Source organism: Tachyglossus aculeatus, chromosome 15, assembly GCF_015852505.1.
Source record: "Tachyglossus aculeatus isolate mTacAcu1 chromosome 15, mTacAcu1.pri, whole genome shotgun sequence".
Taxonomy (NCBI): Eukaryota; Metazoa; Chordata; class Mammalia; order Monotremata; family Tachyglossidae; genus Tachyglossus; species Tachyglossus aculeatus.
The window spans coordinates 20,955,749-21,099,927 of record NC_052080.1 but is presented as its reverse complement, the minus strand read 5'-3'; the positions used below and the strand labels follow the sequence as shown (position 1 = coordinate 21,099,927).

Below are 144,179 nucleotides of genomic sequence, written 5' to 3'. Positions count from 1 at the left end.
TGATGAAAGATGCTTAGTGGAACTGCACAAGGCACATTACTCCGGCCCCCAACTTCACACAAGCTCTCGAACCCAAGTCTCAGGTCTGTGCCTCGTCCAGCGTTCTTGACTGGAAACTTATTTATTTATTTTATTTGTGCACATCTATTCTATTTATTTTATTTTGTTAGTATGTGTGGTTTTGTTCTCTGTCTCCCCCTTTTAGACTCTGAGCCCACTGTTGGGTAGGGACTGTCTCTATATGTTGCCAACTTGGACTTCCCAAGCGCTTAGTACAGTGCTCTGCACACAGTAAGTGCTCAATAAATACGATTGATTGATTGATTGATTGATTGATTGATTGAAACTACATGGACTTCGGGTAACTGGTGTCTAAATGACATACGTGAGTCTGTCACGATGGGTGCATCTGATATGAATCAATGATATTTGAGTACTTACTGTGGGCAGGGCACTGGACTAACTAGACGCTTGGGAAATTTCCAATAAGCAGCATGGCCTAGTGAGTAGAGCCAGAGCTTGGGAGTCAGAAGACCATGGGTTCTAATCCCGGCTCCGCCCCTAGTCTGCTGTGTGACCTTGGGGAAGTCGCTTCACTTCTCTGGGCCTCAGTTACACCATCTGAAAATGGGGATTGAAACTGTGAGCCCCGTATGGGACAGGGACTGTGTCCCACCTGATTTGCTTGGACCCACCCCAGTACAGTGCCTGGCACATAGCACTTAACAAGTGCCACAATTATTACGATTACTACTACCTGATTCTTCCTGTCCACAAGGAGCTTACCGTCTATAATATGAACATCCTAAAAGTTCATAGTGAGAAGCAGTGTGGCTCGGTGGAAAGAGCTGCGGAGAGAGCAGTGCGGCTCAGTGGAAAAAACATGGGCTTTGGAGTTGGAGGTCATGGGTTCAAATCCCGCTCCGCCAATTGTCAGCTGTGTGACTTTGGGCAAGTCACTTAACTTCACTGTGCCTCAGTTACCTCATCTGTAAAATGGGGGTTAAGACTGTGAGCCCTCCGTGGGACAACCTGATCACCTTGTAACCTCCCCAGTGCTTAGAACAGTGCTTTGCACATAGTAAGCACTTAATAAATGCCATTATTATTAGTATTATTATAAAAAGATCCTAAGGAGAGATTTTAAGACCGGAGCTGCCTGTTTAAATATGGAAGACCACTCCTCTCCATATCTTCAAAGCCCTATTTGAAAATCACATCTCCTCCAGGACACCTTCTCTGCCTCATCTCTTAGTTCAGTCCTCTGCACATAGTAAGAGCTTAATAATTACAAGTGAATGGATGAATCAACCAATTAATGATATTTGAGGGCTTGCTGTGTGGCAAGTCCCGTTCTCATCTCATCTTCCCAACCTTTCCCTTCCACGCTGCATCACCTAATCATTTTTTTTAATTGATTTCTGTCAGGTGTTTAGATTGTAAACTCCTTGAGGGCAGGAATCGTAACAATTGAACACTCCCAAGCGCTAAGCACAGTACTCTACTCCTGGTAAGGGTTCAATTAATATCACTGGAAGGGGAATCCAATAGGCAGCTAGAAGTTCAAAGTTCTCCATCGGCCCATTATTCAGAACTGATGGCGCAAGGATGGTCCTCCTCTCCTGTCACACCTGCCACTGGGCTATTTGGCCTTTGAGAACACATGCAATCCCGTAAGGAACATGTCAAACAACTAACTCCGTTGCATTATACTCTCCCAAGTACTTAGTACAGTGCTCTACACCCAGTAAGCACTCAGTAAATGCCACTGATGATGCAAAAAGGAGAAATAGGCTTGGCAACAGAAAGTTTAAATATTGCCCATCAACCGGTGCTAATTCACTCCTTAAAGGCAGGACGATGGGGATCGTGTCTTCTAATTTCATTGCAGTCTCCCTATCGCCTTGTACAGTGCTCTGTGCATAGTATTCATTCATTCATTCATTCATTCAATCGTATTTATTGAGCGTTTACTGTGTGCAGAGCACTGTACTAGGCGCTTGGGAAGTACAAGTTGGCAACATATAGAGATGGTCCCTACCCAACAGTGGGCTTACAGTCTAGAAGGGGGAGACAGAGAACAAAACCTATTAACAAAATAATTAGAATAAATATGTACAAATAAAATAAATAGAGTAATAAATACGTACAAACATATATACATATATACAGGTACTGTGGGGAGGGGAAGGAGGTAAGGCAGGGGGGGTGGGGGGGAAGGGGTGTCAGTCTGGGAAGGCCTCCTGGAGGAGGTGAGCTCTCAGTAGGGCCTATGTTTATTGAACATAGTAGGTGTTCAATAAATAGCACTGATTTGTTCACGGGCACAATCTGCAGCAGACTGTGTTCCTCATGCCGTGTCACATGCACAACTCACAAAACACCAAACCTCATCCGTCGAAACAAGCCGACGACGAGATTGTATCTCACCATAATCAATAACCTGTGGCAATTATGACATTTGTTAGGTGCTTGCTACGTGCCAGGCACTGTACTAAGCACTGGGCTGGATACAAGCAAATCAGGTTGGACCCGGTCCTTGTCCCATGCGGAGCTCTGTGCATAGTATTCATTCATTCATTCATTCATTCATTCATTCAATAGTATTTATTGAGTGTTTACTGTGTGCAGAGCACTGTACTAGGCACTTGGGAAGTACAGTGCTCTGCACATAGTAAGCGCTCAATAAATACGATTGATTGGCAACATGTAGAGACAGTCCCTATGCAACAGTGGGCTCACAGTCTAGAAGGGGGAGACAGACAACAAAACAAAACATATTAACAAAATAAAATAATTAGAATAAATATGTACAAATAAAATAAATAGAGTAATAAATACGTACAAACATATATACATATATACAGATGCCGTGGGGAGGGGAAGTTGTGTGAGATGGGTTGCCAGGAACAGGCTAGTGTATAAACTTGGCCTTCTCCAGGTTAATTGTTCATCCGTGGGGCCTCACTGGTTCTCAAATAAGTTTCAAAATCCATTTGGGTGTATTATAATAATAATGATGGCATTTATTAAGCGTTTACTATGTGCAAAGCACTGTTCTAAGCGCTGGGGAGGTTACAAGGTGATCAGGTTGTCCCGGGGGGGGGGGCTCACAGTCTTAATCCCCATTTTACAGATGAGCTACGAGAAGTTAAGTGACTCGTCCAAGGTCATACAGCAGACAAGTGGTGGAGCCGGGATTAGAACCCATGTTCTTCTGATTTCCAGCCCCGTGCTCTATCCACTATGCCATGCTACTGAACGCTTACTGTGTGCAGGGCACTGTAATAAACACTCGGGAGAGTTCAAAACAACAGAACTGGTGGACAGGTTCCCTGCTCTTTTCAGAGTCTCAAAGAGAACCACCCAATATCCGCTCATGCCATGCCAAGTTCCGCCTACCACTGGCTCATATTTATGGCACATTGTCTGAAGTTTTATGTGATTCAATCTTCAAAATATGTCTTCTGTCTTCTATCTTTACAGTCACCCCCGCCCCCCCCCCCCTTGGATTCTTGAATCAACAACTACAAAGCTCGTGCCTCCGAAGCATACGGCTCAGTGGAAAGAGCACGGGCTTTGGAGTCAGAGGTCAGGGGTTCAAATCCTGGCTCCACCAGTTGTCAGCTGTGTGGCTTTGGGTAAGTCACTTAACGTCTCTGGGCCTCAGTTCCCTCATCTGTAGAATGAGGATTAAGACTGTGAGCCCCCCCCCCCGGGACAACCTGATCACCTTGTAACCTCCCCAGCGCTTAGAACGGTGCTTTGCACATAGTAAGCGCTTAATAAATGTCATCATTATTATTATAATACACCCAAATGGATTTTGAAACTTATTTTAGAGCCAGGGAGGCCCCACGGATGAACAATTAACCTGGAGAAGGCCAAGGTTATACACTAGCCTGTTCCTGGCAACCCATCTCACACAACGCGAAGTGGTGTTTTCTAGTGTTGTCTAGAGCACAGGCCTGGGCATCAGAACGACCTGGGTTCTAATCCCGGCTCCACCACTTTTCTGCTGCTAATAAATGCCATCATTATTATTATAATACACCCAAATGGATTTTGCAACTTATTTTAGAACCAGGGAGGCCCCATGGATGAACAATTAACCTGGAGAAGGCCAAGTTAATACACTAGCCTGTTCCTGGCAACCCATCTCACACAACGAGAAGTGGTGTTTTCTAGTGTTGTCTAGAGCACAGGCCTGGGGATCAGAATGACCTGGTTTCTAATCCCAGCTCCACCACTTTTCTGCTGCATGACCTTGGGCAAGTCACCTCACTTCTCTGTACCTTAGTTACCTCATCTGGAAAATGGAGATTAAGACTGTGAGCCCATTATGGGACAGGGACTGCGTCCAATCCAATTAACTTGTATCCACCCCAGTTCTTCGTACAGTGCCTGGCACACAGTAAGCATTTAACCGGTACCATTATTATTATAAATAAGAATGATTAAATCACTTTTAATCATTTGTCAGGGGCAGGAAAGCATTTGGGGGTTAACAGTTTCAGATCTGTCAATAAAATATGGTTTCCTCAACCATGACAATGACTTTCCTTAATTAATTCTATCTGTAAAATGGGGATTAAATCCTATTCCCGCCTAATTTAGACTGTGAGTCGCATATGGCGTAGGGACTCTATACAACCTGATTAACTTGTATAATAATGTCGGTATTTGTTAAGCGCCTACTATGTGCCAAGCACTGTTCTAAGCCCTGGGGTAGAAACAAGTTAATCAGGTTGTCCCATTTGGGGCTCACAGTCTTAATCCCCATTTTACAGATGAGGTAACTGAGCACAGAGAAGTTAAGTGACTTGCCCCAAATCACCCAGCTGACAAGTGGCGAAGCTGGGATTAGAATCCATGACCTCTGACTCCCAAGCCTGTGCTCTTTCCACTGAGCCATGCTGCTTCTTGCATCTCCCTCAGCAATTAGAAGAGTGCTTTGCCCATAGTAAGTGCTTAATATTTTTTAAAATTATTATTATTAATGTTGTCGTTAACAATACCTGTAAATTATTTCTAGATCTCTAATTTATTTCTTCATATTAATATCTTTCTCCCCCTCTAGACTGTAACCTTATTGTGGACAAGGTATGTGTCTGTTTATTGTTATATAGTACTCTCCCAAGCACTTAGTACAGTGGTTTGAACACAGTAATCGCTCAATTGAATGAGTAATACCTGCTCCTCCACTTGTCTGCTGTGTGATCTTGGGCAAGTCTCAACTTCTCTGAGCCTCAGTTATCTCACCTGTAAAATGGGAATTAAGCCTGTGAGCCTCATGTCGGACAGGGACTGCATCAAATCTGATTACCCCAATGCTCAGTAGAGTGCCTGGCACACAGTATGTGCTTAAATACCATAAAAAAGCCAGAAAGTATGGGGTGCTATAGAAATCCTACAGGGTGCTGAGCGATTTTGTCTTTTGGATTTAATTCCTACCTCCTGATGTAACCTCTAACTGAATTTCCCAAATGAATGCATATTGACTAAATTTGCCTGTAATCCATAATTAACCAAAAGACGGTCAGAAAGACAAGCTATCTCATCTTTCTTTTCCTCAGTTCTGGACTTTCTACCTGGGAGACTATGCTTCCGTTAGAAGGGTGGGTTGGGAGGTTTGATGACTGTGAAGCAGTCGCACCTCCATTTGAGCGGTTGTATGCGGAAGACTGTACTAAGCGCTTGGGAGAGAGTACAATACTGCAGATTTGGTTCATCTGTCCCCTTCCCACAAAGGGGAGCTCTTATTTGAAGCCCAAGTGATGGATTTCAAATCAATCAAACATATTTATTGGGCACTTAACTATGCAGAATACCGTCCTGAACACCTACAACAGAATTAGACCCGTTCCCTGCCCATAATGAGCTTCATATCAGATCTCCTCAAAGTCCTTTTTTTTTAATGCTCTTTCTTAAACACTTACTACGTGCCGGGCACTGTACTAAGCACGGGGGGTAGATACAAGTTATTCAGGTTGGATACTCTCGCTGTTCTGCGTAAGGGTCACAGTCTTAATCCCCATTTTACGGATGAGGTAATGGAGGACCAAGAAGTTAAGTGACCTGCCCGAGGTCACACAGCAGACAAGTAGCGGAGCTGGAATCAGAACCGAGGTCCTTCTGACACCCAGGCCTGTGCTCTATCCACTAGGCCAGACTTCTTCTCTTTTGACAGATCATAGCTTTGGCTCAATTGCTACTCAAATAAGAGACCCATTTTTTTTTTTTAACAAGGGATGGGGGAACAATGGGGACACTCATTCTCAGAGGACTTGGCAGTTCCAAAGGAAAGGGCTTGAGGTTAAAAGAAAAATCAGTTTGAGTCAGGGCTTTTACATTTAGAAATCCCTCAATCGGGGTCAAGATTTTCATGTTCAATTAAAAAAAAATTACCACTGCACCCCCATATCTCTTCTTACTCCAGAGAGCACATTTCTTCATCTCTCCGCTCCTTATCCACCCACACAGTATCAGATCCCGTACCATATCAAAAAATCAAATCCTAAAGGAACATTATGGAGTAACTTGTCAAAAGATTATTCTACAATACAGCTCTCCAAGATACTATTCCAGATGATACACATTAGGACTGTTTTCCCCCTTCTGAGCAATACGCCTTGATCCTTTCCCAAAATGGATAACTGTTCAAATGTCATATCATGACAATTGAATCTCAGGCAAAAGTAAAGAGAAAGAGACAACCAATCCTCAACCTGCCAGCTGATAAGGCAATTCCCTCACCTCAAGGAAATTTAATCAGTGGCATTTATTGGAGCATCTACTGCATGCAAAGCACTGTATTAAGCACTTAGAAGAGTACAGTAGAGGTGACCATCACAGTCCTTGACTTCTTTGATTTTTTGTGGAGTGCTTACTATGTACCAGGCACTGTACCAAGCATTGCGTTAAATAGAAGATAATCAGATTGGACACAGTCTTAACCCACATTTTGCAGATGAGTTAACTGGAGCTCAGAGAAGTGAAGTGATTTGCCCCAAATCAGTCAGCAGACAAGAGGCATAGTCAGAATTAGAACCCTGGTCCTTCTGACTTCCAGAAGGCAATGTTGCCTCTTACAAAATATGGGGGTGGAGGGGAGGAAAGACAAGCACAAGCCAATTTACAGATGGAGGAAAAAGAGAACAAAGATAGATGAGTGAATAAAATACGCTTCGAGTATTAAAATATTTACATAAATGCTAGAGGTGGCTAGCAGTATCAAACTGCTTGATGTGATAAGGGGGAGGATATGACCGAGGGAGAAAAAAAAATAATTCTGGAAAGCCTTGTGAAAGAGGTGGAATTGAAGAGTCGGGATTGAAGAGGTGGGATTTCAGAAGGTTTTTGAAGATGGGAAGGGTGGTGGCCTGATGGATTTGAAAGGAGAAGACTCCCAGGTAAACAGGGATTCTGGAGTCAAAGCTCTCAAGACCCTATCCCATTTATTTTATTTTGTTAGTATGTTTGGTTTTGTTCTCTGTCTCCCCCTTTTAGACTGTGAGCCCACTGTTGGGTAGGGACTGTCTCTATATGTTGCCAATTTGTACTTCCCAAGCGCTTAGTACAGTGCTCTGCACATAGTAAGCGCTCAATAAATACGATTGATGATGATGATAATGATTTAGGTTCTGCTTAAAGCAACTAAATCTAACTTAACTAAGTTTTGGGGTTGTTGACCCCCAAACTTCCATCCCCTCCCATATGTGAAAATCCTGGATCAAACACATCAATAGTACTTACTGAGCACCTGCTATGTGCAGAGCACTATAGGAAATGTTTGGGAGAATGCAATTACAGTAAAACTCCTGTCTAGTCTCAAGGAATTGCAATCTCATTCACTCATTCATTCAATCTTATTTATTGAGCGCTTACTGTGTGCAAAGCACCCTACTAAGTGCCTGGGAGAGTACAATTGTCTAATGGGGAAGACAATGGGGTTGGGGGAGATTAGTGAGAGCAGGAAAGAAAAGATTCCTGGGAATAGCAAGAGCAAGGATAGACTGATGAATAAGTCAATTTTAAGAGTAGATCGATATATACAAAAATGCTACAGAGGGCTCTATAAAAACAATACTAGTTGTCAAGCACTTACTATGTGCCAAACACTGTTTTATGCACTGGGGTAGGTACAAGGTAATCAGGTTGGACCCAATCCCTGTCCCACATGGAGCTCACAGTTACATTTTTGTATGGTTTTTTTATGGTATTTATTAAATACTCACTATATAATAATAACAATGATGGCATTTATTAAGCACTCACTATGTGCAAAGCACTGTTCTAAGCGTTGGGGAGGTTACAGGGTGATCAGGTTGTCCCACAGGGAGCTCACAGTCTTAATTCCCATTTTACAGATGATGGAACTGAGGCCCAGAGAAGTTAAGTGACTTGCCCAAAGTCACATGGCTAACAATTGGCAGAGCTGGGATTTGAACCCATGACCACTGACTCCAAAGCCCGGGCTCTTTCCACTGAGCCACGCACTGCACTAAGCACTGGGGTAGATCTAAGATAATCACGTTGGACACAGTATCTGTCCCAGAAAGCACTCGAGGTATTAATCTCCACTTTACAGATGAGGTAACTGAGGCAGAGAGAAGTGACTTGCTCAAGGTCACACAGCAGACATGTGGCAGAGCAGGACTAGAACCCAGGTCCTTCTGTCTCCCGGGCCTGTGCTCTATCCATTAAGTCACGCTGCTTCACTATATTCATAAGAGCTAAACTGGTTGATCTTCATCTCCCTTCTGCATCACCCTTGCACTTGGATTTGCTCCCTTTATTCACCCCCACTCAACCCCACAGCACTTATATAAATATCTGTAATTTATATATTTATATTAATGTCTGTCTCCTCCCCTAGACTGTAAGCTCATTGTGGTAGGGATCATGTCTACCAACTCTGTTATATTGTTACACTCTTCCAAGCGCTTAGTACAGCACACTGCACACAGTAACCTCCTTCCCTTCCCCACAGCACCTGTATATATGTATATATGTTTGTACATATTTATTACTCTATTTATTTATTTTACTTGTACATATTTATTACTCTATTTATTTATTTTACTTGTACATATCTATTCTATTTATTTTATTTTGTTAGTATGCTTGGTTTTGTTCTCTGTCTCCCCCTTTTAGACTGTGAGCCCACTGTTGGGTAGGGACTGGCTCTATATGTTGCCAACTTGGACTTCCCAAGCACTTAGTACAGTGCTCTGCACACAGTAAGCGCTCAATAAATACGATTGATTGATAGATTGAAAAAGCACAGACCACGGAGTCAGAGGACCTGGGTTCTAATCCCAGCTCTGCCAACTGCTTGCTGTGTGACCTTGGGCAAGTCACCTCATTTCTCTGTACCTCAGTTCTCCCTCCTACTTAGACTGTGAAGCCCCACATCGGAAAGAGACCATGTCCAACCTAATAAACCTGTATCTATTCCACCCCTTAGTGTTTGACCCATAGTAAGCACTTAATACCATAAAAAAGCTTAAGTACCTGCCCTCAGGAAGTTTACCATTTAATGAGGAAAGACATCTAGGGGTTCTCACCCAATCCATATCCCGCCCCCAGTTCCCAAAACGAAAGCTCATATCCCTAGTCATTCTGTTTTACACAGATTTTTATAAACATTGTAAAACAAGCTATGCGTGGCTTAGTGGATAGAGCATGGGCCTGAGGGTCAGGAGGATTTGGGTTCTAATCCCAGCTCCTCCGCACGTCTGTTGTGTGACCTAGGGCAAGTCACTTCACTTCTCTGGGCCTCAGATACCTCATCTTTAAAATGGGGATTAACCTGATTAACTTGTATGTACTCCAGTGTGTACAACTGTGCTTGGCACTGTAAGCACTTAATAAGTACCATAATTATTAGTATTATTGACCAGCCCATTTTCGTTATACCCATTTCAAAAAACCCCAACATGAACAGGAGACAATCAACCTTCCCTCTGCCTCGTATTTACTGAGTGCTTACTGTGTGCAGAGCACTGTACTAAGCGCTTGGAAAGTACAATTCAGCAACAAATAGAGACAATCCCTACCCAACAACGGGCGTGAAATCACAACAGGCCAGCTTTGGTGACCTAAAGAAAAATCAACCCTGGCTTCAATCAAGCCTGTCAACTTTCAGTCCAGATCCAATTTTTATAGCAAAATGCCACATCCCAGAGACAAACACAAAAAGAAGTCCTATAATGGAAGCAGAGACAACGGTTGTTACCATTTTTATGTTTATGTAGACACTGTAATTAAACCTATATTAACACACCCTCATTGTACATTCATTTCATGAAACATATAGCATATTCCCTAGAAAGTTACATTACAGTTCATTCTGTCTATTTCCTTAACTCCAGAAATAACAGACACAGAATGGTACTCTTCACTTTAGCTATGTATCCAAGGCACGCAAGCCGCCCAATTCTGTATAATTAGATGCATTATTTTGCGTGTGTTTATATGAATCTAGACAGAAAACCTCCCATCTAAACTCACTTGGCCCACACCCACAAAACAGTGTGAATTTGGAGCTGGTAGGTGATGACTGCTCATCAAAAAACAACACTGTACCATCTGAGAAAAAGGAAGTGAAGAAAAGTTTGAATCAATCGCTCGGGAAGCATCCGGAGGCTGAATTGAGCAATGCGAACCCTAACTTGGCCAGACCCCGATATTTACTAAGTCAGTGTTGGGGAGGGGAAGAAAAAAGATCATCAGAATTGTCTGCAAGCCTGAGTCGATGAGCTATCAACAATAGTATTAAATAATAACAATAATAGAGCTATTTGTTATGGGCTTCTTATGTGCCAAGCACTGGGGTAGCTAGAGGATAATGCGGCCCCACATTGGCTCACAGTCTAAGGAGTAGGGACGACAGGCATTGAATGCCCATTCTGCAGATAGGAAACTGAGTCACAAGGAAATTAAGGGACTTGTCCAAGATCACACAGTAGGCAAGCAGCGGAGCACTAGACCACACTTGAGTGCGTCTGTGTGCAGAGCACTGTCTTACGTTTAGGAAAGAGTTCAATAGAACAGTAGAGTTGGCGGGCATGTTCCCTGCCCTAACGGAGCTTATAATCTCACACCTTCCTCTTTAAAAATGAAGAGCAGATCCATTTAGAAGCAGCGTGGCTCAACGGAAAGAGCCCGGGCTTTGGAGCCAGAGGTCATGGGTTCAAATCTCGGCTCTGCCAACTGTCGGCTGTGTGACTTTGGGCAAGTCACTTAACTTCTCTGGGCCTCAGCTCCCTCATCTGTAAAATGGGGATTGAGACTGTGAGCCCCCCGTGGGACAACCTGATCACCTTGTAACCTCCCCAGCGCTTAGAACAGTGCTTTGCACATAGTAAGCGCTTAATAAATGCCATTATTATTATTAGCTCTCTTCCTTCCTTCAAGGCCCTGCTGAGAGCTCACCTCCTCCAGGAGGCCTTCCCAGACTGAGCCCCTTTCTTCCTCTCCCCCTCGTCCCCCTCTCCATCCCCCCATCTTACCTCCTTTTTTCCCCACAGCACCTGCATATATGTAGATATGTTTGTACATATTTATTACTCTATTTATTTATTTATTTTACTTGTGCATATCTATTCTATTTATTTTATTTTGTTAGTATGTTTGGTTTTGTTCTCTGTCTCCCCCTTTTAGACTGTGAGCCCACTGTTGGGTAGGGACTGTCTCTATATGTTGCCAATTTGTACTTCCCAAGCGCTTAGTACAGTGCTCTGCACATAGTAAGCGCTCAATAAATACGATTGATTGATTGATTGATTATTATTATTTATGCCCTAATGCCAACATTTATGTACGCACACCCAATACAAATCTATTACATATTTTATTTGCATATAAATCCACTGAGGACCAGGGATTACATCCAACCTGATTATCTTGCATCTACCCCAGTGTTTTAACTGAGTGCTTGTGTAATGATACACAATTATTACCATTATTATTTTGCTCAATAAAAAATACTACTGCTACTACATCAAGTGCTATGGTTGGGAGGTTGAGCAGAACAGTAATAGTAAGAGAAGCAGCATGGCCTTGTGGATAGATCATGAGCCTGGGGGTCAGAAGGACTTGGGTTCTAATCCCGGCTCAGCCACTTGTCTGCTTGTGTGACCTTGGGCAAGTCACTTCACTTCTCTGTGCCTCGCTTACCTCATCTGTAAAATGGGGATTAAGACTGTGAGCCCCACGTAGGACATGACCTGTCCAACATGGACACGACGTGGACGTGTGACTCCAACCTGCTTAGCTTGTATCCACCCCAGTGCTTAGTACGGTGCCTGGCATATAGTAAGCGCTTCATAAATACCACTGGAAAAAAAAAAAGCACATTTTCTTCAAACCTCTTGATTTTGACAACTTCAGAGTTTATGAACTGAATATCAATCCTCATCAGGTCATAGGTGATGTTTCAACCACTACTCAGCAGGGGCTGCCAGAGAAAGGAATCTAGATGCCTTCCTACAAAGGGAGATGTCAGAGGCCATGGGTTCAAATCCCAGCTCTGCCAATTGTCAGCTGTGTGACTTTGGGCAAGTCACTTAACTTCTCTGTGCCTCAGTTACCTCATCTGTAAAATGGGGATTAAGACTGTGAGCCCCCGGTGGGACAACCTGATCATCTTGTAACCTCCCCAGGGTTTAGAACAGTGCATTGCACATAGTAAGTGCTTAATAAATGCCATCATTATTATTATAAACAAAAAACACACATTTTGCAAATGAATGAATTCCTCCAGATATGGACTCTGGTTCTTAGCTCCTAAAATGCTTTATCAGAGTACATTCTGCAGCACACAAATGGGATTTCTTTGCAAAAGCAGGTGGTCACAGGTTAATATCAACCCTGCTTTGATACCCTCAGGGAAATAGTACAAGTTACAATAGTAAATTATATATAATTATTTATGATTATAATTTAGACTGTAAGATCATTATCAGCAGGGAACGTGTCTGCTAATTCTTTTGTACTGTACTCTCCCAAGCATTTAGTACAATGTTTTGCACATAGCAAACAATCAATAAATACCATTGATAGACTGATTTACAAACTCTTGCCATAAACAGATCACAGCAGTTCTTGTTTTCTTCCTCTGAGGGGTCCAAGATTTATTAAGGTGCCTTCATTACACAGCTGTAAACTCTGGAGTGAGTGCAAATGTTCTGAGTATGGAGAGGAGGGGATTAGAAATGGTAAAAGACTTTTCCAGTGAATCACTCTTCTCCAAAGTGTTCCTGTTTCTAGACTGTGAGCCCGTTGTTGGGAAGGGACCATCTCTATATGTTGCTGATTTCTACTTCCCAAGCGCTTAGTACAGTGCTCTGAACACAGTAAGTGCTCAATAAATATGATTGAATGAATGTGATCAGCCCCAAGAATATCATCCTTCACTGTTTCCAGCGCTGCTTCTTAGATGTCTTCCGATTGCGCACGATTATCTGCCTTGCCTTCATTATGTCTTAGTTTCCACATGAAGGGCATCAAGGAAAGCCATGATTACCTCCTTCCCATAGGGAATGAACTACGGTCTTTAGAATAAATTATAATTGTGGCATTTGTTAAGAACTCACTTTATGCCAAGCACTTTACTAAGCACTGGGGGTAGATACCAGTTAATCAGGTCGGACAGAATCTCTGTCCCGCAGGAGACTCAAATTCTAAGAGCGAGGGAGAGCAGTGATTGAAGCCCCATTTTGCAAAGGAGGAAGAAGGCACAGAAATTAAGTGATTTGCCCAAGATCACACAGCAGGCAAGTCACAGACCAGAAATTAGAACTCGGATCCTCTGACTCCCAGCCACATACTCTTTCCACTAGGCCATGCTGCTTCTCTATTAAGCACTTACTACCCTCCAACCAACCACACATCTGAGTATGGTGGTAGATACTAGGTAATCAGATTGGACAGAGTCCCTGCCCCAGCCAGGGCTCACAGTCTAAGAGGGAGGGAGACCAGAGATTGAATCCCTATTTTACAGATGAGAAAACTGAGGCACAGAGAAGTTGGGACTTGCCCACAAGACACAAAGCAGGCAAGTGGCAGGCCTCGAACTTAGGTTTCCCAAAAGGCCAAATTGCTTTCCATTTGAAAGACAAAAGAAGCGTCAAGTAAATGACATTAGCAAGTATGAAGTGACCCACATATCAGACAACACCCAATTTAAATGATTTTTTATTCTAACTACTTAGATAGTCCATACAACCTATGTGTGGTTGTCATTTTGGCGAAGAGTTGTCCAGTTTTCAAAAGGTGAGGCAACAAGTGAAGAGGACACACAAGACAGAATGAATGCAAATAAGAGATAGGACAAGGTAGATTATTTGGAGTGCCCTTATGCTGTGCCTTTAAAATCCAAATCAGTCATATTATGAATTTTTCTTTCTATGGCAGGAGTGGCTTTCTCCTTCAAAGGTCATACATTGCTGTATATGTATATATGTATATATATATATGTATATATATGCATATATGCATACATATGCATATATGTATATATGTTTATAAGTATTTATTACACTATTTATTTATTTTACTTGTACATATCTATTCTATTTTTTTAATTTTGTTAATATGTTTTGTTTTGTTCTCTGTCTCCCCCTTGTAGACTGTGAGCCCACTGTTGGGTAGGGACCGTCTCTCTATGTTGCCAACTTGTACTTCCCAAGCGCTTAGTACAGTGCTCTGCACACAGTAAGCGCTCAATAAATATGATTAAGTGAATGAATGAATTGCTGTAGAGTGCTTTGATTTGGCACATACATTAAATGAAACCAAAGCAGTGCACTAAGGGAGTTTCTACAGTAACGGCCTGCTGTCTGCCAACCAAAAAAGTCTCGTCTTTCACCAGTGGCTACTGCTGTTCCATTTGATAAATCAGATTGGTTTTGAGTTTGCTGCAAAATTGACAAATTAAATATGTCACCCTTATCTTAAACCAGCTCAATTAACTTCTCAAGTCCATTAAAGTTTTTCCAGTTAGAAGGATGGGGCTCTTACTGATGAAATTAAGACCTATATAACTAGAGAGAGATATGATTTCAAAACTCATTAAAGTATAACACTGGAAAAAAAAAATCTATGTTCTTTTACTCAAGGGCTTCATTTGAGGACAACTGGAATTTTTTCATTCATTCATTCAATCCTATTTATTGAGTGCATACAGTGTGCAGTGCACTGTACTAAGTGCTTGGGAAAACGCAATGCATGTAAAAACAAAAACTATTTCACATTTTGACAATCCTAGGAAGTATTTTAAAAAGCCTAATCTCTCTTGATTCAATCCTATAAAGTACAGTACAATTAGGAGTTTGGCTAACTACTTGCCAAATTATATAAATTCATAAACTGTGAGCCTCATGGGAGATAGGATTGGAATCGGACAAACCTGATTATCTTGGATCTACCCCAGCACTTAAAACACAGTAAATGTTTCACAAAGACTATTATCATTATTATAATATAGTGGGGAAGTGTATGGAGATGAAGGACTGAAACCAGGGATACCTTTTGTTCAACACATGCTGTTTGACCTTATTCACTGAATCTCAGTTTCTTCATCAGAAAAATGGGGATGAAAATTGCTGTTCTCCCTCTTCAGATGGTGAGCTCTGTGTGAGACAGGGGCTGTGTCTGATTTAATTGTAGTGTATCTACCACAGTGTTTGGCACACACTAAGCTTTTCGCAAATACCACATTTATTATTAGATCACAAAGCTCCTGACTCCTTTCTGCCTGGTAAACATCCCTGCTTTTCCGCAGATCCATCTAGCATTAGGAGAATTATTTTGAAAAGAGATCCCAACCAACTCTCTCTAATTAAGCCGAAGTCCTCTTTTTCAAGTACCCTAAGAGACTTATTTTCCAAGACTGACCTTAATCATAGCTGGGCACCCTGTGTTGAAACCAATAAAACCGCTATCTCCAGGGCAACACTTTTTAAAGGTGCAGCACCTTTTTTCCTACAAAAATGTTCAGGGCATGTCACCCCACTCCTCAAAACACTCCAGGGGTTGCCCATCAACCTCTGCATCAAACAAAAATTCCTCACCATTGGCTTTAAAGCACTATACCACCTTGCCCTCTCCTACTTTACCCACGGACGATGACTCTCCCCACCTTCAAAGCCTTACTGAAGGCACATCTCCTCCAAGAGGCCTTCCCAGACTAAGCCTCACCTTTCCTCATCTCCCACTCCCTTCTGCATCACTTTGACTTGTTTTCTTTTCTCTTGCCCCCTCCCAGCCCCGCAGCACTTATGTACATAGCTGTAATTTTATTTATTTGTACTGATGTCTGTCTTCCCCCATCTCGACTATAAGCGCCTTGCGTATTTGTTTATTGTTGCAATGACTCGATATAGATTAGCATATTTTGGACACAGGAGGACTAATTCTCTGGAGAAGACACTAATGCTATGAAAAGTCCTGGGAAAACGTGAAAGAGGCAGACCAACAGCTAGATGGATAGGGACCAAAACGATAACAGAAGAACCATTAGAAAGGTTGCGGATTATGGCAGAGGACAGAATGTTCTGCAGAAAGTATATCCGTGGAGTCACTATGAATCTGAAGCAACTCGACAGCACTTAATAATAATAATAACTCTCCCAAGGGCTCAGTACAGTGCTCTGTACATAATAAATGCTCAATAAATACGACTGAATGAGTGAATAAAGGTGAACTCATTTGCCAATTCGATCCGATCCATTCAAAAACGTATGGATTGATGTGAATATTATCTTTCGTCACAGCCCATCTGTTCCCTGAAATCAAAATTCACCCAACAGCTGTATTTTCACATGTTCTAGTGAGCGAGAAAGGGCTGAGAAATCCAATGATCTTGTTGCTCTAATTACTACTACAAGTCAAACGGCTACCCAAGTAGCCTCCACATACCTCCATGCTGTGGGGAATACCCCAAGGTCCTGAAGCAGATTGAGTCAGGATCCTCTCTACCCTTCCCCCTTAGCGGCTCCCACATATGCAAAGCATTTCTTCTTTTATCAGGGCAGCAGGCCTCCCTGACTGATGATAAAACTAGTCAGGCCTTTTTACTCTGCAGGATTTAAGTGGCAGGGTTTGACAATTTTCAGTCCCGACCCATCTGGTTGGACCTTGTCACCCCAAATCTTCTGATCTCTTAAGCACTTGAGGATTTAGGAAAGCAGGGAGAACAGGCCTGGGAGTTAGAGAACCTGAGTTCTAACCCCACTCTGCCACTTGTCTGCTGTGTGACCTCTGAAAAGTCACTTAACTTCTCTGTGCCTCAGTTCCCTCATGTGTCATATGGGAACTCCATACCTGTTCTCCCTCCTTACACTGTGAGCCTCACGTGGGACCTGACTAAATTTTATCTACCCCAGTACTTGCCATACAGCGCTTGTTCTAAATACCACAATTATTATTATTATTCATCCAGTATGGCAAGGTAAGAGAATACTCCAATTCAACAAGGTTATTCAGGCTCACCAGAGGTTCTGGGTAAGGGTCTGGGACACTGTTGCTCTCACCTTGCCCCCAGATGGACTAAATTTCAGCCAAAAAATAACATAAAATAAAGCCAACAACGCATTCCTCTGTACTGAATTGAGAATTACTACCACCTGCAACCGTATGTCATTAATCTCTCAATTAATGGTATCTATTGAGCCCTATGTGGAGCGTACAAGTGCTTGGAGGAGGAAAGTACAGCAGAATTAGCAGACACAGTTCCCTGGCCATAAGGAGTGTACAGTCTAGAGACACTGTAGGGATCAATAAATTCAACTGATTAATTACATTAGTTCTAATGCATTCTTAGGGGGCTCAGTTGAGCACATTTTAAGATTAAGTATATTCCCATCCAGGAACAAATAATCTCACCTCCAAACTCCACCCCAAGATTACTTAGGAAAATGACAGCCACCACCCCACAATTCCAAATTATATCCCCCAAAGATAAGGAAACAATATCCTATTATCTGGGTGTGCTCCTAGTTGTGGGCCAGCTGTGGTTGGAAAAGGGTTTAATCCCAACATCATAGCAGCTAGAAAGGCCTAAATAAGTGGGGGTGACCTCCCAACATACAAACAAGTCTTCCTCTCTTTCTATTACAGAGAGATAAGAGAAATTTACTTAGCTAAAGATAGGTAGTTAGAACATCCAGGTAAGATCTAAATAGCAATTAGGATCATAAACGCTTAGAGTAGATAACAAGGTTACTTCAGTACAAGGTCTAAAAAGCCTACCAATTACAGTTGGCAGTCAGAACTCTCTCTATGCAGCTTTTCATTTTCCCTTAAACTTTTCAGTTGTCCCAGAAGATCCATAAATCCCATGACTGTGGGCCTTGGGTCACTGCCTTTTTACTTTCCATTGTCAGTGTCTCTGCAGCACAAGTTATCCCGAGTCTTTATTCCTTCGTGATAAAAAGCACAAATAATTTCCCCCCGTCCCCAGATATTTAATACCTCACCTGCATCAGTCTCCTCCATCCTGATCTCCTGACCCAATTACTGTGCAAGCGCTGTACATAATTTTATTTATTAGTATTGATATCTATCTCCCCCCATCATGACTGTAAACTCGTTGTGGGCAGGGAAGGTTTTTGTTTATTGTTGTACTATACTCTCCCAAGTGCTTAGTCAGCGCTCTGCACACAATAAGCGCTCACTTATTACAATTGAATGAATGAATGAAGATGATCTCATTTGCAAATTTAATCCGAGCAATTACCGAGCGAGTTTCTATGATTGTCAGCCGGTTGTCAGCTGGGTGACTTTGGGCAAGTCACTGCACTTCTCTGGGCCTCAGTTACCTCATCTGGAAAATGGGGATGAAGACTGGGAGACCCCTGTGGGCCAACCTGATCACCTTGTAACCTCCCCAGTGCTTAGAACGGTGCTTTGCACATAATGAGTGCTTAACAAATGCCATTATTATTATTATTCTCTGTGCCTCAGTTACCTCATCTGTAAAATGGGGATTAAGACTGTGAGCCCCCTGTGGGACAACCTGATCGCCTTGTAACCTCCCCAGTGCTTAGAACGGTGCTTTGCACATAGTAAGCGCTTAACAAATGCCATTATTATTATTGTTATTATTATTATTATTCTCTGTGCCTCAGTTACCTCATCTGGAAAATGGGGATTAAGACTGTGAGCCCCCTGTGGGACAACCTGATCACCTTGTAACCTCCCCAGCACTTAGAACAGTGCTTTGCACATAGTAAGCGCTTAACAAATGCCATTATTATTATTATTATGATGATGTCAGTTTTCTCCTCTATATGCGCAATCTGCCATTATCTTTTGAACAGGTGGTTCCCAAGACTTGAAGTACAGTTTATACATTCTTCTCATCCCTAGAAGTCTGTTTATGGATAGACAGAATATTAGTCTTTGGTGCTCTAATTTGACGACGATGTTCTATTTTGTATTAAGCATCAAAGAGTTGGAAGGACTGAATATAGTCTTTCCACTCTATTGCAATCAATCATATTTATCGAGTGCTTACTGTGTACAGAGCAGTCTACTAAGCCCTTGGGAGAGTACAATACAACAGAGTTGTGTAGACAGGTTCCCTGACCACAACAAGTTTGACTATAACCCTTCTGGTGGACCTAAAATGTGCGTAATAAATAGCGTAACTCCGATAAAAGTTGGAGAGATTCCAGTGGGCTATTACAAAGTTAGAGTTAGAAAACAGAATCCATGGAGACCCTTAAAAGAAATTAAAGAATGTGTAATTAATTGGAGAAGCAGCATGGCTCAGTGGAAAGAGCACGGGCTTTGGAGTCAGAGGTCATGGGTTCAAATCCCGGCTCCGCCATTTGTCAGCTGTGCGACTTTGGACAAGTCACTTAACTTCTCTGTGCCTCAGCTCCCTCATCTGTAGAATGGGGATTAAGACTGTGAGCCCCCCGTGGGACAACCTGATCACCTTGTAACCTCCCCAGCGCTTAGAACAGTGCTTTGCACATAGTAAGTGCTTAATAAATGCCACCATTATTATTATTAATTAGGCCCTGTAAACATCCCATCATTATTGTGGTGTTTTTTAAACACAAAGTGCCAGGCACTGTACTAAGCACTGGGGTAGATACAAGATAATCGGGTTGTACATTTGAAGGATTGTTTCACAACCCAGGGAAGGTCAGCCCTAGTTGAAAGCACACAGGCCTAGGAGTCAGAGGACATGGGTTCTAATCCTGACTCTGCTACGTCTCTGCTGTGGGACATTGGGCAAGTCACTTTACTTCTCTGTGCCTCAGTTCCCTCATCTGTAAAATGGGGATTAAGACTGTGAGCCCCATGTGGGACAGGGACTGTGTCCAACCGGATTACCCTATATCTAGCCCAGTACTTAGAACACTGCTTGGCACATAATAAGCGTTCAACAAATACCACAGTTGTTATTCTTAAGTGATTGTGCATGTGTTGCACAGAGCTCAAGGGGTCTCTTGTCCAATCATTTACCAGTGACCTTCTCAGTGGAAACACTCCTTTAACACCATCTCTTGCAGAAACTTTGGTTCGCTGATCCCGGACAAAATCGCCCGTATTAAACTACTGATTGACGAGCAAGTAAACCCAAGAAAGCCCACCTTGATATTCTTTCCTGTATAAGGGGGCTGGAAGAATGAATAAAATCCAGCTTTCCTGAGGTTGGGTGGGAAGGGGATGGTGGGGAGCGAGGGGTGCAGGGGAAGGGAGAAGAAAGAGAAGGGAGAGAAAGAAGGGGGAGTAAAAAGCGGAGGGAAGGAGAAAAGAGAGAAGGGAAGAGGGAGGGAGAAGAGAAAGGAGGGAGAGGGAGGAGGGACAGGGAGGGAAGATGGAGGGAGGAAAGAGTGAGTATGGAGAAAGCAGGGCATGAGAGGGAGGAGGGAGAAGAGAGTGATGAAGGAGAAGAGAAGGTGGGAGAGAGGGAGGAGAGAGAGAAATGTGGGAAGAGAAAGGAAGGGAGAGGTTAGAGAAAAAGGGAATTCAAATATGAGGTTTTAGCTCTGTTTCTGGCTCCTCTGAGATCTGTCCCCTCCCCGGCAGCACGATTAGGATCCTGTGTCCAACCCCTCCCATGACTCCTGAGGTGTCAGATGTCTTCCCTGCTTGGACCAAGATCCGGCTCTCCTCCAAGTCCAAGCTCCAAGTTCCACCGTTGGACCCCCAGGATCATGTCTACCAACTCTCTTAGGTTGCACTCTCCCAAGTGCTTGGTCCAGTGTGCTGCATGCAGCAAGCGCTCAATAAATGCCACTGATTGATTGCTAGAGAGGGAGAGGTTTTGGACTCCTGTCAGGTTGGAATCAGAGGCTGTCTGAGGAACAAATTCAGAAGCTCCCTGACCCCTCAACAATGGTATTTCATCATTCAATCAATCAATCAATCAATCGTATTTATTGAGCACTTACTGTGTGCAGAGCACTGTACTAAGCGCTTGGGAAGTACAAGTTGGCAACATATAGAGACAGTCCCTTCCCAACAGTGGGCTCACAGTCTAAAGGGGGTATTCATGGTATTTACTGAGCACTATTATGAAAAGAGCACTGCACTCAAGAGGTACAGGGCTGGGTGTTCACAGGAGCTCTATCAGAGTCTTCCTTAATTAATAATAATAATAATTTGGGTATTTGTTAAGCGCTATGTGCCAAGCATTGTTCTAAGCACCGGGGGAGATACAAGGTAATCCGTGTGTCCCATATGAGGCTCACAGTCTTCATCCCCATTTTCCAGATAAGGTAACTGAGGCACAGAGAAGTTAAGTGACTTGCCCAAAGTCACACAGCTGATAAGTGGCGGAGCTGGGATTAAATCCCATGACCTCTGACTCCCAAGTCCACACTCTTTCCACTGGGCCACGCTGCTCTTTACTTCCCAAGTGACCCAGACAGAAGACACTGATGGCGGGAAGCTCTTGGAAGATGCGGTCCTGAAGCAGTGTAGCCTAGTGGAAAGGGCTTGGGCCTCTGAGTCAGAAGATCTGGGCTCGAATCCCAACTCCGCCATTTGCCTGCCAGGTGATCTCAGGTGGCTCACTTAAATTCTCAGTGCCTCAGTTACCTCATCTGTGAAGTCCACATTACCTGCTGTCCCTCCTCCTTAGACCGTGAGCCCCATGTGGGACCGGATCTGTGTCTGACCTGAGGATCTTGTACTTATCCCAGCGCTTAGCGCAAGACTTGGTGAGCAACATATCCATCACAACCACCACCACTACCACTGACAAACCAAAGGAAATACTTCTTCAAATTGTGGGTGGTTAGCATTTGGAATTCACGACCACAGGAAGTTGTAAAGGCAGGAAGCATCAGTAGATTTAGAAAGGCTTTGAGTGGATGAGTAGCCCAGAATAGGGGAAGAGAAGAAAAATGAGCGAGGTAGAAGAGGAAAAAAGTTAGGGAAATCAGATGGTACCTCCCTAAACTTTAGGGTACAAACCAGGAGCTAAATTACCAGACAGATGGACCACTGGTTTGACCAGGAAGCAGCATTTCTTATCAATCAATCAATCAATCCTATTTATTGAGCGCTTACAGTGTGCAGAGCACTGTACTTAGCACTTGGGAGAGTACAGTATAACAGAGTTATTAGACACATTCCATACCCAGAGTAATTTATTTATTTCTCTTTATTCGTTTATTTATATTAATGTTTCTCTAGAATGTGAGCTCCTTGTGGGCAGCAATGTGTCGTGGCTCAGTGGAAAGAGCCCGGGCTTTGGAGTCAGAGGTCGTGGGTTCAAATCCCGGCTCTGCCACTTAGCTGTGTGACTTTGGGCAAGTCACTTAACTTCTCTGGGCCTCAGTTCCCTCATCTGTAAAACGGGGATGAAGACTGTGAGTCCCACGTGGGACAACCTGATTACCTTGTATCTACCCCAGCGCTTAGAACAGTGCTTTGCACATAGTAAGCGCTTAACAAATACCAACATTATTATTATTATTATATTGTAGTCTTCTAAGCACTTAGTACAATGCTTTGCACAAAATAAGTGCTCAATAAATACAACTGAATACGCTTTATACTGTGATTGGTTCCTACCACTGTTTGGTGGAGACCTAGGTCAATTTTAAAGTTCATTTTTCTCTATTTCAAGCAGCAGTACCAGGCCAGGGTTTTCAATGGCCTTTTGCTGTTATGTGAACTGTTCTCTAAGAACCAGCATCAGTTGGACTTTCAGTTGTATTTTCTGGGTGCTTACAATGTGCAGAGCACTTACTAAGTATTTAAGCTCTGAACTAAGCGATCTGTGGCAACAACAAAAAATGGAGGTGTTTTAAATACATGGCTGTTGAAAGTTCCTGCGATATGCTGGGGACCATCTCTCCCGCCATCTTCAAAATCCTACTAAAAAAATCTCCTCCAAGAAGACTTCCCAGACCAAGCCCTCACTTTTATTTATCTTCCTTTCCGAATCACCTGGGCACTTGGGCCTGAAACCCTTAAGCACTTTGATTTTCACTGGACCCCCACGGCACTTATGTACATGGACATTAAAATGATGGCATTTATTAAGCGCTTACCATGTGCAAAGCACTGTTCTAAGCGCTGGTGAGGTTACAAGGTGATCAGGCTGTCCCACGGGGAGCTCACAGCTTTAATCCCCATTTTACAGGTGAGGTAACAGGCACAGAGAAGTTAAGGACTTTAGGCAAGTCACACAGCAGACAAGTGGTGGAGCCGTGATTTGAACCCATGACTTCTGACTGCAAAGCCCGTGCTCTTTCCACCGAGCCACGCTGCTTCTCAATAAATAAATGATAGACATCCATTTCCCTCTCTGGTCTGTAACCTCCTATCTATCCATACTATTATGGGGGTACTTCCCCAAAGGCTTAGTACAGCGCTCTGCACACAGTAAGCATTCAATACATACAAGTGATTTATTAATTGATTCATTATATATTTCCAAAGCTATCTTTAGGTAGCTAAGAAACTGAATGCAAGCATTATTTAAGTATCCAAGATCAGTGGTGCTTATTAAGCAATTAACATTGTTCTAAATGCTTGAAAAAGTATGATAGTAGATATGATCCATGCCCTCAAGCAGCTTAAAAATCTAGCAAAAGAGAAAGACATTAAAATAAATACAACGAAGAGGGAATATACACGAGAGTTGGTGCTAAAGTATTAGGATATGTAAGGAAAGTCCAGAATTACAACAGAAGGTTGTGAATGCACAATTGCTTAGGGGGTACATAAGTGGTGAAGTGGAAGTAGTTGGGAGTATTTTTATATGATGGTGTTAGTGGATGTTGATAATAAAACTTATTAATAATAATATGATAAAAAATGAGAAGTGGGATATCGTTAAGTGCTTACTATGTGACAAGCACTGTACTGAGCACTGGGGTAAATATAAGCTTACCAGGTCCTCTATGGTGCTCACAATCTATGTACGAGGGAGAACAGATACTGGATCCCCATTTTGCAGATGAGAGAACTGAGGCACAGAGAAACTAAGTGGCTTGCCCAAGGTCACATAGCCGACAAGTGGCAGAGTCAGGATTAGAACCCAGGTCTTCTGACTCCTAGGCCCCACGTTCAATCCACTAGGCCATGCTGCTGGATCCATTAGGATGCAAACACACTGGGCAATGTTCAGAGAAAACTCAAAGGAAACAATTATACTAGGCTTAATTTGAATTTTAGCATCTCCCACTGTATCATCACCGGCCGTCATTACAGTCAACATCACGTGAGCAGATGATAAAAGACATGACCTTGGTCAAGTCACTTAACTTCTCTGATCCTTAGTTTTCTCATCTATAAAATAGGGATTAAAAGCCTGTCTCCTTCCCTCTTAAAATGTGAGACCCATGTGGAACAGGGTTTGTGTCTAACCTGACTGTAACTAGTCCCAGCTCTAAGTAATTCACTTTTGCATATAGTATGTGCTTAACAAATACCATTATTATTATGTGACTTCAAAAAATAGTTCCACATTCAACTCTCTCTATCTCAAGCCTTATGACTTAGTGTTATGTCATAGTCTTTTCCGGGCAAATTTAAACCAAAACGAGCCAGAGGGGGTTCAGCGGGACAAAAACTGATTTAGTTATTACTTTTTAATGGAATTTGTTCAGTGCTTATCATGTGCCAATCAACCTATTGTATTGATTGAGCACTTGCTGTGTTCAGAGCACTGTACTAAGTGCTTGGGAGAGTACACTATAATGATTTAACAGAGCTGACAGACACATTCCCACAGTGAGCTTACAGGCCCTGTACTATGCAATCGTGTGGATAGAAAATAATCAAGTTGGACACGGTCCTTGTCCCACCTGGGGCTTGATTCCCATTTTACAGATGAGGTAACTGAGGCACAGAGAAGTGAAGTGGCTTGCTGAAGGTCACACAGCAGCCAAGTGATGAAGCCGGGATTAAAACCCAGGCCCTGATTCAGTGGCTCTATCCACCAAGTCATAGTGCTTCTCTTTCTCTCCTGCCAACATAGTGAAGACAACTGGTAACAATGTCACTGGGGAAGAATTATGAATGAGGTTCTAAAATATAGCCTAAAATCTATACAGCACTGAAAGTGAAGGGTACTTGAGTTCAAAAGCCTATGCCCAAATTCTTAGTGGATTTCTGAATTTCCTTTTAACTGCTACTTGACAGTACTTCAGAACAGTTCCAATATAAATGCTCATTCACAGAAATCAACTGCATGGTAGGCTGTCCCCCTGTAGTCTAAAACTTTATACACCTGGGGCAAATCTCTCCTCATTCAGAAAAGAGTGACGATGAGTCCTTGGCTGGCATTAGCAAATTAAATATTGTTCATGACCTCCAAGCAAAAGAGTCTGTTCTTGGGGCAAAATCCCATTTCAAGGAATGCCGAAACAACCCTAAGGGAGTTTCAATAAAGCAACTTCAACAGTGATTTATAAGGGATTTTATTTCAGTCCAGTTCCAAAGAACGGATGGTATGGACTGTAGAACCACATCTTCTAGAGAGACCCCTTTTATGTCCATTATGGCTTCCTTTTAAAAATGTTGTGGTTAAACATGGCACTCCATTCATCTTGTGAATAAAACACCAGGTGTCCATAATCATCCAGCTTCCTCATCAGAAACCATTCTCCTATTTTGAAGGAACTTGGACCCTAATAGTCCATGAAATATTGAAAAGGATTTAGAGTTTTCTTGGCTTGCTGCTGACTATTCAAAACCACTGTTGCCAGGAATTTCTGGACTATTTCATTCATCTACCTGGATAAAAGGGTGAATTAAGCCAAAGAACTCTAGCCACAGTAAAAATGTGTCTCCAGTATTTCCAAAATCCAAAGGGAAAAAAAAATCAACCAATCAATAGATGGCATTTATTGGTAGCTTTAGAGGCCCAGGAAAAAGAAATCATGTTAATGATCGGGGTACTGTTAAAACCAATCAAGAGAGGAACTACTGTACATTCTAAATAATATAATACTACAGGTATATTAACATCATAATTTAACCTCATCATTTTTCCTTATACCTGTGAAAAGCTGCACTCCGTTTCATAGGTAGAGTTCTTGGAGTGAGTTTTTCTTTGGAAATCAAAGTACCGGTGATAAAGATATTGGTTTAATATATATTACATTCAACTAGCTGAGTAGGAAGGATTTACAAAGTACATTAATTACTAACCACTTAGTTGATTATTTTTGCTTCCCAGATCCTTCCATCACTTCTTAAAAGGCAAAAATCAATTGATGGTGTTGACTGATCACTTGAAGTCAATCAGTCATATTCATTGAGCGCTTACTGTATGCAGAACACTGTACTAAGCGCTTGGAAGAGTGAGAGTACAATATAATAGAGTTGAGACACATGTTCCCTCCCCACAAGGAACCTAGAGTCTAGAGGGGAGACAGACACTAAAATAAATTAAGGCTATAGTCATCATCATCATAATGGTATTTGCTAAGCACCTACTATGTGCCAGGAACTGTACTAAGCACTGGGGTGGATACAACAAATCAAGTTGGACACAGTCCCTGCCCCATGTGGGGCTCACAATGTCAATCCCTATTTTACAGATGAGGTAACTGAGGCACAGAGAAGTGAAGTGACTTGCCTAGGGTCACACAGCAGACAAGTGACAGATCAGAGATTAGAACCCACGACCTTCTGATTCCCAGGTCTGTGTTCATTCATTCATTCAATCATATTTATTGAGCGCTTACTGTGTGCAGAGCACTGTACTAAGCGCCTGTTCTATCCACTACGCCAGTAACTGTTTGCGGGGATGAGGGTGGGGTAAATGAAGCATACAAATGCTTCCCTTTTGTTGCTGAATTATACTTTCCAAGCGCTTAGTACAGTGCTCTGCACACAGTAAGCACTCAATAAATATGATTGAATGAATGAAAAGCCTGTGAGCCCGTTGTTGGGTAGGGGCCGTCTCTATATGTTGCCGACTTGTACTTCCCAAGCGCTTAGTACAGTGCTCTGCACACAGTAAGCGCTCAATAAATACGATTGAAGTGCAACGGTGACACATAAAGGTGTTCTTTGCAGGACTAAAATTAGTGACAGGGAGTAGAGTGTGCTTTGCAAGGCAGGGACATGTTTGAGAAGGGGAAGGTTAAAGCAGGTTAGGTTTGGATGCGTGGACGGGAGGGGAAAAATTCGAGACTTCTCTTCTTCCATTCCACCAGAGTTTTGATTTGTTCCACTAGATTGTAAGCTCCCGCAGGGCAGGGATGACATATACCAACTCTATCATTTTGTTCCCACCCCTTGGTACAGTGCTCTGTACCCAGTAAACACCCAATAAATACCACTTGTTGATTGATTTATTGGTCCTTCCACGGCCACCAAAAGCAGTAGATATAATTTACTGCAAGTAAAGTCACACATAATTCTGCCAGTCTGTGTTTTGGATAGAACACAATGGAAAAAGCAGGGAATAGTTCATGTCTATTTCCCTTCCTAGATTGTAAACTCCAGAGGGAAGGGATCATGCCTATTTATCCTACTGCATCCTCCCAAGACCTCATTTACCCTACTCCCTCTCCCTTCTCCTTCACCTATACACTTAGATCTGAACCCTTTAATAATAATAATAATAATGGCATTTATTAAGTGCTTACTATGCGCAAAGCACTGTTCTAAGCACTGGGGAGGTTACAAGGTGATCAGGTTGTCCCACGGGGGGCTCACAGTCTTAATCCAGTCTTAGTACAGTGCTCTGCACACAGTAAGCGCTCAATAAATACGATTGATGATAATCCCCATTTTACAGATGAGGTAACTGAGGCACAGAGAAGTTAAGTGGCTTGCCCAAAGTCACACAGTGGACAATTGACAGAGCCGGGGTTTGAACCCGTGACCTCTGACTCCAAAGCCCGGGCTCTTTCCACTGGGCCATGCTGAGTCACCCCACTTTCAGTCCCATAACACCTATTTCCATATCCTTAACGTATTTGCTTTAATTAATTAATTCATTCATTCAATCATATTTATTGAGCGCTTAGTGTGTGCAGAGCACTGTACTAAGTGCTTGGGAAGTACAAGTCAGCAACATATAGAGACGGTCCCTACCCAACAGCGGGCTCACAGTCTAGAAGGGGGAAACAGACAACAAAAACAAAACATGAAAACGGGTGTCAAAATCAACAGATCAAATAGAATTAAAGCTATACGCACATCATCAACAAATAGAATAGTAAATATGTACAAGTAAAATAAAGAGAGTGATAAATCTGTACAAATATATATACAGGTGCTGTGGGGAGGGGAAGGAGGTAGGGCGGGGGGGATGGAGAGGAGGAGAGGAAAAAGGGGGCTTAGTCTGGGAAGGCCTCCTGGAGGAGGTGAGCTCTCGGTAGGATCTCGAGTTCCGTCATGACTTTACTGAAGTCCTCAGTTTTGGAAAGGGTTGGAGAGTTCCAGAGGTTTGGGATTATTTTGAGGACAAAGGAATAATAATTCTGCCTGGGGAGGAGAAGAAAGGTAAAGGGACCAAATGGAGACTGGAATGGACAGTTCCTGCCATCCCTTCTGTCAGTGCAGGGACGAAGTGCAATGTAAGCTTCTTGTGGGCAGCATCTAACAGCTCTATTTCGTTGGTCTCTCCCAAGCATTTAGAACGGTGCTCTGCACACGGGAAACTCTCAATAAATACCAGTGACTGATTGACCCAATTTGCAGAATGCAGTGTTTGGCACACAGAAAGTGCTAAATAAATGCCATTGCTTAATTGTCTCTGCTAACAATGCATGCCCATTTTGACAGAACTCTGTGTAGTGGCAGTCAAGGCGTATGGGTTACCATACAAGTTTTTCTTACTGTGGGATTCCTCAATCAACCTGTAAAATGGGCAAATCCTACTCCTCCCTACTTAGACTGTGAACTCTACGTGGGACAGGGTCTGTGTTCAGTCTGATTATCCTGTACCTCCTCTAGATCTTAAAATGGGGATTAAATCCTACTCCCTCCTATTTAGTCTATGAGTTCCAGGAGGGACAGTCCAGCCTGATTATCTGGTATAATAATAATAATATTTGTTAAGCACTTACTATATGCCAAGCACTGTACTCAGCGCTGGGGTGGATACAAGCAAATCGGGTGGGACACCGACCCTGTCCCATGTGGGGCATACAGTCTCAATCCCCACTTTACAGATGAGGTAACTGAGGCGCAGAGAAGTGAGGTGGTTTGCCCAAGGTCACACAGCAGACATGGGGCGGAGTTTGGATTAGAGCCCATGACCTTCTAACTCCTCATCCTGTGCTCTATCCACTATGCCATGCTGCTTCTCTATCTACCGGGGGGGATTACATCCTCTTCTCTCACCTACTTAGACTGTGAGGCCAAGGACTGAAACCATCCTGATAATTTTGCCTCTACCGCTCTCAATGCAGTGCTTGGCACATGTTAAACATTTTTACAATAATAATAATAATAACTGTGGTATTTGTTAAGCACTTACTTAAAGAGTATCACCATTATAACAGAATCTACTGGGCCCAGCCTGCTCCTCAGTCTTAAAAGGAGGGAGAACAGTAGTTAAATCCCCATTGCACAGATGACAAAACTGAGGCACAGAGACAAAAGTGACTCGCCCAAGGTAACACAGGGGACAAATGGCAGAGCTGGGATCAGAACTCTGGTCCTGGGACTCTCAGAATCATGCTCTTTCCACTAGGCCAAATATCAGAACTCATGAGCCTGTTATCAAATTCACTCACAGAGTATTTCTAGTCCCATCAGCCTCATTTATAAAATCGAGCAAGTAAATTTTCTCGCTTTGGTTTCCACAGAGGTGATACAGGATGATGAGATTATGTGCGTTAAATCTTTAAGAGCATCTTGTCCAGTCACTGGGCAAATATTATTGGTAGCACCTAATGGCTGTCATCCGCCAAAACAACTTACAGTCACTCAGCAGATGAGAATTAGACTCTGGGAAACATTTCAAGGAGACCTGATCGTACGTACAAAATCCCACAGAGGTTTGGATGGACCAAGGGATGAATTGGCAAAAAAAATTAAAAGTCCTGACTACAAAGGGAAAATCTAACAGAAGCTGATAATGTTTCCTTCAAACTTCAGGTTTTTTTTACCTCTGTTTACATCTATAGAGTATATACAAATACACACACATATAAACATGATATATATTGGCCAAGTGGTTCAGGGACTTAGTCCACCCTGATTACCTGGTCTATACCCCAGCTCTTAGTACAGTGTTTAGCACACGGTAATGCTTTAACAAGTATCAATGTTATTATACACTCTGTGCTCAGTGGCTCCTCAGTCTTAAAGGGAGAGAGAACAGGAATTAAATCCCCACTGTACAAATGAGAAAACTAAAGCTCAGAGAAATCAAGTGACTTGCCCAAGGTCACCCAGCAAATAGGTGGCAGAGTAATATTGCATCTAAAAATGGTGTTCTGGAAAACAATTTGCTTTTCCAGCTATCAAATAAAAGCAGATCATTATGGCTTTCTTTCAAAATTCTTCCCAAGTCTGTGCCAGGACATACTCACCTTTTGCTTTCTGAAAAGTGTCCTCACGTAAGGGTGGAGGTGGGATTGGAACCCAGGTCCACTTACTCCCATGCCTGTGCTCTTCTCCCGGGGGCTCTAAAGTGAGGCTGCCAATAATGGCAATCATAATCGTGGTATTTGTTAAGGGTTTACTATGTGCAAGGCACTGAACTAAACGCTGAGGTGGACAAGCAAATTGTATTGGTCATAGTCCCTGTCCCACGTGGGGCTCACAGTCTCAACTTCCATTTTTCGGGTGAGGTAACTGAGGTACAGAGAAATACAGTGATTTACCCAAGGTCATACAGCAGACAAGTGGCAGAGCTGGGATTAGAACCCATGACCTTCTGACTCCGAGGCCCGTGCTCTAGCCATGCTGCTTCTCATCGCATCATCAGTGGGCTACATGTGGCTTAATCCAGGGTCGAGTCAGGTCTGCGTTGGCAATATCCCGCCAAATCGATCCAATGGTATTTATTGAGCACTTACTGTGTGCAGAGCACTGGACTAAGCACTTGGGAGAACACAACAGAACAGAGAGGCTAGACACATTCACTGCCCACAGCGAGCTTACAGTCTAGAGGGACGAGCTAAAGTGTCACCGCTTGACCCCGCTGTCACAATGCAGTCAATACCTCAGCAGGGACAGGGAATGTGTCTGTTTTATTGTTCTATCGTACTCTCCCAAGAGCTTAGTACAGTGCTGTACATCCATTAAACATTCAGTGAATACCTTTGATTGAGACAAGCTCATTGAGGGCAGAGAATGTGTTGGGTATATTCTATTGTCCTCTCCCAAGTGCTTAGTACAGTGCTCTGCACATCGTAAGTGCTCTATAAATAGGATTGACTGTCTGACCCGGGCACCCTACTGGTGTCAGGGACACGGCACAGCATGACGGGGCTTCCATCCACATCCGTGGCTTGCTCTACTACATCCCAGTCTGCACACTTCACTACTCCAATGCCGACTTCTCACCCACATTTTGCCTCTGGTCTGGAACACCCTCCCTGTTCAGATCTGACAGACTATCACTCTCCTCGCCTTTCAAAGCCTTATTGAAGGCACATCTCCTCCTCCCTGACTAAGCCCTCCTTTCCTCTTCTCCTTCTCACTTCTGCATCACCTTGACTTGTTCCCTTTAGTCAACCTTTTTTTATCTCTCATTCAAACCACATATTCAATCCATTACTAAATTCTGTTGGTTCCATCTTCACGACATTACTCAAATCTGCCCTATCCTCTCCCTCCAAACTGCTACCATGTTAATACAATCACGCCTCCTCTCCCACCTGGACTGTTGCATAATCCTCCTTACTAACCTCCCAACCTCCTGTCTCTCCCCACTCCAGTCCATACTTCACTCTGCTGCTTGGATCATTTTTCTACAAAAATATTCAGGGCATGTTTCCCCACTCTTCAAAACACTTCAGTGGTTGCCCATCTACCTCCTCATCAAAGAAAAACTTCTCACCATTGGCTTTAAAGCCCTCCATCACCTTGCCCTCTCCTACCTCACCTCACTGCTCTCCTTCAACAACCCAGCCCACGGACTTTCCTCCTCTAATGCTACCCTTCTCATTGTATCTCAGTCTCATCTATCTTCCATCAACCCCTTGCCCACGTCCTGATTCTGGCCTGGAATGCCCTCCCTTGTCAAATCTGACAGACAATTACTCTCCCCACCTTCAAAGCCTTATTTGAAGGCACATCTCCAAGAGACCTTCCCTGACTAAGTCCCCTTTCCAATCCTCCCACTCCCTTCTGCGTCACCTTGGCTTGTTCCCTTTATTCATGCCCCCCCCCACCATTCCCAGAGCACTTATGTACATATCTGTAATTTTATTTATTTATATTAGTGTCTCGCTCCCTCTCTAGACCTTAAGCTCACTATAGGCAGGGAGCGTATCTGTTATATTATTATATTGTACTCTCCCAAGTGCTTAGGAGTACAGGGCTGTGGACACAGTAAGTACTCAATAAATACGATTGGCTGACTGACTATTTATTCTATTTGTTTTATTTTGTTAATATGTTTTGTTTTGTTGTCTGTCTCCCCCATCTAGACTGTGAGCCCACTGTTGGGTAGGGACCGTCTCTATATGTTGCCAACTTGTACTTCCCAAGCGCTTATTACAGTGCTCTGCACACAGTACGCGCTCAATAAATATGATTGAATGAATGAATAAATGCATTTCAAACCACCTCTCTACTCTTCTCTGTCAGTCATCAGCACGCCGACAACCTGGGGAGAGTGGCTCCCAGGACTGACTCCCAAGTTAGAGTTTAAGTTGGCTGTGGGCAGGGAACGTGTCTACCAACTCTGTTCTATTGCAACTCTCCCAAGTGCTTAGTACAGCGCTCCACACACAATAAGTGCTCTATAAATAAAATCGATGGAGCATAAGCTTCCTGTGGGCACGAAGTGTGCCTTGGGTTTCTGCGGTAACTCTCAAGTGCTCAATACAGTGGACTGCACTAGTAGATGCTCAATAAATACCACTACTGCAGGTCCAAAACACTGACCGTGTCTATATGTTGCCAACTTGTACTTCCCAAGCACTTAGTACAGTGCTCTGCATACAGTAAGCGCTCAATAAATATGATTGAATGAATGAATGCCCAACTCTGTATTACAGAGTATCCTACTGGTTTGCAGGAACTATTCATCACCCAAAACATAATCCAAGGAGAAATTCCAGCATCAGAATTGTTGGATTCAATTAGGTGACTACAAGTGGTTCTGCTAAACACAGAGTCAGGTGTCCGCAACATGAAAGGACACCAGCATTAGGCTGGTGATAAGCACTAAGTGTGTCCTGTGGAAATTTCCCCCGGAAAATTTAGCCAGAAACAATACCACTTTATGATAAAAGTATAAAAGTGAAGCCTTACTCTAAATACGTGAACTATTTTGTTGTATATATATATCAACATTCAAACAAGTACAACTCCCTCCAAAAAAATAAGATAAAAATACAATCCGCATTTTCCGTAATAGGTATATGGGGGGAAAAAATCACCTCAGTATTCTTTTCTTGTCCATAAAATCAGCACTGCTAACACAGGCCTGGGAATCAGAAGTAACTGGATTCTAATTGCTGCTCTGCTCCTTGTCTGCTGTATGACCTTTGGCAAATCACTTCACTCCTCTGTGCCTAAATTCCCTCATCTGTAAAATGGGGATTAAGACTGTGAGCCCCATATTGGACAGGGACTGTGTCACCCCTAATTAGCTTGTATCTATCCAAAAGCTTGGTGCAGTGCCTGTCATATAGTAAACACTTAACAAATATCATTAAAAAAAAAACCCAAAACAACACCCCTACAAAAAATAAATAAATACATAAAAAAGCTTAGCTTTGGCAATGCTGGGAGGAGTCCAAAATCCAGACAGGCTGTTTTCCTCTTGTTGCTTGGCATTGTGTGTGAGAATGGATGCTTCGGTATATGTGTATGTATGTTCATGGGATCAATCTCCCATTCTCCTTTTTCTCCATCCCACAGATGTTCAGACCACTGGACTTCTACCCCCTGAAGCCCCCAAGTCCTAAATCCCCTGCTCTGCCATAATGAATCCCTGAATCTATGGCCATTTTCAGGCCGAGGCTGCGTGGATGGGAATGAGGATGTTGTGACTGGATTTACGGATAGAGAATCCTAAAGTAGTGAGGAATGACTAGTTTCAGAAAAATCTACACTCAGAAGTAAAACATAAACCTTCCCACCGCTTTATGGAAAATTTATCAGCCATAAAAATCTACCCATTCCGTCCCCACCTGTAAGTACTGAAGTGATGTATCTTATGGCAGGGAGGAAGAACCATTATGAGTCCAAGGTGTTTTGCTGGAGAAAGATTGGGCATTTAAACATTTCAATTAAAATTCTTACACACCTTCAGCTAAATGTTCTTCATCCCGTAAACCCACCGCAATCAGCTTGTCTACCTAACTTTACAGAGACAGGTTTAAAGATGGGTTAATGGCTTTGGGCACAACTACAAGGAATAGCTCCATTGATACTAAAGGCTGTGAACGCAACTGTTAATTTGATTCATTTTGCAGCCTCAGCATTTTCAACCTACTAGTCCCGAGAGTCAGTCAGCATTTTCATAATGCGCTCCTAATTTCAGGAAAGTTATTGCTCGGTGGTGCATATTTGCTGCAACTACAAACCTTAGTGAATAATGTTTCCAGCGGGATTTTTAAAATTATCATTTTAAAGGCTGAATCAGTCTGATCATTTGGAATTTGAATGGAGACCTAATTTTAGGTTATTTGGATACATTAAAATGTTTCTTTCCAGTACAACCCACTGGAGGCCTAGTGGAAAGAGCCCAGGACTGGGAGTCAGTACCTGGGTTCTAATTCTGGCTCTATCACTTATCTGCTGTGCCTCAGTTACCTCATCTGTAAAAAGGGAATTAAGGCCATGGTGAGCCCCATGGATCCAACCTGATTAACTTGTAATGACCCAGGTCTTAGTATTGTGCCTGTCACATAGTAAGTGCTTAACAAAGACCATTTTTTAAAAAAAAGATTGGGGGGGTCCTACAGAGCAGGGATCATATCTACCAACTCTATCATACTCCAAAGCACTTAGCACAATGTGGGAGTATGATAGAGTTGGTAGATATGATTGTGCACTTAGTACAATGGTCTGTACAGAGTAAGTGCTCAATAAATGCCAGAAACTGATTGTAAGGTCCTTGGGGGCAGGGACTGTGTCTGTTGTATTGTACCCTCCCGAGGGCTAGTACAGTGCTTTGCACACAGTGAGCGCTCAACCAATTTCAAGCTGGGAAAGATGGGCAAGGCAAAGAAAGGACAGCAGAGGAACAGAGGAAATATTAGTGAGATCACGTCTGATGGTTTCAATTTTCTCAATAAGATATGCAGCCAGACCATTAGGGGACAGAAATGGGAGAGGCAGGGTCGGGGGACAGTGGGTTAGAGGAGGGAGTTAAACATCTGAAACAACTGGGAGAGCAATGGACCTGGTAATCGATACGGATGGAGAAATAATGTTGCCGTGCGGAAGAGAGGGCAGAGTTAAAGCAGGAAAAGTTGAATTTGAAATGGACGAGATAGGTCCGATATCTGGATTTCATCACTGCTCGTGACAGGGAGCCAAGGAAGAGGACTGTGCAGATGATCCAGGACTGAGAGGCAGTTTTATGGGATCGATGTAGGGATAGGGGAGTGAGTGAATTGAGTTTAGTGGACAGGACGGCATTGAGGGGGTCAATTGATGTGTCAAGAGAAGGTAGTTGGGGTATGGGGACCAAACGGAGTGTGATGAACTTAAAAAGTTGCCATGGGTCAAAAGATCTCTCTGGGGAACAGGAAAGATTTGCGGGGCATGGATGTGAGAGAGAGAGGACAGGTGAGGAGAATGCAGTCAGATAAAACACAGCTCTGTAAGTCAGAAGGATCCAGGATCCAGGAGAGGGATGCCGGCACTGCCACTTGTCTGCTGTTAGAGCTCGGATAGGTCACTCCACTTCTCTTTGCCTCAGTTACCTCAATGGAAAAATGGGGATTAAGACTGTGATCCCCACAGGGGACAGGGACTGTGTCCAACCCCAACTGCTAGTATTCACCCCAGCGCTTAGTCCAATGCCTGGCTCATTAGTAAGTGCTTATCAACCACCACAATTATTATTACCTTAGAAAGATTTCAGAGTTGGTGAGGGTAGAGATTGTACAGTGACTAGAGGTGATGAGACCGAGCTGGTGAGATGGGGTGGAGAAGGTGATCAGCGGAGTTGAGGAGCGATGGAGAAGTGAGCAGTGAAAAGTTTGGCCGGGCCATCCACATGGCTCCCCAAGGACCAATGCAGGGATGGAGAAAGAGGGAATGTGAGGAAGGGATCAAAATGGTTCAAAACGTTGGGAGAGGGGCCTGGGGAGAGGTCACCTTATGAGGATCCAATGCATTCCTAAGAAATACAGCAGGATCAAATGATATGGCAGCCTTCCCCCGTCAGGAGTACGCATTTGCACATTTTCCTCTGCCCACCTAGATTGCTCTTGCTGTTGCTAAGGGCCCAATGCCCTCTGGGGCAAATACAGTTTCAGAACCGGTCTGGAAGGCCCTTTTCAAAATCCTCAACGGACTGGTTTTAGAGGGGCATTTGCTCGCTTGGGTGTGTGATTTCTGGCGCTCCCACCCATCTCGCACCAGGGACCCAGGAGCCCGGGTCTCCTTAATAAGTCTTTCTCCCTGTGTGTGTGCAAGAACTACATTACCCAGAAGCTCCCCACACCCCTAGCAGGAAGGACGTCTGCGCACTGTGCTACTCAGTTCCAAGTTTGGAGCTTTTAGCTGCCAGCCCTGGCCCATCATGTAGCTGCTGCACAGCTTTCCCTACCGTTGCAATTGGAAAAAATCACTTTGCAGTCTGTTTTGCAAGGTGTGCATTTCCACTTCCATTCTCTGCAAGATCACCTGCTGCATCGGTGAAGAAAAAGTCCACTTGCATGAAGATTGGTCGCCTGAAGCTTGCATCTTTGTTGCAAAACTAGCCCCAGAAGAGAGGCAAGGCAAAGTCTTTTGTGCTCCCCTCCCCCATCAAAGGAAAGGGGAAAATGTCTCAGTCGAAAGGTAAGAGCCTAGTTGCAATGCTTGCAAAAATGCAAAAAGTCGTGCATGCATTTGTAAATGCACGGATGCATTCTTCTCCAGGCAATTGCATTTTGAAGTTTGAGGCTTTCCAAAGCTCAGTTGCATTTCCTGTTTAGTATGTGCTTTTTTTTTTTTTTGCAGACACAGAGTTCCTGTAAGGGAGGGCTTGCAGTTCAGCTGTGCATTGACGTTATTTGCATTCTTCTGCTAGGATTACTGGGCTTTTTTTTCCCTTTTGCACCGTCAGGTCGGATAAAGGGGGTTGGGAGCATGTATATATGCAATACTCTAGAGATTCGGGAAATTCACCAGAATGCACCCTGACTCTGGGTAATTTAACTGCAACAGGAATGCAAACTTTTTTAGACGTCTGGGATGAAAGGTGTAACTTGAGTTGAGCCACTCGGAATTAAATATATACCTATGCTTCCATGGAAAAGTATTGTTCTGTGCCAGTGCTTAGCTAATTTTCCACTGGTTTCCCGCTGCATGTTGCTAACTTTTGATTTTTAAAGGCAGAGCGAAAGTAAAGGTAGCGTGTGTGGTCACAGCAGAAAGTACAGAAGAAGTCATGTTTTTTTTTGAGGTTCTGCATTCTGCCTATTACTTTAGGATTTATTGGAGCAACGCTGCTGACCTGGAGCTCTCTATTTGGGTTAGAGGGGGGATTCCTTACATCTCAGAGAGGAAAGTGGAGGATAAAGCCCCTTGAATAGCACAGCGATGGTGTTGCACCTCCCGGTTGCATTCACTGTAACCACTTAATACAGTGCTCTGCACCTAGTAAGCGCCCAATAAATACCATAGATGGATTCCAGGGGTGCCTGGAAGTGTGGAGTATGTATTCGATGCACAGAAGAGATCAGGTTATTAGATGTTGGCAAGGATTTGATTTCTTAAATGGGCCAATTCAAGAGCCTTATCATTTAAGTAGCATTGGTGGAGGGGGTGTAATGACAAAGGTGGTGGAGGGAAGTTTAGAAGAGTGCACGAAAACTGTTCCAGGATTAGTGTAGCATGAACACACACACATACACCCTCTACCCCCACTGTGATTCCCTTCACACCCTCGCAGCCACTGGAAAGCCCCTTGCAAAGAACCTCTCACATTATTAGGCACACGAACCGCTTAGAAAACAATTTAAAACCCAGAAAACACTTCAGGCACATCCCTACGATGGCTTAAAAATAACCATTTGATGAAGATGGCATTCTGCAGGAGATTTTTTTTCCCCCCACCTGCCCCTTTTCAATTTTGCAGTTGCAGAATTTTATGTTGTTGCCTGAGGATCCAACAGGTTGGGAGATGGAAGTTTCCCGGAGTTTTGGGAGAGGGAAAAAGGATCAGGCTGAGGTTCTGTGCTTGCTTGAGTTACTCAAAAGAAAGGTGAGACTCTGGGAAGGGGGTGGCAAAAAGTCAGATCAGCCACCTGGGGGATGATGGGAAAGGGATGCAAGTGAAAGGGATTGCTTCTGAAAAAGGGGGTGGGGAGGAATCCACTGTAATAATAATAGTTATTATAGTAACAACTAAGAATAAAACCCTGCACTAGGTGTTTGGGTAGATATAAGATGCAACTATGTACCAAACACTGTACTAGGCGCTGGGGTACGTATAAGAAACTCGGGTTGGACCCAATCTCTGCCTTACATGGGGCTCATAAGGTGATGGGGCGGGGGGAGGAGCGGTAATGCATCCCCATTTTACAGATGAGGACAGTGAGGCCCAGAGAAGCTAAGAGACCGGCCCGAGGTCACAGAGCAGGCCAGTAGTAGAGCAGGGATTAGAACCCAGATCCTAGGCCTAGCCACAAAGCACGCTATCTGGACACAAGGTACGAGCTCTGCACACAGTAAGCGCTCAATAAATACGATTGAATGAATGAATGATTTCCTTCATCAATTCGTGAGGTAAAGAATTTCTGGTCCATTGTAACTTTAGGCACTCCCTGCAGCAGAGATGGAGTTGCCTTGGTTTCTGATGAACAACAACAACAACAGCACACACATACACACACACCACCAAAGCCAGCTTCCTTCCAGGTAGTTCCTGGACGTTTGTGTGTTCACTTCCTCCCCGAAGACAGTGTCCCTCCCCAGCAATACAGGTTGTCACATGAGGAATCAAAGGATTCCTTCGCCCCTCGTTTTCCCTCGGCTGCTACAGCTTTTGGCTTCTCTCAGCAGGATTTAGCGACAGAATCATTAGCCCGCCAATGGTCTTGTGCCTTTTGGAGGGTGGGAGGCAGGTGTGAGCTTAGAGCCTTTTCACAGCAGAGAAAGGAGCGACGCAATTTGGTGGCTACCCATCCCCGCTAAAGTGGAAAAGCAATCCTGACGAGAGCCCTAGCCTGCGTTTTAACATGTGAGATGGGCTCATTCGGGGGGAATGGGGTTGTTCTGGGAGGACCGATAAGACCAACAGCTGAAGATGGGTACCCGCCTTCGTGCGCTGGTAGAACCAAGAGAGGGTGAAGTGGCGGAGGCAGGGGGATCGAAAGGCGGACCCTGAAAATCGTCGTGTTGAAGAAGCTTCTGGTGGGTTCCATTCTAGGCCCGCTTGATACGGTTTCCAGGTCTCTAAAATCCCAATTGTGTGGCCTGCTAATTTAAGGCACGGTGAGGTCAAGGGAAGAAAGGCACAGTGGGAGCTGGGAGACAGGATTGGGGCATTCTGAATACCAGTTTCCTGTTCTATACTAGACAATACGCTTCTAGGAAAGCAGTCTTTTCATTTCAGAAATGGCCATGGGGGGTGGCTTTTTTTTTTCCCCCACGTGTGGAACTGAGTGCAGAAATGACCGTTTGGGTTTTTTTTTCCGTCTCCTCGCAAAGTTCTCAAGTATCGATGAGGGGAAAACCTTTGAGGAAATCTGAAATGTGAGCTGAAGAACGTTCAGGAATCCCCTGCCCATTAGAGTAAGGCCTACCTCACGGAAATTGTGTCATCCTTACCATTTGTTCCCTGGGAGTGAAACTACTGTTATCAGCTAGCATAATCTATCAATCAACTTCAGTAAGAGGGTTCCCAACTCACCTGGAAGGATACAATAAAGTTTGACCTCGTTTAAAGGGTGTTTTTTCTTCCCTTTTCTCTGCCACTTCCCCTTTTGAAAGCATTAGCTCATCGTAGTGGAGTGGAGAAACAGGTAAAACAATTGTGAGAAATGACTCGAATTTGAATGAATAATTAAACTTCAGGGTCAGGAGAGGGACCAATTTAAATACCGAAAGGGGACCTGGTCCAACTCATTTTGTGCTTGAAAATGAAATGTGGAAATCCTTGATATGGAGAATCTTGGCCTCAGTGCCTGACGTGTTGACTTGTCATGCTCTACCCCGTAATCTGAGCCAACATGTTTTATAACTTGCACATCTCAGGGTACAAGGGCATAGTCTCATAGTAATTACATGACTGACTCTCCTTTTTAAAAAACTCCTGTTGGTAAAATTGGAAGTCACATCTGTACTACTACATTATTCACGTCATCCAGGCCAAAAATTCCATGTCACCTGGAATTGGCTGGATTTTTCAGGTGAATTTTTATGGCCCAAACATATCTATAATTGAAGCCAAAGAAACAATGTCTGTGGGTGCTTCTTTGGAACAGTGGTCTAGATTACCTGTCGGTATAGCCTTATAGTGGTTGCAAAGAGCACCGTTAAAAAAACAACAAAAAGCAAAAAACAAATCGGGATTGTGATCAAATTATTTATGAAATGGGTGAAGATTACATCAGTGATAATCAAAACCAATGATGAGGTTTGGCGGGGTGAAGTGGCAGGCTGGTGATTAGTCAATACATGGTATTTACTGAATGTTTACTGTGTGCAGAGCACTAGTCTGTAAGCTCGTCGTGGGCAGGTTATGTGTCTGTTTATTGTTATATTGTACTCTCCCAAGCGCCCAGTACAGTGCTTTGTATATAGTAAGCACTCATTAAATAAGATTGAATGAATGAATGTGCTAAGCGCTTGGAAGGGGACGATACTGTTGTTAGACATGATCTGATCCCTGCCTTCAAGGAGCTTACAGCTCAGGAGGCTGGGTGTTCTCGTCCCAGAGACATCAGTGATTTCATTCCAGATACCCCGCAGGTCACTCACTGCTCATGCCTAAAAACCCACATGCCCAAACTCTTTTCATCCCCAAAGTTGAATGGGTCGTTTGTCAGAGGTTTAGGCCAAGTTAGGTCAGTGACCCAATCTGGAGTCCTGTAGTTGTTTATCTCTGATGTCCAAACAGCTCGAGAGGCTGAATGCTGTCCAAACAGCAGGTCCCAAACACATTTAGTGATGCGGTAGTGGCAAAAAGCAACTATTCCCCGGAAGCTCCGTGGCCTAGTATGGGCCGGGCCAGGCCCTCCCTCCTCAAATCCAACGGACAATGACTCTCTTCCCTTCAAAGCCTTATTGAAGGCACATCTCCTCCAAGAGGCCTTCCCAGACTACACTCTACTTTTCCTCATCTCCCACTCCCTTCTGCGTCGCCCTGATTTGCTCCCTTCCCTCCCAGCCCCACAGCACTTATGTACAGATCTGTAATTTTATTTATTTGTATTGATGTTTATCTCCCCCTCCCTAGACTGTAAACTCATTGTGGGCAGGGAATGTCACTGTTTATTTTTGTGCTGTAATAATCATAGTAATTATGTTATTTAAGCACTATGTGCCAAGCACTGTTCTAAGCACTGGGGTCGATACAAGGTAACCAGGTTGGACACAGTCCCTGTCCCTCATGGGGCTCACAGTCTCAATTCCCATTTTACACATGAGGTAACTGAGGCACAGAGAAGTTAAGCATTTTACCATTTGCCAGGCACTGTACTAAGCACTGGGATAGATACAAGGTAACCAGGTTGGACACAGTCCCTGTCCCTCATGGGGCTCACAGTCTCAATTCCCATTTTACACATGAGGTAACTGAGGCACAGAGAAATTAAGCATTTTACCATTTGCCAGGCACTGTACTAAGCACTGGGGTAGATACAAGGTAACCAGGTTGGACACAGTCCCTGTCCCTTATGGGGCAAACAGTCTCAATTCCCATTTTACATATGAGGTAACTGAGGCACAGAGAAGTTAAGTGACTTGCCCAAGGTCACATAGCAGACAAGTGGCAGAGCTGGGATTAGAACCCACGATCTTTCACTCCCAAGCCAATGCTCTTGCCATTAGGCCATGCTGCTTCTGCACTTTCCCAAGAACTTAGTACAGTGCTCTGCAAACATTAAGGGCTCAATAAACACAACTGAATGGATGTCAGGCCTACCCCAGTATCTACCCCAATCCTTAGAACAGTGCTTCACACACGGAAAGAACATTACAACAACAATTTCAGTTCTCCATCAGACTATGAGCCCTCTGTGCGACAGGTACTGTGTCTGACCTGATTATCTTTTATCTACTCCAACGCTTATAACGGTTCTCGAAATAGAGTAAAAACGCTTAATACCATTAAAAAAAAGGTCTGGTTTTCCCTTCTACTTAGACTGTGAGCCCTGTGTGGGACAGGGACTGTGTCCTACCTGGTTTTTTTGTAACTATCCCAATGCTTATAATGGTGCTTGACCCACAGTAAATGCTTCACAAATGTCATTAGTATGATGATGATGATGGAGAATTGAAGAGGGAAATCTATCCAACCCTCAAGGAAGTTCAAGTTAAACTGATGTGGACCATTTGCAGGATGCGAAAAGAGAAGAGAGAGGGGAGAAGCGGTGTGGTCTAGTGGGAAAGAGCACATGACTGGGAGTCACACGGATCTGGGTGCTAATCCCAGCTCTGCCCTTGTCCGCTGTGTGACCTTGGGCATGTCGTTTCTTTCTCTGGGCCTCAGTTACCTCATCTGTAAAATAGTGATTAAGACTGTGAGCTCCACGTGGGACTTGGACTGTGTCCAACCTCATTAGCTTGTATCCACCCCAGTGCTTAGTACAGCGCCTGGCAAATGGTAAAATGCTTAACAAATATCATTAAAAAAAAAAAAATCCCCGCTCCGCCATTCGTCTGCTGTGTGACCTTGAGCAAGTCACTTTACTTCTCTGTACTTCAGTTACTTCATCTGTAAAATGGGGTTTAAGACTATGAGCCCCATGTGAGCCATGGACTGGGTCCAACCCCATTAGCTCTTAGCTACCCCAGAGCTTCAGAGTCCAGCATATAATACGTGCTTAACAAATACCATTTTAAAAAAAGGAACGCGAGCAGTACGTTCATTTGTTTCCAAATGATTTTGAGTTAAAACCGACATATCTACCTGGAGGTAAGGCGGACCAGAATCGAACCTGCAGCCAGGCATGTTTTTTCAAGTATTAGTTAGTGGTCTTGCAGATTTCAGGGCTCCTGAGGATGTTTCCATAAGACTTTTTTCTTTTTGGCTCAACCCGCGTGAAACTACTCGAACGAAACTGTTCATGTATGAATCATAGTATTCAGGGGGATCGAGCCCAGGCTTTGCCGAAGGACAAATACTCTCGTTCTGATGCCCCAGTGCTCTAATCTTTCCTTGGAAAATTGAAACCGGCTTTAGAACACGTGTGAGGCTATACCCTCTGTGGAGCAGAGGGAGACTGGGCTAGTAAAGTTTTTGTGCATATTCCCATTACACCTTCACTTGGCTATGCTGAAGTTGCAAAAGCAGCATAAAAAAAAGACAATTGGAATGACTGAGGAGGGGTGAGTCACTCGGCTTAGCTGGGCACATGTAACACATTTTAAACCTTTTTTAGAATGATTGATTTTTTTTTTTTTTGCTCATTTTCTATTGTTTCCTTTTCCCTCTGGGTATGAGGAAAGGCGTCATCTTTGACTCTTTCTTTTGGGATAGATGAGAACTGATCCCAGTGGTCTTGAGGTGAGTTTGAAACAGGGGACATTGCTCAAAATGGGAAGGAGTCTAGCTGAGGGCGTGAAGTGAGATTTTGGAAATCCGTCCATCAGTAGTATTTCTCGAGTGCCTACCGTGCCAGGCACAGGCTGGCATCGTGGAGAGAGGACAAGACTGGCGGTCCGGAGGACCGGGAGCATGGGCCTGGGAATCAGAAGGTCATGAGTTCTAATTCCAGCTCCGCCACTTGACTGCTGTAAATGGGGATTGAGGCTACGAGCCCCACGTGGGACGGGGACTGTGTCCAACCCGATTTGCTTGTAATAATAATAATAATGGTGGTATTTGTTAAGCACTTACACTGTGCAAAGCACTGTTCTAAGCGCTGGGGGGGATACAAGGTGATCAGGTTGTCCCACGTGGGGCTCACAGTCTTAATCCCCATTTTGTAGAGGAGGTAGCTGAGGCACAGAGAAGTTAAGTGGCTTGCCCAAGGTCACACAGCTGACAAGTGGAGGAGCCAGGATTTGAACACATGACCTCTGACTCCCAAGCCCACTCTCTTACCACTGAGCCACGCTGCTTCCCCATGCTTGTATCCACCCCCGTGTTTAGTACAGCACCTGGCACATAGCAAGCACTTAACAAATCCCATAATACTATTTTTCCTAATCCGGCTCTGCCCATTACCTGCTGTGTGACCTTGGGCAAGTCCCTTTACTCTCTGTGCCTCAGTTTCCTCAATTGTAAAATGGACTGTGAGCCCACTGTGGGCAGAGATTGTCTCCCTCTGTTACTGAATTGTACTTTCCAAGTGCTTCGTACAGTGCTCTGCACACAGTGAGCGCTCAGTAAATGCAATTGAATGAATTGAATGAATAAATTGGTCTCCCCCTGCTTTGACTGTGAGCCCCTTGCGGGACAAGAACTACATATGACATAATTAACGTGTGCCTACACCAGTGCTTAGAAGAGTGTTTGACACGTAGTAAGTGCTTAATGAATACCATAAAAAAGCTCTTGGGAAAATAAGAATAACAACTGTTGCATTTGTGAAGCGTTGTGTGTACCAAACACTGTACAAAAATAATCAGCCTGTCTCACGTGGGGCTCCCTGTTTAAGGGGGAGGGAGAACCAGGTATAGAGTCACCATTTTACAGATGAGGAAACTGAGGTACAGAGAAGTGAACTGATCCCCATCCTCAAGGAATTTACAAAATCTAGCTGGGTTGACAGACCCCAAAATAAACCACAGGTGGGAGGGACCAGATGGCCCGATGGCTGAGACGGGAGAGAAATCTACAAGGTCTTCAGAGAGCAGTTGTGCTCCCGGTTATCAGTTGGATTTCCTTTTTCCTTATTGCTCCTCTTTTCCTGTGATGCCAAGTCAGGAACTGTTGTCTCGGCTCTACCTGTGGATGTGATGTTGTCGGTCTCCGGGAAATGGGCTCAGAAGTTAAGACTTCTGCCATCTCTGCCTGCCTGGGATTGGCTGAGAGTTCTGTGTACAGTGAGTCGTTCCTGAGCCTCTGGGGGTCTCAGGCCCACTGGGTCTTCCAATATATAGCCCGGGGCAGGGGTAACATGCTGAAGACCCTTCTGGCCTCCTCCTTTTGGCCGGCCAGAGGCTGAGTACTAAGGCCAGGGCTCTGGATGACCAACCTCACTTCTCTTCTTCTGTCAGGGTCCGCTTACCGTGTGCTGGGAAAGGCACATGAAACCACCGCAGCTAAGAGCGCTCACCATGGGACTGGGGTATCTTGGCTTGACTGAACTGGTGGAAAGACACCTCATTTTCCCTGTCTCTCTCACTGCCACATGCGGTGCCTGGTGCTCTTGAAACTGCTCTTTGTCCGAGGGAGAAAGTTTTTTTGGGGGGTATTTGTTAAGCATTTAATATGGGTCTAGCACTGTTCTAAGCACCGGGGTAGATCCAAGTTAAATCAACTATCGACCTACCTTCGTGCCCAAGGAGCTAATGGGATGGGGGCATGACCAGAGCTGACTTGTAGCTCTGTACAAGCCTGCAGGCATGACCTGTATATATGTATATATAGTTGTACATATTTATTACTCTATTTATTTATTTATTTATTTTACTTGTACATTTCTATCCTATTTATTTTATTTTGTTGGTATGTTTGGTTCTGTTCTCTGTCTCCCCCTTTTAGACTGTGAGCCCACTGTTGGGTAGGGACTGTCTCTATCTGTTGCCAATTTGTCCTTCCCAAGCGCTTAGTACAGTGCTCTGCACATAGTAAGCGCTCAATAAATACGATTGATTGATTGATTGATTGATTGAGGGTTGAGGGGTGTCTAGAGCAGTCGTTTGCATGCATCGTCACTTTTTTTGGTTAGGTATTTGTTGAGCACTTCCAATGTACCAGTCGCTGTTCCAAGTGCTCAGGTATATACATGTTAAACAGGCTGGGCAAAGTCCAGGTCCCGCACAGGGGCTCACAGTCTTTACCCCCATTTTGCAGATGAGGTAACTGAGGCCCATAGAAATGAAGCGTTTTGCCCAAGGTCACACAACCAACAAGTGGCGGAGCTGGATTAGAACCCAGATCCTTCTGACTCCCAGGCTCGTGGTTTGTCCACTAAGCCACGCTGCTTCTCACTTCGCTTTACTTCTACTTCTCTCCTCTCCCCACTCCTTCACCTGCTTATCTCCAGAAGCAAGCCCTCCCTATGGTGGCATGCCACCGCCACTCAGTCTCGTCTATCTCACCGCGGACCTCTCCTCCACGTCCTGCCTCAGTCCTGGAACGCCCTCCCTCCTCATGTCTGACAGACAATTACTCTCCCCCGACTCCAAAGCCTTAATGAAGGCACATGTCCTCCATGAGGCCTTTTCTAAGCCCTCCTTTCCTCTTCTCCCACTCCCTTCTGTGTCACTCTGATTTACACCCTGTATTCATCCCCTGTCCTGGCCCCGCAACACTTCTGTACATATCATCATCATCAATCGTATTTATTGAGCGCTTACTGTGTGCAGAGCACTGTACTAAGCGCTTGGGAAGTACAATTTGGCAACATATAGAGACAGTCCCTACCCAACAGTGGGCTCACAGTCTAAAAATCTGCCATATCTGCCATTTATTTATATTAATGTCTGTCTTCCCTTCTGGACTGTAAGCTCACTGTGGGCAGGGAATGTGTCTGTTATACTGTACTCTCCCAAGCTCCTAGTACAGTGTTCTGCACACAGTAAGCGCTCAATATAAATGACTGAATGAATGCATGAAGGTATTCAGGAAGACGACGAAGCCATCAAATCTGGTGATCCAGTGGCAACCAATCAATCAATCAATCAATCAATCGTATTTATTGAGCGCTTACTGTGTGCAGAGCACTGTACTAAGCGCTTGGGAAGTCCAAGTTGGCAACATATAGAGCCAGTCCCTACCCAACAGTGGGCTCACAGTCTAAAAGGGGGAGACAGAGAACAAAACCAAACATACTAACAAAATAAAATAAATAGAATAGATATGTACAAGTAAAATAAATAAATAGAGTAATAAATATGTACAAACATATATACATATATATAAACCAGACAATTTCCTCTCCCAGAATGTTCCCCCTTCCTACCAACCTGCCTGACCACCCACACCTAAGGTTCTGAGTAATAATAAAAATTAATAATAATTTTAGTATTTGTTTACGCTTACCATGTGCCAGGCATTGCTCTAAACAATAGGGTAGATACAAGTTTACCCATTTGGACACAGTCATCTGCCCCGCTACGGTCCCACGGTCTAGGTAGGAGGGGGTGGGACTTAATCCTGACTTTACAAATGAGGAAACTGAGGCCCAGAGAAGTGAAGTGACTTGCTTACGGTCACGCAGCAGACAAGTAGTGGAGCTGGGATGAGAACCCTGGTCCTTCTGACGCCCAGGTCCTTGCCCGATCTGCTAGGTGTGCAGTGCCATAATAATAATGGCATTTATTAAGCTCTTACTATGTGCAAAGCACTGCCATCCCCTGGCTGATAGCATCCAGGCCTTGTGCTAAGCGTTAGGCCTCTCTTACCCAAACATCCTGAGAAAATGTCCCCAGAAAGCAGTAAAGAATGTGGATGGATTGGACTGGGTACAGGAGTAAAAGAGGATCTTACATCGAAAGGAATTGAGCTGCCAGTCCGCTTTTAAAATTCAAGGGCAAGGAACATGTCTACCACCTCTTTTATATTGTACTCTCCCAGGTGCTTAGTACAGTGCTCTGCACGCAATAAGCGGTAAATACCGCTTGATATTACGAGTGCTTAGAAAAATTTGGCGAGATCCATCAGAGGATAAGCTCCTCTTTGTGATTCTGTTGTAATTAGCAAGCGCTCAGCACAGGGCATTACATCCAGTAGGTGCTGAATAAATACCATTAACAATAATAATAATGATAATAACAGTAATGATGGTATATGCGAAGTGCTTACTATGTGCCAAGCACTGTTCTAGAGCTGGAATAGATAGAAGATTATCAGGTTGCCCCACTTGGGGCTCTCGTTCTTAATCCCCATTTTACAGATGCGGTAACTGCGGCACAGAGAAGTTAAATGACTTGCCCAAAGTTACACAGCTGACATAGTAGTGGAGCTGGGATTAGAGCCCATGACCTCTGACTCCCAAGCCCAAGCTCTTTCCAATAAGCCACGCTGCATTACTACTACATTTAAGTCAGTCAATCAGTCAGTGGTATTTACGCAGCGTCTTAGGCCCTAAGTCTTTCTTTCCCACTATTTCTTGGAAGACAGGCAATTTCAGTCTCCTTACTTTCCTTTGCCAAAGGTCCATGGCATGGCCTAGTGGCAACAGTGCTCGGCATATTGTAAGCGCTTAACAAATACCAACATTATTAAGACTGAGGGCCTGGAGTCAGAAGGTCATGGGTTCTAATCCCTGCTCCGCCACTTGTCTGCTGTGTAACCTTGAAATGGGGATTAAGACTGTGCGCCCTGTGTGGGACAACCTATCTACTCCAGCAATTAGAACAGTGCTTGGCACATAGTTAACACTTAACAAACACCATAATTATTATTATTGTTAATTGGGATACTCAACAACAAAAGTTTCACTTTTCCCAACTGAAATATGTTTCGCTCATGGCCTACTGGAAAGAGCATATGCCCCAGAGCCAGGAGTCCCACATTTTTGCCCTGGCTTCTCCCGCTAGCCTGATGCGTAACCTTGGGCTGGTCACTCATCTTCTCTGTTCTCCCTCCCTCTAGAATCTAAGCTTGTTGTGGGCAGGGAATGTGTCTGTTTATTGTGCTTTATTCTCCCAAGCACTTAGTATAGTGCTCTGCACACAGTAAGTGCTCAATAAATACGATTGACTAACTCCCTCTTGGACTATGCGTCCCTTGTGGGACAGGGACTATGTCCAATCTGATTATCTAGTGTCTCTCTGGTGTTTAGCGGAGCAATGCTTAATAAATACAGTTATTACCAAGTATTAGGAACATCAGGCTTCATACTCTTATGTAAAACCAGTTTCTGCGAACTCCCAGAAATCTAAGGGTTAAAATTTAGTAGGTAAGCCATTTCCACTAGATTTCTCAGACTACCCTTATTCAGTAGGCCGACAAGCTTTCCAGGATCTGGCAAATTTAGTTTTCAAAGCCAGGCCGAGCTGCGATTTTAAAAATGTTTCGTTATGTAAAAAAAACCTCTCTGGCTCTTACTCAGCTGTGTTTGTTTATGAGAAACAATATTATTCAGAAGGGCGAATCATCATGTAGTGCTGAGCTCATAGTTCCTCTAATATGCAGACCCTCAAGGTAGCGAAGCTCAAACAGTCCTTGTTCTGTATCTCAGTACTCTTCTTCTGGGTCCTAAAGACTGGAGTTTACCCTTCATTAATGCTGAAAGATTCCGTCAAATGCCTCTCAATCAATCAATCAATGATATGAATTGAGAGTTTACTGTGTGCTTAGCACTCTACTAAGCATTTGGGAGGGTACAATACATTAAAGTTGGCAGACAGGATGATCCATACCCTCAAGGAACATACAATCTATTGGGGTGGACATAAAATGAATAGTTTTGCATGGTTCAAAGTGAATGGGAAGACTGTTTCCCTGGGAAAGTTATTCTAGGTCCAGGGCAAAGAGGCAAAGTGATGAAATAATAATAATAATGATGGCATTTATTAAGCGCTTCCTATGTGCAAAGCACTGTTCTTTGGAACAGTGGATGGAAATGAAACCCATCAAGTATTTTAAAACCTTCACTATTAAAACCATTAAAGATCAAACCTCACTTGGGACAGGGATTGGGTCTAATTCCTCCCCGGGTATTCTTTTCCAGTGCAGTGCCCTTCGCACAGTGAGCACTTAAATACTATTCCTAGTACAGAAGGAGAACTACAGTTCTCCACTTTCACTGCTTTTTTCTATTTTTATGGTATTTGTTAAGTGCCTTCTATGTGCCAGGCACTGTCCTAAATTCTGGGGTACTTACAAGGTAACCAGGTTGGAAACAGTCCCTGTCTCACATTCACAGTCTTAATCCCCATTTTACAGATGAGGTAACTGAGGCACAGAGAAGTGAAGTGACTGGCCCAAGGTCATGCAGCAGACAAGTAGTGGAGATGGGATTAGAACCTGGGTTCATTTTTTCATTCATTCGTATTTATTGAGCGCTTACTGTGTGCAGAGCACTGGACTAAGCGCTTGGGAGAGTACAAGTTGGCAACATATAGAGACGGTCCCTACCCAACAGCGGGCTCACAGTCTAGAAGGGGGAGACAGACAACAAAACAAAACATACTAACAAAATAAAATAAATAGAATAAATATGTACAAGTAAAATGAATAAATAAATAGGTTCTAAGGCCCGTGCTCTCTCCACTAGGCCACATGGCTTTTCCAACCGTTTTACTTCTCCAGCGCTTTCCAAACATTTGTGGCCGCTTCCTGTTTCTAGCACTTAGTCATCTCCTCTCGTTCCCCGGCTACTCCAGACAGTTCAGTTCATCCAAGTGGGTGAATTGAGTCACGTCGAGCCAGTTCCAAGCCAGCTGCAGGGGTGCTCACACATCACATCCTTGTTCCACTAACAGAAATTCTGCTCCTGCCAGGAAAGATGCCCCCTGCCACTCAAAAAACCTTTTTATAAAGACTTCCCCTTCTCTTATTGCTCCATATTTTAACCTTTGCAAGGACTTTCTCCTTTACCATGCCTAGTAGCGGTTTTCAAACTGCTTTTTTTCCTGTTTCCTTTATCTTCACATCCCTAATGTGCCCCACTGCATTCATCACTGCATCTCTTGGGTCTGAGAAGCAGCATGGCACAGGCCATAGGAGTCAGAGGAACCTGGGTTCTAAATCCTGGATCGGTCACTTCTCTGTTCTGTGACCTTGGGCAAGTCACTTCACTTCTCTCATCTGTAAAATGGGGATTAAGACTGTGAGCCCCACGGGTGACAAGGACTGTGTCCAACCCTCATTACCTTGTATCTGCCCCAGTGCTTAGTACAGTGCCTGGCACATAGTAAATGTTTAACAAATACCATAAAAAAAACCAAAACCTTGGGGAAACATTCGTCTATTGAGAGAGGAGAGAGAAGTGATTCTTCAGACTCTCTGGGGCTCAAAGGAACTGAGCTGTTAGTTCAGTGCCAGGCAACAAGGACAGGGAATTATGGCGAAAATGGTAAAACACTGCTTTCCTGAGTTTAAAAAAAAAATGAAACTGTTGCAGTAAAAGTCGTAGAAACAGAAAGTCTGCCTCTTGAGCAGATGCTGTTGGGGTCTCTCCCCCTTTCCTTCATACCGACCTTGAAACTGGCAGTCTGAATTGGAAATAGCAACTCTGGACTTGGGTGGCTTTGAAAATTAAGACTTCTCCGATGAAATTTGGGAAGGGGAAGCAGCGTGGCCTAGTGGAAAAAGCACGGTCCTGAGAGTAGGAGGACCGGGGTTCTAATCCCGACTCTGCCAAAGTGTCTGCTGTGTTACTTTTTTTTAATGGTATTTGTTAAACGCTTACTTTGTGCCAAGCAATGTTCTAAATGCTACGGTGGATTACAAGCTAATCAAGTTGGATACGGTTCATGTTCCAAATGGGCTCACAATCTTAATCCCCTTTTTACAGATTAGGTCATTGAGGCACATATAATTTAAGTGACTTGCCCAAAATCACCCAGCAGACGAGTGACGGAGCCGAGATTAGAACCCAGGTCCTCTGGCTCCCAGGCCTGTGCTCTTTCCACAAGGCCACGCTGCTTCCCAGCGTGCTCGAAGTGACTTGACCTTGGGCAAGTCATTTAACTTCTCTGGCCCTCATTTCCTTAACCGTAAAAGGGGGATTAAAACCTATTCCCTCCTAATTTAGACTGTGAGCCCCATATGGGGCTGGGACTGTGTTCAACTTCATTAACTTCTATCTACCTCAACAGTTAGAACAGTACCATAACAAGTGCTTAATAGTGTTATTATTGTAACATCTGTAATTTATTTATTCATATTTCTGTCTGTCTCCCCCGCTAGACTGTAAGCTTGTTGTGGGCAGGGAATGTGTCTGTTTATTGCTATATTGTACTCTCCCAAGTGCTTAGTACAGTGATTTGCACACAGTAAGCATTCAATAAATATGACTGAATGAATGAATGTACCCTCCCAAGAGCTTAATATGGTGCTCTGCACACAGTCAGTGTTCGATCAATCTGATTGACTGACTAGTAATAATAATGAAGGCAATCAAGGGGCATGGTGAATCTCTAGGGCTGTGACGTCTCAGAGCTAGCCTGCATGTGTTCATTTGATGGAAGACTCCCCATGAGAACAGGACACTGAGAATAGGCTTTAACTGACTACCACAAAAGATTCCCCTCCCAATGGAACAAAGCAGAGGAAAGTGGAATGAACAAGAACAAAGGATCTGAAGCCTGATACGTCACAAGCTTATTTATAGAAAGGGACTGTGTGTCTTAAAAAAAAAAAGATTTTCCAATGTGTTACCAAGCTCAATATTGATTGTAAACAAATGGCCTTTTCAGCTTTATTTTTCCAATCTAAAAGTTAATTAGGAGTTTGGGCTGGTTATTTTTTAACGTAGCCTAGGTATATTTAGAACTGAACTGTACCTAATACCTAAACTGACTCAGCAGCAGAAGATCTCAGAGGCAGAATCATGGACGGGCCATTTTGAATAAATTGGCAGGAACATTGAGTTATGCCTGATCTGATTATCTTGTACCTACCCCAGCGTTTAAATATGGAGCTTGGCACATAGTAAGCACCTAACAAATACCACAATTACAAATATTATTTGGTTGTGGTCAACCACATGAGAGGCAGCCTGGCCAAGTGGAAAGAGCACTGGCCTGGAAATGAGAGGACGTGGGTTTTAATTCCTGCTCTACCACTCATCTGCTGTGTGCCCTTGGGCAAGACAAGTCACTTCTCTGTGCCTCAGTTACCTCATCAAAATGAGGACTGAGACTGTGAGCCCTTTGTGGGACAGGGACTGTGTCCAACCCGATTATCTTCTATCTACCCCAACACTTAGTAACACACAGTAAGCACTTAAATGCCATAAAACATGCAGGGGATTGGGATCCTCGAATAACGAGAAAAGGTTCCTTTTTCCTAATGCCAGAGAAAGGAAGGTCAAGAGCCCTGAGCATCCTGCCAGTTTTTTATTCCAACACACTTTTTATGGTACTTAAGTGCTTATTATGTGCCAGGCACTGGGGTAGATTCAAGGTAATCATGTTGGACTCAGTCCCTGTCTCACATGGGGATCACAGTCCTAATCCCCATTTTATGGATGAGGTAACTGAGGCATGGAGAAGCAATCAATCGTATTTATTGAGCGCTTACTGTGTGCAGAGCACTGTACTAAGCACTTAAGTGAAGAGAAGGGAAGTGACTTGCCCAAGGTCACACAGCAGACAAGTGGCGGAGTCGAGATAAGAACTCAGGTCCTTCTGACTCCAGACCCATACTCTTAACATGGCTTTTCATTTCTCTCTCTCTTTCTTGGTGTTCAGCTCAGCTCACCCACTTCTTAAATAATAAATAAGATTTGGAGTCTGGGAAGATACTAGAGTGGACCAGTGTTGGGAGAGTACTTTCTTATTATTAATAGCAATAATTATTATATTATTATTATTACTCTGGCGCATCAGAAAATGAACGTTGGAGTGTACTGCCCCACACACTTAGTACAGCACTCTGCACGCATTTGAGTGCTCCATGAATACCTCTAATTGACTGGTTAATGGCAATTTGTTTAGGTGCTCTGCAGAGTGAAAAGAGGAGACACCAAATCTGGATGCCTCCCTCCAGTTATTGCCCCATCTCCTCCTACCATTCCTCTTCAAACCCCTTGCTTAAGTTCATTTATTCAATCGAATTTCTCGAGCTCTTACAGTGTACACAGCACTGTATTAAGCACTTGGAAAAGTACAATACAACAATAAACAGATACATTTCCTGCCCACAGTGAGCTTTTGTCTATATCTGCTGTCTCAAGTTCCTCTCCTCGACCCTCTCCAGTCAGGCTTCCATCCCCTTCACTCCATAGAAACAGCCCTCTCAAAGATTCATTCATTCATTCAATCATATTTATTGAGCACTTACTGTGTGCAGAGCACTGTACTAAGCGCTTGGAAAGTACAAATCGGCAACATATAGAGATCACAGATGATCTCCTTGCTAGATCTACTGGCTTTTACCCCATCCTAATCCTCCTCTCCCTCTCAGCTGCCTTCAATGCTATCAATCATTCCCTTCTTCTGGAAACATTATCCAACCTTGGCTTCAGTGATACTGTCCTCTCCTGGTTCTCCTCCTATCTGTCTGGCCGCTCATTCTCAATCTCTTTCACAGGCCCCTCCTCTGCCTTCCACCCCTTAACTGTGGGAGCCCCTCAAGTTTCAGTTCTGGGTCCCCTTCTATTTTCCACCTACACCCACTGCCTTGGAGATGTCAAGAAGATTCCCAAATCTACATCTCCAGCCCTGATCTCTCTCCCTCTCTGCAGCATCACATTTCTACCTGCCTTCAAGACACCTCTACTTGGATTTCCTCTTGTCACCTCAAACTTAACATGTCTCAAACAGAACTCCATTGTCCCACCCAAACCCTGTCCTTTCCCTGACTTTTCCATTACTGTAGATGACACCACCATCCTTCCTGTCTCACAAGCCCATAACCAGGGCGTTATCCTCGACTCATCCCTCTCATTCAACCCACCTCTTTAATCGGTCACTAAATCCTGTCGGGTCAACCTTCACGACGTCACTAAACTCCACCTTTTCCTCTCCATCCAAACTGCTACCACATTAATACAATCACTTATCCTATCTAGATTGATTACTGTATCCACCTCCTTGCTGACCACCCTGTCTCCTATCCCTCCCCACTCCAGTCCATATTTCATTCTGCTGCCTGGATCATTTTTCTATAAAAATGTTCACTCCATGTTTCCCCACTCCTCAAGAACTTCCAGTGGTTGCCCTTAAACCTCCGCATCAAACAGAAATTCCGTACCATTGGCTTGAAAATGTTTAATCACCTTTCCTCCTCCTACCTCACCTCACTATTCTCCTGCCACAACCCAGCCCGCACTCTTCTCTCCTCTGCTATCCTTCTCACTGTACCTCAATCTTGTCTATCTCACTGCCAAACTCTTGCCCAGGCCCTTCTTCCTCAAATCCGACAATTACTCTCCCTTACTTCAGAGCCTTATTAAGGGGACATTTCCTCCAAGAAGCCTTCCCTAAGCCCTCTTTTTCCTTGTCTTCCACTTCCTTTTTCATCACCGTGACTTGTTTCCTTTATTCATTCCCCCCTCCCAGCCCCACAACACTTATATACATACCTGTAATTTTAGTTATATTAATGTCTATCTCCCACTCTGGACTGTAAGCTCATTGTGGGCAGGAAATGTGTCTGTTATATTGTACCCTCCCAAGCACTTAGGACAATGCTTGGTACACCATACAAGCAGCATGGCCTAGTAGAGCATAGACCTGTGAGTCAAAAGGACCTGGGTTCTAATCCCGGCTCTGCCACATATCTGCTGTGTGACCTTGGGCAAGTCACTTCACTTCTCTGTGCCTCAGTTACCTCATTTATAAAATGTGGGACAGGGATCGTGTCCGATCTGATTAACTTGCATCTACCCTAGTGTTTAGAATGGTGCTTGACACATAGTAAATGCTTAACAAGTATCATTATTATTATTATTATTATTATTACGGTAAGCACTCAACAAATACAACTGACTGACAACCCTGCCTTTTGAGAGTCTTGAGTCTACTGCTGCTTTAAATTCTCAGAACAGTTTTTTCTTCCAAGAGTAAATTCCCCAATATGGAGCATGAAAGTGTTTATTCAGACCACCTAAGGATCTTGGGGCTGAGAATTTTCCCACTAAGCCATAAGCTCCTAGGGAGCATGTCTTGTGTCTTCTAACAGTCTAGTTTCTCAAGAGCTTAGTGCAGTGCTTTGAAGACAGTAGGCACCTAATACTATTGATTGGCTGATCTACTAGATCTTAGGAATCTCAACTCACACATAATTCCTTCCATCAGAACAACATTGAGAATTAAGAGTACTATTGAGTGTGCAGGACAGTCTAAGAGTTTTGCAGAAAAGAAATCACAGGTTGGAAGAAAGCAACTCTAGGGATTTAGAAGGTCATGAGAGAACAAAGATTACTATTTACCCCAGTACTTAGCACCTAGTAAACTCATTATGGGTACTCTACCCTCTAAGTACAGTGCCCTGCATGAAGTAAACACTCAATTAAGACCATTGATGTTGACTCATTTTTACTTGAGGAACTTTATCCACTGGGGATACATTTCCTGATCCTTATCCTTTTCTATTATCCTACTGTCTAAGCTAACCTCCAAAGTGCCCTCTCCATCTTTAGAAATTATTTAATTGCTAGTTTCATCCATGAGGGAGGAATTCAACAATTCAACTAGGCTTCTAGACTGTGAGCCCATTGTTGGGTGGGGACTGTCTCTGTTGCTGAATTGCACTTTCCAAGCACTTAGTACAGTGCACAGTAAGCACTCAGTAAATACGACTGAATGAATGGATGAACCCGTAGTCACAACAGAGTAAGAGAGGTAGTAGCAAAGCTCAATCCTGCCTTTACGCAGCAGTATATTTTCATTTCGCAACAAGGGAAACTGGTTCCTGGCTATGTTTTTCGCTTAGCAGCGCTGATGGAAAATGAAGAAGAAATTCTCTCTGAGATACATTCCAATCAAACAGGACAGATCCAAAATCGAAATGCTGCCAACAAAATTAGGTTATTAAATTGCAAGTGTCCACCGGATAAGAAGTGAATAATAGCTATCTCACTTTTTTTATACATTGCAGAGATTTAGATTTGGTTAATGAATTGCATACATTAGATCTCATCTGTCCTGCCAAAGTCAAAAAACATGACTCCCTTATGGTGCCTTTCTGTCTGCTAAGAGAACCTGACAAGTCTCCTTTCCCTTTTTCAGGATCAAACAGTCCTTGAGCATCTTTATCTAAAGCCATCTAAACAAGACCATGTACTAAGTGGAGGGAAAAGGAGTGTCAAAGCATTGTTTTCTATTGATATCTTATCAAGATAAACCTACCCAGCCATAGCCTACTCTAAAATATAATAGGACCTAATTGATACCTGTTGTTTCTTTCCTAAAAGATTGATTAACTCAGACTTTACCACTATTACTTGAAAATCTGAGAACTTTGCAATGAGATGGAAACTGAAATTGTTCATAGACATCAACACATCTCGTCCAAGAGATACACAACTCCATTTATGCCTTTAGTAGAAGTCACCAACACTGTTATATTGTATTCTTCCAAGGACTTAGTTCAATGTTCTGCACGCAGTAAGTGCTCGATAAATACCACTGATTGAAGGTTGCCTGATGAAGCGATACATCCTCATTATGGAAATGTTAGCTCAGGCCAGTTACTTCACTTTCAGGAATCCCCTCTGACTTTTTTTAATTAAATATATGAATATAACCCTCTAGATACGAGCATCAGCATGGCCTTTTGGGTAGAGCATGGGTTTGGAAGTTAGAAAGACCTGAGTTCTAAACCTGGCCTTACTGCATGTCTGCTGTGCGACCTCGGCAAGTCACGTCACTTCTCTGTGCCTCCGTTACTTCATCTAGAAAATGGGGATTAAGATTGTGAGCCTTATGTGGGACAGGGACTATGTCCAACCTGATAATCAAAAAATACAATTGATTGAATGAATTATTAGCTTTCCAGCACATAGTTCAGTGCATGCAACATAGTAAACACTTAACAAATACCATAAAAACAAAACCAAAAAACCCTATTCAGAATTTCAGTAATCCCCCCTCATTCCTCCATTCTTTGTGCATCTATTCCATAAACCATCAGTAAATATTATTTATTGAGCACATACTGTGTGCAGAGCATTGTACTAAGTGCTTGGGAGAGTACAATATAATGCACATTCCCTTTTCACAATGGGCTTAGAGTCTAGCGGACTACATCCCTGAAATACTAGATGGGCCTGAGAGTCAGAAGGAACTGGGTTCTAATCCCAGCTCCGCCACATGTCTGCTGCGTGACCTTGGGCAAGTCACTTCATTGCTCTGTGCCTCAGTTCCCTTATCTGTGAAATGGGGATTAAGAGTGTGAGCCCCATGTGGCTTATATGTAGCCCAGTGCTTAGACTGTGCTTGGTACATAGTAAGTGCTTAGCAAGTACCATAATTAGTATTACTAGATTTCTTTTAAGACCTTGTATTATGACCCCTATTTTTAGAATTGAAACCAGCAATAGAAAGGCACGTCAGGCAGTGGCTCAAGCCTTTAGACTCAATCTATACGAACCCGCTATATAGTAACTTCATTAGGAGTGGTTTATTCAGATAGCATTGTCATGGTGACTTTAATTCATGTCCCCAAGATAAAAATCAGCTTGACACCTCCATCATTGGATTTTAAAAGTTATTATGTTTGTGGTGTTGGTTAAGTGCTGAACTCTTCTAAGAGCTGGGGCAAATACAAGTTTCTCAGTCCCTGTCCCACATGGGGCTTTACAGTCATAGAAAGAGGGAGGATTTATGAAAGTTTGTCTGATATCTCGAGAGCACCCAAATATTTAAGCTAGGAGAGGTTTGCCTGTTTTTAGTCCCTTGAACTTGTTTAAATTCTCTCGTGGAGAACGGATGGGGCGTTAGTGGACAGGCACACCCCCTCCCACTTTCCCCCTCCCCTTCAACCCTTCAAAGCCCTACTGAGCGCTCACCTCCTCCAGGAGGCCTTCCCCAGACTGAGCCCCCTTTTTCCTCTCCTCCTCCCCATCCCCCCACCCTACTTCCTTCCCCTCCCCACTGCACCTGTATATATGTTTGTACAGATTTATTACTCAATGTATTTTACTTGTACATATTTACTATTCCATTTATTTTGCTAATGATGTGCATCTAGCTTCACTTCTATTTATTCTGATGACTTGACACCTGTCCACATGTTGTGTTTTTTTGTCTCTCTCCCCCTTCTAGACTGTGATCCCGTTGTTGGGTAGGGACCGTCTCTATATGTAGCCAACTTGTACTCCCCAAGCGCTTAGTACAGTGCTCTGCACACAGTAAGCACTCAATACATATGACTGAATGAATGAATGAATGAATAAATACTGCCCTCAAGGAGCTAAACCGGTAGCGGATGGCCCACCTATTTGGCCTCAGTGATGGCAGGACCTGTCCTGAAAAAACTCGGACATTTTTGGGTGGAAAATTCAAAGCACCAGTTGAGATGCTCGAGATCTTTCTTTTAGAATGCATTTTCAGAGATCTTTTTTTTTTCCCTTATAACAAACAGAAAATCTCTGCATGGAGCTCAGATTGCGGTGAAAGCATCATGAGCTGTTTTTCTTATCCAGTAGCAAAGGGTATTTTGGTTTTGCTGTGTGTTGTCTCACCACCTGCTGCCTCACCAAGTGTTGTATGGCTTGCATTGTTTAAATCTGTTCTGATGATTAATGCGAAGAAAATAGGATTTGCCATGTTGCATAAACCTATCAGGCTTTCTGATCCAGCCACTTTGGCCTATCAGGGGCCATTTCAATGGCTGCTCATTTAACTAAAGGGGAAGATGTGGTGCCCTGATGTGAGATCCAACTGGACAAAATCCCGGGGAGAGCAAATTTCCTAAAGTTCCTTTGAAAGGGACAGTGAGTGAAGAGGGTATTAGAATGTTGTTAGACAGGTGGTCGGACAAGTTGTGTCAAGAGGGGATTGGAAATTCTCTCTCTAGGCTGTGTGGTTGTTGAGGGTAAGGAATATGTCGGATATACTTTTACTATCGTACTGTCCCCAGCGCTTAGAACAGTGCTCTGCATACAGTAAGCGCTCAATACAATTGATGGGTGGATGGAAGGTGGGTGGGGGCAAAATCATTTCCAAACTTTATCTGTTTGCTCCCTAGACTGTATGTTTCTCTGGAAGGTAAAATTTGTTTAGAAATGACTACAACCTGTTTAATGGATGCAGCTTCATGCGGGCCAAGAGTAATAATAATAATAATAATGATGATATTTGTTAAGCACTTACTATGGCCCAAGCTTTGTATAAGCACTGGGATAGATAGAAGGTAATCAGGCTGGATACAGTCCTTGTCCCGCTTGGGACTCTCGGCCTAAGAAAGAGGGACAACAGGTATTGAATCCCCATTTTACAGATGAGGAAACTGAGGCCCAGGGAGATGAAGTTGACTTCCCTAAGGTCATGCAGCAGGTAAACAGCGGAGCTCACACTAGAACGCAGGTCCCCTGACTCTCAGCTCCACATTCTTGCTTCTTTAGACTGTAGACTGTCAGCTCTAGACTGTAAGCCCCCCATCTAGACTGTAAGCTCATTGTGGGCAGGGAACTTGTCAGTTTATTCTTATACTGTACTCTCCAAAGCGCTTAGTACAGTGCTCTGCACACAGTAAGTGCTCAATAAATACAATTGAATGAATCAATGCTTCTCAATGCAAAGAGTACTGCTCTAAGAACTGGGTGACTTGAATTCTAGTCTTGGTCCCTTTCTGCCTTTTTATCAGTGGCAGCATTTTTGGCCCCAGTGGAATCATAACAAGCAGGGACAAGATAGTGTGATAGTTACTGTGCAGGGATTTTTTTTTTTAATGGTCTTTGTTAAGCACTTCCACTGTTCAACACACTATACTAGGCGCGGGGGTAGATACAAGCTAATCAGGTTGGATCCGGTCCCCGTCCCACATTGGGTTCACAGTCTTAATTCCATTTTATGGATGAGGGAACTGAGGCACAGAGAAGTGAAGTGATTTGCCCAAGGTCGCACAGCAGAAAAGTGGAAGAGCCGGGATTAGAACCCAGGTCCCTCTGAGTTTCTGGCCCAGGGTCTATCCAGTAGGCCATATTACTTCAGGACGGACACTTCAGGATCAATGCTCATACTACAGTCCTGACCGAAAGCTCCTTTGGTCGTAAACCTTAATGCGACATGAGCTTCACAAACCCAATCTCAGAAGCTGATCTACAGCCGGTGAATTTTTGTACCTGGGATTTGTAATAGGAATAGACTTACTCTACAGGCTTGAACCGACATCATGTTTTTCGCCCACTTCTGCATCTTGGTAGTGGAAAGTGAAATTAGTGTTGTGTGTCTGCAGGGGTCTAATTGGGATCTATTTATTTCCTGATGGCCAAGAAAGCACAATAGGGTGGTTTGTGTGATTGACAGAAGCAATTAAAGCAATATCAGGAAGCTCTTGTCACTTGGCCTAAAGTGCCTGCCCAAAAATGGCTCTCTTCCATCAGTGGGCTTGGTGACAGTCTTTGAGTGGTGGAAAAGCTTCCAGTTTCTCAGTGATTAAGTCATTATCCTCAGAAACAAATCTCATCCTTCAGAGCAGAAGAACAGGAGGAATGTTCTGATCACATCCATGGGGAGTAAATCTCCGGCAGTACATTAAGGACTCGTGCATATTTAATGACAGGTCTTAAAATGAGCTTTTTGGAGCAGGTTAAAGGTAATTATTAAGTAGAATTGTAAGTGGGATCGCTCAAGACGATTTAAGAGGTTCGGGATGCCTGTGGTGAGTTGGGAAGTGAGGTGAATCAAGAGCTCACCTGTGGTGAAAGGAGGCCGTGGCAGGGTTTGAAACTTAAATCTTCCTGAACCTCTCCCCTCCACCTGCCTGGTGCAAGGCAGAATGGTGTAGCAATCAGCATGATATTAACTGAGCCCCTTCTGCATTCAGAGCACTAGGTACAGTGCTCTGCACAATGTAAGACTATGAGTCCCCCCACTTAGGCTTTCGGTCCCTTGTGGGACGGGAACTCTGACTGCACCAATTATCTTGTATCTATTCTAGAGTTTTGAACAATGCTTGACACAGACTAAGCGTGCAACAAATTCCGCAATTACCATTATATCAAATAAATACCATTACGTATTAAAAGCACATCTCCTCCAAGAGGCCTTTTCCGACTAAACCCTTAGTTCCTTTCCGCCCAGTCTCTTCTGTGTTGCCCTCAAACTTGGATTTGCCCCTTTATTCATGCCTCCCTCAGCCCCACAGTACTAATTTAATTTACATTTTTAATTTATTTATGTTAACATCTGTCTCCACCACTAGACTGTAAGCTCCTTATGGGTAGAGAACGTGTCTACCAACTCTGTTATACTCTTCCAAGTGCTTAGTACTGTGCTCTGCACACAGGAAGCGCTCAGTAAATACGACTGATTAATGATTTTATGTATGAGCGTGGCGTCGATCTGGGTATCAGTACTTCATTTTGGGTTTTCTTTGGTTCTTTAGTCATATGCAACCACCACATATGTCATAGAAGAAACAACCGTATTTTGAGTTCCCAGGATTCATTCATTCATTCAATCGTATTTATTGAGCGCTCATGATCCACCATGCTTACTTCTCCCAGTCACAGTGACAGTTAAGGGAGGACTGAGGTGGTTGAGGGGATGTTGCTGAGTGTTGCTTTATGAGCCTCCTCTATGACCTCCCTGCCTCCTGTCTCTCCCCACTGCAGTCCATACATCACTCAGCTGCCCAGGTCATTTTTGACCAGGTCATTCAGAAGCAGCGTGGCTCAGTAGAAAAAGCCCAGGCTTGGGAGTCAGAGGTTGTGGGTTCTAATCCCGCCTCTGCCACTTTCACTCATTCATTCAATATATATCTGTATATATGTATATATGTTTGTACATATTTACATATTTACATATTTACATATTTACTCTATTTATTTATTTATTTTACTTGTACATATCTATTTTATTTTGTTAATATGTTTGGTTTTGTTCTCTGTCTCCCCCTTCTAGACTGTGAGCCCACTGTTGGGTAGGGACTGTCTCTATATGTTGTACTTCCCAAGCACTTAGTACAGTGCTCTGCACACAGTAAGCGCTCAATAAATATGATTGATTGATTGATTGATTCAATCATATTTACTGAGCACTTACTGTGTGCAGAGCACTGTACTAAGCGCTTGGGAAGTACACGTGTCAGCTGTGTGACCTTGGGCAAGTCACTTCACTTCTCTGTGCCTCAGTTACCTCATCTCTTAGACTGTGAGCCCACTGTTGGGTAGGGACTGTCTCTATATGTTGCCAACTTGTACTTCCCAAGCGCTTAGTACAGTGCTCTGCACACAGTAAGCGCTCAATAAATACGATTGATGATGATGATCTGTAAAATGGGGATGAAGCCTGTGAGCCCCACGGGAGACAACCTGATTACCCTGTATCTACCCCAGTGCTTAGAACAGTGCTTGGCACATAGTAAGCACTTCACAAATACCAACATTATTATTATTATTATTATTTCTACAAAACCTTTCTGTCATGTCACCCGACTCCTCAAGAACTTCCAGTGGTTGCCTGTCTCCCTCCACATCAAATAGAAACTCCTTACCACTGCTTAAGAGAAGCAGCGTGGCTCAGTGGAAAGAGCCCGGGCTTTGCAGTCAGAGGGCATGGGTTCATATCCCAGCTCCGCCAGCTGTCAGCTGTGTGACTTTGGGCAAGTCACTTAACTTCTCTGGGCCTCAGTTACCTCATCTCATTGTATATATGTATATATGGTTGTACATATTTATTACTCTGTTTATTTATTTATTTATTTATTTTACTTGTACATTTCTATCCTATTTATTTTATTTTGTTGGTATGTTTGGTTCTGTTCTCTGTCTCCCCCTTTTAGACTGTGAGCCCACTGTTGGGTAGGGACTGTCTCTATGTGTTGCCAATTTGTACTTCCCAAGCGCTTAGTACAGTGCTCTGCACATAGTAAGCACTCAATAAATACGATTGATTGATTGATTGATTGATCATCTGTAAAATGGGGATTAAGCCTTGTGATACCCCGGTGGGACAAGCTCATCACCTTGTAACCTCCCCAGTGCTTAGAACAGTGCTTTGCACATAGTAAGCGCTTGATAAATGCCATTATTATTATTCTTAAGGCACTCAATCACGTTTCCCCCTCCTACCTTACTTCACTGATCCGCTACAGCTCCGACTGCACAGTTGGCTCCTCTAATACCAACCTACTCACTGTACCTCGATCTCGTCTATCTCACAGTCAACCCCTTGCCCGTCCTGCCTCTGTGTGGAATTCCTTCCCCGCTCAAATCCGACAGAAGATCTCTCTCCCCATCTTCAAAGCCGTATTAAAATCACATCTCCTCCAAGAGTTCTTCCCCACCTAAGCTCTTGTTTCCCTATACCCTTTCCCTTCTGTGTCACCCTTGCACTTGGATTTGCACCCTTTATTCAGCCCACTCTTAGCCTTGCAGCAACTCTGTGCATTTCCAAAATATATTTTAATGTCCGTCTCCCCCTCTAGATCGTAAGCTCCTTTTGGTGGGGAACATGTCTACTAAGGCTGTTAGATTGCACTCTCCCAAACCCTAAGCGTTCAATAAATACAAATGATTGATCGGTGGCCCTGTAACAATAATAATAAAAATAATATAATAACAATAATTAGAGAAGCAGCATGGCTCAGTGGAAAGAGCCCGGGCTTTGGAGTTAGAGGTCATGTGTTCAAATCCCAGCTCTGCCACTCATCAGCTGTGTGACTTCGGGCAAGTCACTTCTCTGTGCCTCAGCTACCTCATCTGTAAAATGGGGATTACGACTGTGAGCTCCACGTGGGACAACCTGATCACCTTGTACCTTCCCAGCGCTTAGAACAGTGCTCTGCACATAATAAGTGCTTAATAAATGCCATCATCATTATTATTAGTATTATTAACAAATACCATCATTATAATGGCATTTGTTAAACGCTTACTACGTGCAAAGCACTGTTCTAAGCGCTGGGGAGGATACAAAATAAGCACTCAAAAATACGATTGATTGGTTGCTCTGCACATAGTAAGTACTCAATAAATATGATTGACTAGTTGCCTTGCACACAGTAAGCTCTCAATAGGTATAGTTGTTTGATTGAGAGTTACCGGGACGTGGTTTTGAGAGAACTCAGGCTTCCCACCACATTCACCTCCTCCAGGAGGCCTTCCCAGACTGAGCCCCCTCCTTCTCTCCCCCTCCTCCCCCTCCCCATCCCCCTGCCTTACCTCCTTCCCCTCCCCGCAGCACCTGTATATATGTATGTATGTTTGCACGTATTTATTACTCTATTTATTTTACTTGTACATATTTATTCTATTTATTTTATTTTGTTAATATGTTTTGTTTTGTTGTCTGTCTCCCCCTTCTAGATTGTGAGCCCGCTGTTGGGTAGGGACCGTCTCTATATGTTGCCAACTTGAACTTCCCAAGCGCTTAGTACAGTGCTCTGCCCACAGTAAGCGCTCAATAAATACGATTGAATGAATGAATGAATTCAACTGTCCTCCCTTCCTCCCAGAAAGGAGAAAGGCGGGATGCTTTTTGGACTCCTCTTTTCTCACAAAAGGAGGGTGATGGGAGATGAAGGAACTGCTCTTTGAAGGGTTTTGAGAACTCCAAACCAGACAAACCTCCACAACGATGATGAGGGAAACTTGCAAGGAGAAACAGTGTGGCCTAGTAGAAGAGCACACACCTGGGAGGCAAAGGGCCTGGGTTCTAATACCGGTTCTGCCACCCGTCTGCTGTGTGACCTTGGGCAAGTCACTTCACTTCTCTGTTCCTCAGGTACCTCATCTGTAAAATGGGGATTCAATTATTGTCTCTCCAATTTAGACCGTGAGCCCCGTGCAGAAAGGGGGAGCGGCATGACCTACTGGATAAAACACAGGCCCAGGAGACAGAGGATCTGGATTTTAATCCTACCCTGCCACTTGTCTACTGTGTGACCTTGGACAAATCACTTCACTTATCAGTAAAATGGGGATCTGATACTTGTTCTCTCTCTTGTTAGACCGTGAGCCCCAACATGGGACAGGAACTGTGTCTGATCTAATTCTATCTGCCCCAACATTTAGGACAGTGCTTAGTATAAGTATAAGCACTTAAGTACCACATCTATTACTGTTATGGTGATGCAAAATAAAGCAGGAGGTCAGAGGTGATCAATCAATCAATCCATCAATCAATCGTATTTATTGAGTGCTTACTGTGTATCGACCATGTCAACTCTCCCTGTTTTCTACAGAAATCAACGGGGTATCAGATGGCAGTTGCCAAGGGTAAAGGGCCACACCGGCCGCTTAGCAGAACAAAACAACTTGACCGAAGAAATTAAGATAATAAATTATGATATCATAGAGCCTTCTGACAGAATAATACTAACAGGGCAAGAGAGAGTGTTTCAATATTCGGAAATCAGCCCACTGATTCATTGATTAATGTCTGTCTACCCCTCTGGACTGTAAGCTCATTGTGGGCAGAGAATGTTGTCTACCAACTCGGTTCCCCAAGTGCTTAGTACAGTGATCTGCACACAGTAAGTGCTCCGCAAATACCGCTGAGTGATTGATTCGTGTCTGTCTACCCTGTCTAGTCCCTAAGCTTGTTGTGGGCAGAGAATGTTGTCAACCAACTCTGTTGTATCGTACTCTCCCAAGTGCTTACTAGGTGCTCTGCACACAGTAAGCACACTCAATAAATACCATTGATTGACTGATTGATTACTTGTTCTTACCTTCCCATCCAGTTAGAGCTAGTCAGAACCTGACAATAGTTTTCACCAGCTGATCCAGTGCCCCTTACCGATGAGAAAGGGACCAGGGGATGGGATGAGTTCAAAGATGATGGGGAGAAAGGAAGAATGTACAATAAGTGGAGTGGTGGGAAGAGGAGAAAGTTAGAGGAGTTTTTTCTTGTGAACTTAGACAATATGTAAATATATGAAAAACAACCTGCAAACTTGCTTCTTGCTTTTTGCATAACCACTTTCTATCCTTCTTAGAAGGAAGCACTTAGGATGAGGTTTCCTTGGAAGGATGATACCCAAATCTTCATCTCCAGCCCTGATTCCACTCGCTCCCTGCAGTCTCGCACTTCCTCCGGCCTTTAAGACTTCTCTACCTTGGTGTCCTCCCATCATCTCAAACTTAATATGTCCAATACAGAACTTCTTATCTTCTGACCCGAACTCTGTCCTCGCCTTGACTTTCCCTCACTATCGATGGCACCACCATCCTTGCTGTCTCACGAGCTTGGCACTGATCCTTTACTCCTCTCTTTTTCGACCAACACATTCAATCCATCTCTAAATCCTGTCAGTTCGACCTTCACAACATTGCTAAAATCTGCCCTTTCCTCTGCATCCAAACTGTTACCCCATTAGTATAGTCATCCTATCCCACCTTGCTTACTGAGTCAGCCTCTTTGCTGACCTCCCTGTCTCTCCCGTTTACAGTCCATACTTCACCCTGCTGCCTGGATCATTTTTCTAAAAAATGTTTAGGCCATGTTTCCCCACTCTTCAAGAAACTCCAGTGGTTGCCTAGGCCCCTCCGCATCAAACAAAAACTTCTCACTACTGGCGTTAAAGCAATCACCTCACCCGCTTCTACCATGACCAAGCCCACACATTTCGATCCTCTAATGCTAACCTTCTCACTGTACCTTGATCTCGTCTCTATTTCGCCGCTCACCCCTTGCCCATGTCCTGTCTCAGGTCTGGAACATCCTCCTTTCTCAAATCCGACAATTACTCTCTCCCCCTGGGCAAAGCCTTATTGAAGGCACATGTCCTCCACGAAGCCTTCCCAGACTAAGCCCCCCTTTCCTCTTCTCCCATTCCCTTCTGTGTTGCCCTGCTCCTGTTACTCATCCACCCCCGCAGCCCCTCAACGCTTATACATATCTGCAATTTATTCATTTATATTAATGTCTCTCTCCCCCTCAGGACTTTTAGCTCACTGTGGGCAGAGAATGTGTCCGTTTATTGTATTCTACTCTCCCAAGCACTTAGTACAGTGCTCTGTGCATAGTAAGTGCTCAATAAACCATCATCTTCTTCATCCTGCTGTGCAGAGCACTGAACTAAGCTCTTGGGAGCATACAGTAAAAGGAAAAGACTTACTCCCTGCCCTCAAGAAGCTTACGATTTAACCCCAGGTCTTCATGAGCACTGCCGACCTGGAAGTAATCAATCAATCAATTGTATGTACTGAGTGCTTACTGTGTGTAGAGCACTGTACTAAACATCTGTACTTATCACATTCCCTCCCCACAACAGGGGGAGACGGACATTGATAAAAATAAATAAATTACTGATATGTCCACAAGTGCTGTGGGGCTGAGGGAGGGGTGAATCCAGGGTGCAAATCCAAGTGCAAGGGCGATGAAGAAGGGAGTGGGAGAAGAGGAAATGAGGGCCTAGTCGGGGAAGACCTCTCTGAAGTAGCCCAGGCGAACCTGGGTTGACAAACACAAGCATTCCGGTACCAGAATCTGGAGGAAGATAAACCAGCTGACTGCCAACAGCTCCTGATCATGTCCCAGGAGGTTTACCAATGGAGAGAGTCCTGAGCCAAACCTTTCACGGAACATGATTTTCCCATAACACGGCCAGTTTCCCCATATTATAGTGCTAATTCTATTAGTACAGTGCTAAGTGCTTAGCACAGTGCTCTGCACACAGTAAGCACTTAATAAATACGACTGAATGAATTATAGACAATAGGATAACCAGACTTGATGGCATTTTTCATGTGACAGATTTTTTTTTCCAAGAGAGTTCGAATTATAACTGCAAATGTTTTTCACCCCCAAAGCAGAAATCCATGGCAAATTTTCTCACCGTTGCCGTACATATTCCAAAACCACATTGTGTGTTCTAGAATGAGATCACTAGCCAGGCAATTTCAAAAACGCATCGCAAAATACAGAAATCTGACCTGATATCGAAGCAGTGGCCAAGCGGGTGGATGCGGCGGGGTTGACAAACCAGAAATGCTTCTGAAATTCCTTGTGATCCATCAAGGTCCTGACGGGTGGGTCCGGAAGAGCGACTCCCAACTCAATCCACAGAATGTTCCCAGATAGTGCTGGGATTTTGAAGATGCCAACGCTGTGAAGAGTGGAGACGGCAACATTTATAAGGGGTATCCTCAGCATGTGAGGGGTATCGGACCCCCATCAGACTTCTCCACATCTACATACCTAGACAGGACTTCCCTATCACTAGCACCATCTTGGAAACCAAAGGACAGTTTGAGGCATACCTACGTGTGTGTAAAAAATTGGTTTTGTCGGGCTAGTCTGGGCCACCCAAGTGTCACCGTCCCAAAATACACAGCCTCTATTTCAGTTGTTCATCCGGGAAACCTATCTGTCTCCACGCCCACTCATGTGGCTTTCATCAACATTTCTGTCGAGATTTACGGGGCATCTCTAGGGTGAGGCTCAGGAATCAGTGGTGTTCTGCATTTGGCTTTGCTTCAGAGATATGTGCGTGTGTGTGTGTATCTGTGGTGTGGGAGTGTATGTAATAGTAATAATAATAATCATAATTGTGGTATTTGTTAATTGCTTTCTATGTGCCTGGCACTGTTCTAAGCACTGGGGTAGATACAAGATATTCAAGTTGGACACAATCCCTGCCCCACATAGGGCTTACAGCTTTAACCCCCGTTTTACACATGAGGGAACTGAGGCACAGAGAAGTGCAATGACTTACCCAAGGTCACACCACAGAAAAGTGGCAGAGCCGGGATTAGAACCCATATCCTTCTGACTCCCAGGACCGTGCTCTAAACACTAGGCCATGGTGCGCGCACGTGTGTGTGTGTTTGTGTGTGTGTGTGTGTGCGCATGTGTGTGAGCGGCATGCTTGGACAGGGCTATCTCAAAGGTGGTTCAACCAGTTCACCCTCTGTTTGCCATAGGGCTATCTCAGATGCAGCTTCTTCATTCATTCATTCATTCAATCCTATTTATTGAGCGCTTCCTGTGTGCAGAGCACTGTACTAAGCGCTTGGGAAGTCCAAGTTGGCAACATATAGAGGCGGTCCCTACCCAACAGCGGGCTCACAGTCTAGAAGGGGGATGACAGACAACAAAACAAAACATATTAACAAAATAAAAGAAATAGAATAAATATGTACAATTAAAATAGAGTAATAAATACATACAAACATATACAAATATATACAGGTGCTGTGGGGAGGGGACGGAGGTAAGGTGGGGGGGATGGAGGGGGGAAGAGGGGGAGCTGCCACCCACCCTCAGCTCCTCTTTAGACTGTGAACTCATTGAGGGCAGGGAATGTGTCTGCCAACTCTGCTGTACTGCACTCTCCAAAGCGCTCAGTACAGTACGCTTGGTAAGCTCTCAATAAATACGATCGACTGGCTGACTCCTCATTGCCCCAGGATAACCCCAAGCATATATATACTCTGTAGTGTCATTGGAGAAGCAGCTTAGCCAGTGGAAAGCCTTGGGCAAGTCACAACCTCTCTGTTACTCCGTTACCTCAACTGTAAAATGGGGATGAAATCTGAGAGCCCCATGTGGGACACAGACTGTATCCAACCTGATTAGCTCGTAACTGCCTCGCTTACATGTCTTCTAACTCTAATAATAATGATGGCATTTATTAAGCGCTTACTATGTGCAAGGCACTGTTCTAAGCACTGGGGAGGTTACAAGGTGATCAGGTTATCTCACGGGGGGGGGGCTCACAATCTTAATCCCCATTTTACAGATGAGGTAACTGAGGCACAGAGAAGTGAAGTGACTTGCCCGAAGTCACACAGCTGACAACTGACGGAGCCGGGATTTGAACCCCTGACCTCTGACTCCAAAGCCCGTGCTCTTTCCATTGAGCCATGCTGCACTCTCCCAAGCACTTAGTACAGTGCCCTGCACATATTAAACAGTTTGGCCTAGTGGATAGAGCTTAGGCCTGACAGTCAGAAGAACCTGGGTTTTAATCTCAGATCCGCCGCTTGTCTGCTGTGTGACCTTGGGCAAGTCAGTTAAGTGACTTTGTGCCTCAGTTACCTCATCTGTAAAATAGGGATTAAGACTGTGAGCCTCATGTGGGACATGGACTGTGTCCAACCTGATTAATTCATATCTAACCCAGTGCTTAGTATGGTGCCTGGCACGTGGTAAGCGCCTAACAAATACCATAACTATTATTATTAACACTAAACAAATATGACTGATTAGAGGAGGCGCTTACAGTCTCTACACCAGTGCTTAATACAATGCCTGGAACATAGTAAATGCTTAATAATTACCACTTCTCTGGGCCTTAGTTTCCTCATTTTTTTATGGTATTGCTTAAGTACTTACTATGTGCCAAGCACTGTTTTAAGCACTTGGGTAGATACAAGGTAATCAGGTTGGACACAGTCCCTGTCCCACCTGGGGCTCACAGACTTAATCCTCATTTCTCAGATGAGGTAACTGAGGTCCAGAGAAGTGAAGTGACTTGCCTAAGGTCACACAGCGGGCAAGTGGCAGAGTCGAAACTAGAGCCCAGGTCCCAAGCCAGTGCTGTATCCACTGGGCCTCACTGCTTCACATCTTTTCAACTGTGAGCCTACTGTTGGGTAGGGACTGTCTCTATATGTTGCCAACTTGTACTTCCCAAGCGCTTAGTACAGTGCTCTGCACACAGTAAGCGCTCAATAAATATGATTGATGATGATGATGATGATGATCTGTAAAATGGAGATTGGATACCCCTTTTCCCTCCTACTCAGACTTTGAGTCTCATGTGGGATAAGGACTTTATCCCATCTCTATAGTCTATATTTACTCCAGTGCTTCATACAGACCTTGGAACAGAGTAAATACTTAACAAATCCCACTATTATTATTATTATTATTATTCCCGATTCATTCCATAAGCCATCCCAGAGGCTCAACTTCTGCTGCTCCCAGGACAACAGGACTTTGTGTTCCCAAACCCGCCAACACCCAACGTGACCTTGGGCCTCTGTGATCCGTGTGGGGAATGGACACACGGCACCTTGGAACTGCAGCTTTTGGGATGCCCCATGCCAAATTGTACTTCCCAAGCGCTTAGTACAGTGCTCTGCACACAGTAAGCGCTCAATAAATATGATTGATTAATTGATCTCTCTTGGATGACGGGGAAAGCGGTCAGAAGGAACGAGGCGGCGAAACCTCGGGGGCGTGGGGGTGGCGGGTGCTTGCTGGCACTAAGGGAAGAACCCCTGTTGGCCTCTCCCACGGTTTCCCTCTGGGGATCCTGCAGATATGCAGTCCGCGGAGCTCTTTCTTTAGTTCCCACAGCTAGAGGTCCGGGCAAAGGGCGGCGTTTGTCAATTGGAAAAAAAAAAAAAGAAATCAAATAAACATAGGAAGTCTAGCGGTGCCTCCAGAGGAGCTAAAAACCTTGGAGCTACTTTGGAAAGTAGCTTTCTCCTGCGTTGTGGGCAGGGAATGTGGCTGTTATCTGTATATATCTGTAAGTCATTTATTTATATTAATGTCTGTCTCCCCCTGTAGACTGTGAGCTCGTTGTTGGCAGGAATGTGTCTGTCATTATATTATACTCTCCCAAGCGCTTAGTTCAGTGCTTTGAAATACAGTAAGTGCTCAATAAATACGATCTAATGAATGAATGAATAGATGTTTACTGTTATAGTGTACTCTCCCAAGCGCTTAATATAGTAACCTTAGTAAGCGTTCAGTAAGTATGACAATGAATGGTGCTTGTTTTATGCTTTGCACCTAGTGAGTGTTTAATAAATATGGTAATGACTTACTACTACTACTATTAAACAAGGCCCTACTGAGAGCTCACCTCCTCCAGGAGGCCTTCCCAGACTGAGCCCCTTCCTTCCTCTCCCCCTCGCCCCCCTCTCCATCCCCCCATCTTACTTCCTTCCCTTCCCCACACCACCTGTATATATGTATATATGTTTGTACATATTTACTACTCTATTTATTTATTTATTTATTTATTCTACTTGTACATATCTATTCTATTTATTTTATTTTGTTAGTATGTTTGGTTTTGTTCTCTGTTTCCCCCTTTTACACTGTGAGCCCACTGTTGGGTAGGGACTGTCTCCATGTGTTGCCAACTTGTACTTCCCAAGCGCTTAGTACAGTGCTCTGCACACAGTAAGTGCTCAATAAATACAATTGATGATGATGATGATGATAATGAATGAATGAATAGATGTTTACTGTTAGATTGTACTCTCCCAAGTGCTTAATATGTAACCTTAGTAAGCGTTCAGTAAGTATGACAATGAATGGTGCTTGTTTTATGCTTTGCACATAATGAGTGTTTAATAAATATGGTAATGACTTACTACTACTACTATTAAACAAAAGCTAAAAGTTAGTCAATAGTATTTATTGAGCACCTACTGGGTGCAGGGCACTGTACTAAGTACTTGGGAGAGCACAATACAACGGAGTTGGTAGATATGTTCCCTGTCCACAAGGACCTGACTTTTCAGAGGCATACGGCTGAAGGGTGACAGACATGATCCCTGCCCTCAAGGAGCTTACATTCGAGCACAGGAGTCAGGTGCTAAAATAAATGCCTGTTGTCCCTCCTATTTAGACTGTGAGTCTCATGAGGGGACAGAGAAGACGTCTGACCCACTTAACTCACATCAACCTCAGCGCTTACCATTGCTTGATCTGCATTAAGTTGTACACAAATATCACAATGACGTGTCTCATGCTTCTGTTGTAATAATTCTGGAATCTGTTACATGCTTACTATGTGCCGGGCACTGTACCAAGCGCTGGGGTGCACTGAAGCAAATCGGGTTGGATAAGGTCCCTGAGCCACATGGGACTCACAGTCTCAATCCCCATTTTACAGATGAGGTGACCAAGGTCATACAGCAGACGAGTGGTGGAGCGGGATTAGAACCCTCCACCTTCTGGCTCCAAGGCCCGTGCCCTGTCCATTTAGTGAATTCCCGATACAGTAGGGAGGGGGGCTGAGAAGCCCTTGTTCCTAACCTGGCTCAGGACCGGACTGTCTGAGCCTCAGGGTGCCCACAAAACCTAGAAACCGCTGTGTAGGAGAGGCAGCTCAGCGGGGAACATTTCCAGCTCCAAGTGTTTGACGGGCTTCATTTCCACAAAAACACATTTTTCATTTTAGACCAAGCTTAATTATCTTGTTTAAGGAGACAGTCCCATGGGTTAGCGGGCCTCTATCCATTCCCTAAAGGAACTTACAGTCGAGCAGGGGAGGCAGACATTAGAGAAGCAGCGTGGCTCAGTGGAAAAGAGCCCGGGCTTTGGAGTCAGAGGTCATGGGTTCAAATCCCGGCTCCGCCAACTGTCAGCTGTGTGACTTTGGGCAAGTCACTTAACTTCTCTGGGCCTCAGTTACCTCATCTGTAAAATGGGGATGAAGGCTGTGAGCCCCATGTGGGACAACCTAATCACCTTGTATCCGCCCCAGCGCTTAGAACAGTGCTTTGCACATAGTAAGCGCTTAATAAATGCCATCATCATTATTATTATTAAAATTCACAACAGGCAGGGGGAGTGTGTAATTATTATAATAATAATAATGGTGATATCTGTTAAGTGCTTACTATGTGCCAAGAACCGTTCTAAGCCCTGGGATGGATACGAGAAAATCGTGCTGGACACGGTCCTAGCTGGGGCTCACACTCTCTGTCCTCATTTTACAGATGAGGTAACTCAAGTGTGCTGTCACACAGCAGACAAATGGTGGAGCTGGAATTAGCACCCATGACCTTCTGACTCCAAGGCCCAAGCTGTATCCGCTATACCGTGCTGCTTCTTGTGGAGGAACTGAATGGGTGAAGCAGCGTGATCTACCAGAAAGAGCATGGGCCTGGGAGCTGGGTTCTAAACCCAGCTCTGCCACTTTTCTGCTGTGTGACCTTGGGCAAATCACTTCACTTCTCGTGCCTCAGTTCCCTCATGTGCAAAATGGGGATTGAATCCCTCTCCTCCCTTCCTTCTGAGACTGTGGGACCTGATTATCTTCTACCTACCCCAGTGCTTAGCAGATAGTAAGCACATAGATACCACAATTAGCATAATTACTTAGACTGTGGGCCCCATATTGGGACAGGGCCTGGGACTTGTGTCTATTCCAGTGCTTGACCCACAGTAAGTGCTTATATACCATAAAAAAAGTGCTGAGGGGATATGGAAATGCTGAAGAAGAAGCAGAGTCGGGGGGAGGAGAAGAACAGGTTGGGGAGAGGAGAGATTAATCAGGGAAAACTTTCTGGAGGAGACGTGACTTCAGGAAGGCTTTGAAGATGGGGAGAGCCGCTTTCTGACAGATGTGAAGGGGGAGGGAGTTTCAAGCATGGGGAAGGGTGTGATTAAGAGGATGGTGGCGAGTGACAAGAACGGGACACAGTGAGTAGGTTGAATTGAGTGGGCAGCACATCCTCAATGTAGAGGTTGCCTCTTTCGTGTGGCTCATGTGACACCTCAGGGAGATCAAAATGCTTGGCACTTAGTAAGCGTTAAACAAACACCAAAATGATCATTAGTACTACACTCAGCTCTTCTGCTAAGTGTGTTTTCACCAAGGATTTCAGCTAGAATGTACACCATATCAGCAGGGGAGAGACAGTCCCACAGTGCACGTCTCCCTGGCTAGAAGGTGTTCTTGAAAAAACAGTTATGAGAATGTTTGTGGCGCTACCCAGGTACCGCAGCTTGAGATTTTCTAAACTCTGGGTTGGTCAGTTTCCATGACCCCAGTGTTTTGGAGGACACCAACCTCCATCTCACCAGCCCGTGGCCTTGGCGGTATCCTCAACTCATCACATATTCCATCCGTCACCTGATCCTGTCAGTTCAACCTTCACAACATCCCTAAAATCCACCCTTTCCTCTCCATCCAAACTGCCACCACATTAATCCAATCACATTCTACCTGGCCTTGATCACCGTATCAACTCCTCCCTGCCCTGTCTCTCCCCACTTCAGTCCACACTTCACTCTGCTGCATAGATCATTTTTCTACAAAACGGTTCAATCCATGTTTCCCCACTCCTCAAGAAACTCCAGTGGTTGTCCATCTGCTTCCGCATCAAACAGAAAAGCCTTACCATAGGCATTAACACTCAATCACCTCCCCTCTCCTACCTGACCTCCCTGATTTCTTACTACAGCTCAGCCCACACACTTCATTTATCTAATGCCAACCTATTCACTGTATCTCAATCTCGTCAATCTTGTCTCCAACCTCTGCCCTGGAATTCCCTCCCTCTTCCTAATAGATGATCACACTCCCCACCTTCAAAACCCTTTCAAAAGCACATCTCCTCCCAGAGGCCTTCCCTAAGCCCTCATTTCCTCTTCTCCCACTCCCTTCTGCATCACTCTTGTGCTTGGATTTGCACCCTCTATTTACCCCTCCTTCAGCCCCATAGTACTTTAATAATAATAATAATAATAATAATGATGGCATTTATTAAGGGCTTACTATGTGCAAAGCACTGTTCTATGCGCTGAGGAGGTTACAAGGTGATCAGGTTGTCCCAAGGGGGGCTCACAATCTTAATCCCCATTTTACAGATGAGGAAACTGAGGCACAGAGAAGTTAAGGGACTTCTCTTATATACATGTCTGCAATTTATTTATACCCATGCCTGTTTCCCCCTCTAGACTGCAAGCTCACTATCGGCAGGGAACACGTCTACCAAGTCTGTTCTGTTGTACTCTCCCAAGCCCTTAGCAGTGCTCTGCACACAGTAAGCACCCAATAAATACGACTGACTGAGGTTTGCACCTTTAGAGGTTTCCAGGTAACCTGGTCCATCTGCCTGTTTAATCAACCAGCAGTATTTACTGAGCGCAGAGCACTATTCTGAGCACTTGAGAGAGTTGTGATAGAGTTGGTAGCCATAATCGCTGCCTTTAGGGTTCTAATCTTGCCTCCCCTACTTGGCCACTGTGTGAATTTAGACAAGATGCCTATGTTCTCTGTGTCTGTTTCCTCATCTGTAAAATGGGGTTTCAATCCTTGTTCTCCCTCCTACTTCGATTGTGAGCCTTCTGTGGGACTGGGACTGTTTCCTACCTGATTGTCTTGTGAAGTAGCGGGGCCTAAAGGGAAGAGCATGGGCCTGGAGACAGAGGACCTGTGTTCTAATCCCACCTCTGTCACTTGTCAGGGATTCAGTACTTGCTGTCCCTCCTACTTAGACTGTGAGCCCCACGTGGGACCTGATTATCCTGTATCTATCCCAGTGCTCAGTATAGTGCTTGGCACATAGTAAGCACTTAAATTCCATAGTCATTATTACCTTGTTTCTACCCCAGTTCTTAATAATAATCAAGCTATGTGTAGAGCACTGTGCTAAGCACTTTGGAAGATGCAGATACAGAGAAGCAGCCAGGCTTAGTGGAAAGAGAATGGTCTTGGGAGTCAGTGGACCTTTTTTTTTGATGGCATTTATTAAGCACTTACTATGTGAAAAGCAGTGCTCTAAGCGCTGGACTTGGGTTCTAATTTCTGCTCTGCCACTTACCTGCTGTGTAACCCTGGGGAAGTCCCTTCACTTCTCTGTGCCTCAATTCTGTCATCTACAAAAAGGGATTTCAATACTTGCTTTCCCCCCTATTTAGACTATGAGCCCCATGTGGAACCTAAATCTCTTCTATGGCCACTCTTAGTACAGTTCTTGACATGTGGTACTTTTATTTCACAATCACTGTTACAGTAAAAGTCAACTTGTAGACACATACCCTGTCCAGAAGGCGCTTACAGTCTAATGCCAAGTAAGCACTTAACGAACTCCAGATTTCACACAGTCGATGAGTTAGTGGGAAGAAACAACTACATTCTTCCTCTTTGCCACCTCTCTGTGTAGCAAACCCAGACACAGAGGCAAAAGACCAACCCAGAGTGAGGAAAGGAGTCAGAGAGAAGCAGCTGGGGATTCCCCTATTTATAACCTCTTCTCTTCCCCTCCCACATTGCCTCGAGCCCAAGCCGCTACTCAGAAGCCACAGCTGTGGTTGCCTTTTGAGGTTCGTCTGAGAGCAAAGATTGTAGGCACTTTTGTGTGTCAAAACCACATGCACAGAGGTACCTGCATGGCGGCAGGTGGGGAGAAAAATCTCTAGTCACGTCTCCAGGGTGAAGGCATGGGGTTTGTAGTAATAGTAGTAGCAGCAGCAATATAATAGCAGTGTTACATATTGAGCAGTCATTGGGTACAGTGCACTGTATAAAGGGCTTGGAAAGTAGAAAACAAACAACAGATTCATTTCCTGCCCTACCTTAGATTGTGAGCCACCTAAAACAGGGATTGTGTTTGATCTGATCCCTTCCTCAGTGCTTAATAAGCACTTCACAAATGCAAATATGAGGAATTTATGCTGTAATTGGGAAGCCAGATTTTAAAGTATTTACAGACAGACCTGTTCTATCTATGAGGGGAGGGGGTTTGGGACACAATATCTCCTCCAGTACTTAATACGCAGAAAGCACTTCGCAAATACAAATATGAGGAGTTTACACTCTAATCGGAAAGACAGACTATTTTATGGTATTTAAGCACTTAGAGTGTGTCAAGCACGGGAAGCAGTGTGACCTAGTGGAAACAGCACAGTCCCCAGAGTCAGAAAAACCTGGATTCTAATTCTGACTATGCCATTTGTCTGCTGCTTGACTTTGGGCAAGTTACTTAATTTCCCTGTGCCTCAGTTTACCTCATCTCTAAAATGGAGATTAAGACTGTGAGCCCCATCTGTGACAAGGACTGTCCAACCTGATTAGCTTGTATCTACCCCAACACTTAGTACAATGCCCAGTATATAGTATGAGCTTAACAAATACCTTGGGAAAAAAATAGGCACCGGTCTGTGCATTGGGGTAGATGCAAATTAATCAGGTTGGATACAGTCCTTCTCCCATATATTGCTCACAGTGTAAGTAGGAGGGGAAATAGGTATTGAATCCCCAGTTTGCAGTAGAGGAAACTGAAGCACAGAGAAGTTATGTGACAGACAAGGTCACACAGCAAGCAATTAGAGAGCTGGTATTGGAACCCAGGTCCATTGACTCTCAGGCCTACACGCTTCCAAAGCAGTGTGGCTTAGTGGAAAGAGCATGGGCTTGGGAGTTAGAGGTCATGGGTTCTAATCCAGGGCTCTGCCACTTGTCAGCTGTGTGACTTTAGGCAAGTCACTTAACTTCTCTGTGCCTCAATTACTTCATCTGTAAAATATGGGGATGAAGACTGTGAGCCCCATATGGGACAACCTGAAAACCTTGTATCTATCTGAGCAATTAGAACAGTGCTTGGCAAAAAGTAAGCGCTTAACAAATACCATCATTATTATTACAGGCAGACGAGTTCTACCCCTATCTTATACTCTGGGCCCCATAGGGGACAGGGACTATGCCTGACCGCATATCTCCCCCAGTGCTTAACACAGTGCTTGGCACATAGTAAATGCTTAACACACACTACAGTTATCATCATCATTATTATGATTGCTGTCATTATTAGTAAGTGGGTGCTTAGTCTTAGAGGTAGGGAGAACAGGTGTCATCATATTTTCCTTATGAGGAAACTGAGATCCAGAGAGGTTGAGTGACTTGCTCAAAGTCACAAAGCAGGACAGCGGTGGAACCTGAGTCTCTCTGTTGCCTAGGTCTGTGCTTTTCCAGCAGGTCTGGGAATCAGAAAACTGGGTTCTAATCCCAGCTCCGCCACTTTCCTTGCTGTGCGACCTTGGCCAAATCACTTCACTTCCCTGTGTTTCAGTTTCCCCCACTTAAAAATGGGGAATACACACCCTTCCTTCCAACCCCCTTTGACTGTGAGCTCTGTGTGGGACAGGGACTGTGTCCAACCTGTTTATCTTGTATCTACCCTGGTGCTTTCTAAAGTGCTTAGCACCTCATAACTGCTTAACGAAGACCAGAGTTATCATTAATGTCACTATTAAGGAAGCAGCGTGGCTCAGTGGAAAGAGCACGGGCTTTGGAGTGAGAGGTCCTGGGTTCAAATCCTGACTCCGACAATTGTCAGCTGTGTGACTTGGGGCAAGTCACTGAACTTCTCTGTGCCTCAGTTACCTCATCGGTAAAATGAGGATTAAGACTGTGAGCACCCTGTGGGACAACCTGATCACCTTGTAACCTCCCCAGCACTTAGAACAGTGCTTTGCACATAGTAAGCGCTTAATAAATGCCATCGTTATTAGGCCAAACTGCCTCCCAAGAGGATTCTCCCACTATTCTCCCAGAGAAGCAGTGTGGCTCAGTGGAAGGAGCCCGGGCTTTGGAGTCAGAGGTCATGGGTTCGAATCCCGACTCCACCACATGTCTGCTGTGTGACTTTGGGCAAGTCACTTAACTTCTCTGGGCCTCAGTTACCTCATCTGTAAAATGGGGATTAAGACGGTGAGCCCCACGTGGGACAACCTGATCACCCTGTATCCTCCCCAGCGCTTAGAACAGTGCTTTGCACATAGTAAGCGCTTAACAAATGCCAATTATTATTATTATTATTCGGGCTGGCTCTGAAATTATGTCTGCTCCTCTTTTGGTGCCAGAGAGTATCAATCAATCAATCAATCATATTTATTGAGCGCTTACTGTGTGCAAAGCACTGTACTAAGCGCTTGGGAAGTACAAGTTGGCAACATACAGAGATGGTCCCTACCCAACAGCGGGCTCACAGTCTAAAAGGGGAAGTATGAGTATGAGTAAGTAAGAGTATGGCAATAGAGGAAAGATGGGTGAGGGCAGAGAGCCCCGCTGATGCCAAAGGGAATACAGGGTAGGTACACATTTTGTGGGCTTTCTGAAACCTCCCGTCAAGGCTGGTTTGGTGGCAATCTGTTCCGACTTAGGGTCACTGTGACCTGGCTGTCGAGTGACTTTCAGTTCTGCAAGGACGGGTCAGGTGGGTCTGGGTCTCAACTATCACCTCTACGCTGATGACACCCAGATCTACATCTCTGCCCCTGCTCTCTCCCCCTCCCTCCAGGCTCGCATCTCCTCCTGCCTTCAGGACATCTCCATCTGGATGTCCGCCCGCCACCTAAAGCTCAACATGTCGAAGACTGAGCTCCTTGTCTTCCCTCCCAAACCTTGTCCTCTCCCTGACTTTCCCATCTCTGTTGACGGCACTACCATCCTTCCCGTCTCACAAGCCCGCAACCTTGGTGTCATCCTCGACCCCGCTCTCTCATTCACCCCTCACATCCAAGCCGTCACCAAAACCTGCCGGTCTCAGCTCCGCAACATTGCCAAGATCCGCCCTTTCCTCTCCATCCAAACCGCTACCCTGCTAATTCAAGCTCTCATCCTATCCCGTCTGGACTACTGCACTAGCCTTCTCTCTGATCTCCCATCCTCGTGTCTCTCTCCACTTCAATCCATACTTCATGCTGCTGCCCGGATTATCTTTGTCCAGAAACGCTCTGGACATATCACTCCCCTCCTCAAAAACCTCCAATGGCTACCGATCAATCTGCGCATCAGGCAGAAACTCCTCACCCTGGGCTTCAAGGCTGTCCATCACCTCGCCCCCTCCTACCTCACCTCCCTTCTCTCCTTCTACTGCCCAGCCCGCACCCTCCGCTCCTCCACCACTAATCTCCTCACTGTACCTCGCTCTCGCCTGTCCCGCCATCGACCCCTGGCCCACGTCATCCCCCGGGCCTGGAATGCCCTCCCTCTGCCCATCCGCCAAGCTAGCTCTCTTCCTCCCTTCAAGGCCCTGCTGAGAGCTCACCTCCTCCAGGAGGCCTTCCCAGACTGAGCCCCTTCTTTCCTCTCCCCCTCGTCCCCCTCTCCATCCCCGTCTTACCTCCTTCCCTTCCCCACAGCACCTGTATATATGTATATATGGTTGTACATATTTATTACTCTGTTTATTTATTTATTTATTTATTTTACTTGTACATTTCTATCCTACTTATTTTATTTTGTTGGTATGTTTGGTTCTGTTCTCTGTCTCCCCCTTTTAGACTGTGAGCCCACTATCGGGTAGGGACTGTCTCTATGTGATGCCAATTTGTACTTCCCAAGCGCTTAGTACAGTGCTCTGCACATAGTAAGCGCTCAATAAATACGATTGATTGATTGATTGATTGATTGACCTGTCTCAGTGCAGGAAGGATCGGCTATGGGTATGCCTCACTGAACTGCTCCTGGGAATGTCGCTTTCGGCTCACTTTAATGACAGGCTTTGGACCTAGAGGTGTCAACTGGAATGTTCGAAATTCCCTCTGGGCAACAAAAATCGGCTTTCTGAGAGCGGTAGGAGGAAGGTGTGGCCTAGGTTTCTGTAAAAACAAACAAAAAGCCAGCTTTTTGCCTGCAGTGTGACCTTGGACAAGTCACCTAATGTCTCAGGGCCTCATTTTCTTCACCTGTCAAATGGGGATTCAATATCTATTCTCCCTCCTACTTGGACTGTGAACCCCCTGTGTGGCAGGGCCTACTTCCAGCATGATTATCTTATATCGGTCTCCGTGTTTGGCACATAGACATTCTTACAAATACCATTATTAATATTATTATTATTAAAGGTCATGTCACCTCCAAAAGGCCTTCCCCGATTAAGTCCTCTTTTCGCCAGCTCGCGGTCTATGCATTTTAATCTGTGACCTTTGGACATTGGATATTCGGCCCACCCCCAAAACACTTAAAAACATATCTTTAAATTATATATTATGAAAGACTTATTTATTCGTATTAATGTCTGTCTCCCCCCCGACTGTAGGCTCGCTTAGTACACTGCTCTGCCGATAGTAAATGCTCAATAAATGTGATTGTTATTATTATTAGCTTGGGCCTGGGATTCAGAGGATGTGAGTTCTCATCCCAGCTCTGCCACTTGACTGCTGTGTGACTTCTGTCAAGTTATTTCACTTCTCTGTGCCTGTTACCTCATCTGTAAAATGGGATTAAGACTGTGAGCCCCAGGTGGGACAGGGACTGTGTCTAACCTGATTATCTTGATTGATAAACATCATCATCATCATCAGTCGTATTTATTGAGCGCTTACTATGGTGCAGAGCACTGTACTAAGCACTTGGGAAGTACAAATTGGCAACACATAGAGACAGTCCCTACCCAACATTGGGCTCACAGTCTAAAAGGGGGAGACAGAGAACAAAACCAAACATACTAACAAAATAAAATAAATAGAATAATAATTGTGGTGTTGGTTAAGTGCATACTACGTACCGACCACTGTACTAAGCACTGGGGTGGAGCCACCTGGGGCTCACAATCTAAGTAAGAAGGAGAAGAGGTACTGAACCCCCGTTTTATGGAGGAGGAAACTGAGGCTCAGTAAAATCAAGTGACTCGCCCATGGTCACCCAGCAGCCAAGTGGCAGAGGCAGGATTAGAACCCAGGCCCATGATCTTTCCAAAAGGCCATCCTGAACTGATCTAGATGCTCATTTGAGTGTAGGGAAGGACTCAGTGAGGGTCCTTGGGCTTCCTGATAATCGAGGATTGCGGGTGCAGAAGGAGTTGGGGGGTGGAAAGAGCTGACTATGCCTTGCAAACTCCTTTTCTGGGGGGCAGCCTGCATCTACCCACCTGCCCCTTAGGTACATATGTATGATAATAATTACGGTATTTGTTAAGCACTTAATATTTGCCAAACACTGTTCTAAGCACTGGGGTTGGTACAAGGTAATAAGGTTGTCCCACGTGGAGCTCACAGTCTTAATCCCCATTTTACAGATGAGGTAACTAAGGCACAGAGAAGTTAAGTGACTAACCCAAAGTCACACAGCTGACAAGCGGTGGAGCCAGCAGTTGAACCCATGACCTCTGACTCCCAAGCCCATGCTCTTTCCACTGAGCCACACTGCTCCTCCTCTACCCACCTGCCCCTTAGGTACATATGTATGATAATAATTATGGTATTTGTTAAGTGCTTACTATGTGCCAAGCACTGTTCTATGATCAATTATACAGTCAGTTAACATTCTTATTATCTCATTTTTAAATAGTTCTAGGTCTGTCTCCTTTGCTAGTGTGTAAGCTCCCTTTGGGCAGGGAATGCACCACGTGCATCTGTTCTACTCTCCTAAAGTGCTCAGCAGTGCCTGGTAATCAGGGGACGCTCCATAAATAGCTACTCTTACTCTTACCCGGGGGCCGGCCCCCACCATCTCGCTGGGATCTTTAATTTTCCTCATGTCTCTCCTCTTCTAGGCAAGAAGCGAAACCCAGGGCTGAAAATTCCCAAAGAAGCATTTGAGCAACCTCAGACCAGCTCCACGTAAGTGTGCAGGTCCCACGATGGAGGCCGAAGGCCTTCTCCCTACCTGCCGCGTGTCTTTGGAGGGGTGCGAGGGAGCCGGGCCGGGGTCTCATAAGCAGTTACGACTCGATGGGCAGACGGGACTTGAATGCTGTGACTCGACTGGAGGCTGTGATTTGGTGGAGGCCGTGACTCGGGGGACTCTGAGACTCGGTGGATACCGTGATTCGGTGGGCGTCCGTGATGTGCTGGACACCATAACTCGGTGGTAGCCGCTGGCTGGGAAAGGAAGTAGTTCTGTGAGAATTGATACCTCAACATCATTGGACGTGAACTGCCACTGAATTTGGGGTAGATTTTCATGTGGCCAAGTGTGCCCGGGAGACCAGTCAATCATTAGTATCTATTGAGCACTTACTATGCGCAGAGCACTGGTCTAAGCTCTTGGGAGAGTACAGTGAAAGAGAACCGACGTGTTCCCTGCCCATAATGAGTTCAGGTGAGACTGGCAGTAAGACGCGGCCTTTCCTTAAAATGCTCTCTTCCTTTTGGCAGTATGTCGGCACCCAGGCAAAGTTTGGCTCCCGCCTCCCTGGCCGAAAGCCGACTGAGACCGTTCCAATGTTGGGATAGTCTGCCGGTTAGTCCTGGCACCAGGTTTCGGTGTTTTTGGCAGGCTTGGGTGGGCCTGGAGGCCTGGATTGTCGTTTGGATAATCGTTATCGTTAGGGACGGTTTGGGTTCATTCATTCATTCAATTGTATTTATTGAGAGCTTACTGCGTGCAGAGCACTGTCGTTTGGATAATCGTTATCGTTAGGGATGGTTTGGGTTCATTCATTCATTCAATTGTATTTATTGAGTGCTTACTGTGTGCAGAGCACTGTACTAAAGCAATTGACTTGCTGAACTATGACTTGAACACCCTGCATGCTGACTTGGATGATGGAATAAGATTTTGCTCATAATCATAATAATTATTATGCTGCTTGTTGAGCGCTTACTATGTGCCAAGCGCTGTTCTAAGTGCTGGCGTAGATACAAGCTAATCAGGTTGGACACAGTCTCAGTCCCGCTTGGGGCTCACAGTCTTAATCCCCATTTTCCAGAGGAGATAACTGAGGCCCAGAGAAGTATCGAGATGGCTTCCTTGAGGACTTTAGGTGAGGGGAGCACGTGTCCAATCTGGGCTCTGATCAGATTTGTGGATTGTGTGTGGGTCACAAATGATCTCCCGTAGCCACGGATGACTGAGGCAACTAAATGGACCTTTGCAATAGGCTGAACTAATCCCGGGGAAAGAAGTTAGGAGGCTAGTACATCATCAAAGACTGGGGTCCCAGGGCTCTTGGTTGATTCTCCGCTGGCTGGAGGAGAGGGGGGCGGGTGTGGAATTTGGACATTTGGGGCCCATCCTTACTTGCCTTTTTGTTTGTCCTCTAGGCCACCACGGGATTTGGACTCTAAGGCCTGCATCTCAATTGGGGATAAGGTAAAAAGCAGGATTGCCCAACGATGCTTCCTCACTGTCAGCTTCTAATGATGCTTGGATTGCTTAGGGTAGTAGAAGGGAAAAGGGCGGTGGGGGTGGGGGGTGTGTGTGTGTGTGTGTGTGTGTGTGTGTGTGTGTGTGTGTGTGTGTGTGTGAGAGAGAGAGAGAGAGAGAGAGAGAGAAAGAGAGAGAGAGAAGAAGAGAGTGATCAACTGAGAGGAGTGAGCTGGAAAGAGAGATTGAGAGAGATAAATAGAAAGATGAAGAGAGAACTGGAGACAGAAAAAGAATGAGAGAGAAGGGAAGAGAGAGAAATGGAGAGACAAAGTAAGAGAGAATGAAAGAACTTTGATGTTACTGGTTAAAGGCTTCCTTCCCAGCTCGCTCTCCCTTTTGAGTCATCTATGTACTTCAATTTATGACCTTTGTACATGTGATACTCACCCCACCCCCAAACCCACAGCACTTATGTACCGACGTTTAAATTATATATTACAAAGGACTGATTTATTCATATTAATGTTGGTCCCCCTGCCTTTAAACTGTAAGCTAGTTATGGACAGGGAGCATGGCTGCCAATTCTGTTTTATTGTACTCTCCCAAATGCTTAGTACAGTGCTTTGCACGTAGTAAGTGCTAAATAAATATGCTGAACTCTTTTGTGGGGCGGGAACACTTTGGCAGATTTGAAGGGGATTTCCTAGGTGAGGTGAGATGCCATCTCATCCGGCACTTACCCACTCATCAGGATCTCAGCGCCCTGGTTTGTAGGCTAGAGGGCTATCCAGACCTTGCTTCCCCCAAGTAATGGAGTTAAAGAAGGGAAATGACTAACCCAAGCAAGGATTCCCTGAAGCAGGTCTACCCTGACCCAGGGCCAACAATGGCACCTAGAAAGAGCAGCTGCAAGGGCCTGGAACCCAAGGTCCCAGTCACAGCAACAGAGAGGCACCAGATGTCTGGACTCTTCTGTCACCCTTTGTGCCACCTGGGGAGAACCTATGGAAAACAGATTCCTCCAGGGGCTGAAGAAAGGGACAGTGGTTTTAATAATAATAATAATAATATTTATGGTATTTGTTAAGCTCTTACTATGTGCCAAGTACTCTTCTGAGCGCTGGGGTAGATACAAGGTGATCAGGTTGTATACAGTTCCTGTCCGTCATGGGGCTCACAGTCTTAATCCCCATTTTACAGATGAGGCAACTGAGGGATGGAGAAGTAAAGCAACTTGCCCAAGGACACACAGCAGACAAATGGCAGAGCCGGGATTAGAACCCAGGACCTTCTGATTCCCGGGCCCCTGCTCTATCCACTACACTGTGCTCCTTTAACCCCTGCCGAGCCAAGTTCCACCCAGTAAAAGGGCCCATCTCGGACTGAAGTCTGCCTTTAGGAAGTTTGAGATTTTCCCAGGGCGTAGAGAGGCCGCCCGGATCCCCTCTAAACCGTAAACTCATCTCCAGATAAGCTCATCTCCAGACTGTAAGCTCCTTGTGGGCAGGGATTGTGTCTGTTTATTGTTATATTGTACTCTCCCAAGCGCTCAGTACAGTAAGCACTCAAAAAATATGACTGACATAGTGGAGGCAAGAACTGCTGGAAATCTGAGTTTCCATGTGGAAGAGCTGTCAATCAATCAATCAATCAATCGTATTTATTGAGCACTTACTGTGTGCAGAGCACTGCACTAAGCGCTTGGGAAGTACAAGTTGGCAACATATAGAGACGGTCCCTACCCAACAGTGGGCTCACAGTCTAAAAGGGGGAGACAGAGAACAAAACCAAACATACTAACAAAATAAAATAAATAGAATAGATATGTACAAGTAAAATAAATAAATAAATAGAGTAATGAATATGTACAAACATAAATACATATATACAGGTGCTGTGGGGAAGGGAAGGAGGTAAGATGGGGGGGATGGAGAGGGGGACGAGGGGGAGAGGAAGGAAGGGGCTCAGTCTGGGAAGGCCTCCTGGAGGAGGTGAGCTCTCAATAGGGCCTTGAAGGGAGGAAGAGAGCTAACTTGGCGGATGGGCAGAGGGAGGGCATTCCAGGCCCGGGGGATGACGTGGGCCGGGGGTCGATGGTGGGACAGGCGAAGGGGAGAGGGGGAGAGGAAAAGACTGGAAGGCCCAGGAGATGTGGGATTGAAATTCCCACTTAACTCCTCCCTTGCTTGCATTCCAAGCCTAGGGCTCACCTACCATCTGCCTCCATGTGGAAAAATAAATAAATAAAAGAAACCATCCACAGTACCAGTTGAGGTGTGAACTCCGGCACCTAATGGAATGTGAACTTCAAAGCTTCTGGGTGGGCCCTGGGGTGTTTAATTAAGTGCCAGTTGGCTCTGCGGCAGGCCTGGGGTCAGGCCACCTCCTAAAGGAGAGAGGAGTGAAGGCAACATCTGGAAATCCTCAGAAATCCTGAGGGCACAGGTGGGTGAGAAACACTGACTTGGCAAAGAAATCCTGGCGGGCACAATAACATGGCACCTCCTGTTGAGAATGATGGCTGGGCCTCAGGCCTGAGACTTCAGGACTGAGATCTCCTGGATGATCGTGGTAGTGGCTGAGCAGTGTGGTCTAGTGAAAAGAACACAGGCCTGGGTGTCAGAGGACCTGGGTTCTAATCCGGGTTGCTTGCTGTGTGACCTTAGGCTAGTCACTTAACTTCTCCATGCCTCAATTTCCTCAACTGTGAAATGGGGATTCAATACCTGTCCTCCCTTCTACCTAAGACTCTGAACCCCCTTGTGGGACAGGGACTGTGTCTGTCCTGATTAACTTGTATCGACCCCAGTACTTAAAAAAGCATTCAACACATAGGAAGCTCTTAGCAATGCCATAAAGCAGACAAAAAGAATCACGTTCTCTCATCCTTGCTGCAGCTCCTACTACTACTTCTCTTACTATGACTTCCACTTCTGCAACACAGTTTACTATTTACTATTCTATTTATTTTGTTAATGATGTGCATCTAGCTTTACTTCTATTTATTCTGATGACTTGACACCTGTCCACGTGTTTGGTTTTGTTGTCTGTTTCCCCCTTCTGGACTGTGAGCCCATTGTTGGGTAGGGACCATCTCTATATGTTGCCAACTTGTACTTCCCAAGCACTTAGTACAGTGCTCTGCACACAGTAAGCGCTCAATAAATACGATTGAATGAGTGAATTCTTGATATACATGTTTCCACTTGGGCATAGAGTGCAACAAATGAATTGAGGGAGGCAGGGATGCCACACACTGTGGATGTTACAAGGGCAAAGGAATGTGATTCAGAAAACCAGTCTGGCTTAGCCTCTTGCCCACAGAGGCTTTTTGTTTTTCAACATTCAAGCCTGTTTCTTTCCTCCATAGGGTACTTCTAGGTGCTCGTGAGACACCTCGAGGTATTAGTCTAAGGATATGTTAAAAGTAAAGGGCATGATATCTAACAGATCTCTCCTCCACATGGCCTCCCAGAGTCCCAGATCCAGGTTTATCGGATGGAGCTAATGGGTCCCGCTTGTCTTTTATTTTCGGGCTGTTAATTCTGGAGGAGACTACTAATACCAGCACTCTGATCTTTTCACTGAATTGAAATAAATTTGGAAAGAAAACATTTCTTATTGTTCGGAGCTGCGAAAAGACCCAGGTTGTGCCATGTCCCACTTCCTTGCTTGGCCAAGGCACTTAACTTCTCTGTGCCTCCGTTTCCTCTTCTATAAAATGAGGATAAAATACCTGTTCTCTTTACCCCTTCGGCTGGGAGCCCTAGGTGAGACAGAGACTGTGTCCATTTTGATTATCTTTGCTCCTCACCAGCGTGTAGCCCGATACTTAGTACGTAGCCAGTTCTTAATAAAATCCTTACTAATTATTATTATTAATCCTGGGGATGGTTGCCCAGAGTTTGCCAGTCTTGCTGCTGGAAAACTCTTCCTTACATTAAGGCAAAATCTCTTCCACTGCCTCTTTTGGGATCCTCCGTCGGCCACTTAATTACTGTCACTTGTCTGCTATGTGACCTTGGGCAAGTCACCGAACTTCTCCTGTGCCTCAATACCTTCGTCTGCAAAACGGGGATTCCAATACTTGTTCTCCTTCTTAAAACAACTGTGAGCCCCATATGGAACGTGATGATATGGAATGCGCTTAGAACAGTGGTTGTTACCTAATCAGGATTGAACAAATCCCACAACTATTATTGCTATTTCCGTTTAATCACCCTAGAAGGATTACACCCAGGAGAGGCTCCTCTCTTTCTTAGGAAGCCCAGGAAAGTAGTAAGTGTGTGTGTAAGGGGTGGAAAAATGGGTCTTTATGTGGGATTTTCACCCTGCTTGTTGCTTCCCCCCTCCCAGAATTTCGAAGTGAAAGCTGACGACCTGGAGCCTATAGCAGAACTGGGACGAGGTGCGTACGGGGTAGTGGAGAAGATGCGACACGTGCCTAGCGGGCAGATCATGGCGGTGAAGGTAGAGTCGGCCTCCCCAGGTGTCCTTCGTGTGTGTGTGTGTGTGTTGGTGTAGTTGGGTGCTTGCGTAGTTGTGTGCTCGCATACTTTGCATTTGTGAAGTTGTGCATTGGGGTAGGTGGGTATTTCCATGTGGGTGTCTGTATTTTGTATGTGTTAGTCCTCCCCGGTGCTTGAAGTGGGGCAGCACTTCCCTGTTAGCTTTTAGGACTTAAATCTGTGCCGGGAAGGGGGTGGGGGGTGGAAATAAAACAAAATAAAAACGTCTCCTGCCCCTTCGTTTTTCCCAGTTGGAATACTACCCAAACCATCCCATTTCCCATATTTCTCTATCACTTCAAGCACTGGTCCTCCCGCTCCTATTAACTGTTTTCATCCTTTCGGGTAGCGTTGCTGAGTTCAGTGGATAGGAAAGAAAACCCCGGTCGAGTGCCCCAGTTTGGGATTGTTCTGGAAGTGTTTTAAACCACAGGGGGAGAGAGAGCCCCGTCAGACAGTTCCATCAGCTGTTGCTGGGAAAGAAATAAGGATGGAGAGACCGTAGCAGAACCTGGAACCTTCTGGTTCCTAAAGAGCAGAATGAAAGTGTAAATCCTATTAGCCTTTTGGAACTGAGGGACAGAGAGTGTTATTTACCCAAACTGAAAATAGGTCTCTACCTGGCTTTTCTACTAACACGATACCTCTTAATTGGGATTTTAAAGAATGGAAAGTTGCTTTGGTTAAGAATGGTTCTCACTGAAATTTGGAGCAGTCCTTCCCAAATCTATCCATTCATGATCCAACTGAGGGTTCTGATTTTTTTAGTTTTCCACGCAAGAGCTTGCGTGATCATTTTTGGCCTTCCGTTACATAATTCAACCATTTGTATGAGTATCAGCAGTAGTTCCTGAGCACCTTTTGTGAGCAGAGCCCTGTGCCCTCAGTTCTCCCTGGCACCATCCCTCCGCAGATTTAGGCTAGGGCGTGACGACAGGATTAGGCGATGCTTATTCCGACAACATGCGTCTCTATGGGAATTAGCGCGGCATGGTGTAAGAACCACTTGTGAACACATAAGAGGTGCTGGACATGGGGCGATCTTTGATGCAAGTTTTCCGTAACGGGAGGTTCTACAAAACAACCCCTCTGTACAGGAGAACTGACTGACAGATATTTGGGGCACGTTCTCAAGTTGGAAAAGACAATGATGACCACCTTATGGGGAGGTGCTATATGGTACTCAATATATCAGAGTTAAGAGAGAAGATATAAACCAACGCAAGAGAATAAATAATAGATTAAATACATGAAAACGAAGGTGGCTGATGGATCACACAATTGGAAGTGGGAAAACCACTCAGGGATTGCCTCCTGGCAGACTTTGGAAATAGCATTTCTATTGAAACACTGCAGAAAGCTTCAGGCTCTTTTTCTGATTCTGTCTGAACCTGCCTTAGCTGAGATATCACTAGGCTAAAAGATTCCCCACATGTTTTGCTGCTTCGAAATGAAATATGTTTCGGATCTTTTTTTCCAACACGCTAAAGACCATCCTGAATAAATGCTTACTCAAAGAATTCCCATTGTTGGTGAAGAGGACCACAAATAATTTGAATGGTGGGGAAGAGAACCAACTTTAGCTCTCAAAGAATCCCACTGGTGGGAAGTAGAGAAGCAGCATGGCCTAATGGATAGAGCATGGGCCTCGGAGTCAGGAGGACCTGTATTCTAATCCCTGTGCCTCCACGTGGCTGCTGTGTGACCTGGAGCAAGTCACTCAACGTCTCTGTGCCTCAGTTAACTCATGTATAAAATGGGGTTGAGACTGTGAGCCCTGTGTGAGATGGAGACTGTATCCAACCTGATTGTCTTGTATCTACTCCAGTGCTTAGAACAGTGCCTAGCAAACAGTAATCATCATCATCAAGACTAACTTTAACGCTCAGAGAACCCCAATGGTGGGCAATAGGACCATTTTTAACTCTAAAAGAATCCTATTGGTGGAGTAGAGGGCCAACTTTAACTCTCCAAGAATCCCAGTGTGGGTAAATAGGACCAGCATTTTACTGTGATCCTTGTTTTAGAGCCACTAAGTTCTCAGTTCTTTCTAGCAACCCCCTCAGTAGCCTTTGTGAATGGGAAAGAAACTATCACTCACTGAACCTTCAGGAAACAGCCCAAATATTCCCCCACTATATGGGTTATGGACAAAGCAGAAATTGTTAATTAGAAGCAGAAATGACCAACCTCATCACAGTTCTATCCAACTTGCTGTTTCCCTCCTTCCGATACCACGGGGTGGTGCACAAATTGGTGAAATAAAGGCGCTTTGTTACTTACCTAATAAGGTCCAGGAAGACATCTGTTCAAGACCATCGTCTTTTCATTCCCCCAAGCATCCTTCGTTGCCACCGTCAGCGACAGATTATCATACCGGGTCCCAGTCCGTTGGGCCTAGAATGACAGGGCATATTTTCCTAAATCCCTACATGTTTTGGGTTTTTGAGGGATCCATCTGGAAATCCTCTGCCAGTGCAAGGAAATCAAAACTCCAGTTCACAACTCGAGGGCCCCTCCAAGCTTACCGTCTTTGAAGAGAGTAACCACAGATCTCCCCCTCTGTTTCCGTCCAGCGAATCCGGGCGACGGTGAACAGTCAGGAGCAGAAGAGGCTCCTAATGGATCTGGACATCTCCATGAGGACGGTGGATTGTCATTTCACGGTCACCTTCTACGGTGCGCTCTTCCGGGAGGTAGGAGGACCGTAGGTTGGCAGTGTGCTGGGTTGGGATGAGGGAGGATATCAATAGCCGTGGGGGCCAGGGGCAGCCTGGAAGTATATTTGACATTTATAAATCCATCGGTACAAAAAACGCCATAAAAACATAATCCTCCCCACGACCGAGGAGAGTTGAGTGGACTTAAGTGCTATTTCCATCCTGGCATGGTCTGCCTGTGGGTGGCCACGAAAGCCATATTGATCAGAGAAAATCTGAATCTAGACTCTAAGCTCGTAGTGGGCAGGTGTGTCTGTTTTTTATATTGTACTCTCCCAAGCACTTAGTATAGTGCTCTTCACACTGTAAGTACTCAATAAATACAAGTGAATGAATTAGTCTTTGGTCTCTCTCATTGAGGACTAGGCACACTGCATTATACCACATAGGAAGCTGAATGATGTAGTAGAAACAGCTCAGGCATGGGAGCCAGAGGACCCAGGTTCTAATCCTGGCTCTGCTACTTACCAGCTGTGTGACCTAGGGCAAGTCACTTCACTTCTCTGTGCCTCAATTTCCTCAACTGCAAAATGGGGATTCAATCCTGTTCTCCCTCCTGCTTAATAATAATTGTGGTATTTGTTCAGCATTTACTGTGTGCCAGGCACTGTACTAAGCCCTGGGGAGGATACAAGCAAACGATGATGATGGTATTTGTTAAGCGCTTACTATGTGCCAAGCACTGTTCTAAATGCTGGGCACTGTTCTAAGCGCTGGGTTGGACACAGTCCCTATCCCACCCGGGGGCTCACAGTTTTAATCCTCATTTTACAGATGAGGTAACAGAGGCCCAGAGAAATGAAGTCATTCGCCCAAAGTCACCGAGCAGATAAGTGTCAGGGCTGGAATTAGAACCCAGGTCCTCCTGACTCCCAGCCCCATATTCTATCCACTAGGTCACACTACTTCTGCTTGACTGTAAACCCCATGTGGGACAGGGAGACTATGTCCAGCCTGATTAACTTGTATCTACTCCAAAACTTAGAAGAGTGCTTGACACAGAGCAAGCGCTTAAAAAATGCCATTAACAAAAAAAAAGGCACTCGGCCTGGACAAAGGATGTTCTTTTTCAATACTGATGATCCCCAAGCAGTGTCTCTTCCCTACAGGATCAGTAGGTGGGTGTCCAACCTAATGAACTTGTACCTACCCTAGCACTTAGAACATTGTTTGACACATGGTTAGCGTTTAACAATACCTTAAAAAAATGATGTGCAATCAGCTGGTTTCCTCCAGCCAGTGTGAGCTGTCTCAACTCTCCTTCCTCTCACAGGGCGATGTGTGGATCTGCATGGAACTCATGGACACGTCCCTGGATAAGTTCTATAAGCATGTCATTGACAAAGGTCTGACAATTCCCGAGGACATCTTGGGAAAAATCGCAGTCTCGGTGAGTGGCTGTCTCCATCGTGTCAGCCTCCAGAGTGGAGGGACTGCTATTCAGACTAGATCCTGCGCTTTCTTTTCTACCTCTCTAGACTGTAAGCTCCTTGTGGGCAGGGCACATTTCTCCCAGCTCTGTTGTACTGCACACTCCCAAGAGCTTAGTACAGCACTTTGCACTGTAAACTCTCAATAAAAACAATGCTTGATTTTTGGCACAGGAGCGCAAATCCAATTATGCTGCTTCTTTGGTTGGACTTTTGGGTGGGAGTCAAATATTCTGCAGCAGTGAGCTCATTTGGAAAAAGCAATCTCGCCAAGGGGATATATTCACCAATCCCTCTTCACTGTCAAGCTAGTTCTCGGTCCTTTGAGAAACACTGGTGTGGAGGGGAGATACAAAGATGGAAAAAAAAAAAGGGAAGAAGAGAGGAAGGGAAGTGAGCGGGAATAGGATGGTGTAGCTGACTGGAACTTTGTCTTTGAGAGCGGTGGGGAAGAGAACTTATAGACTGCAAAGGTTTATGCAGTCTTTTAGACTGTGAGCCCACTGGTGGGTAGGGACTGTCTCTATATGTTGCCAACTTGTACTACCCAAGCACTTAGTACAGTGCTCTGCACACAGTAAGCGCTCAATAAATACGACTGATTGATTGATTTATGGGGGCTTGGTGCAGTCAGACTGAAGTCCTCATCTCAAGCCCACTGGAGTTAACTCTGTGTTCCCCAGAAGCACTTGGGAACTGGGCAGGAGTGGGGTGGCCGGAGGGGTGGGATGGCCTTGGAGAGAGATTAATCAATGAATAGCACATATTGCATTTTCTGTGCAGAGCACTAAGTGCTTGGGGGAGTACAGTAATAATAATAATAATGATGGCATTTATTAAGCACTTACTATGTGTCAAGCACTGTTCTAAGCACTGGGGAGGTTACAAGGTGATCAGGTTGGGGGGCTCACAGTCTTCATCCCCATTTTACAGATGAGGTAACTGAGGCCCAGAGAAGTGAAGTGACTTCCCAAAGTCACACAGCTGACAATTGGCGGAACCGGGGTTTGAACCCACGACCTCTGACTCCAAAGCCCGGGCTCTTTCCATTGAGCCACTCTGCTTCTCTAAGACTAAGTAGTCTCGATCCCAGCCCTCAGAGAGCTTATAGGGAGAAATGGGGGTCTTTGGGGAGTGCTAGGAGATCAGAAAATCAAAGCAGGGAGATTGAGGGGGCAGAGAACGGGGAGTTAAGAGGGAGGTGTTTCATCCACACAGCCCTGGTTTGGGGATGGGCTCTGGGGGATGTGTCTGCTTATTGTTGTACTATACTCTCCCAAGTGCTTAGTTCAGCGCTCTGCACACAGTAAGCGCTCAATAAATACACCTGATTATAAACGAATGCCTGGGGTGGCCACTGATAGCACTAAAGAACACCAGACTCTCCCTAATTTTTATGTCAATGAGGAAATAATTTTTAAAACTATCCCCCCAAAAGCAGTGGCTGTTTACCTTGTGAGAATGACTAGGGTCCTGAGAGCATTTGAAATTTTGTGCTTTGCAAGACAGTTGCTTTTGCACTTATTGTGGCACAAACAACCGGGGTCTCAGTAGAGTCCCTACACGAAGAGGTTTCAGGAGGAATATAACTGCTAGGCATGTAGGGGGGAATGTTTAAAAATAAAAACTAAGAGACATAAAGGTGTTCAGAGCTACCAGTACTTGACTGGAGACAGACCTGCTGAATTGTAGAATAGAATCCCTCTGCACTGTAAGCTCCCTGAGGGCAGGGATCATTTCTGCCCAATCCACTGCATTTTACTCTTCCAAGCTCCTGTTACAGTGCTATGGCTATAAGGTCCTTGAGAGCAGAGACTGTATTCTCCCAAGCACTTAGTACAGTGCTCTGCATACAGTAGACTGAAGCTCACTGAGGGCAGGGATCAAATCTACCAGCTCTATTCTATGCTTCAAGGGCTTAGTACAGTGCTCTGCAAAAAGTAAGCGCTCTATAAATGCCATTAATTAATTGAACAGGTGAAAACAGAGAAATGACTACGTTATTCTTAGCTGGAGTTTCCCGTGCTTGGGGGAGAAAGATGGAGAGGGCTGCCCGTTCTATTTTTCACAAATGAGGAGGTCCTGAGCCCTTCTCTGTCTTTCTCTTGCAGATCGTAAAGGCGCTAGAACACCTACACAGTAAGCTCTCTGTCATTCACAGAGGTGAGTGCCCCCAAAACTACTCCTGCCCTTGTTAAACCACAAACCAGTGCCATTTACTAACATTCCTGCTGCCTAATGTGGAAATTCTTGGACTCTTCAGAGAGTGGAGGTGGTCGGTTGGCATAAAATGGGGGAAACTGAGGAATTTTCCCCCTTGGAGCTAAGAGCAGCCTAATCAACAGCTGCTCTCCATCCTGTCTGAGATTAGAACAGGAGGAACTGGTGTGAAATGGCAGTGGGAAGGATTCAGGTTAGCATTTGATTGCAGGTAATGAAATGGGATTACGATAAGGGAGGATGTAAGATCCTCCTTTCTTGGAGATCTTTAAGGGTTTGGATGGAATATCCCATTGGGCGTGATGATGAATTTTCATCCTGAACCCTTCAATAAATGGAGTTGTCTAGTCCAGGAGGCAGGGGTGATTTTATGTTTTAATTGTGCTGGTTGTTAGGTGCTTACTATATATCAAGCCCTGCACTAAGCACTGGGGTAGGTACAAGATAATGAGGATACACCAAGTATTGTCCCCTCCATGTGACAGTCTAAGCAGGTGGGAGAACAGATATTGAATCCCCATTTTACAGATGAGGAAAATGAGACCCAAAGAAAATGTCTTGCTCAAGGTCACACAGCAAGCCAGGGAAGGAACGGGTATTAAAACCCGGGTGCTCCGACTCTCAGGCCTCTACTCTTTCCATTAGACCAGGCTAGATAGAGTAGGAGCATTTGACCTGGAGAGGCCTATCCAATCCAAGAGGTTCCTAGCTGGGGTTTACCTCTCCTCGTCCAGATGGGACGTCCTCGGGGAGTGAGATCACTTACGGATCACTTTTAGACTGTGAGCCCACTGTTGGGTAGGGACTGTCTCAATATACTGCCAACTTATACTTCCCAAGCGCTTAGTACAGTGCTCTGCACACAGTAAGCGCTCAATAAATACGATTGATTGATTGATTACCGGATCTTCTGGGCCTTGGGATGCAGGGCAGGCTGGGAGAGAAGTGCCGTTTGGGGAAAGCCAGATGTCCCCCCCAGAGGAAGGAAGTCGAATCCAATCCATCCCAAGCTTGGGAATCTGTGTCATTTGGAATCCATTGGCTCCCTCTCGTGGTAGCGAGGCGAGTCGGGAGAGCAGCTGGAGAGAGTGACAGTCCTCTGTGTGTGTCTCCTTCAGATGTCAAGCCGTCCAACGTGTTGATCAATACCCTGGGCCAAGTGAAGATGTGTGACTTTGGAATCAGCGGTTACCTCGTAGACTCTGTTGCTAAAACTATGGACGCGGGATGCAAGCCTTATATGGCTGTAAGTATCGGGTCTGGAAACAGTGCCCTAATAATAATAATAATAATCATAGTAATAGTATTTGTTAAGCTCTTCCTATGTGCCAGGCACTGTACTAAGCACTGGGATAGATTCAAGGTGATTGGGTTGGACACAGTCCATGTCCTGCAAGAGGCTCACTGTTTTAATCCCCATTTTACAGATGAGGTCACTGAGGCTCAGGGAAGTGAAGTGACTTGCCCAAGTTCACACAGCAGACAGGTGGAGGAGCCGGGATTAGAACCCAGGTCCTTCTGAACTCCCAGGCCCATGCTTTATCCACTAGGCCAAGCTGCTTCCCAGAAAACTTTGGGAGTCTGCAGGTCCTCCTGGGAATAACTGGGGTGGAGAGTAGCTGACGGGATCAGACTCAGTCCCCTGTGCTCAAACCTCCCGTACCACCATTTTACATACGAGGAAACTGAGGTCCAGTGAGGTTATACCACTCCTTTGGGAATGTTACTCTACCAAGGCTTTGGTATTTGAAAGTTCATTATGGATGCTCCTATTTGTATTCGATTCAAATAACCGAAATGCCAAAAAATATATCTTAACCTAAATTATGTGGTTATTTCAGGAGGAACAAAAAACCCCAAAACTCTACCTACCCATTGTATTGGTCTAATTCAAGCCAGACTGTCATTCAGGGAGCCTGAATTATTCAAATGAAGCATTGCATTCTTCAATATTTTTGGTTTTTTTTAAATGGCATTTGTTAAGCGCTTACTATGTTCCAAGCACTGTTCCAGACGCTGGGGTAGATACAAGCTAATCAGGTTGGACGCAGTGCATGTCCCACAGTCTTAAATGGGGCTCACAGTCTTAAATTCCCATTTTACAGATGAGGTCCCTGAGGCCCGGAGAAGCAAAGTGACTTGGCCAAGATCACACAGCAGACAAGTGGCAGAGCCGGGACTAAAACCCAGGTCCTTCAGATTCCCAGGCCTGTGCTCTATCCACCAGGCCACAATGCTTCCCTAGATTTCCCCAGAAGGGACCCATCTGTGTACAATTTTCAGCAGCTTCCCTGGAGACTGAGGTCGCAAAGAATTCCGTAGCCAAAGCTGCCTTCTTTCAGTTGTCCTCTCTGTCTCTCTTTCCAGCCCGAGAGAATAAACCCGGAGCTGAACCAGAAGGGATACAGCGTGAAATCCGACATCTGGAGTCTGGGCATAACAATGGTAGCGTCTGCGTCCGTGGCAGGGAACTGGTGTGAGGGGCTGGGTGTGGGGCCGTGACTGAAGGCAGAGACGAGGGTGCCCGCTGCAGCGGGAATGTTGCCACCAAGGGATTGGCACTAGGGGTAAGGCACTAGCTTCCCACCAAGGTCTGGCTCCACACGGATGGGGGCTGGAAATGAAGTCATGGGCTCGGCTGGCAGGCCGAGGCTGTATGATCCCAGGAGCCAGCGGGATGTCTCTGGCCATCCGGTGTCTAGGGCTGGAACAGAGGCTGCTCTTGTCTACGGGCTGACCCCAGGGCGGCTGTCTGTCTTAGCCCTAACCTGGCGATGGCAAGGAGAATGCCCATAATGGACCCTCTGAAAACAGCTGCCCCATGCCCTGGCCATTTTCCCTGTCCATATCCTGGCCCCTCGTGAGTCTTAGTCCCCATCCCTTTGCAGTGCCCTGAAGATTCTGTGTCCCTCCTATCTCCATTTGCTCCCAATCCTCCCTGCAGAGAATGTCTCCCCCCAACCCCCTGGAACTTCTGCTCCCACCCTCACAGATAAAGCTGGCCACCCCTGATTGACTGCTCGGGCCTCCTGAATACGTTCCTCCTTGTGGCCTTTGGGGAGGCCCCTCCACCCATGCAGGCAGGGAGAGCAATCCCAGAGACCAAACTGCCCACTGTGGTATTTTTTAAGAGCTTATTTTGTGCCAAACACTGTTCTAAACTCTGGGGTAGGTACAAGATAATCAGGTCCCCCACCAGACTCCCAGTCTAGGTAGAAGGGAGAACAGGTATTGAATCCCCATTTTGCAGATGAGGAAACTGAGGCCCCGAGAAGTGAAGTGACTTACCCAAGGTCCCACAGCAGGCAAGTGGCAGAGCTGGGGTTAGAACCCAGGGCCTCTCACTCCCAGGCCTGTGTTCTTTCCACTGGGCTTCTTGAGGGATCAAAGCTCATCATCCCTGAGGTTGGGAAAAAGGAATGGGCTAAAATTACAGCTCATCATCCCTGAGGTTGGGAAAAAGGAATGGGCTAAAATTACAGCAAGAAGGATTTCAGCTAGCACTCCCTCTTTCCAGTATGCATTCTTGGAGGGTGCCACTCAGAGGAGTTCCGGAACGTTTTTCCCTACTTTTTTGGGTAGCATTTGATAAGCACTTACTTTGTGCCAGGCACTGTACTAAGCGCTGGGGTAAATAGAAGATAATCAGTTAGGACACAGTCCACGTTGCACATGGGGCTCGCAGTCTTAATCCCCATTCTGCAGATGAGGTAACCGAGGCACAGAGAAGTGAAGTGACTTGTCCAAGGTCACAAAGCAGGCCACGCTGCTTCTCACTTTAGCGAGTGGGGAACAGGGAATGACCAGCGAGGGATCAATAAGTCCTCGCCAGAGACAGAAAGTTCCGGCAAGGTGTCGGCTGGCCCGTTCTCCCCTTGGTCGGCCTAGCCACTGGATGGACAGGGCTCTGCCAGGATTCATCTTGTGCTCTCTGGAAAAAGCCAGAAGAGGGAGGCAAACACCACGCTTTGTCCACGGAAGCCCTTTTTCCCCCTAGAACTCCGAAAAGGGTGGTTATTTTAACTCCGAAAGCAACTCACTGATGGATTTAATGAAAATATCTAAAGGGCAGCGATGGGAGACCAATGAGGACAGCCCCAAGCGAGGCTTAAGCCGGCGTCCCTGGCCGATTGAAGTCCGAAGGGACACCCGCCTGCCTCTGGGGGAACGAACGGGGAGGGATCGTCGCTATCCTCCTACCCTCCATGTTGTCCATCCGGCCCCCCACGGGACTTCCTTCTCTGAGGCGGCGTCTCCCTCTCCCCCGGTAGATCGAACTGGCCATCCTGCGGTTCCCCTACGATTCCTGGGGCACCCCGTTCCAGCAGCTCAAACAGGTGGTGGAGGAGCCGTCACCCCAGCTTCCAATGGGCAAGTTCTCAGCGGACTTCGTTGACTTTACCTCACAGTGGTAAGCAGATGCCTTTTTCTGGGGCCCCCCCGCTCTCCGGCCCAGCTGGGGGTAGGGGGCGAGAGGGGGGATAACACCCCCTCAAGCAGTGCTATGGTAATAATAATAATAATGATGGCTTAATAATTTATTAAGCACTTACTATGTGCAGAGCACTGTGCTCAGTGCTGGGGAATTTACAAGGTGATCAGGTTGTCTGTCCCATGTGGGGCTCACAGTCTTCACCCTCATTTTACAGATGAGGTAACTGAGGCCCAGAGAAGTGAAGTGACTTGCCCAAAGTCACACAGCTGACGAGTGGTGGAGCCGGGATTTTTAAGGGTTTGTAACTGGTCTGGTGGATGCAAGAGACAAGGAGCCAGGCTAAGGAAGCTGCTGTGAGACCTTGGGCAAGTCACTTCACTTCTCTGTGCCTCAGTCACCTAATCTGTAAAATGGGGTTAAGACTGTGAGCCCCCTGTGGGACAACCTGATCACCTTGTAACCTCCCCAGCGCTTAGAACAGTGCTTTCCACACAGTAAGCGCTTAATAAATGCCATCATTATTATTATTATTATTGTGGGGCGGGGGCTGTGTCCAACCGGATTAACTTGTATCTACCCCAGCGCTTAGAACAGTGCTTGGCACAAAGTAAGAGCTTAACAATCACCATAACTATTATTATTATTAAATGGATGCCAAAAAGCCATGCCGAAGAGCCAACAGCTGGATTTTTTCCAAAGGCACAAGCGTTTTTTTCTTATTTGCCAACTGATTTGCAGGTTTTAGGTCAGCCATGGGTTACTAAAGGTCAGTGATAGTGGGGGTGATGGTGCAATACCAAAAGCAAGGAGGACAGAGGAAATTTTTTAAGGACACTGTCTGAACAAGGCCTTGGAAATTACTCCACCCCAGCAGAAAACTGGGGGTCAGTTTCCAAGGATAGACCTGCATGATGTACTGCTCTCGATCAAGGGGTGACTCTCTTGGAGCCAAAGCTCTCTAAGGAATGAGAGCAAGGTGTTAAAAAGTAAACAGTGCTACAGCTTGACCAGACAAGAGGCAGCCTTTTTCTGTGCTCAGTGTGGCTGGTACCATGGGTTTCACGTCTGCCTTTTCAGACACACTGGGCTTCGTTGCTGGAATTTTCCATCAGTGAAGAAATTTCTCCATCACTTTTTTTTTTAATGGTATCTTTTAGGTGCTTACTAGGTGCCAGGCACTGTACTGCAAACTGGGGTAGATACAAGCTAATCAGGTTAGGCACAGTTCATGTCCCACATAGGGCTCCATGCCCACATTGATCCTTGGAAACATATCCACGTAGATGTTCCTGATGACCCTCTGCCACCCACCTTCTATCACTCCTCGTCTGCGCTGTCCTCCTGCTCCACCCCACCTCACCCATTCACCAACTTGGACACACACTCGAACTCATCAGCTCTAATCACTGCCTGATATCAACCCTCGCCAACTCTGATATGCTTCTATCTGACCAGAACCTCCTCACGTGGCTCCCCTCCCACACGCCTCTTCCCCATAAATCTGTACTATTCCCCCAGAGACCTCCTATCTTTTGACCCCAACCTATTACGTCAACTCATCATGCCCCGCTTAGCCTCCATACCCAGACTACCCTCCCTTGATGACCAGACGCTCACAACACCACCCTCTTTACTGAACTCAACTCGGTCACTCCGCTATCTCTTCGTCCATCTTGTATCACTAACCCACAGACTGGGATCCCCTGCACAGTCCGCCTCCTTCGCTCTCGTGCTTGAGCCGCAGGGCGTTGCTGGCGGAAATTTAAATATCAGCCTGACTTTGTCCACTTCGTGTTTATCCTTGCATGCTTTAATGCTGCCCTCTCCTCTGCCCGGTAAAATTATTTCGCCACCCTTACTGACACCCACGCCCACCACCTCACCAGTTGTTCCAGACATTTAACTCCCTCCTCAGGCCGCCTGTGCCCCGGCCTATTCCATCTCTTGCCCCCAGTGACCCGGCCACCTACTTTATTAAGAAAATTGACACTCCGGAGTGAGTGCCCTAGAATCAGCCCACCTCTCCTCAGCTCCTCCCCACTTCCGGCCTCCTCTTCAACTCTCCCATCCTTCCAAGCAGTATCTCTAGAGGATATCCCCTGCTTCCTCTCAAAAGCCACCCACTCCACCTGCGTATCCAAACCCATTCCTTCGCAACTTATCAAAACTCTCGCTCCCTCCCCCCCCAACAGCTATCTTCAACTGTTTGCTTTCCAGTGGCTTCTTCCCCACTGCTTTCAAACATGCTCAAGTCTCCCTTATCCTAAAAAAACCCACCCCTGACCCAACAGCTCCCTCCAGTTAACACCCCATCTCCCTCCTACCATTCCTCTCCAAACTCCTTGAGCGAGTTGTCTAGTCCTGCTGTCTAAATTCCTCTCCTCCAGTTTTCTCCTTGACCCTCTCCAATCTGGCTTCTGTCCCCTTTACTCCACAGAAACTGCCAACTCAAAGGTCACCAATCATCTCCTCCTTGCCAAATCTAATAGCCTCTATTCTGTCCTAATCCTCCTCGATCTCTCAGCTGCCTTTGACACCGTGGATCAGCTCCTTCTCCTGGAAACGTTATCCAACCCTGGCTTCACTGACTCTGTCCTCTCCTGGTTCTCCTCTTATGTCTCTGGCCATTCATTTTCTGTCCCTTTGGTGGGCTCCTCCTCTGCCTCCACCCCCTAACTGTGGGGATCCCTCAAGGTTCGGTTCTGGGTCCCCTTCTATTCTCCACCTAAACGCACTCTCTTGGAGAATTTATTGGCTCTCAAGGCTTCAACTACCACCTCTATGCAGAATATACCCAAATCTACATGTCCAACCCTGATCCCCCTGCCTCTCTGCAGTCTCACATTTCCTCTTGCCTTCAAGACATCTCTGACTGGATGTCCTCTTGTCGCCTCAAGCTTAACATGTCCAAAACAGTACTCCATATCTTCCCTTCCAAACCCTGTCCTCCCCCTGATTTTCCCATCACTGTATGGCACCACCATCCTTCCTGTCTCAGAAACCCATGTCCTTGGTGTTACCCGTAACTGTCTCTCATTCAACCCACATAATCAATCCATCACTAAATCCTGTCAGTCCTACCTTCATGACATGGTTAAAATCCACGCTTTCCTCTCCATCCAAACTGCTACCATGTTAATACAATCACTCATCCTCTCCCACCTAGATTACTGCATCAGCCTCCTGGCTGACCACCCTGCCTCCTGTCTCTCCCAACTCCAGTCCATACTTCACTCTGCTGCCCGGATCATTTCTCTACAAAAACGTTCAGGACATGACACCCCGCTCCTCAAAAACTCCAGTGGTTGCCCGTCTATCTCCGCATCAATCACCATTGGATTTAAAGCACTCTACCACCTTTCTCCCTCCTACCTCGCCTCGCTACTCTCCTTCTACAACCCATCCCACACACTTCACTCCACTAATGCTAATCTTCTCACTGTGTCTCCATCTCGCCTATCTTGCTGCTGACACCTTGCCCAGGTTCTGCCTCTGGCCTGGAATGTCCCCCCAACCCCACTTCAATCCAACAGACAATCACTCTCCCCACCTTCAGAGCCTTACTGAAGGCACATCTCCATGAGGCCTTCCCAGACTAAACTCCTTTCCTCTTCTTCCATTCCTTTCTGCATCACCCTGATTTGCTCTCTTGGTTCTTCCTCACTCCCAGCTCCACAGCATTTATGTACATATATGTTATTTCTTCTTTTATGTCTGTGTTCCCCCTCTCCGCTGTAAGTTCATTGTGGGCAGGGAATGTCACATTGTTGTTGTACTGTACTCTCCCAAGCATTTAGCACAGTGCTATCCACACAGTAAGCGCTCAATAAATATGATTGAATAAATGAATATTAATCCCCATTTTACAGGTGAGGTAACTGAGGCACAGAGGGAGTGAAGTGACATTCCCAAGGTCACACAGCAGACAAATGGGAGAAACCAGGATTAGAACTCAGGTCCCCCTGAAGCCCAAGCCCACACTCTATCACAAGGCTACACGGCTTCTGCCTTTGAATGTAAAGGACACTGTCTGTAGCTAGATAGAGAAAAGATATCTATGTGAAATACATTGTTTTAATTGCTTGGGAAAGGCAAAGAATGGCACATAATGCAGAACCTCCCTCAGTGATCTTAGACACTAATTTTTAATGGGAAGCTAAGGGGAGCCAAAGCCCATTGGTTGTAAACCCCTCAAGAACATACTCTACCCATGATGATGATCGTGGCATTAGTTAAGTGCTTACTATCTGCCAAGCACTGTACTAAGTACTGGGATAGATACAACATAATCAGGCTGGACACAGTCCCTGTCCGACATGAGGCTCACCATCTATGTAGTGGAGAGGACAAGTTTTGAAACCCCATTTTACAGAAGAGGAAATACAGCACTGAAAAGTTAAATGATTTGTCCCAAGTCACACAGCAGGCAAGCGGCAGAGTGGAATTAAAACCCAGTCCTCTAACTGGCCCGTGCTCTTTCCACCAGACCGAGCTGCTTGTCATGACTGCTCACCTGAGTTGAAGCAGTTTGTTCTAGTAAAGGGCGAAACTACTCTTTATCCATGGTCCTGTTCACCTTGGGATAAAGCAGCTGGTTTTAGTACAGGGCAGAATTAGCCTCTACTTATGATTCTGTTCACCTCAGCCAAAGCAGAGAGGAATTGGGACACATCTTTCTGGCCATATGTGCAATGTGGACAGTCTGCAGAGTGTGTTTGTGTGTGCGTGTGTGTTTGTGTGTGGGGAAGGGTGTTCTCTGGCTGGGGAGAAAGAAGGGAGTTTAGAAGACACAGCCCTGGAGGGTGTCTGAAGGGAAATGGCAGGTGCCAAAAGAGCACACCGCCCTCGAGGGCGAGGAAGCCCATGACTCAATTGTATCTTATGAGCACTAACTGGGTGGGGAGCACTGTACTGTCCCCTTAGGGGAGAGTAAGTTCTTGCCCTGGAAAGGGGCTTATGAAGAGGAGGCTTCGGGGGAAGGGAGAGCTATCTGGGAACGCAGCCAGGGCCCTGAAGACACCCTTGGCTGGCGGGTAGGGTTGCCTGATTGGCATCATCGGCCGGGGAACAGAAGCAGCCAGGACCTCGTGCTTCGGAACATCGTGTCCGCGGGGCGACGCTCTGAGATGCCTCCGTTCTCCTGCCCCTGGCCCACGTCACCCTGTTTGTTCTCCCGAAGCAGTGGGGCAGGGTGTTTCAGGGCAGGCTGCAACCGTGCCTTCTGGATGAAAGATCATGCGTTCTTTTCCCTCTTATGCTAAGCTCTCCAGGATCCTGGTGGGGAAGCCTTGCGTCTGTCAAAAGGTTCTGAAGGGCCTCGGGCCTGCTCTTTGTGTTTATCTACCTTGGGAACTCAGGCAGTTCTTCCTATCTTCCCCAAAGGCCAAAAATCTATGATATTTTCTGTTTCTTTCATCGTAGCAGGTTTGGCCTCGCTCCTTGAAACTTTCCCCGCAGGATCAGCGGGTTAAGCCAGCCTTGAAAATAAGTTCTAGAAATCTGCCAGCCTACAAGGATTGTCTAGCAGACCAAGGAATTCTCTCCCGCTGCCCCACTTATCCGTGCCCTAACTAGGACGTGTCTATTCTAGGAAGACTGGAACATCAGGCAATTTTCAGAGTTAGCCAAAACGACTATTTGCCTATCTCTGTATTTCTTTTAGGTGCAATCAGTCGATCAGTGGTATCTACTGAGCACTTACTATGGGAACAACACTGTACTAAGCACTTGGGAGGGTTAGCAGGCCATGTATGGGAAGGCATATTAATTTAAAGCTGGCTAAAAAAACAACCACTTGTCAGCCGTGTTTTTATTCCTTTGAATAAAAGGAATAAAATGTGTTTTTATTCCTTTGAAGGTCCTGGGAAGACTTGGTGTTGCCAGGGCTGGCTTGGGAGCTTTATGGTTTTGAAAAGGCAGGTTGGCCTGCTGGAGAAAGCGCAAGACTGACTGGTAGTCAGAAGATCCGCATTTTAGTGCTGCCTTTCCCCCAAGCTTGCTGTGTGACCCTGGGCAAGGCACTAAACCTGTCTGAGCCTCAGTTTCCTCATCTGTCAAATGGGGACAAGAGAGACTGTGAGCCCCGTGAGGAACAGGGTTCGCGTCCCACCTGATTCTTTTGTATTTACCCCAGAGCTAAACACAGTACATAATAAATGCTGAAAAAATGCCAAAGTTAATGAAGCAGTGGGGTAGGTACAAGATAATTTGCTCAGACAAAGGGAAGGGAAGGCTAATGGGTATCTCATTTTATAGATGAGGCCCAGCGGGGTTCAGTGATTTACCTCGTCACACAGCAAGCCAGTGGCAGAGCTGGGGCTTGTACTCCTGGCCCCAATCTCTTCCCGCTGAGCCAGGCTGCCTCCTCTAGCCTGTAAGCTCATTGTGGGCAGGCAATGTCTCTGTTATATTGTTCTCTCCTAAGTGCTTAGTACAGTACTCCGCACACAGTAAGCACTCAATGAATACGATTAACCAACTGACTGCCTTTTCAGTGCTTATTACAAGCCATGACTTGGGCTATTTCAAGGCTGTCCTGTGCATTGAGTTCCGCTTATTATTATTAGTAGCAGTAATAGTAATAGCAATGGTTTTTGTGAATTGCTTACTATGTGCCAGGTACTGTACTAAGCGCTGGGGTGTACACAAGCAAATCAGGTTGGACACATTCCTTGTCCCACCTGTGGGACTCATAATCTCAATTTCCATTTTACAGGTGAGGTAGCTGAGGCACAGAGAATTGAAGTGACTTGCCCAAGGTCACACCGGAGACGTGACAGAGCCAGGATTAGAACCCACAACCTTCTGACTCACAATGCCATTCTGCTTCTCGAGTTAATACACAGAGGTGTTGTGCATACCCTGATTCCCCCCACAATCTACCCTGGGTAATAATAATAACTATGGTATTTGTTTAGTGCTTACTATGTGCCAGGCACTGTACTTAGCACTGGGGTGGATACAAGCAAATTGGGTTGGACAGAGTTCCCGCCCTATTTGGGGCTCACAGTCTCAATCCCCATTTGACAGATGAGCGAACTAAAGCACAGAGAAGTGAAGTGACTTACCCAAGGTCACACAGCAGGCAAGTGGCTCTCAGAGCCATTCCTGCAGTGCCAGTCACCGTTTGCCAACTTGGCAGGCAGCTGGCGGTTTTGTGGGCGGGGTGGGAAAGTAGACCCGGCCCAGCCCCGGGCTCCAGAAACCCCAGGCCCTTCCCCAAAACCTCTTGTGGAGACTCGGTCCTCCACCTGCTGGGTCCTGCATTCAAGAACAGATTGGTGCCAACTGGGATCAGCAGAGCGAAAAAGAGCAAAAGGAAAACGCTATTCAGCGTTCTGCTTCTCGAGCCATTCGGACCTTTCCTTATAGCTTGAGCAACGACAGCAAGACTTTCCTGGAATTTGGATTGTGAAACAACTCTGGGAGGCAGCGTGGCTCAGTGGAAAGAGCAGGAGTCTGGGAGTCAGAGGACCTAGGTTCTGATTCTCTGCTGTGGGACCTTGGGCAAGTCACTTATCTTCTCTGTGCCTCGGTTCCCTCAGCGGCAAAATGGGGATTCAATACCTGCTGTCCCTTCTACTTGACTACTTGACTAGAGAAGCAGCGTGGCTCAGTGGGAAAAGCCTGGGCTTTGGAGGCAGAGGGCATGGGTTCGAATCCCGCCTCCACCACAAGTCTGCTGTGTGACCTTGGGCAAGTCACTTAACTTCTCTGAGCCTTAGTTACCCCATCTGTAAAAATGGGGATTAAGACTGTGAGCCCTACGTGGGGCAACTTGATCACATTGTATCCCCCCCAGCGCTTAGAACAGTGCTTTGCACGTAGTAAGCGCTTAACAAATGCCATGATTATTATTATTATTGACTGCGAGCCCCATGTGGGACTTGATTATCCTGTATCTACCCCACTGCTTAGTACAGTGCTTGGCACACAGTAAGTGCTTAACAAACACCTCAGTTATTATTAAATGTCTCTCCCCCTCTGGCATGGAGGGCTGAGTGGGGATTTGGGCTGCCCCTTTCAGTGGGTGTTTTTGACAGAGCTATTGAGGCATAAGTTGTGTGAGGGGGCAAGGGAAAGTTTGAGAACAGCAGGGGGCTTGGCGACAAGGCCCATCAGATTTGGTGCATCCTAAAAATAGTAGGCCAGCAGAGGTGTTCATTTTTGGAATAATCCTTTGGGTTTACATGTGTGACACAGAGCTAAATTCATGGAAAAAGTGAAGCTTTCTTTCCTCCCTTTGGCTAGAGACCTGTTGTAATTTTAGATAGGCCCTGACCAACCAATCTTTTTTTTGGGGGGGGGGGGGGGGGGTGTGTTTGTGTGTGTGTGTGTTTGTATGTGTGTGTCTGTACATGTGTGAGTGTGTGTTTGAGAGCATGGGGTGTTTTTTCCCTCTGGGAGGCTCCGAAGAGCTCAGACTCCAAGTTAGCCTCCCTCAAGGAAGCGTGTGAATGTCTGTTAGCATCGGCTGTGGTCAGGAACTGTGGCCTGTGGTGTTTGGGTGGGGAATGGGGGAATCACCCATTTCAAAGTGACAAGCCACTGAAAAACTCAAAGCCCGAGCTGATCCCCAAAAGAAACCGTGGCATTTGATGCCACGGTTGTCATTTTATCCACCTTTTCAAGTGCTCTCTATTAAAGATGGAATATGGACTTTTTTCCTAAGCTTAGCCGGTGTCCTTGGCTCTTCAGGAGCCTGGGATTTTTAGTCTTTCAGATGACAAAGATAGAGTGGATTCTTATTGGTTTAACAAGCTCCTCTCGTGGGCTAAATCAGAGTCTTCCACTAATGTCAGTGTAACTCTTACAGTAAAGCAAAGCTTGCCAGTCATGTGCAGTGAGAAAGGAAGTAACCTTTCAGTCCGCATCCCCCGTTTCCTGCGGCTTCACGAATCCCTGCAGATGACATGTCTTATTGCGGCTGACTTCTGTTGCGGTCACTATGACCATTTTCCAAAAGTGTTTGTTTCAAAGTCTTTTTAAGTCCCATCCAAGAATTTTCCCAAACATCACCATTTCAGGAAGTGAGTAGATGCTACTTCCTGGCTTGGCAATCTCTTTTCTGTTGGAGGAAAATTTCCCCAATCTTTGCTAGTCATCTACAGGGGAATGTTATCAGTCACTTAACTGTTTTGTTCTCAAGTTCCAAAAAGGAGCAAAGAGGAGAAGCAGCATGGCCTGGTGGAAACAGCAAAGGACTGGGAGGAGTTTCAATACCAGCTCTGCCACTTGCCTGCTGTGTGACCTTTGGCAAGTCAGTTGATGTCTCTGGGCCTCAGTTTCCTCATCTGCAAAATGGATATTTGATACCCGTTCTCCCTTCCTTTTAGACAGTGAGTCCCGTGTGGGACAGGGACCGTGTCCGATCTGCTTACCCTCTATCTAACCCAGTACTTAGCCCAGTGTAAACCCATAGTATATTTTACCAAATACAATAATATTAGTTGGGCTTCCTGATTTGGTAAAGTACCAGCCTGCCTTTTCCGAAGTGGTTTGGGTTTGGAATTGGGCTTTCTGTGCTCAGTTACAGGGTATTTTCCAATAGTTTGAGTGAACCTGTCCTAGCTATCTGTCCTGATGCCAAAAGCAACCAGTGTTGACACTAACACACGACGCATTAAACTTGTCTCACTTTTGGACTGAAGCTGGACTTGGCATTTCATTTGCCTTGCCAAAATCAAAGAATACTAGGTGTTTTTTTCCTTTGGGTTTTTTTTTCATTTGTTCAAGAGCTTGCCTCTTGCAACTACTGGTTAATAAATCTTTAAAAATGTGTTCTCTCAGCCTCCTTCTCCCCTTCCCTTCTCCCCTGCCCACTTGTAATTTTTATGATGAAAATGATTCTGATGAAATCCATCACAGGAAGGTGATGGGCTTAGTACAGTGCTCTGCACACAGTAAGCACTCAATAAATACGACTGAATGAATGAATGAATGGGTTATGTGAACAGAAATCATTTCTAAGAAACCCACATGGAGAAGTTTAACTTCTCTTACGGAGTGGAATGAGAGAGGGGATTTTTCAGATGGGGTGGAGGCTGAAGTCCAGAGCCACCAAGACTATCATCTCACTGAACTCTGGTGAGTCCTCTAGGCTGTAAGCTCGTTGTGAGCAGGGAAATTGTCTGTTCATTGTTGTAGGATTACTCTTCCAAGTGCTTAGTACAGTGCTCTGAACACAGAAAGCACTCAATCAATCAATCAATCAATCAATCGTATTTATTGAGCGCTTACTGTGTGCAGAGCACTGTACTAAGCGCTTGGGAAGTACAAGTTGGCAACATGAAGTGAATGAATCAATGCCACAGGAGAGGGAGTGGGCTCCCTGACTTTGATTACCAGGGCAATCAAAAGAAGTTTAGTGACTTTGTCAAGGTCATACAGCAGGCAAGTGGTAGAGCCAGGTTTAGAATATAGGTCTTCTGACTTTCAGTCCTGTGCTCTTTCCACCAGGCTTCGTTCTTCTCTGGTTCTGGCTGATTTCCCCTGCTTGCCAATCCTACTCTAGCCTTCCCTTTTAATGTGTGGGAAGCAGCATGGCTTAGTGGATAGAGCATGGGCCCTGGGAGTCAGAAGGTCATGGGTTCTAATCCTGACTCCAACCCTGGTCTGCTGTGTGGCCTTGGGTAAGACGCTTCATTCAATTGTATTTACTGAGCATTTACTGTGCGCAGAGCACTGTACTAGAAGCTTGGTAGAGAAGCAGCGTGGCTTAGTGGAAAGAGCACAGGCTTGGGAGTCAGAGGTCGTGGGTTCTAATCCCGGCTCCGCCACTTGTCAGCTGTGTGACTTTGGGCAAGTCACTTCACTTCTCTGTGCCCCAGTTACCTCATCTGTAAAATGGGGACTGAGGCTGTGAGCCCCATGTGGGACAACCTGATTACCTTGTATCTACCCCAGCACTTAGAATAGTTTGACACGTAGTAAGCACTTAATAAATATCATTATTATTATTATTATTAGAGTACAATGTAACAATAAACAGACACGGTCTCCAAGACTGGGGACATAGGCAAGGAGAAACTGTGATCGGGGTCTGCCAGAGTTGGGAAGGACAACAGAAACTAAATCTGGCTGTTCATGCTCATCTGGGGCTGTCTGGGAGCGGCACGTTCTCCTTTGTCCTCCGTTTTCCTGCCCCGATCCCCATGGCAGACTGGGGTGCAGTCAGGGAGACGATGCAGCCACCTCTGCGTCACACAAAACCCCCTTACCATTTTCTCTCCTAACTTACCTTGCGGATTTCGTACTACAACTCAGCCCACACACTTCGCTCCTCTAACACGGACTTATTCACTGTTCCTCAATCCCGTCTATCTCTCCGCCGGCCCCTTGCCCATGTCCTCCCCCTGGACTGGGGGAACTCCCTTCCTGTCCCTATATGACGGCCCCACCTTCAAAGTGTCATTAAAATCACATCTTCTCCAAGAAGCCTTCCCCAAATAAACTCTTTGTCCTTAATCCCGTCTCTACTGTGTTGCCCGTGCACTTGGATCTGTAGTTTTAAGCATTCCTTAGTCACCCTACCCACAGCCATACAGCACTTATTTATATATCCAAAATTTATTAATTCATATTAATGTCTGTCTCCCCCTGCCTAGCTTCTTATGGGCAGAGAACATGCCTATCAACTGTTGCACTTTACTCTCCCAAGTGCTTAGTACGGCTCTGCACTCAGGAAGCATTCCTTCAGTACCACTGGTTGATTGACATTCTTATTCTCTACTATTTCTCCTCTCTGTAATGTATTTCAATGTCTGTCTCCCCCTGTAAGCTCGCTGTGGGCAGGGAACATGTCTGCCAACTTTTTTGTCTTGTTCTCTCCCAAGTGCTTAGTACAGTGCTCTGCACAAAGTAAGCGCTAAATAAATACCTTTGATGGACTGAATGACTGAGCTGGGTTGGCAGGGAATATATCAGGGAGCTAAATGTGACCGGGGCTAGAGGAGGGAAGGGCTTTGGAGGAGGCTGAAGTAGATTCTTCTGCCCTCTGCTCCCACCTACCTCATCAACCCCTGCACCCTGACTCTAGGGACCCATCACTAAATCCTGTCCGGCCGGCCTTCACAACGTTGCTAAAATCTGCCCTTTCCTCTCCATCCAAACTGCTACCACTTCAATACAATTACTCACCCTCTCCTGCCTGGATTACTGCATCGGCTTTTAGACTGTGAGCCCAATGTTGGGTAGGGACTGTCTCTATATGTTGCCAATTTGTACTTCCCAAGCGCTTAGTACAGTGCTCTGCACATAGTAAGCGCTCAATATGATTGATTGATTGATTGATTGATCGGCCTCCTTGCTGACCTCCCAGCCTCCTGCCTCTCCCCACTCAATTCCATATTTCACTCTGCTGCCTGGGTCATTTTTCTACAAAAATGTGCAGGACATGTCACCCCACTCCTCAAAAAACTCCAGGGCTTACCCATCCACCTCCACATTAAACAAACACTCCTCACCATTGGCTTTAAACCACTACATCACCTTGCCCCCTCCTACCTCACCTCGCCTCTCTCCTACTACAACCCAGCCCGCATATTCGCTCTTCTAATCACTCCTCACCGTGCCTCGAACTTACATATGTCACCGTCCATCCCTTGCCCACGTCCTGCCTCTGGCCTGGAACGCTAACCCTCCTCAAATTACTCTCCCTGCCTTCAAAGCCTTATTGAAGGCACATCTCCTCCTGGAGGCCTTCCCTAAATGAGCACACCCCTTTTCCTCTTCCCCCACTCCCTTCTGCATCTCCCCAAGTTGCTCCCTTTGTTCCCCCCACCTCAGTCCCACAGCAGTTATGTACATATATGTAATTTATTTATATTACTGTTTCCCCTGCTCTATACAAGTTCACTGTGGACAGGGAATGTGTCTGTTTATTGTTGTATTGTACCCTCCCAAGGGCCTAGTACAGTGCTCTGCACCCAATAAACACTCAATAAATATGATTGAATGGACAAATGAACCCTCCCTCAGGTGGTCATTTGTCCGGCCTTCTACCAGACTCTCTGTTTCTCAGCTGGCCTGTCCCTGTCTGCTGCTGGTGGAGACACTAGATGTCTCGTTTCCAGATGTTTCTTTTAAATGCTCAACCTCCCGACCCTGCATCCAGTGGCTTAGAAGCAGTCTCTGTGTCTCCAGGGACCAAGGAGGAGAAGCCAGTGGTCATGGAGGAGTAGAGGGGGTCAGGGACACTCCCTAGGCCCTCAAAATTTCCACAGAAACCTTTCTGGATGTGTCTTTTGTGCTCAGTATAGTGCACCCATTAGGCATTCAATAAATACCATTAACTACTGCAACTACAATTTTTAAACTGGTCTAGATTCACCTACTGGTCTGGAAGCAGCGTGGCCTAGTGGAAAGAGCCCGAGCCTGTGAGTCAGGGGACTTGGGTTCTGATCCCGACTTGGCCACTTGCTTGCTGTGTGACCTTGGCAAGTCATTTAAGTTCTCTGGACCTCAGTTTCCTCATCTGTAAAATGGGGCTACAATACCTGTTCTGCCACCTTCTACTTGGACCGAGAGCCCCTTATGGGGCGGGGACAGTGTCTGATGTGATTATTTTGTTTCTGCCCCAGTTCTTAGTACAGTCACTATCACAAAGTAAGTGCTCAACAGTTGTTATTACTGTTACCTACCCAATATCCTTGGAAAAACTCACTGTTTTCAGTCTGTTCTCTTTCTCTGTGTCCTTTCTTGCTTTTCTTTCTAGTCCCCAAAGGAAGTTGGGTTCTCCCTTGGCCAAGGGCCTTTCTGATTTGAAGAGATTTCCCTAGCTCCTCCCCAAAGCAAAAGGAATCTCTGGCCCCTTCAGTCTCATTCCAATTATATCCTCCTGGAGAAATTCCTCTCTAACTGTTGGTGATTGTTCACTTGGGAATCTGTCAAAGACGGGAGACTATAAGCTCCTTGTGGGCAGAGTACACGCCTATGGACTCTGTTAAACTGTACCCTCCCAAGCATTTAGAACCGCGGACCACAGAAGTCAAGTAAATTGTTCTTCCCCCAGCTCCTGCCCACCCCATCATTCCCTGCACAACTGAATACCCTTGGTTCTCAGAACCGTTTGTCCAGTCTTGTACTGGATAGACTGTTTTTCAGTTAGGCTATCCCTGTCTACTATCGAGCGCAGACAGTAATTGCTCAATAAATAGTGATAGACTGATTGATAAACACTCTTTCATGCAGATGACAAGGGGCCTTTGATGGGTCTTAAAATCCCAACCTACTGTACTGATGATGTCTTGCTCTTAATTGCATTTCATTCTTTTCTCTTTAAGCTTGAAGAAGAATTCTAAAGAGCGGCCAACATACCCAGAACTCATGGTGAGTGTTGCCAAGCTAAAAGCGGCTGGCAGTTCATCGAGTGGCACTATGTGGTGAGCAAGCAATGATGATGAAAGGGGTAGTGAAGGTGATCAAAATTCAGAATGAAGACCCAGCAGAGAATTTTTGACCCCACCTGGGTGACCTCCATTCTGACCTATGATACTAGGACAATGAGGCTTCAGTCCACCTTCTTTGTCATATGGGTAAAAATGCCTTGGTCCTCAAGATCAGAAGGTGCTGATAGAAGGGATGGAGAATTAAAAAGCCGTGTGAGGAAGGAGGTTTGGATGCCATTGAAGCAATTCCGAGAAGAAGCTATGGAGGATAGAAGGAGGAGGAGGAATAGTAAGGGCTGAACAGGAAACAGTGCTAGGCTCCTTCCAAACTGTCCCAGGTGATAAATTCTTAGTTAAAAGTGGTCTGGCCTGGGTGCTAGGGGTCTCAGTGAAACTTCTGCTTCCTCATTCAGTCAGTCTGTCTATCGTACTTACTGAGCGCTGTGTGCAGAGCACTGTACTAAGCACTAGGGAGAGTACAGTCTAACAGACACATTCCCTGGCCACAACAGAAGCAGCATGGCATACTGAATGGAGCACAGGCCTGGCAGTCAGAAGGTCTTGGGTTCTAATCCCTGATCCACCACTTGTCTGCCGTGTGACCTTGGGCAAGTCACTTTACTTCTCTGTGCCTCAGTTACAACATCTGTAAAATGGGGATTGAAACTGCGAGCCTCACATGGGACAGGGACTGTGTCCAACCCAATTTGCTTGTAGCCACCCCAGAGCTTAGTACAGTGCCTGGCACATAGTAAGCACTTAACAAATACCACAATTATAATTATTATTATTACAGTCTAGAGAGGGAGACAGGCATTAAGATAACTAAATACAATGACAGTTTAATATATTATATATGTACATATATATATATGTATATTGCTGTGAAACTGGGAGGGGGGATGAGTAAGGGAGCAAAGCAGGGTGACAGAAGGGAATTGAAATGGAAAAGAGGCCTTAGTCAGGGAAGGCCTCTTACAGGAGATGTGCCTTTAATAAGGCTTTGTAGGTGGGGAGGTCAGGAGCATTTTCTCTTTTGGTAAAGACAGAGCATCATGTTGTATGTGAAGGAAATGAGGGGTCCTCTTTCCTGCAAATATAGCAGCCCTTACGATAAGTTGGAAGAGGGGTGTCTTCCGGGGTCTGACCAGGGTCTAATGAGAGCAAGACTTTGAACATCAGCCTTCAGCACAGGCCTGGGAAGCAGAAGACCTGGGTCCTCTAGACTGTAAGGTCGTAACGGGCATGGAACATATCTACCCATTATATATTTATATCTGCTTTAAAGTGTTATACTGTACTCTCCCAAGCATTTAGTACAGTGCTCAGTACAGAGTAAGTATTGCAGAAATATGACTGACTGGTTGATTCTAATCCGGTTCTGCCACTTACCTACTGGGTGGCCTTGGGCAAGTCACATAACCTCTCCATGCCTCAATTTCCTTATGTGTAAAATGGGAATCTTGACCCCTGTTCTCCCTCACCCTTAGATGCTCAGCCCTTTGTCAATAAATCAGTCGCATTTGTTGAGCACTTACCAGGTGCAGAGCACTAAGTGCTTGAGAGCGTATAATATACTAGAGTTGATAGACGTGTTCCCTGCCCACAGCAAGCTACAGTTTAGAGGGGGAGGCAGATGTTAATATAAATCAGTTATAGGTATGTACTTTAGTGCTGTGGAGCTGAGGGAGGGGTGAATAAAGGATGCAAATCCATGTGCTACGGCAACGTGGAAAAGAGTGGGAGAAGAGGAAATAAAGGCTTAAGTTTTGGATGAAAATATACCTTCATAAGGCATTGAAGGTGGGGAGACTGACTGTCCGTTGGATATGAAGAGGGAGGGAATTCCAGGCTAGAGTCAGGATGTGAGTGAGTGGTGGCATTAAAATGGAGGAGACTGAGGTACAGCAAGAAGGTTAGCATTAGTGGAGTGAAGTGTGTGGGCTGGGACTTAGTAGATGAGCAGCAAGGTAAGATATGGGAGGGCAAAGTGATTGAGTGCTTTAAAGACGATGATAAGGAGTTTCTGTTTGATGTGGAGGTGGATGGGCAACGACTAGAGGTTCTTGAGGAGTGGGGAGACACGGACTGAACGTTTTTGGGGAAAAATGATCTAGGCAGCAGAGTGAAGTATGGACTGGAGTGGAGAGAGACAGGAGGCAGGAAGGACAGCAAGATGTTTGATACGGTGATCAAGGCGGGATCGGATAAATGCTTGGATTAACATAGTAGCAGTTTGATTGGAAGGGAAAGAGCAGATTTTAGTGATGTTGTGAAAGTTGAACCGACAAGATTTAGTGACAGATTGAATATGTGGGTTGAATGAGGGAGATGAGTTGAGGATAACTCCAAGGTGATGAGCTCATAGGACGGGAAGGATGGTGGTACTGTCTACAGTGAACCTAATTATCTTCTATCTGCTCCAGTGTTTAGGATATTGCTTGGCACGTACTAAGTGCTCAACAGATACCACTATTATTACTATTATTATTATTCCAAGTGTTTGCTTATCTCAGAGGCTCCCGGGAGCAGGGGAAGAAAGGTGTTCTGTTCCAACATAGTGCCCTCTGGCAACTGTACTGGTTTCTATTAAGTTAGCTGGCTGAATTGCACCTCCCCAAAATATCTTAACACTGTGGTATTTTATGGCTGACATATTAATGTTGTGAGGTCTTTTGGGTTCCTCTCTCTCTCTCTCTCATGGCATTAGGCTTTGCGGTACTGGAATGGACTTTGTCTTTTAAGACTGTAACTGCTCCCTGCTTTCCTGTGGAATTGAGGTTTTTAATGGAAAATCTGAGTCCCAACTCCCTGACTCTTAACATGGGGAAAACAGATGCTGAGATGCTATTGTTCGAACTTCTGCCAAGGGGAGGAAGGGGAGGGGAGGAAAGGAGAAATCCAGGTGATTCCCTCCACCTGTTGGCCTTTTTTGTTTCATTCACTCCTTCGCGTTTATTGAGCATTTACTGTATGCAGTGCATGGTACGAAGCGCTTGGGAGAGAACGATATAGCGATAAACAGACGTATTCCCTGCCCACAACGAAAATGCTCCCTAAGCAGCGTCCCATCCTTCAGGGGCCCTCTTCCTCTTCCCTTGGATCTGAATCAGAAATGAGCTTGGGGAGGGAGTGGGAAGAGCCTCTTACCTTCAGGCCGCTCATTTCCCGGCTCCTCAAAGGTTCGCGCAGCAGATCGGGACTGGACTTTGGCCCAGGTTCTTTAGGAGACTGGAACTCGGAGACCGTAGCCCAGGTGTCCTGTGAGTGGCTCTTGGAAAGATGCTCAGGGTTGGTTCAACTGGTCGCCACCCGCGCAGCATGGCCTAGTGGAGACAGCACAGGACTGGGAGTCAGAAGGACTTGAGTACTAATCCCGCCTCTGCCACGTGTCTGTTTGGGCAAGTCACCTCACTTCTCTGGGCCTCAGTTACCTCAAAAATCACTGTGGTATTTGTTAAGCCTTACTAAATGTCAAGCATTGTTCTAACTGCTGGGGTAGATACAGTGTAATCAGGTTGGACACATCCCCCGGCCCACATGGGGCTCACAGTCTGAATCCCCATTTTACAGATGAAGGAACTGAGGCACAGAGAAATTAAGTGACTTGCCCAAGGCCACACATAATGCCTAATTATAATGCCTAATAATCTCGGGCAGAGCTGAGATTAGAACACGTCCTCCGACTCCCAAGCCCATGGTCTTTTCATTAGACCATTCTGCTCATCTACAAAATGGGGATTAAGACTGTGAGCCCCATATGGGACAGGGACATTGTCCAAACCAATTACCTTGTATCTAGTGGATACAGCACAGAGTCTGGGAGTCCGAAGGACCTGGGTTCTAATTCTGCCCCGCCACTTGTCTGCTATGTAACCTTGAGCAAGTCACTTCACTTCTCTTTACCTCAGTTACCTCATCTGTAAAATGGGAATTGAGACTGGGCTCCACAGAGGGCAGGAATTGTGTCATATGCACCCCAGCGCTTAGAACAGTGCCTGGCATGTAGTGAGCACTTAACAAATACCGTCATTATTATTATTACAGTGCCTGGTACGTAGTAAACACTTAAAAAATACCACAATTATTATTACTTCATAGGTCGCCCTGCTCTCCTCCTTTCTCCCTATCCCATCATGGTCATTCCCGCTATGTTCCGGCAAGGGCCCCCCGAGCTTGGGTCTGGGGGTGCGTCTCTCACGCAGGCCTTCCGTCCCCCTAAACCAGCCGCGCACAAGTGTTGGGGGCTACGAGTGTGGGGCCAGGGACGATTCATTTGTCCATTCAGTCGTATTTACTGAGCACTTACTGTGTGTCACGCACTGTACTAAGCGCTTGGGAGGGTTCACTAGAACAATAAACAGACAGACGATTTCCGAACGCCTCACTTGCCCTCGGCCGGTGGCTGACGGAGCTATTATTAGCCGGCTGCTTGCAGCGGGAACTGAGTTCCCTCCCAATCTTTTACAGCCTCAAAACCCACACAAGAGGGAGACTCAGAATTTCCATTTTGACATGTCTGCCCGCTTCACCTCCCTAACCCCCCCCCCCCGCCTCCATGGCTTCCACAACACTTCCCCGGTCTGTGAATAAAAATAAAAAGCAGAGAGGAAAAGAAAAAAAAAAAAAACCTGGGAACTTTTTTTTCCCCTTCTTTTTTTAAGAGATACACCAAAGCAGGTTGTTTGCGTCGGACACAGCCATCTGTAAAGAGGACCTAGCTAAAGGCAGGGTGGAGCTCGCAGCTACTGGGGCACTTGACTTTAGTGCCTGTCCCGTTGGGGCAATAAAAACTTTTAAGTACATCGAAAAGATCTTTAAATGTCAAGAGGATGCAAGAAGGCTCATAAAAGGGATTGGAGAATGCTTGGCTTTTGACAAAGCCTGATCCCACCCTCCAGCTTCTTAGAGGACGGTGGGCTTCCAGGCTGGACTCCTGGGGAGGGGTCCTTCTGCCTCGACCAGAGAAGCAATGCGGCCCAGTGGCTATAGCACGGGCCTGGGAATCAGAAGGACCTGGCTTTAAATCCCAGCCGTGCCACTTCTCTGCTCTGTGACCTTGGGCAAGCCTTGTCATCATCTGTAAAATGGGATTATAGTAATAATAATGACGGCATTTATTGAGCGCTTACTATGTGCAAAGCACTGGGGAGGTTACAAGGTGATCAGGTTGTCCCACCGGGGGCTCACAGTCTTCATCCCCATTTTACAGTTGAGGTAACGGAGGCACAGAGAAGTTAAATGACTTGCCCAAAGTCACACAGCTGACAGTTGGCGGACCCGGGATTTGAACCCGTGACCTCTGACTCCAAAGCCCGGGCTCTTTCCACTGAGCCATGCTGCTTCTTAGGATTAAGAATTAGGATTAAGACTGTGAGCACCTGCATGGGACAGCGACTGGTTTGGACACAGAACGGTGCCCGGGACATAGACTTCTAGACTGTGAGCCCGTTGTTGAGTAGGGACCGTCTCCATACGTTGCCAACTTGTACTTCCCAAGCGCTTAGTACAGTGCTCTGCACACAGTAAGCGCTCAATAAATATGACTGAATGAATGAATGAACATAGTAAGCATTTAACAAATACCACAATTATTACTGTCATTATTATTATTTGTGAAAAGAGCATAAGCCTGGGAGATGACTTGGGTTCTAATCCTGCCCTTGGGTGAGTCCCTTGACTTCCCCGGGCCTCAGCAGCGTGGCTCAGTGGAAAGAGCCTGGGCTTTGGCATCATAGGTCATGGGTTCAAATCCCCGCTCCGCCAATTGTCAGCTGTGTGACTTTGGGCAAGTCACTTAACTTCTCTGTGCCTCAGTTACCTCATCTGTAAAATGGGGATGAAGCCTGTGAGCCCCCTGCGGGACAACCTGATCACCTTGTAACCTCCCCAGTGCTTAGAACAGTGATTTGCACATAGTAAGCACTTAAAAAATGCCATCACTGTTATTATTATTATTACTTGAAAGATGGGGATTCAATACCTGTTCTCCTTCCTACTTAGACTACGAGCCCCATGTGGGGAACAGACAAAGTCCAACCTGATTATCTTGTACCTACACCGTGCTTAGCATATGGAAAACTCTTATGCTTAGCATCTGGAAAACACTTAACAAATGCCACCATTATCACTAGTATCGCCATTATTACTATAATCTTAGGGGCAACTCATCTCTCCGTCTCCCATCTCCTCCGTCACCCCTCCCGACACAAAGTTCTTCCTGACCTCTGGGAACTGCTGATAATAATAGTAATGATAATAATGATGGTATTTGGTAAGTGCTTACAGTCTTAATCCCCATTTTACAGATGAGGCACAGAGAAGTTAAGTGACTTGCCCAAAGTCACACAGCTGACAATTGGCGGAGCTAGGATTTGAACCCATGACCTTAGACTGTAAAGCCCGTACTCCTTCCACTGAACCACGCTGCTTCTAATATCATCGCTGATATTAGCGATGTTATAGGGGCAGGTGGGTTTCACCCATTAGGATATAGTTCCCTGGTCAAATTGCCATGCCAACCGGGTGCTTTTGAAAGGGGGCCAGGATTCTCCCACCCCCCACCTCCATCTCTCTTAAACCACCCGGTCCCAGACCCTTGGCAGGGAAGAGGTAGAGCTACAGCACCGGAGATCACCTGACTTATTCTGTTTTCCACATCTGTCTGTTTTCATCTTTTACCCTTTGTTCGCTCTTAAAATTGCCTTCGCTGGGTTTGGGCTCTCCTCATGGCGACCCAGCCCTCCCTTGCAGCTGGGTTTAAAATGAATGTAACAGGAAAAACCCAGTCAGGACTGGCCAGGCTAGGAAATGGAAGCCCCAAAAGCAGGGGAGGCAAGTGATTTCCTTCCCTAGCCGGCAACCAAGGGAAGGAGCACAGCCTGATGGAATTAGCACAGGCCTGGATGTTAGAGGACCTCTAAACTGTAAGCTGGCTGTGGGCAGGGAATGTGTCTGTTTATTGTTATATCGTACTCCCCCAAGTGCTTAGTACAGTGCTTTGCACACAGTAAGTGCTCAATAAATAGGATTGAATGAATAATCCTAGATCTGCCATTTGTCTGCTGTGTGACCTTGGGCAATTCTCACAGCTCCTCTGTGCCTCCGTTAACTCATCTGTAAAATGGGGATTAAGACTGTGAGCCCCACATGGGACATAGACTATTTCTAACCTGATTAGCTTGACTCTACCCCTGAGCTTAGTACCCACCTGGCACCTAGCACTTAACAAATAACATAAAAAGAAAATCTCTCTAGGCTATAAGCTTGTTGTGGGGCGGGAACATGTCTACCAACTCTGTTATACTGTCCTCTCCCAAGCCCTTAGTACAGTGCTCTGCACATGGTACGCACTCAATAAATATCATTGATTGACTGAAACAAGTACAATTGATTGAAATCGTCCCCAGAACAAAGAACTATCAAGGGAAATCGTAGGTGAGCAAAGGGGAGGCAGCGGGAATCATTTGGACTTTTACTCCCATTCCCAGTTGGAATATGGCACTGCAGAAGACACTATTCACTTCGTAAAGAAAACAACAGATCCAGCTGCCACTCTCCAGGTTTGACAACTGGGAACTTTGAGTGACGCCCTGGCATCCATGGCAGGGAATGGTGTAGGGCCCATCCCGGGTAGCCCGTTGACCTGTGTCTTCCAGTCTGGCATGGCTGCCCTCCCAGCAGCCGAGTGCCATTTTGCTTTTAAAGAGTTGAGTTCATCTGAACTGGGTGGGTCTAAAAATACCCTCTCCTAAATTTCTTTTCCAATCTGGGAGTTGTCAGAATTCCAAAGATACCCAGCTCTGGCCAGGATATATTCCTGCCAAGAAGGAACTCATAAAGTTAAGGATGAGTAGGAGCAGAGAATGTTGGTCTTTGCCAATGGGAAGGCAGGTTTTACAAGGTGACACCAATCCCAAGAAGCTCGCTTCCCTGCTGAGGGCCAGAGATAGCTTTGGCAAACACAGACTGGCTTCCAGAATTGTTTTCCCAGCCCACCCTTCTTGTGGGAGGTACCCAGAGAATTAAGTCAAGGCCGCTACTATTCCAACTTAATCTTCTGACGTAAATGGATTTTACCTAAGGTGGGTGGGTGGGTCCGGGAGGATAGCTAAAGGTGTCCTACATCAAAAGGAACTTTGGCCAAGGTTGATCTCCTCCTGGTCTGATGTTTGTTTTGGGGGATTTACAAAGGGAGATTTGCCATTTCTATTTATGTTATGGTTTGGAGGACCGCCATACCGAAATTGAGGGAGATGGGACCAGGTGACAGTGTGCTTGCAAACTGACAGGGTAGAACCGAGGAGAAACCATAATCAGTCTGAAAATGGTAATAATAATAGTGTTTGTTAGGTGCTTACTATGTGCCAAGCACCGTACTAAGCACTGAGACTGATACAAGATAATTAAGTCCTACATGGGGCGCACAATCTAAATAGGAGAGAGAACAGGTATTGAATCCCCATTTTGCAGTTGAGGGAAGTGAGGCACAGAGAGGTAAAGTGACATGCCCAAAGTCACAAAGCAGATAAGTGGCAAAGCTGGAATTAGAACCAAAGTCTTCTGAGTCCCAGGTCTGTACTTTTTCTACTAGGGTACACTGTTTCTCTGGGAACGCGGGAATATATAATCTGATGAGGTACATATTAGACATTTTGGTGACCCAGGCTAACACTATGTGCTTTTTTCCTTTCTCCTCAGCAACATCCTTTTTTCACTCTGCATGAATCCAAAGAGACAGATGTGGCATCTTTTGTAAAACTGATTCTTGGAGACTAAACACCAATGGACTCACTTTCGGTTGGCCCTCCTGTGGACTGGTGGGTTTGGGGAGGGGGGGGATGGTGAAGCTCAGCCTTGAGATTGTTTTAACCCTGCCTTTCTTTTTTTTTTTTTTTTTTTTTTTTTTTGTAAAGGGTCTTGGAACCCATAGTGTATAGAGTGAACCGGCTAGTTGAGATGAAATATAGTACGGTTCAGACCCTTATGACTTTAAAAAACAATGAATAAGATGATTAAATATTTAATGACCCATTACAAGACTCCTTAACCTTCTCAGCCTTTTCCTCTTCCTCTTGAAAGAAAATGCATTTGCCCTGAAAATAGGTGCTACGGTAGTAATGAAGTTGTATGTAGATTTATATTTCGTCCCTCCTGTTATTTTAATATTTATGTTCAAGTGCTTAATTGAAGAGATTCTGTTTTCCACGAGGAGGGAGCACATGAGATTTAAAATGGTGGTGGCGATATTTATCGGTCTTTGCTGGTCAAACAGCTTGAGAACTCTTGGGCCCCAGAGGGAACGATTTAGTACACATCGTTAAGAATTCCACTAAGGAACTTCTTCCAAGTGCCTGATTTGGTTACAGTTGCTGCCTTGCTGATCACCCAGAGATCCAGGCAAGCAGTCATCTCCTGTTCTGTGCGAAACGGTCAGGCATGGTGATTATACTTTATGTCTCCCTTAAAAAAAAAAAAAAAGATTTCAGTCCCAGGAGAAGAGTCTTCACTTGGTTCTCATGGCATTTGTAGTGTAATTTTTTTTTGGAGTGTGAGCATGTGTGCATTTTATATATACTGTATAATATTTTGTTGTTGTTAACCAAGAGTCCGGTCAAGGGTCCTCTATTTCTAGTATCTGGGTTCAACAAGGAAGACTATTGGGCCGTGTTTCCAGTGAGTGAAGCTTTACGTTGCGTTTGTCCAGACCATTTCCCTTCTGTCTGTTCTCTCCATTCTCACATATGTCCCAAGGGGAGTGTGATGGGTTGATTTCTCTGTCATGTTGGGGTCCGAGAGGGGATTCTGATTGACCGCTCTTCAGCCTACCATCACGCGGGCCGTTATGGGAAGGAGCAACCTAGTGGCGGTTGCTGCTTTCTGAGGCAGGAGGAGAAACAGGAAGAGGCGTTGGCAGGCTCGGTGTCTACTGGAAGACACCAATGGCCCCAGGCTCTCACCGACCCTCCGCTTCCCTCCGGCAATTCCCGGAGAGACTGAAGCAGGTTCTACTAACTGGCTGTGTTACGACTCCTGGCCGGATTGGTTCGCGCCGTCTCTCCAGGCGTTCCAAAGTTTGGGACTACAGGGCTCCTTTAGGCCATGGAATGGAAAAAGAAATCTCAATGCTTCTAAAGCTATGGGCCCACAGGCCTGACTTGCTGTACAGTTATTCATGAAAAATGGCAGCACCTGGGATTTTAATGGGAAGGAGCACGGGAGAGACACAAAGCTGTTTCTTGGGTTGCTGCGGGGGGACAAGGAGTAGGCCTCTTTTCAACCTCTCTTAATCTCTTCCTCACATCCCATCCTGCCTTCACCACCATGGCGAGTTTCTGACTTGTGAGTGGATCTTCTCCTCCCAATTGCTTCTCTCTCCTCCCTTCTCACCTTCTGGCCTGGAGCTGGGGCCTGGGGAATTCTTGAGAACGCTGCTGTTTTCTAGAGTGAGAGACTTCAGACTCAGCATTTCATCTCTCTTCTAGAAGCCGACACAAACTTTCTGCTGCTGCTGCCCCGTATCTCGCTCTACTCAGAAAGGCCGGGCGACCACGATCTTCTCGGCTCTCTCCTCTTTTCCTGTCCCTCCCCCAAATTCTGTGGTCATTTCTGTCAGGGACATAATATCACAAGAGAAGCTGCTAGATTTGTCATCAAGATGGCCAAATATCTCCACCGTTAGAATGGAGCATCAGAGAGAGAAAAAAGAGAGAAGGCATTGTTGGGTTTATGCCATTCCATGGAGCAGTAACTGAGGGTCTGAGGGGGACAGAGACCACTCAGACTCCATTTTTAGCCCACCTACTCATCCCTTTATGTGTAGGCTGTGTTTCGGTTGCTTCCAGAGAATTTCTTTACAGAACCGTTGTGTCGCACGGCAGAGTTGACTTTTTTTTCCACTTTTAAATGTAATTTTTAAGGGCCCCAGAAGGGCTCAGTTCCCCCGCCACTTTTCCCGCGCGCGCACGCGCGTATGCGTGTGTGTGTGTGTGTGTGTGTGTGTGTGTGTGTGTTTTCTTTCTGTGCTTTTCTCACAGTCTGAACTGTTTTGATTGACTGTCTTCAGCTGCAGCGGAACTCCAGCCAGCTGGTTTATAGAGCTGGTTCCAGCATCAATTCTCGCTTTGAAAAACATGACATTTAAAACCAGCCTTTGGTTTTCCTACATATGGATCTGATGGTTTTGTTCAAGATTGTTTTTGTGTCTTTCCTCCTGGAATATATGTCTCATTTGGATGCCACATCCTTTTGACCTCACAACACCTTTATTTAGGTACCATGGCAACTAATGGGATGGATTTATGTGATACTGTCAAGCATCAGTTTAACTGGAGGATATTAATATCGCCGGCCTCTTTCCAACAGAAACCCGATGTCCCTGTCATCTACAGTCAGTAACCCTAAAAGCTGAATTCTTTGTGGCTCCATACTCCCGGCATTGCTTCACTCTTTGGGTTTTCTTCCCTTGACTCTAGCCGTTTATCTTTTTAATTGAGGTCATGACCTCCTCTGCTGCAGGACGATATTGCATTCCCAGATGTTGTGGTTGAGGGGAAAAAAAAATCAAATGACCCACAAATCGCAACATCAGAGGAAGCTGGGCAGGCGGACTAAAGAAAGTCCAGGCTTACCCGATTCCACTTGATTTAGTATTACTGTAGTGTGACCACGGAGGAGGAAGAGAGGGTTTTTTTTTTTATATTCTTAAAATAACACTAAAAACGCCCTTTCAGAAAGAGAGACTGATTCTTCTCAGCTGAGAGGCTGGGCTCCTCTGCTCCTGTCCAAGTTAACAAGTGAGACCGGGCTCCCCAAAGATTGGAAATTCGGGATAATCTGGGGGTGTGTGGGATACACCCCTCAAAGGGTGCTGAATCTCCCAGTTGGCCCTCTTTTGCTCTTGCAGCTCTGTTTGGGAAATACAGGAGGCAGAGGGAACAATTGCATTATCTTCAGGGGCTAAAGTTACAAAGAACCACTGACTGCAGTGCTGGTTGCTTGCCCCTACTGACTTCTCTCTCAGCCTGCAGAGTTTGTGTTGGTCTTTGGACAAGGGAGAATCCAGGGGGAAAAATCCCATTTTTCTCTAGGGCAGCTGCAGAAGTCTGGGATTTTCTTCTTCCTGCAGCCCAGGGGAGCCATATCCATCCTCTTTTTTGCCTTGCCATGGTAGAATCCACAGCCCCAGCCTCGCTTGGGGGAGGGTAGGTCCCCAGATGTTAAAAGAGGCACAGTGACCAAAGGCACATCACTGCCATACTCAAGCTGTTCCACCCCAAGCCAACCTCCAAGTCTTTGAAAGCCAGTGGAAGTTTAGAGCAGAGTTTTTTAAAAACTCGAGGAAGGAAAAATTAGAAGAGCATCCAATACAGGTCTCGGAGCTGGAGCGCTCTGCTAACTTAATGATGAACAGACAACCCCAGCTCTATAACACAGTGATCCACGTGGGAGCAGAAGATATTGTGTTTTGCAGCCAAATGAGAGCTCTCTTTTCATCACTTTTTCCTCTCACATAGAGTTTTTCCCAGACTCCTCAGAGCTCAGGGGCTATCGCTGCTGATCCTGCTACAATCTGATGGGCCAAAGATGAGGGAAGGAGGGAGGGGGGGAGGTGACAGAGGGCCCTTTTTGGGGAACAGGTGTCCGATCAATCAAAGGAATTTATAATAATTGTGGTATTTAAGTGCTTACTAGGTTTCAAGCGCTGTACTAAGCCCTTGGGGTAGGGAGGGAATGTTAGGTCCTGCTTAGAGCTCAAAGTCTAAGTAGGGGGCAGATCAGGTACTGAATCCTCCATTTTGCCGATGCCAGAACTTGGGCCCGGAGAAGTGAAGTGACTTGCCCGAAGTCACACAGACCGCGAAGGAGTTGGGTTTAGAACCCAGGTCCTCCGACTCCCCTCTAGACTGTCAGCTCGTTGTAGGCAGGGGATGTGTCTGTTTATTGTTGTATTGTACTCTCCTAACCGTTTAGTACAGTGTTCCACACACAGTAAACGCTCAATAAATACGATTGACTGACTAGTAGTAGTCGCCGTCACAGTAGTAGTAGCAATACAATGAACTCCTCTGGGTCACACATTCAGGTAGGTGGTCAGATTTGTCATGGCTTATCACTGCCTATGCTGTGGGGATTAAGTCCAGACTTATTGCAGGGTCACAGAAGGGCTAGATTTGGTGAAACAATCACCAGCCTTCAAGTTACCCATTCGTGGCCCTGACCACGTCCGTCACCGACACCCTTTCCTATTTGTTCCCGGCTACGGCGCTCATGTGCAAGCGAAATGAATGTCACTAGAAAAATCCCCTTTGAGTTACTTTGGGAGGGGAGAGTATTCAGTCCAGAGTGAGTTTCCAGGCAGTAATTGCAGGTGGAGAGGGACTGTACAGTGCTCGGCACATAGTGTTTAACACAATCATTATCATTTCTTATTAGCAAATGTTTCCTTGAGGATTACTCGGAGAAACAGCTTGGGCTAGTGGATTCACGACAGGCCTGGGTTCTAATCCCACCCCACCACTTTTCTTGTGCGCAACCTTGGGCAAGTCACTTCACTTCTCTGGGCTTCAGTTACCTCATCTGTAAAATGGGGATCAAGACTGTGAGTCCCATGTGGGACAGGGACTGTGTCCAACCTGATTAGCTTGTATTCACCCCACCATAGTGGCTGGCATATAGTAAGCACTTAACAAGTACCATTAAAAAACAAAAGATACTTGCTGAAATTAGGCTGCTCATGCTCACCCATCCCTCTTTCATCTATTGAGAGGAGGCAAGGTTCCATTGCCTGCAGCATGTTGCCTTGGGATGGGGCTGGAGGATAACATTTCTCCCCCTTCAGAAGAGCAACTCAACTTTTTTTCTGTGGAAAGCCACTGGCTAGCCAACATGGCAACCTCCCCGTGTTCCCATTCAGAGCTACTCGGGTGTTTTTCTTCCTGTTTCAGATGACTAACATTTAGAGTCACGCAGCGGTCCCCTGTGCTCCTCTACAGAAGCAATAAATAGCCCAGAAATGAGATGTTTACTTGACTTTGACTCTTCACAGTCCGATGATAGCCACCCAATCGAAACTCTCCTTCCCGGCACCATTCCCAGAGTCAGAAGCCCCAGCATTCCCGCCTGAGGAGGAACCAGCCGGGATCCAAATGGAAACCCTGAAATTGGATTAAGAACGTTGCAGAACTCAGGGGGAAAACATCCCTCTCTCGGAGTTACGTGTATTGTAACTGTCAGGTTCTGACTGCCAGGCTGCTAAGAATCACAGGTTATAGGTCTCTTGACATCATTTTGCACTTGGCCTATCAAGACCTCTCCTGAGCCCTTTATTCCTGGGGTTTTACAGTCTGTCTCTGGGATTTGGGTGGTATTTTTTTTTTTTCCAGGAGACTTGGTGCCAAATCAGTTCTGGAAGGGAGTGAGGCTTTTTTATTCGATTTGATCTATTTCCAGTTCAGTGCCTCTTCGTATCCTTAGAACTAGGAAGGGCAGCATATGGAACCCGAGTTCAGGGGGGAAGGGGCCAGAAGAGCCCCAGTGAATTGGAGTCTCCAGGAAGGAAGTCCCTGACACCTCCTCAAAAGATTTTTTAGTACTTTGTGGCTTGGGCCAGTCCAGGCCCCTCCCAACCGCTTCCCCTCATGGTATTTTCAAGCCGATAATTTCCTCCTCGGCCAAGCAGTGGCCCAGGGACTGTGTCTGATCTGCCTGTCTTCTCTCTACTCCAGCACAAGGCACCGAGTAAGTGCTGAATAAGGGTCACCACTATTATTTTTTATTACCATTATTGTTGTTCCAAGTCCCTGTGGACATTTCAGTAGAGGGAAGCCAGCCAAACCCCATCAGTTGGGAGCTTGGGTGGGCAAAGGAATTGATAGGTCTCCTTTAGTTCCAAGTCATCTAAGCCCTCTACATCTTCCTTAGTCTCAAGGAAAACTGGGACCGCTTATTCAGGAAGGATTTATTATACATCTGCTTTGGGTGATGGAAAAATACACACTTTTGACCAACGTGAGTTAAGTCTGGTTCTTGCCTTCCAGAAGTAGACAGCCAACAACAGAGCAGTAAGATGCTTTTGGTGACCACCAAAAGAATGAGGCAGTGGCCATTCAGTGGCCTTCACTCATTAAGAGCTATTGGTTTACCCGACACAAGGGAGGAAATGATTTATGCTGGGCAACCAGAATGGAAACTTATCTCCCCGATCTTATTCTCTCTGAGCCTCCTGGGAGAGCGTGGGCTGGTATGTTTTGTACTTATTTGCAAGGCTGCCACAGCAAGCATTTTCCTTTAAGGAGATTCTCAGGAGAGCCCTGTGCTTCAACCACTAGCATTCTGTAAGAGTATCACCCCGTCCATTGAGGTGATCTTGAATTCTGCAGCAGTTTTGGCATTCTCATCTAGGAAACACTTGTGTCCTAGTGGAAGTGACCAGAGTGTTGCCATGAGGCTAGATTTGAGGAAAAAAATGACATCTATTACTCCCTTGGATTTACACGTAAAGATGTGGCACAAACCATCGTCTTAGGAGAGCTGCTTCTTTGGTGGATCTGGCATGGTGTTTGTAACCCATTTCAGGTGCGGGGGCGGAGGGGAGAGTTGGAGAGAAGGGTATAGGTGCTATTCTTCATAATTAGTTCACTTAATTAAAATCTGTTTATAACAATGCGGAAATTTTCCTTGAAGTTATTATTTCAGGGAGTGTTTCGGCCCCTTAGCTGGGAGATTAGTTTCAAAAATGCATTGGGAAATCTGGGTAGGGTGAAGAAGTGGGTTAAAAGGAATTGAAAAACGAAGAAACTTAACGGCATTCTTCATGCTTGCCTCTCCCCACCTCCAGAGGTGAGGGAAATCTGTCATTTTCCCCCAGCATGTTGTTACCTCATTCCCATTACCAGACTGTGCCATCACTAGTGATAAACCTAGTCTCTTTTAAATGCTGATATTTCTCTGACAACACCCTGTTTTCAGAGTAAATACAAAGTTTGAGCTTTGTATTTGAGCAGATCTCAAGTGCCTCCTTTGCTCCTGTCTCTTCTTTTAGTTGAACATTTTGCCTATTCCTATTGTAAAAGAGATGGCAGGCCAAAAGAACATATGTTTGACCTTTAAAATCCAAGATCTAAAATGTAGTAATCCCCCACAGACCACCTGAGAACACTGGTTGACCTTACCCCGATATTAGTGATCCTGAGGAACGGTTAAGTCTGCCCTCCAAAAGCACATCAAGGAATGGTCAATTCACTGCCCTGTGTGGCCCTGCCGCTGACCAGGAGAATTCAAATTACTCTGGTCTTGATAATTTTTATTTCCTTTCTTTCTTTCTACAATAACAGACTTCTCTCCCTTCCCTGAGGAACTCTTTTATCATTTTGAGGTGGAGAAGGGAAAGATGGGGCGTTCTCCTCCTGAACTGTTTTAGGAACTTTTCTGTCTGAAGGCTATAGGCTGAGGGTTAGGGTAGAGCTTACTAGAAATTCATAAGGCCAGCAACTAAGAAGAATATGGGAGAAATGTTTCTGTGCATTAGAGGGGAAAGTTAAGTTTGAATTCTGACCCAGCTTTATGGTTGCTTTGAGGGAGGAGAAAAAAAAACCTACTGCAGTTTGTCTCTTGCTCTCTTGAAATAGGCCCTTCTCCCCTCTCAGCATGGCAGGCAGAGTGAGAGAAGTGGAAGATAGAGGGTCCACATAAGCCAAATGGAAAAACAAATCTCAAGAGTGTAGATGGAAAGAAATGAAAAAAATGAAACCGACCTTAACTCTGATGGTCTGGAGGGAAGTAAATCCACGCTGTCTTTACTCCAGTCCTGTTGGCCGCTCTGATAATCTGGGTTTTTAATCAAGGCCTGCTGTTTGTCAGGGAGCTGTTGGCTGTCCGAAGATTGCTGCTTGTCAAACTTGATGCCGGACAGGTGAGGTCAAAATACAGGTTGGGGTGGCAGATGGAGGAAGTTGAGAGAAGGCGGCCGGTACCTGTGTTAATTATGCCAAGGCTTCATTAAGAGTTCTTGGGATTATGCATCACTGAAGCTTGAATAGCTTGACTTCAACAAGTCCTTCCCGATGGTTTGAGTATTCCCAGGCTTACTGATCTGGATCTTCTTCCCTTAAAAAGCCATTCGCAGTATCACCTGCTTGCCACAGGCATTTTATACCTAGCACTGGTCAACCGAATGGTCTTCTTATCTGCCCTCTTCTTACTCCTCAACCACAGTCAACGATTAATAACATTTGCTAAAAAATGTGTGGGTTGGTTATTTGGGCGTATTGAAAATATTTCCAATCTCAATGTCTCTCTAGAGCACTGCAACATCCCCCCATCGCGAAATGAATGTCTCATATCTGGCCAAGTGTGAAAGTGGGAAATGACTTGGTGAATTTGTGCTCCGCAACAAGCACTTAGTACAGTGCTCTGCACATAGTAAGTGCTCAATAAATAGGATTGAATGAATGAATGAACGTGGGTTTTCATCTACTACTCCTTTAAATCAGTATTCCTGTGAGCTAAGGAAATGGGGGGTGCGGAGGGGTGCAACCGAGCAATTAGCGCTGTCCTTTCCCGCCGGACCCTCTTCTCACCTCCAATGAGAAAAGCAAACTGGGAGACGGAAATTCCGACTTGAACTCCTGTTGGTGATGGAGCATTTCAGGATATTCTCAGGATATTCTTCAGTTAAAAACTGCTGCTGAGGAGAAAAGGACAGTACAGCCAACCGTTGTGAAAATTGCTGACACTGTATGTACCCAATTTCCGGGTGCTGTGGGGTGTGTGTGTTAACTTTGCTTTGAATGTTCTACACGGTGCTCTGTTCACTTTGGAACAGCTTCGAGCGGCTGCTTAGAAGGGAAAGCGAGGAACTAAGGAGCCGAAACACCCAACCCCCCCTACTACTCCCTCCAGCAAAAGCGCTTGCTGGGATTTCCTTCGCCACACTTGACGAGTAGCTTTGTGAGAAGTATCCAGGAGCAGGGTGTCTTTCCAGCATTGGTATGTTGATCTCATTTGGAAAAATGTACCACCAATAAAATACATTTTGAAACAAGTACAATGGGTCTGCATGTATTGATTGAGAGGGCATTGGCTGGATAGGTATCATAATAGTGGTGGTGTTTGTGAAGTACTTACTATGTGCCAAGCACTGGTGAAGGTTCAACACGAGAAGCAGTATGGCCTAGTGGATAGAGCATGGGCCTGAGAATCAGGAGGTCGTGGGTTCTAATCCCAGCTCCACCGCTTATTTGCTGTTTGGCCTCGGGTGAGACACTTCACTTCTCTGTGCCTCGGATTCCTCATCTGTAGAATGGGGATTCAATACCTATTCTCCCTTCTACTCAAACTGTGAGTCCCACTAGGGACAGGGACTGTGTCTGACCTGACTATCTTGTATCTATCGCAGTGTTTAGAACAGTGCTCGGCACATCACAAATACCACAATTACAATTATTATTTCTCTCATCAGCAGATCGGTCATAGTCCCTGCTCCATATGGGGCTCACTGTCTGAGGGTGAAGAACAGGCATATGACCCCCATATTCCAGATGTGGAAACTGAGGCACAGGGAAGGTAAGTGACTTTCCCGGTTGCCAGGAAACAAGTGGAAGAAGCAGGATTCTTGACACTCTGTTTGAGACCCAAGGTTAATGATATTGTGCTTCATGGGATTTCACTCATATTAAGGCTGAGTCTGCCTAGGGTTCGAAGAGGCAGTATGGTCAGGGGTTAGAACAAGGGAGAAAGACTCAACTCAACCACTGGTTTGCCTTAAGCAAGTCACTTTACCTCTCTGGGCCTCACTTTCCTTACCTTCAAAATGGGGAGGATTTTGGGGGGTAGAGTCTGATCTAGCGGATAGAGCAAGGGCCTAAGAGTCAGAAGAATCTGAGTGCTAATTCTGACTCTGCGGTTACTACAGTGCCTGGCATGTAGTAAGCACTTAACAAATACCATTATTATTATTATTATTATTAAGACCAGTGTTACCCGTGCATGGAAAATTATGTTGACATTAATTTGGTGCTTACAGTTAGGTTTATTATGACAATTTGGGTTAAAAATGGAGTTTTCCCTTAGCCAATTCCTCTTACAAATACGCTTGGTCCCCGGGTTCCACGGCCCAGCCATTGACCAAATTCTTTCTAGGAAACTGGGGGCTGGATTTACCTCATGGACAGTCTGGCTGAGGGTGTGATACAGTTGGGGCAAGGCGGGATAAGTAAAGTTCAGGTGGTTCTGTCTTCCCTTTCTGCATTCAGTCTGGATGAGTTAGACGGAAGAGAATGGAGCTGGATAAACCAGATCTATCCGTCAATCAATGGTGTCTCTGTTGACTGTGTGCTGAGCACTGTACTAAGCACTTGGGAGAGTACAATATAACAGAGTTGACAGACATGATCCCTGCCCTCAGAGACCTTGTGATAATAATAATGATGGCATTTGTTAAGCACTTACTATGTGCAAAGCACTGTTCTAAGCACTGGAGAGTGGAAACAAGGTAATGAGATTGTCCCATGTGGGGCTCAAAGTCTTAATCCCCATTTTACAGATGAGGTAACTGAGGCTCAGAGAAGTTAAGTGACTTACCCAAGGTCACACAGCAGCCATGTGGTGGAGCCGGGATTCGAACCTATGATCTCTGACTCCAAAGCCCGTGCTCTTTCCACTGAGCCACACAGTGATTTAGGAAGCAGCGTGGCCTAGGCCTTCAGAGGACTTGGGTTCTAAACCAGGCGCTGCCGCTTGCCTGCTGTGTGACCTTGGGCAAGTCACTTCATTTCTTTGTGCTTCTGTTTCCTCAAGAGTAAAATGGGAATTCTTTATCTATTCACCATTCTACTTGGACGGACAGGCCCATGAGGGACGAGACTGTATCTGACCTGATTAACTTGCATCTAGAACAGTGCTGGGCACATAGTAAATGCTTAACAAATACAATAATAATAATAATAATGATAATAATAATAATAATAATAGTCTAGTGGATTGTAAGGACTAGAGATACATGTACATCTTTAGAGGTCTGTGTATCACTTCATTAGCCTGAAAATGCTACAAGGATAGGTCCAGTGGGGCGGGGGGGGGGGGTGGGGGGAGATGCATGCGTGTGTGTGTGTGTGTGTGTGTGTCTGAATGTCTCTCGTGTGTGGGTAAAGAGAGAAATCAACTGTTTGAATAAAATAAAGCAGAGGAAAGCTTTTCATGAGCTAACTTTTCCCTTTCCTCTCTCCCTTACACTCTCCCTTTCCCTACCTTCTCTCCCCGGACAAAAGACTCTAAGAAATTGTTACTAAGACACTTCATCCCCAGCGAGCTTCAGACTTTGAATTCTGAAACCAGCTAAGGTTATGAGGCGGGAGGCCAGCCCTGCTTGATTAAGATCAGATGGTTTGTGGTGAGGAGGAATCCAGATGACTTAACTGAAGAGATTAAACCCAAGCCTCGTTGGCTTCTATTTGGCTGTTTCCTACACTGAACTGGGAGGCGAACAGGTCAGGCTGAGTTTTCCCTGGTCAGGGATCTGCGATGTTAGAAACTCGGGTTTGCAGGATCAGCCAGAGGGGCTAGATTAGCAATCCAGATGTTCTGGGTGAGAAAGAAAATGGCACTCTAACTGAAGGCTAAAATTAGGCCCTCGAGTGTCTTTGGAGTTAACCTACCAACTTAATAACTGGACCTACTGCTTGGCATCTGTGGAGTCTGGTCAGCTGGGAGAATGCTTATTCGTGCTCTGAAGAACCCTAAGGTTACGGTCGTTGAAGGGACCTGCAAGGGTCCCAAGGGACAAGCTTACTGGACCTCTTCTAACGATCCTCCATGGCAGGCGGTTCCAAGAATTCAACCTTCCTTGGACCCCGAGGGAACCTCGGTACCCTACGATAAGCCTTCCTTAAAGGCCTCTATCCCAAAGCCAAATCATTCGGGACTGGCCCCAGCCAACTCTCTTTCCCCTCCTCCTCTTTCACGTGGCTTTGTGAAGGCCAGGAATTCTGTTCTCTGCTAATTTCTCCATTTTCTTTTTGTAGTTAGAAAAAGGGTCTAGTGTTATTTACTACAATTTTATACTTTTTAAGGTTTCTATTGGCTGCGTCTTGCCTGGAGTTGTGACTCCCTTTCTTTCAATTGTGGTCTCCAAGGAAATCAAATGAAACTTCATGTCCTAGTGAGGATCTTTGAAGTTTTTTTTTAATTCATTCATTCAATCATATTTATTGAGCGCTTACTGTGCGCAGAGCACTGTATTTTTTTTCTCCTTGACTTTCAGTCTCTCATTTTTATTTACTCTTTGATTGCTTTTTAGAGTTTCTCGCACTCATCAGGTATGGCAACTACTCAACTTGGTCACCTCGCCTGTCGTGCCACCCTTTGCTTGACAGATATCCTTCCCTAAAAGTCGTGTTGGCACTCCGCTAGGATGGAGTAGGAAGCTGGGAGATGGAGGATCATGAGGAGATTGGATTGATTTGTGTCTCTTGCATACTTCATTTCCCTCAAACCAACCTATTCCTAGTGTCTCATTCTTGTCTCTCTAGCCTCCCACCCCCTTCATATCTGGTGGACACCCCACATCTTTAAGCCCTTCTAAAAACACATCTCCTCCAAGACTGTAGCTCCTTTTGGACAGGGATCGCATCTACTAACTCTATTATATTGCACTTTGTCAAGTGCCTAGAGCAGCACTCTGCACACACTGTGTTAAATAATAATAATAATGGCATTTATTAAGCACTTACTATGTGCAAGGCACTGTTCTAAGCGCTGGGGAGGTTCCAAGGTAATCAGGTTGTCCCACAGGGGTCTTAATCCCCATTTTACAGATGAGGTAACTGAGGCACAGGGAAGTTAAGTGGCTTGCCCAAAGTTACACGGCTGACAATTGGCGGAGCCGGGATTTGAACCCATGACCTCTGCCTCCAAACCCCCGTGCTCTTTCCACTGAGCCGCGATGATTCTCTAAATGAATACCATTGATTAACTGAGGCCTTATCTGACTATTCTCCCATCTCCCCACTGTATTTCCCCACCTTCTGCCATTTCTTCAGTTCTGCATCACCTAAGCACTTTTCAAAATGGAATTTGTTAGGTGCTTACTATGTGTCAGACACTGTTATAAGCACTGGGTTGGGTACAAATTGATTAGGTCGGATGTAGTTCCTGTCCTGCATGGAGCTCGCAGTCAAAGTAGGAGGGAGAACAGGTATTTAATTCTCATTTTACAGTTGAAGAAACTGAGGCAAAGAGAAGTTAAGCAACTTGCCTGAGGTCACATAGCAAGCAATTGGCAGAACCCGATTAGAACCCAGGCTTCTCCCCTTGGGTACTGATCCCTGCTTCTTCCCTTCCTGCAATCTCTGAGGTACATAGTACAGTGCTTTGCACACAGTAAGCGCTCAATAAATACGATTGAATGAATGAATATATGATATATAGTCATCTTTACACTCTTTTACCCCTCATCCACCATAGCATCTGTCTCCCGAGCTAGACTGTAAGCTCTTCAAAGGCAGGGATCTCATCTATTAACTCTATTAGACTCTCCCAAGTGCCAAGTACAGTGCTCTGCACAACAGCCCCTCTTCACAGGGGCAAATGACAAGAGTTGAGGTGAAAGTGCTCTGGGAAAATGAAAAAAATCCTACAAAGGGACAAGATGGTGGTGTAATTTTTGGATTTATTATTCAGAAATCCATGGCATGACAGCAAACTCTTTTGGAAAACTGGCTCCAGGCGGGCAAGAAAAGTAGAGCACTTGGGGAGGAGCCAGGGTGCTCCTCCAAAAGCTGCAGCTCGTGGCAAGAGATCTCAAGACGGTGGCCAGCTACAGCACTTACAGAATTCGGGCGTCTTGTCCATTTGAAGGTGAAATGGGGATTCAATTCCTGTTCTCCCTCCCCCTTAGATTGTTAGCCCCTTGTGGGACAGGGACAGTGTCCGACCTGATTATCTTGCATCTACCCCAGCGTGCAGTAAGCATTTAGCCAATAGAACTATCATCGTTTCTTCAGTTAAGTTCACTGTGGTTAACAGACCCTGTCTAGGAGACCGTTTAGCTTCCTGCCTACTAGATAAAGGTCAGCCTCCTGACCTATAAATAGCCATTAAGATTGAAATTTCTGGAATGGGAAAGAGGAGAGGGATGTGTTCCCTGGATGAGGTGGGGGTGAAGAACCCGGTGACCTTGGGAGCTCCCTTGATTCTTGTGCCTCTTGCTTCCTCTGTCAGTAAAGCAGCAATTTTTGATCTCTACTCCTGGGCCTCGTGCAGATAAAGTGTGCAACTTGATTGGGATTCTGCAATTGGGATTGGGAAACCACAAAAATCTGCACCCTCTGTGCAAGGATTTACTGACTCGCTGAAAAGACCCAAGGCTTTTTTGAAGCAGGGGCTAGAGAAACACAAAACAATACTAGTAATTCCCCCAGCGGCTTACCGCCCCAGAGACCAGGCTGCAGAATTCCCAAGGGCTCGGATATTGACACCAACCCTCTGTGAGTGCTGAGTGTGAAATATGAGCTGCTATCTGGTCTTCTCACCTCATCTTAAAAGTCTGTTCCACTATACCTACATCAGTACATGTTAGGAATGCATTCCTGCTACGCTACGGGAGCAAAATGGAAGCAAGCACTTGGGAGAGCAATATGGAGATGAACACTTAGGAAAGCACCATAGAGGTAAGCACTTGAGACAGCGACAAGGAGGAAGAAAATATAATCCCTAACCTTGTAGAGTTGACGATCTAGCCCTCAGCATTTGGCTTCTCTGTGCCTCAGTTACTTCATCTGTAAAATGGGGATTGAGACAGTGGGACAGGGACTGTGTTCAACCCGATTTGCTTGTATCCTCCCCAGTGCTCAGAACAGTGCCTGGTACATAGTAAGCACTTAACAAATATTATTGTTATTATTATTGTTATTATTAGATATCAGGATCCTTGAGACAAGGTAGACATGAGATTTTTCCAGTATTACACCACGCTGGTTTTGGTCCAGTTTCAAGGGTTGACTGGGTTACCTCAATGGGGGTTTATTGTCAGTTCGAGAGATGGAACTGAAGGAAGTCCAGGCTTGCACTACTGATATGTGTCTGCCTCAACGGGTTCTCAGAGGCGTCTTAGAAAATGGTCCACGGGCCCTGTAGCCACTGTCCTTCAACTGATGACGGAGGCCCCATCCCATATTTAAAACCACAGAAGACCCTCTGGACCGGTCTGAGAAGCAGCCTGCTGTAGCAGACAGAGCACAGGCCTGGGATGCAGAAGGTCATGGGTTCTAATCCTAGCTCAGCCACTTGTCTGCTTGGTGACCTTGGGCAAGCCACTTCACTTCTCTAGGCCTCAGTTACTGCACGTGTAAAACGGGGATTAAGACTGTGAGCCTCATGTCGGACAGGGATTGTGTTCAACCTGATTAGGTTGTATCTACTCCTGCACTTAGAACAGTGCTTGACACATAGTAAACATATAATACCACCATTATCGTTATTATCATTATTATTATTAACGGAGAACCAGGGCAGAGAAATTACTGATGATGTTGGTGGTCCTTGCACAATCTTGTCCCCGCTTTTTTTTAAATGGCATTTGTTAAGTGCTTTCTATGTGCCAGGCACTGCACTAAGGGCTGGGATAGAAACGAGCTCATCAGGTTGGACCCAATCCATGACCCACATGGGGCTCACAGTCTTAATCCCCATTTTACAGATGGGGAAACCGAGGCACAGGCAAGTAAAGTGATTTGCTCAAGGTTACAGAGCAGACAAGTGGAAGAGCTGGGATTAGAATCCGGGTCCTTCTGACTCGACCAGCTCCATCCACTAGGCTATTCTGCCTCTCATGCATGACCCTGCTGCTCGTACTTCTTCTGGGGCCTGGAGCAAGAGAGGGGGGCACAGGTGCCGCACATAGTGCGGTGCACACGTGATGAGGCCTGTTATGCGTCGGGCGCTGTGCCAAACACTGTGCCAAGGGGCCGTAAACTGGCAAGCATTTGCCGTAGGAACCGCTGTGGGCCCCATTGCTTGCATAATAACAATAATTATGGTATTTTTTAAGTGCTTACCCTGTGCCGGGCACTAGGCACACTAGGGTAATCGGGTTGGACACAGCCCTTGTCCCACATAGGCCTCAGTCTTAATCCCCATTTTACAGATGATGGAACCGAGGCACAGAGAAGTCAAGTGATTTGCCCAAGCGGCACAGCAGGGATTAGAACCCAGGCCCTTCAAACTCAGAAGGCTACTTTACAGGATGCCGGCTGGGTCAGTCCACCTTATGGGTATCTTCGTCACTGATGGCCCAGCAAGCGCTCCCCTAGTTCCAGAGCCAAGAGGCAAACCCAGATGTCCTGATTCCCGGAGCAAAGCTCTATTCTCTGGACCCACTGCAGGACTGCCTCTAAACCTAGCCCTCACACAGTTCTCACTCCTCCTCCAGAATCACAAAAGACTCCTGGAGGGAGGGCGGATGGTAAACCGACCCAGGAGAGGGAGGACAAAAGCAACATTTTCCCTGAAAATCAAGAGGCCCTACTATTATCTCTAGCAAGCAAGCAAGCAGATAGATTAACCTCAGTCTCCCTCAGTAAACAAGCACTTTAGGGATTTACCTAAGTGGTTACAACAAGCCGCAGTGGGGCAAACCACCGGTGGAAAAGACATGTCCTAAAGGGACCTCTCATCCCTCTCTCATCCCTCTCTCTCCCTCCCACTTGAAACTTCACTGTTTTCCAGGGGCCGAGAGGGAAAGACCCAGAATTTAGTTCCCCTGTGGTGCTACTGGTAATAATCAGGATGGTATTTGAAAAGCAGCACGGACTAGTGAATAGAGCACAGGGCTGGGAGTCTGAAGGACCTGGGTTTTAGCTCGAGCTCTGCCACATAATAATAATAATAACTGTGGTATTTGCTAAGCATTTACTATGTGCCAGGCATCGTACCAAGTGCTGGGGTGGATACAGAGAAGCCACATGGCTCAGTGGCAAGAGCCCGGGCTTTGGAGTCAGAGGTCACGGGTTCGAATCCCAACTCTGCCAATTGTCGGCTGTGTGACTTTGGGCAAGTCACTTAACTTCTCTCTGCCTCAGTTACCTCATCTGAAAATGGAGATTAAGACTGGGAGCCCCACGAGGGACAACCTGATTACCTTGTAACCCCCTCAGCGCTTAGAACAGTGCTTTGCACATAGTAAGCGCTTAATAAATGCCATTATAACAGTAAATCCGTTTGGACACAGTCCCTGTCCCATGTGGGGCTCACAGTATCAATTGCCATTTTACAGATGAGGTAACTGAGGCAGATAGAAGTGAAGTGGCTTGCCCAAAGTCACAGAGGAGACAAGTGGCAGAACCGGGCTTAGAACCCAAGACCTTCTGACTCCCATGTCTGCGCTCTATCCACTATGCCACACTGCACTTGAGAAGCAGCGTGGCTCAGTGGAAAGAGCATGGGCTCTGGCGTCAGAGGTCATGGGTTCAAATCCCGGCTCCGCCAATTGCCAGCTGTGTGACTTTGGGCAAGTCACTTAACTTCTCTGGGCCTCAGTGACCTCATCTGTAAAATGGGGATTAAGATTGTGAACCCCACATGGGACAACCTGATCACCTTGTAACCTCCCCAGCGCTTAGAACAGTGCTTTGCACCTAGTAAGCGCTTAATAAATGCCATTATTATTATTATTATTATGTGTGTCACCTTGGCTAAGTTGCTCAACTTCTCAGGACCTCCATTATCTCATCTGTGAAATGGAGATTAAGACTGAGCCCCATAGGAGATAGGGAATGTGTCCAACCCATCATCATCAATCGTATTTATTGAGCACTTACTATGTGCAGAGCACTGTACTAAGCGCTTGGGAAGTACAAATTGGCAACATATAGAGACAGTCCCTACCCAACAGTGGGCTCACAGTCTATTTATTATCTTGTATCTACCCCAACGCTTAGAACAGTGCCCGGCACAGAGTTAGAGCTTAACAAATGCCACAATCGTTATTATAGTAGTTATTATTATTTATTTAAGCTCTATGTGCTATGCACCTGGGTAGATAAAAGATAATCCAATCAGACACAAGCCCTATTGCGAGCAGGGCTCGTGGACTAAAAGGAGGGAGAGAGAAGATATTTTATCCCAATTTTCCAAGTGAAGAAACTGAGGTCCAGACAGATTAAGTGGCTTGCCCAAGCTCATCTGGCAAGCCAGTGGTCACTCCTGGTTTACAGTCCCAGCTCCTTCTACTAGGCCACCAGCCTAGTTTGTTCAGTCGGGGCTCACCCCGGGATTTGAATTTAGCATCACCTAAGAATAACCAGCTCAGCTCTTTAGCCAAGCCCCACTGTGACCTTGTGGGATACAAGGCAGAGAGGAGCTCTTAGCTGCAAATTAGCTCCATCACTTGACCTTTTCAACAGCTGCAGGACCGCTTGTTGAAAACAGGCCTCATCTTTATTTATCCCTCCATGTCCAGGTCAGTGCCAGGAAGAACCTCTGAAGAATTCACACCTTCCCCTGGGTTGCATGCTAAATTTATCCCTAACACCCCAGGGGGGGTTCTACTGTTCACCTCCTACCCCGAGCAGCTCCTGGATTCTCTAGTGTCTGAAGCAGAAAAGAAAAAAAAAAAAAGCTGAGATTATATTTCCTGGGACTCTGCACTCCCTTCTGGGTCGCCCTGGCTTGCTCTCTTTAGTCATCCGTTCAATCGTATTTATTGAGTGCTTAACTGTGTGCAGAGCACTGTACTAAGCCCTTGGGAGAGTACAACTGAATAAACCAGCACATTCCCTGCCCACAAGGAGCTCCCAGCCTCACAGAGCTTCTGTACATATCTGTAATTTATTTATTTATATTAATGTCTGTCTCCCCCCTCCAGACTGTAAGCTCATTGGGAGCAGGGAATGTATCTGTTAAATTGTTACTGTACTTTCCCAAAATCTTATTTCAG

General features: G+C 45.5%; 1 protein-coding gene across 1 annotated transcript; it reads left to right on the top strand.

Annotated features, from left to right (window-relative positions):
* The first annotated feature begins 37,345 nt into the window (after positions 1-37,345).
* Positions 37,346-125,120, top strand: MAP2K6 (mitogen-activated protein kinase kinase 6). The gene is made up of 12 exons (XM_038757244.1): positions 37,346-37,596; positions 85,011-85,077; positions 86,503-86,551; positions 90,905-91,018; positions 93,633-93,752; positions 95,050-95,166; positions 97,318-97,369; positions 98,545-98,672; positions 99,794-99,871; positions 101,698-101,837; positions 116,144-116,189; positions 124,949-125,120. The coding sequence occupies exons 1-12, from the start codon at positions 37,581-37,583 to the stop codon at positions 125,024-125,026; spliced, it is 1,005 nt and encodes a 334-aa protein (XP_038613172.1). The 5' UTR covers positions 37,346-37,580; the 3' UTR covers positions 125,027-125,120.
* Positions 125,121-144,179: the final 19,059 nt, after the last annotated feature.

Excerpts from the sequence above, each read along its gene's own strand:
- MAP2K6 (XM_038757244.1), top strand. Across the intron at positions 86,552-90,904 it reads GCATCTCAATTGGGGATAAG|AATTTCGAAGTGAAAGCTGA; the intron begins GTAAAAAGCAGG and ends CCCCCCTCCCAG. Across the intron at positions 101,838-116,143 it reads GTTGACTTTACCTCACAGTG|CTTGAAGAAGAATTCTAAAG; the intron begins GTAAGCAGATGC and ends TTTCTCTTTAAG.